Source organism: Vidua macroura, chromosome 3 (genome assembly GCF_024509145.1).
Source record: "Vidua macroura isolate BioBank_ID:100142 chromosome 3, ASM2450914v1, whole genome shotgun sequence".
Classification (NCBI taxonomy): Eukaryota; Metazoa; Chordata; class Aves; order Passeriformes; family Viduidae; genus Vidua; species Vidua macroura.
In genome coordinates, this window is record NC_071573.1 from 2838261 (window position 1) to 2982439 (window position 144179).

The window sequence follows — 144179 nt, forward strand, 5'->3', positions numbered from 1 at the left end:
GAGAACAAACCTGTCACTAAACACATCGAAAAAATTTTTAAAGATAAATTGTAACAGTATCAATGCACTACGAGAAAGCTGATTCCTACTTGTTTAGCAGGAACAAATAAATAGGATAAGTGCTCAACTGCAGAAATGCTGGCCAGAAGTGAAGTGCTAAAGCTTTGCAATTACACTTTCTCTTAACAGATAAGCAGGGACATTGTCATGGGAAGCATCACTACAAAGCCTTCTAAGGTCACCTTTACAGTGTGCAAGCAGGTTTCCATCTCCTAGAGAGTCCTGCTCTCTTGCTGTTCAGCGTTTGGGTTATGCAAGGACTTTGTACCTTGGCAGGCTCAGGAGAAGAGGAGGCAATGTGAACAGCCTGGAATCTGGCTGTCTGCCTTGCTTCTCACCAAAGTAATTCTGCTGTTAGGAGCTGTCACTTGGGAACCAGACAGAGATGTTGGGCTAGGACTCCTACATGAAGGAACTGCCTCGGATGTTGGCTGTACAGCCTCAGTTTAGGACTGGGACGTATGTGTGAGTTAAGTGACTCAAATTTAGAACACCCTCAGACTTCTATGCCCAAAGGAAGGCATAAGCATCTGCCAGTGATGCACAAGACACCCAGATGTTAGAAGAAAACTTCAACTTACTGTCACCTGCCCTTCTTCATAGGAGAGGCTTTTAAAGGGTAGAGTACAGGAAAAACCCCTACATGTGCTCAGTGCTTCCTCAGAGGAGGGTAAATAAACCCTTTAGGCCTTGTTGAACCAAAAAAGCCTAAAAATATTTAGCAATCACCATTCTAGGGGTGCCAACCTTTGCTGAACGGTAACTAACGTTATTTCAAGACATTTCTAAATATTGATATCAACAATGTCATGACTGCAATATCAGCTACTCGAGTGCCTCTCTCCTCAATGGTACGTGCTCCATTTCAGCTGGCACATTTGAGGAGCTGTGTTCAGTATCTTGGGTGAAGAAGCACTTAAAAGGCATTAACTAGTAAATTAACATCCCTGTTTTCAAAGGGATGTGTGAGAGGAAGAAAAAGGCAAACTCTAGAGGTAGCACTTAAAAACATAAGTGAAATCATACAGAATTTTTAAAAGAAACTAACTTGGACAGCTGCTGTTATGATTATCTTATGAGATTCACTAAAGCCCTGTTTGACATTCAAATAAGTTCTTGTTTCTGGTGGTAAGAAAGAAGGAGAGTATGTACTTTAAAGAAATTACAGGATTTAGAAATGAAGATGAAAGATTCAGAAATACCTTGTAGTTACTTTCTGCTCCCTCTGCCCTCTTATAAACTGGAAATATTATGACAAGAGGCACAGTGACCTCTGATGTACCGCACAGGAAAAAATGAGAAAGTTAATAGGGGAAGCACCAAATTAGGCACCTGAAAGAACAGGATTAAAAGATGAATAAGAATATTATATCACTTGTCAGCATGGCATTGCAGAGTCCAACTTCATCTTTTTTTTTCAGATTTCATTAAGGAAATGACTAGATAGGGCTGTTTCTTTCCCAGCCCTGCAGAGCCTATTGAAAAGGCTACATTCACTCAGCAGTTGCATGCCAACAATGTGCAAGGGCTAAAATTTATTCCACGATGTTCCCATGGATTTGCACTGCACCTCTCTCCCCCCATGCTAACTGGGCACAGCTCATTGTGTGAGTGGGACTGAGCCCCCTCAGAGCTGCTTCACAGGCGCTCCCACAGCCAAGGCACAGATGCTCCTTGTGCTCCCTTCATTAAACACATAAAGCAAAGGGATTTGTATCACCTGAGCTATCCTTCTCCAGCTCTGCCTCTGCCCCACCACTCATCCCATGACAGCTCAGAAGATCAGCTACAAGTTCCTATTACAGCTTTAGAGCAACTAAAAAATGTGGGTGCATTCTGCTCCTCGTTCATTATCCAGCAGCACTCAGGCTTCAGGTGTGGATCTTCCTGAAGCAAGATCAGAACTTAATACTTGCTTGCAAGTATTAAAGATGCCATTAGACACCCAGGCTTATTCCTCTTGGACTCCAATTTGTTCCTGAATATCCACCAGCCATATACCAGAGTATTTCTTTCCATATGTGGTCTGTAGGAGGTAATGATCAAATACTATGATGATGAAGATGCTCTAAAAATACACAAAATCTAATCTAGTTTAGATTAGACTAAAATAAACATGGACAAGAATCTGTTGGGAGATGATCCTTTTACTTGTAGCTTTCACCTTAGTGTGGTAAGAACTAGATTTTTTTTTTCTTTCCTGGTATGTTATAAATCTTGTGGTTTCCCTAGGCAAAAAGATGTCTTAAAAACAGCGTAAGTGGGTGAAAAATATAAGAACTGGCAGACTGAATTGTCATGGATTATGTTCTGCTTTTTATCAACTTATTAGGTGAGTTTTATATTTGATTTTGTGCTGGTTGTGAGCCTGGGAAAAACACATTTTATAAATAAAAAATAAATCAAAAAAACCCAGCATATTGCTATATATCTTCACCTGTTATATGCATGCAAACTCTTCTTAGAAATGGGTTCTCACATTCTGAGTGGCTCCTAAGAAATTGATTGTGACCTTTAAAAGAAATTTTAGTTATACAGAAGATTTGAAGGAACACACATTAAAGATTGAGATGCTCAGACTGACTGGCTCAATATCAGAAACCAGTAGGATTTTCCTCTTTCTTTTCAGCTCGTACAGGTTCGTGTTGCTTGGCACCTTGCATTAGAATTTTGCTGAAAATAAAGCTCAGTCAAAACCCACTCTTATCTTATTCACGAGAGTGAATTCCAAATGGTTTGGAAGATGATTTGGTATTCAAGTCCCTCCATTCCCACAAGCACTCCTTTCTGGAAATAAGAGACTGAGTTTCAAGTTAATTAAACATGAGACAAGATTCTAATTGGTTTGATTTTCTTTCAGAAGGCTTGATCTGCCCTTCACAAATTCTGGCACATGCCCCTAAACAAGCAATATGTCACATCCCTGTTGCCATGCTGCACCTGTGGGACTGAAGAAGCAAAGCCTTTCAGTTACAAAGGGATGTTCAGCCTAGGCCACTGAATTCCAGTTCTACCTGTATGATCCCACTTGATTTTCCAAAGGCTGCTTCCTTAGATATCTGCTTAACCTGTCTGAAATGACTCACTGGAACCATTCTTAGCATATGCCTTAGGGGAAAAAAAAAAAGAAAAGAAGAAGCAGAAGAGTGGAAGGAAAATAAAGAGAGAAAAGGCAAAATAACTGTTTTGTGTTAGTTAATCTCTCAGAGCCTTATTTCATCTTGCATTTTGTCACTGTAAACCTCTCAAGTATTTAATTACTCTTTTTTTTCCTGGTTTTGTTATTTTTATAGGGACTGTGCAGATTGATCTGGAGGATTTCTATTTTGGATGCCATTAAGTAAGTATTATCTGTTCATTCTGACAGCTGATCTTTGACAGGAAATCTGCTGCTATCATTCCTCTGTCTTTTTCCTGGGTTCAGATGGAAACATTTCACTTGAAATATTCTCACTGCAAATATAAGAATTTTTCTTTACACCTGACATTATCTCATGTAAACTGGCTCTCTGAGAAAAAAAAAAAAAAAAAAAAGCCCCAGGGTCTTTTTTAACATCTTTCATACAGCCTACACTTCAATATAGATGAAATGTTTATCTCTTCAACTTTTATGCCTGGGACACATCCATGCAACAGGACAGTGCAGTTACAATGCTGCAGCAAGGATGTTAAATGCCCACAGACATGTCATGTCATGAAGACTGATTTAGTTTGGTTAAGGCATTTGATGCTTCCTTTTTATGTGAGGATGTTCCTAAAAGAATGTCCTGAACTTTGGGAACACCCTTATGTGCTGTGTGATCTGAATTAATCTTCTCCTATATCACAACCTCTTATTTGCCTTTCCATACTTTCTATTTCTTCTGCTGAAAGTTTCTCAGGAAGAAAGAATCACAGTAAGCCTTGTTTCTTTACTTCTCATGAAGGCCACTGTTTCTCTTGGAATGACAATACCAGAGTGGAAATCTTCAACTCCTTTTCTTTTAGATTCAAGAAACACATGGGCATCCACGTGTACTTATCCAAAGATAAAACTCCTTTCCCCATTAAAGCTTATTTTTTAATCTTCTGCAATGACACCAGGAAATGATACACTGCCCCACACATCCTCCTGGCTTCTCCTCTGCCTTCAGCTCCAGTTTGCAATTACAGGGGCTCCAGAGCAGCTACACTTCCATGCAGAGTCACCCTCCTCCCCATCTCCAGGCCTGTGCAACAAGCCCACCCCATCAGGTCCCTGTTCACTGAAGGGTCACGTCCCTCCCAGGACATTTTGATACCTCAAGCTTCATCTTTGTCTGTCAGGGAAGACTTCAAAGCGCTGCTGGGGTCAGGGTTCAGATCCTTCTCCGGAAAAACAAAAGAAGATTCTAACTGTAGCTTATGAGGAATGATGCAAAGCAACTGATTGCATTTCGTCAAGGAGAATGAACTAAGCCCGGGCTACCCAATAAACAAATCAGTTAAAACAATTTGCAAGTCATATTAACTCCACATTCTTTTAGGGGGTATCCTGAAGGACTTTAGAGAGACATTTACAGAGGAGTTGTACTCACCAGGAGACAAAGCACTGACTGAAACACTGAAAGACTACCAATGAAATCTAAGCAGTTCCATACTGGAGGGAATTCTCTTCTTTTTCTTGAAATGCAGAAATTTCAAAGTGCTAAAGTGCAAGCAAAGACAATGGGAGTAGAATAACCTAAATCACTCCTTCAGGAATTCCAGACACAATCTATCATGCAAGTAGGTACCCATAATAAACTGCAGAAAAGAAAAATGTTGCAGAAAAGGAAGGGAAATGCATAAAACTAAATGCTAGCCATATACACTTGTCAGTTGTTGAGTTATAATTTATTCACAGTAATACCAGAAAGTATTATTAATCTATAAACAATCTTGAAAATATGAGGAGAGCTGACCAAGCTTCCAGTTAACAAGCAGACCACCCAGTTGTCCCTTGTGCCTGGATGAGATTGAGCAAAGGGAGTATAGCATATCCTGAAGGATGCTCAGATGTTTCAGAGGGTGTTTACCTCTTAGTAGAACAGAGAGCAGCACAGGCAAAAAGGTTGGTGACACAAGCTGGACCTGAGACAGCTGGGAAGAAAGGCTGGTTTGGGTAAATTTCTCAATGATCCTTCTGATACCATTAGAAAAATAAGGAAAGACAACCTGAATTCCTTGGACAAAATCCCTTGCCTTAATGCCAATTTGCTCTAATGACATTAAATCTTGCTTTGAAAGTGATGAGGTTATACAGGGTAAGGGCAGAAACTGGATCCCTATCCAGGGAGATGCTCACAGCTCTCCAGAGGATGATCAGTAATAACAGAAATGCAGTCCTTACTCTCTAAACCTGACATCAGTAATGGCAAGCTATTCCCCTTCCCACACTCTATCACAGCTCTTTGTTTTTGCTGTTACTGATAACAGCTGCTCTTGGTGCAGAGGCCTGGAGATGTTCCCCGGGCTCAGCCCCGTGGTGCCGAGGGCTTCACACACACCCAATAAATGGAACTTGCAGCCTCCCCCAGCCCAGGAGCTCAACTTCAACAGCACAAAGCAACCAAGTGGCAGGAGGAGACCAGAGCAAGATGGGAAGGGAATCAGCCAAAGGTCACATCCTTGTGTCAGGAGGACAAGCAATGCCAGGCTGTGCTGGCTGCAGGTCTCTGGAGCCCTGGCTGATCTGTGCTGGCTCCTTGGTGCCACTGTCCCAGAGAGCTGACTGACCAGGCTGGCTCTTCCACAACAGAACTTACACAAATCCCCAGATTTCTTGCCCATTACTTGCATTTTGCGATGCAGACGTTTACCTGCCCCTAACAGATAAGTTAGGTTACCTGATTATTTTTCCACGCTGATATTTGATAAACCATTACTGAGCAATCTGGGCCCACGGTGCCACTAACCAGGACAGCTTTGGCTCTTTTTCTGATCCGTGCATCCTCTGCTCTCTCCTGTTATTAGCTGGTCATTGACACAGGCAAACAACTGCTGCTCCCAGCTCCAGCTGAAGGCAGCAAATGCCCAGCATGAGATCCAAAAGCACAAGGAACTACAGCCTGAATGAACATCAGCCTCTGTTGGAAGGGAAGGGTCAGCAAAGCACTTTCCAAGACTGATTAAAAGCTCTGCTCAGCTGCAGGAGGGTGGGAAATGGCAGCCAGGCTGACAGCTGGCACATCCTCACTGCAGAAGGATGGAGAGGTGGAAGCTTCTATCAAGGCTAGGAACACAAATCCTTCTTGATACCAGGAGTCATAAAATCTGTAACAGTGAATTAGGAGAGAACAAACACTTTTTGTGCTTTTTTAAATTCCTTGAGAGAATTTCAGCCGTTTGTTGCCCATAAAATACACAGAAATAAACTTGAACACCCTGGAAAAAGTTAAAATAAATACATTTCAGGAAATTGAAGTGCTACAACATTTGTAATCTACCCCTCCTCTCCCCCACCCCAACCAAAAAAAAAAAACCAAAAAAACAAACCAACAGAAAAATAATGACATTTTAAGAGGAGTCAATTATATTTCTTTGGGGATTTTTTTGGCAGACACCACTCACATTTTCCAACTTCTCAGCTGCAGATGCCAGAACTTACTTTTTTTGTTTTTCTAGAAAGTGGTATTTGAACATTACTAAATTACAGTTGAAGTGGGAACCAACACAATGCTAAACAAGAACACCAACAGACACAAATGCCAATGCTGGTGATGCAAAAAACCACTAAGCCATTTCATCTGACTAAACAGCATAAGAAACAAAAGCCTTTGAATTGCTAACAAGTTAAATCACAAATTGTTGGGTTTGCTATTAAGTATGATATACCACATGAAACTTTATCACAAACTATTAGAGCTGGCATTAATTTGTGCTTGGCTTCCACTGCATAAAGCCCAAGTGCACCCCTGAGAGGGGAAATCCTTGTGCCTGTGGAAAATAACTGTGAACTTTGCCCTATGGCAAGTTTGTAAGAGGCTGACACAGGGAAAAAAAGAAGTGAGTGGAAAGGATCTGACTGGAAACACAATAGCAGACTTAAAAGGCTCTGATAAATGAAAAGTCATTCCGAGATTAGGGTCTCATTCAAAAAAATAACAAAGACATTTTCTGGTATGTGGCTGAAAATAGATTCCATATGAAAATGCTTAGTAGGGCTTATCAATACTCTTCATTCTCAGCAGCCTCTGAATAAATGCAGCAACTTTTAAAACTAAAATAGCATTTTCAAAACATTCTGTAATTTAGACACAGAAGCTACACAACTAATGTCTTCATTTCTTCAAACCAATAATGCAGTTTTAAAGATTTTGATCTTACAATTCCTTCACACTTTTTTCCCCCTTCCATCTGCCTGATCTTGTCCTCACTTCTTGTAAAAACACTACCAGCCAGGAAAAATAAAACTACTTTCCTTGCCTGAAAACTGCACCTACTTAAGAGTCAGTTGATTCCAATGCTCGAGAAGCTTTGTGGAAAATTTAGAGAAAGCACTGAGAAATGGTTATCATTTCTGTACATCTCTGGTATCCAATGAATCTTTAAATCTCTGTTTGCAGGGTATATGTAATATTCTGAACTCTGTAAAGGACTGCTATGGACAGAATTTGTTTTTCTTTTCTGTTGAAGAGGAAAGAGGAAAGAGGAAAGAGGAAAGAGGAAAGGAAAACAACCAAACAAAAACAAAACAAAAAACCCTAAACAAAACACCCCAAAAAACCAAACTGATGTAATTTTTAAAAGACAAAGCAAATTAAAGTTTTCTCAGGTTGTCTGACATTGGCTCATGGTGCAGCATGCAATAATTCATTTAACAGCAAGAGCACACCTGGCGGGGCGGGGGGGGGGAGGTAAAAAGCCATTATTCTGTTTAACAGTAGATAGGAAAGCAGCACAGAGCTAGGCACAGGCTCAGTGCTCCCACGTTCCTCACGGAGCACACGAACCTGGGAGAAGAGCCGGTCAGCAGTGGCAACAACAGGCGATGCCCCGCTCCAACAACCCCAGCCAAGGGAAAGACACCCAGACTCCGCGGAGCGATTTCGCTCAACAAAAAAAAAAAAAAAAAAAAAAAAAGAAAGAAAGAAAAAAAGGAAAAAAAGAAAAAAAATTCTCTCCGAGCGGGATGTCGCGGGCCAGCGCCACCTGGTGCCCCGCGCCCCGGGAGTGTCCCCACCGAGCGACACCGACACCCGCAGCCACCGCTCGGCGTCTCTTTCTCCTTGGAGACGTCTCGCTTTCGCCAAACAGCGTTCTAAGCCACGAGGCGGTTTAAGTTTACCTTCCAAGCATTGGGTTTTGGTTAAGCGTTTCCCCGCTGTTTTCAACCGGGCAGGTCTTCGGTCGGAATTTGCGCTTCTGTTAAGCGTGCGGCGAAGCAATCTGGGGATCCAAACCACCAAAAAGTCAACTCTGCGGCCATGACTCAAGTGAATAAATCATGAGGCATCTGTGGGACTACTTCCAGGAGTGGGAAAAGCAGCATATGTCTCCAAAAGTGCTTAGAGCAGTGCAATTCTGCCAATTCTATCGTGAATCTCCTATCTGCTGGTTGAGGATGCAGCTTTGGGAGTCAAGTGCTTCCATCTGAATTCTAACCTAAAAACAAATTTTAACTCTGTCAGATAAAAAAGCTTGGGGAGGTGTGAGACATGTGGACCCCCAAAACTAGATACCACCACAAGTAATAAAGCAGTATATTTTTAAATTTTTGTGAATACCACCAAGAGACCGTGGGCATGGGTGCCTGGAGACGACAAAACTGAGCAAACTCTGGAATTTGCTCTTGGATGCAGTGGCTCACTACATCAGCCTTCCAGGAGAGACCACCACCCCCAAACTCCCCAGGCTTGCACTTCACCCTCTGCCCTTGCTGAACAACCCTGTGCCAGAGACTGGAAGACAGTTCTGAATCACTTAGGGGAGGAAGGGGAAGAAGAGGGGATACTGACAAATGCTATTTATTTTCACAGATCAAATGTGGCAACGGTGGGTAATTACAATTGTATTAATTTACATACATGGTAACTACAACGTACCTCCTTCACCAGAAAAATCGCCTAAATGCGGATACGGCCACAAAATCACCATGTACTGTCTTACTCCTCTTTGTGCTTTTATTAATAGTTATAAACCAAAACACAAATCTAATTTATGGCTTGTTTCTTCCCATTTCCAACATGATTCCAGGTTTTCTGCAAGAGTAGCATGAAGCAACCTGAAGTAGCAAATGTTCCCTCTTTGTTGTCTGAAATTGGGTTGTATGATGTTACAGGAAACTCACTTTAGAGTTCTTCTGTTGTGGTTTGCACCCTTATGTGATTTTTTTTTTTTCCTTGCTGTTCAGGCCAGTTTGTATCTTCTAGCAGGAAGTCAGCGTAGTGTCTCGACTGCATCTTCAAACAAGACTTCTGCAAGCTGATGCTCACAATTGGCTCTGTTTAGAGGTTTGTTCTTGTGGGGAAGCAGGCAGGTCCTCCTGGTTGCTTCTGAAAGCAACTTTCACTGCACTTTCCATCTACACTGGCTTCTGTTTTAATCACCAAGGTCAAGTCTGCGTGGTCTTCCCACTCTGCCTGTTGCATTAGTAGCACTCTGAAAGTGAGACTTTCACTGGATGGGAAGTGTTTGGTGATTTTTTAAATACTGTTATTGATTTCCCATTAATTTTCTTTATGAACCAGGGAAAGCTCTTATGCAAGGGTGTAACAGCCAAGAAATATTTGACAAGTTGTTTAAAATCTATTGCATGGAAGAAGCCTGCTAGATCAATTAATTTCTTTTCCTGATATTTCAGTATATCCTTTAAACATATTTTCACTGATTGTTATTACCCATCCTGAAGTATACAGCACAAAAGCAATCATGCATTACCTGCAGCAGAGGTAGCTACCTCCTGGATCTCTGCCACAAGAGATATGGATATTTTGCCCAAAGCTGGTTTTTTCTCTGTCTTCCATGAAACATGATTAGAACATAATGATTTTGTCTCTGCACCAGTCCACACCAACTCTATGGCTTCTGTTTTAGGGCATCAAACCTGTAAAAAGGGCAGATTCTTTTATATATGCAAACTCCTCTACCTGTTCCATCAGTTTATTTCATATTCCACCACTGTTCTTTTGGATACAGATTATTGATTGCTCTTTAGCGAATAACTTTTTAGTCATTCTTTGGCCCCAAAAAATTACCTTTGAACGTTCTATGCAAGAGTATTCATTATGAACAATTAATGTACTGAAAATGTCAGCACCTCAAGAAGGCATTTTATAAAAGATGAGTAAATTTATGGTAATGCATCATTCAAACTTCCTGCACTTTTCGTTCTTTTAAAATTTATGTCTTACATTGTAGTTCAATAGCTTGTAACAATTTGATGACCTGAACGGAATAATGTCAAAAATGTCTTTCTGTGTATTTTAGAAAAATTTTAGAAATTAGGAGTTTTCTTTTCTCTACCACTATTTTTAGGTATGACATGTCACAGCTTTACAGGAATTGAAAGTATTGACTTTGCAACATCTCTTCACATGCTTTTTAATCAGAAGCAAAAAAAAAAATTGGTTCAGAGGAAGCTTCAGTCTACATAGAGACATTAATAGAAAGTGAGGAAAGTCTTTTGTATCAACTGGAGGGTGGAAGGACTACTTGTACCCATTTATACTGATATTTGTTAAGTTTTATAGTGTAGAACACCCTGAATTTAAACCTCTTAAACTTTTCCCTTTGATATGTGGAAGGATCTCAGATTGTTTCACTTAATTTAGTAAGCTTTAAGCCTTGCAAATGATGCATGTTTCACACCACTGTCCAAATGCTCTAAAAAAAGCATTTTAAAGGTACTGCCATCTAATTAACCAAATCCAAGAGCAGCAGATTTTAATCTAATTTCCAGTAACACTTGGAGTAACAGTCTCAGCGCAGCTGGTTTGCAGTGCTGGAATGGAGAGGAGAGGTCACTTTGGGTGATCAGCTGCAGTCACAGCTAGAGAGGGCAGCACATAGCCCTCTCTTGAGTCACAGCACCACGCCTAGGAAAACGTGAGCAGAGGAGTTCAGTGGCTGGCTCCTCCTCGGTAAGAACAAAGCTCCCCCTCCAAAACCAAAAGAACCTTCAGCTCTGAGCTTTGCAAGTATCAGCTTCCTCCTCTGATTTACACAGTCACTCTTCTAGGTCACGGTACGAGTGCCATCTTTGTACCTTTGTGAGGGAACAGGTACAAGAAGCCTTGGGTTTATGAAAGAAAGGTCTGTTTTTTGAGCTTTATTCATCTTTCAGCTGACAGAGGTAATTGCTAAATTTAATATTGAGTTAGTACTGAAGTGCTTTGGATTTTAGACAAAAGTCATCAGTTGCAGAAAGATTAGGAATAAATACAATGCCAGTTGACTCTCACTCATACACTACAATAAGGGAAATATTGTTGGAATAGGGTCTGTATTTCAATTCAATTACACTTGGCAGCTCAATTAGAATTGCTCACTATAATAAAGATATTTCCTCTGTCAGTGTACTGTAGTAATGGATATTCTTCCCTTTTTATCTCACATATGAGTGATGAACAGGATGTTTCTAATTAAAACCAACGTCAAACATTCCATTCCCCAATCTTCACCTTTTTATGTTCCTTCACTGACTGCTCTTCCACACCTCCAAAAATTGACTCATAGATTGGACTGCCACCTTCTTTTTCCACATCTCACAGGCTGAGTATGGAAACCTTACACACACACAGCCCAACAGAGTGTGGTGCAACAGAACCAGTGACCTGTCAAGATGCTCACGCAGGCTGTGGAAACTCTGGGATTGTGAGAGCTGCACCTCCCCTTTCCACCCAAATGTGTTCAGAGCTATGCAAAATTCCAGCACTGAGCTGCCACAGTACTGCCCAACACTGACTACTGCACCTAAGGTCATGTTGGAACAAAGCACAGAGAGAGAAAATTAGATTTGATGCTTTTCCTTCTTCTCAGTTGGTTTCTGCCTCACAAAAAAAAAAAAAAAAAGCCTGACTGCATTTTTTGTTGTGAACAACTATTAATTATTCCATACCCAAAGTGGTTCACAGAAGAAATGCCATCTACACAGATGTAAATGTGAAAAAACCCAACTTGCATCCAAATATGCCTGGTTTTGCCAAGCAGTTTACAAGACAAAGTCATCCATTTAATCACACACAGTAATAGGATGACCAGCTTGATAAAAAACAAAGACAATGATCAGCTATTAAGAAATGAAGATTGCAAAACAAGCAATAAAGGTTAAACATTTATAAACTTCTTTTATAAATTTCATTTATAAACAGCTTCTCTACTGATGTTGAACATGAACTTAGAATGACAGTCAGTAATCTGTTTCCATAAAACAGCATAGAGACATCACTTCCCTTTATCCAATTCCTAAAAGGAAAATTCTCTAAAATATTACACTAGCCTCACTCAAGTTTTCCTTCTCATCTTAGCTGTGACATGAAAATATACAATAATCTTGATTTCCCATTTTTCTTTTCTGTTTTGCTGTGTAAAAACCATAAAAACTTAAGCAACAAGAAGATTTAAGACTCAGGAACTCAGTGACTCAGTAAATCTGAGTTTGTAGTACTGGACACAGCCGAGTGGGAGAAAAACCAGATTTTATTTAACGTATTTAAATCAGTTGTTCTGTAAGCTGCCCTTACAGTGAATGTGCATTTACATATACTATACAAATTTTGTTAAGGCCTAGATCACACTCATGCTCATCACCAAGAGTTGGTGGAGAGGATTTTACAGGGCCATTGATCTCATTTATAAACACATTCTTCTGAATGGATTATCTATCCTCTGTGTCTGCTTATCAGCATAAAATAAGATAATGGTAAGAACCTGACACATTAGGGATTCACCAAAGAGACAGGGTCATTGGGGAATCAAAATAATCACTACCAAGCCTTTGATGTGATAAAGATGGGATAGGAAAACTTTCTAGATCTGGAATAACCTAAGATGACAACTGAGCAGACTCAAAAGGGGATACCTGCAGCATGCTACCCTTGAAATCTATTCTATTTTGTCAGTTATTCCTAGGAAAACACCTCCTGTTGTTCATTAGCTGGCCCTGCTGAGGTGTAGGAATGTGTACATGGAAGATGGAGGATAAACAGAAGCAAACATATCACCACCATGTGGATAACTGCACAAACCACGCAGCACTGGAGAAAGTCACCTATAGCTACTGGCCTGTAAGACACTCCTTGCCAATTTATCTGTCACATGCCCTCAGCAGCAGAAGTCCAAAGCTCCTCGAAGGCAACAACAAACATCACCACCACGTGGCAACAGAGAGAAATTAACTGCTTGGAGTCATTGCGGAGCTTAAAGTCCCTGCTGGCTGCGTGCTCCCGAGTTGGTCATCTCTGAAGTACGCACTGCCACCTGCCTGGACGCGCAGCTCAAGCACAGAGCAGAACGTGCGGCTTCGGCAGCAGCCCAGACAGCTCCTACAGCAGCACAGCCATGGCTGAGAGCATTCCAATAAAACAGATCTAATTAGGAATGACTTTCACCCACAAGCCCAGGGAAATACTAAAAGCTTCCTTCCAGGATCACAGTGAGCCAATCTGTCTGCAAGTCATGGAAGGGCCATCCTTTCCCACCACTTTTCTGCACTACCGTTGCCCATGTCTGAAAAATAGCCGTGCCTTCAGCTGGATTCATTTGCAGTCATTTTACCTCCTCGACCTGCCTGACTGTGCTGCTGCAGAAATGCTGGTTGACAGAGCAGGGTACAGGGCAGGGGCAGCAAAAATGTAAAGAGTAGGATTGCTTCTTAAGGGCAACAGCAATTTGGACCCCAACTGCAAAACACTCTTCAGGGCATCCAAAAATGCTTTTTGATTAAATAGCTCTTGGTCATAAGAGTAATTAGACCTTACCCCCACTTATCAGATAGGGCACATCCAAGAGGTCCACCTGAGACAGCAAGATGGAGAAAAAGGACATAATTTCCTCTTTTCTACCTGCTCAAACTAGAGGAGCAAGCTGGCAAGACAAAGGTACACAGTATGCTACACACTTTTTTCCTGGGTGGGTCCAATCTTCCTATACAGGGAACTCTTATGGTAGAAAAGGATACAACTTTAGAGCAGGACATTTAAAATTGCATCTGTCTACCAGGCAGCCAAGTGAAAAACTGTAATCTCTCTCTTTTTACCATGAAGAACTTGTTCCCACCAGTTAACAAAACCAGCTGTTGTTAGGGTTAAAACTGTCAGTACCAATAAAACCCACACCCACCTGCTCTCCAGATTTGAAGTGAAGGCAGTTGTATTCACGTGCTGATGGTGAGACCACTTTTGTCTTCCTGCCTTGAGGACTGAAAGCAGCATCACCTTCTCACTGCTGACCCCTTTCTGTATGGAGATACCAAATCCCATTTAAGCACCCCACCTTTGGATGCTCTACAACGCTGCCAACTGTTTGACACATTGAAAATGAAGACTGGGATTCCTCATGTTTAGTTGTTCATAACAAAAGTGAAGCAAAGTGTCCCCAGCTGCTCCTGCTCCTCTAGGCCTGTGATAGACCAGCTTCAGGGAACTTTGTAAGAATGAGGAGCTCAGAATCCCACTGAGATGTTTTAAGGGAAGAACCACCCCCTAAATCAGCAAAAATTTTCATAAAGAAGCCATTCTTCTCCTTTGCTAGGTCTAAATCTGGAGCCAGGCCCTCATATAACTCCAGCCTCCTGGTATTTAATGATTGATTTTTCCAGTTGGGAGTATTGGATGTACTTCTTGTAAACATTTCTCATTTGGGACCTGACTCAACTCATTATGTTGAAAGATCTCTTCAGGCTGCATCCTCTCCAAGGCAATATAAATAACACCCACACCAGCCTTACTTGGGGGGCAGAAAACCCCAGCTCTAAAGACAGAACTCATCATATGGACATACTGCTGATGCAATGTGCAAAACAAAAGTAGGCTCCAAGGAATAAAAACTTCCATATGAAGCCCATACTTGACCTCTGTACATGCAAGTCTGAAAATGAACAGTGAGAAGCAAACCTTGAGTGAATGAGAACCACCAAGTCAAAATAATATCTCATCACCCATAAAATTATGTGATTTATCCCCAATCTATTTTAATTAATTTTAAAAATGAAGCTTTTTATTAGTTCAGACTATCTGGAACACCTACATTCAATACAATCCAGAGGACCAAGTTTGGGGATTTCATTAGGTACTGTCAGGAAAAATGAGCTGAAAATACAGTATGGATACTTGAAACAGCTCCACACTCCCACTCCCTCTCCCTCCCCTGAACATACTCCCAAAAAATCCAGAAGGCAGCTGTGTAGATATTTATCTAGCTATGAAATTTCTACCAAGACAGCTAGTAATACTTTAAAACTCAAACACAATCCCTCCAGGACTTTTTTTAGAAGTTACTTTTATTAAAAAAAAAAAAAAATTAATGAGAACTGAAGTACCACTCATGCTTCCAGAGAGCTTTTGTTAGGGCAGAATTAGAATTAACATGTTAGATAAACATGTTGCAACAGTCATGTGAGCTTATAGGAAACAAGACACATTCCCCACCCTGAGGTCTTTATTTTTAGTGCAGAAACCAGGTTGGTATAGCAACAGAAAACATCCCAGCCACAGACATTCACCCAGAAGGCAATCCAGGAAGGTCAGCTAACATCAAGCTGGATTTCAGGAGACATGGATTCCAGGTAAAAGAAGGAGAGATTTAAGAGTCTTTTTCTGCAAGAGTGGGAAGATTCTGGCTGCATGAGACGGGTTGTAAAACACAATTAAGAGGAACTGAGGGTCAGAGACATTGCAACAAAATGACACTGGAATTTTTGAGCCGCACAGCAAGCATGTTCAACCAGTTCTAGATATCATTAGCTATTTCTGAAAGGCCCATAACTTCCAATCTCAGGAGAAACAACCCTCTAAGTTTGAAGAGCTACAAGTCAGAAATTCACACTGGGTCAGTCCCAAACCTTCAATGCAGTATTTTTAGTCTAGGAACATATTAGCAGCATATGAGATGGTTAGAAATAACAGGCAAAATTCTTATACTTCTGAAAGCAGTAACATGACACCATGGAGAAAGCCTTAGGTAAGGACTCCTATACCCTGGGTTCTGTTCATAGCCCTGTTAATAGCCTGGAAATGCTCTTGGACAAGTCATTTCAGCCCTCTCTGCTTCACTTTCATCCATACAGAGAGAGAGAGATGTGGTTCCTTTGCAAAACCACTTGAATCGATTAATAAATACAAAAAAAAAAAAAAGACTCCTTGTATTTCTTGTACAAATCCACAAGCTGTAGGTAAAGGCTCTGTATAATTAACTATAACCATGTTCTCAAAATATTTCTTGTTCTCTCACAAGTATTAGGAAGCAAAAGCTAGAAAGAATACTGTGCACTTGACACTTAATTAAAAGCCAGCAATTCAGTGGGGGGGGTTATTTTTTTTTTTTCAATTTTCAAAATTATTGTTTCTGAATAATTTTGAAGTAGAGCTTTAGGCCATCATATCCAAGTTGCAGGCTGTCCTTACTTATGTTTTGTGAACCCCTTAGAAGTAATTCACAGATCACAGGTTCATTGACATCTGTTACCCTAGACTTGTTTTGATCAACTGTTAAAGCAATACCCACATCTTCAGGGTAAGGATGGATCATGACAACTTAAATCAATCTGTCCCACACTATTTCTAATAGGTTCTGAAGCAAGGCTTTTCAGGTTGCTAGTAGATATACACATTAGATAGAATAAAATAGTGGTGATTCTTGCAGATCACCCTGGCCTCAATTAGCCTTGTTGATTTACCACTTTGCACTGCCCCACAGTAATTTCCCAGTCCTGCTTATTCTGTGAGCCCATCACCTCTAATCTCACAGCAATACTCTGAGATTCTAGAAAACACTGATTCACTGTCTTGATATTTAAGTTGTTTTAACTGTCTTCACTTTAGAGAAAGTTGACTCGAAGTTACTCTTGTCTCTGCACATCACCCTCAAACAGGAATGCCCTCCATGAGAACTTGCACTACACCTATGAAGCTGCCTCATCTCTAACCATGCTGTGTTAACACATAATTAACAAGTTACTGTTATCATTCAGCACTCTGCGGCATCGCTTCCTTCATGCAGGAAGGAAGGTGATCTCTTCAAAGCAGCAGCCAACTCTTCAAGAAACAGAGAGCCAGTTATCATTAACATTTAAATACACACTCATTTGAAGTTCAGTGCAGCTTACAAGATGGTCTGAATATGATGAGCTAGCACTTGACAACTCTGTCCAAATTGCTTATGCTATAAATGCTCCAAGCAAGCTCTTCACCCAGGTCTTACACCTTTTTCTGTTCATAATGTGAGGCTGTTCAAGGGTCACCAAAAGGTGATTTGTGGCCAACATAACCAGACCAGCAAGCATTTCTATTGTCGACAATTATGCAAAAAGATCACTGTACAGTTTAGCTCCACTTCCCATTCCTTCTCTTCCCAATTTAAATAAAGAAAAAGCTGTCTTGACAAAGGCAAAATTATCTTGCCGGTATAAATCACACCCACATTCAGGAATGGCTTATTAGCACATCACACAGGATGGCTTAAAGCACCTCCACAGTGGTCAACACAATGAAGCCCAAATTATTAATTTGAGCTTTCAGTGCCATTCCCATCACAGAACGGAGTTTTCCTTCTCAGAGGCTTTACAGCAGCAGGGGAGACACAGGATGGCTGAGTAGAACATTTTAAAGACTGACAAACAAACCTGAAATTATGATCAAGTCCCAGGCAGGATACATTTAACAGCTATGAGAAGAGATACAGAGATTTAGTCAATAATGTTTTGATGAGTTTTCAGGCTTTCTACTGTTTGGCCTTCTGAAGTACAGCCAAGAATGTCAGACAAGAGCACTGCAAGTATTTCTTTACTCCATGCCTTGCAATCAAACACTGAATACTTACAGGAATCACTTTTTCTGCACCAGTAATTTATTGAATCAAGTCTTTATAATTCAGCATGAGGTTCTCATTGTATCAACTCAGAGCATTAATCCCAAACTTCTATAGATTGCCCTCGATCTATTTTGGTTGTCAGTGAAGGTACACCTTGGACCTTAAGGAGCTAATTACAGAAAATGTTTTTGTAGGCCAAGAGACCATTCAGTTTCAAACCAGTGCAATACTTCTTAAGGAAGTTTAGAGTTTGCTTCAACTAAATAAAGTTTTATTCTAGTATCAGAACTTTTAGATTCTTGAAGGCTCTATGTGGAAATCAGCTTGTCATCCATCCTTGAACAAGCTTTCAAAGACTTAGAGCACTAAAAATTTGGAGTATACCTACATTGAGCAATTTCAGGTAATCTTGTGACATCAAGAATTCATTTCCTTGGTGAAGAGAGCACAACTAGAACAGCTGAAGAGAAATGGATTCAAATAGTTGAAATACTCCAGTTTACAGATTAGAAGTTTCCAGTGAGGGGGGAAAAAGCCCTTAACCATGACACAGTAAGTTCAGCACGATACCTGGGTAGGGTTATTTTTCCTGTTCAAGAGTTAAAGCAGAGTTTCACAATGCTACTACCAAAAATAAAAATAATGATATTTACATGTAATTATGTAGCTCTACAGAATGTTCAGTACAGTAGCCTAGTAATCATTATGACAGAAACTGCCCCCAAACAGACTGATGTTTATATTCTTTTTCCTAAAAAGTTCTTCTCACAGGAGCTTAACTTCATTATCTCTTCCCCTAATATCAGGGAAGTTGGCAAGAATTATTTCTCTCAGACATGAAAAAATATCCTCTACTGTTTCTCCAGTCATTCTTTAGGGCAACAAAATGTTAAGTCTAAAAAGTGCTCCTTAACAACTACTGAGATTTCTCATACGTTTACATTTGGTCTTATATGAACTGAGAATTAGAATTTCACTGTAATTTCCTTTCAAATCCAAGTATAAGTGTTTTTAAAGCTTTTTTTCTTTCTAAAAGCTGTTCTTTCCTTTAGCTATATTATACCTTCATTAGTCAGCTTGAAACAAGCTCCTACCTAATGTGTTTTTAATTACCATAATTTATTTACATTTTCTACCAGATAACACTCTCTTGCTTTTCAGGCATAGGCAAGGGCCCTGGTTCCAGAAGCTCCCAGAGCTTAGTTTAAGTAGGACTCCACACAAACCCACCTTCACAACATTAGAAGCAGATTCCTGAGCAACCCCACAAAGAGATGATCTCTTCCTTACTGCTGGGGTTGTGCCATCCATTTTATTAAGTGACTCCTGAAAAGGAAAAAGAGCACAGCTAGCTTCGTTTACTTCTTTTCCCTGCTCTGAGGCCATCAGCTGAGCACCAACACAACAAACAGAATAAAGGAGGAAAAGCCTCACGCACTTGTCTAAAGCCCAAACTAAAGAGCGTTATCGCTGTATTAGCAAAAGGCAGCACAAACGCGAGTGGGCACACCAGCCGAGAAAATATACACAAATCCAGAGGGGAAAAAAATGGTTAACAACCAGTCAGGAAACCGAAACGCGCCGGCACCCACAGCACGGCTAATCCAGCCCGGGCAGGGTTACCAAGGCGCACGGCACCACAACAAGGCACCGTCGCCAGACGCCCGCCCGCCCTCTCTCCTCCATCACACACGGCCCGAGCGGAGCCCGCCGGACCCCTCTGCTGCCCGTCTGCTGCCGGCAGGCCCGGCGGCTTCCGGGCTGCCCCGGGCCCGGCTGCCGCGCCGGCTCCTCACGGGCGCCGCTGCCGCCAGAGCCCGGCCCGAGCGCCGCCATTGCCGCCCCACACGCGCGGCCCCGGCCCTTTATAGGCACCGCGCCGCCCCACCCCGCGCCGCGCCGCCCGCCCGCCCCTCCCCAACCCGCGCACCGATAGTACGGCAGCGCGGATTGGCCGCGCCGGCGCCGGCCGTTTGTGTGGGGCGCGCCGATTGGCGGAACACGGCCGCCCAACGGCCGCCCGCTCGCGAGCGCGTCCCTGGCGGTGTCAATGGCTCCTCCTGCCACGGAGCAGCGACGGGCCTGAGCCGGGCAGGACCGCGGGATCGCCGGGGGCCGGGACGGGGGGGGGCGCGGCGCTATCGTCCCCCACAGCAGCGCTGAGAGAGCCGGCGGCTCCTCTGCCTTCGAGCGAGCCGGCAGCGGCGGCGGGACCCGCGCCCGGAGATTTTCCCCCCCCGCCCTTCCCTGCTGCCCGCGCCTGCGAGGCGGCCGCCCCGGGGCTCCCTCCGAGCGCCCCCGTCCCCGCCGAGGCACCGGTTGCCGGAGGATTCCCCCCCTCCCCTCCCGCCGCCCACACGAGCCGGCAAATGAACTCGGTCCGAGCCGCCAACAGGAGACCCAGGCGAGTGTCCAGGCCGCGCCCGGTGCAGCAGCAGCAGCAGGAGAGGAACAACGCCGCCGCCGCCGCCGCCGCCGGGGATCGGGGTAAGCCGGGCTCGGGGCCCGCCCTGCGCCGGGACCGGCAGGAAAAGCCCAGGCTGCTTCACCCTTGGCTCCCGCTCAGGCCGCGCTTTGTTTGGCTCGGGCTCTGCCCCGGCTCGGGGGGAGGCGGGGGCTCGGCCCCTTCCCCGGCCGGGGAGGGGGGAGCCGATCGCCCGCGGCCCCTCGGGACAGGACACCCCCCCGAGCCCCCGCCCCGTCCCCGGGGACGGCGAGCGGGCGAGCCGCCCTCGTCCCCCGGGAACACCGGTGCCTCCCCGCGGGGAGCGGCGGGCCGGGCCCCCGAGGGCCGCGGGGGGAGAGCGCCCGGGGGGCTGCGGGGCGGGGGGACGCGATGGTGTCGGGCCACTTGCGGCGGCACCTTCCCCGAAATGGTGTCCGGGGGCGGCGGCCCCGGGTCTGGCCGAGGCTCCGCGGGGCCGGGCCCGCTGCGCCGCGCCTGCTGCGCAGTTCGGGCTCCGGCTCCAGCGCTGGCGGGGGGGGGGGGGGCCGCGGCCCATCGGCCATTGATCCCCCCCCGGCCACACCGCCCCCACGGCCCCGGAGCGGAGCCGGGGCTCGGGCCGCCCGCGCCCCAGCCCTGCCCGGCCGGGGCCTAGCGTGAAAATGTTGACAATTCGGAGCCAGTGGGGGAAAGCACCATTGTGTGAGGGCATGAGGAAGCGGCGAGGTGGGATTCGCCCCTCATGGAGCCCGGGGAGGGGTGCGGGGGGGCTCGGGGGTGGCGGCCCCTCGGGCCTGCCGCTGTCGCCCCAGCGGTGGCTCTGGGGGTGCCACTGTGCGTGTGCTCCGAATGTGCAGCGCTGGTGGTGGCTGGGCTCCTTTTTTTTTTTTTTTTTTTTTTTTTGTTTTTTCTTTTTTTGAAGGCGAGATGGGGGTGGGATTGTAGGAGACATTTTGCATGTCTTATCTGGTGGATTGGATTTTAATTTTTTATGCGTTACCTGTCACAACTCCGGCGTGATAAAGGAGACTGATCCGCGGTGCGGTCTTAGGTGTACAAATGCCTTTTTTAAATTTAAAAAAGAAGAAAAAAAAAAAGGCTTCATTGTCAGCTGAATGTCTTTTGTTTGAATATCTAGGATATCACGTTGAGAACGAGGTATTTTAACCACGGAGATGCGTCGCGATAAATATTTTAGTGCATTTTATGCAATCAGAACATTTTAAGTAAATGAAGTAAAGAAAATTTAATCTGAGGAAGTATTTTTAATTCTCCATTCCTCCCCCTCCCCTCCCTCCCCTTCCTTCCCCCGCCCCCCCTTGCACACATTGGTCAGAGCAAAGAATGTTACCCAGACCAGATTGCTGTGTATATAACCAGAGGATGTGATGTCTTATGCCCAATTATGGGTCTTGTGTAAACCTTCCAAAATCTTCAGTAATTATATGATTAAAATGACTTCTCTGGTATACTGACATTTAAAAGAAAAACAACAACACACAAAATAAAGCAAAACAACAACAAAAAAAGAACTTCTTCCTCTCAAAGACGTGCACTGAGGGTTTTCATCATCGATGTTCCATATGGAGAATATAGGGATTTTTTTCAACCCCATGGCTTACTTCACCTTTTAAACAGATGAAAATACAACTTAAAAAAGGCATCCAGAATGATGTGCTTATGGATTAAATGCAGTGATTATTCAGTTTTACGTTGGATTGCCACTGCTCATATGTTACTAATTTGCTAAAGATACAGGCAGAAACTTTCTCTATTAAAATGTGAGGCTGCAGTATGTTTGTATTACTGTGACATTTCTGGAACTCTGGACTCACCTAATTTTATTTTTTTTTTCCACATTGTTCTGTGCTGTTGACCACTCAGTGGTGATGAAATTATAACAAAATCAAATTCCATGGTTTGTGGAAATTACCGTTCCATGTGGATCACTGCTAGCTTTTTCCTTGCAGTTTTGAAGGTCAGTTGTGCTAGGTCTCACTTGCCCAAAAATGTATCAACAGCACTAAGGTTTTTTTGTCATTAGTGTTCCATCTGCATTTGGGGTGTCTCTAGTGCAGCTTCTGTTCTACCTCAGGATTTGCAAGGTCTGATCCACTATATCTGGAAGGTAATTTCAGTTTTACCTGTGACTTTGCTCGCTTTGTGCAGGGCTATTGCAGTAAAGGCTGATGAATAATGCTACTAAATTAAAAGCCAATATGCTGGGGTTAGACTATACCATGCAAATCAGTGTTGACTTTTTTCACCTTTATTCCCAAGCAATGTAGGTCATCCTAAAAAAGGCTGTACAAAAGAATCAGTATAAGTTTTTAAGAAAGGGTTTCTATTGAATTCAGATTTAATTTTGTTAAAAAAACCCTCTTACTCAATACTGTGAGTGCAGCTGTGACTGAACAGAAATTATTTTTTGTTACTGTTGATTTCTTTCTTCCTTCATATTACAGCTCTGTACTTATAGGAACAGATATCATAGGACAGAGTTGATAATACAGCTCACAGTTAATCTTTGGAACTTCTTGTTTCATATCATTAGATTGCTTAGTAAAACATGTACTAGGTCTTGAGCTTTATTTATTATTTAATGCTGCGTAAGTAGACAGTGTTTTACAACTGAGTAACAGCTGTTACATGTTCACTGCTGGGTAAAAATCAAGTTATGATGCCTATTGTTAATAAATAGATCACTGGGAAAAAATGCTTTTATAAAAATCCTTCCTCAAAGGTTCCTTGTAAGAATTTAAAAATCATACAAAGCTGTGCTTTATACTGAAGGGATTTTCATTTTATGTGTGTAGTAGGAACAAATCTGATGAATATGTAACCATGCTGTCTATAATACACATTGATGAACAATACCTATGTATCTGTGTTCTGATTAGTGGGGAAGGGAGATCATAAATGATTGCAGATAAAAACATTTTCTCCCCAGACTCACAGCCAAGATAAGATGTCATCAGGATACACTTTCCAAGATGTTTTGCCTTATGCTCTGCTGTTCACACCTCCCTCCATCTAAGGTAGCCACTGTGCCACTTCTGTTCTACCTTCTCCCTCCTGATCTCTCCCCAGTCACCAGTGGGGTTTCCAGTGGTTTATTCAGTGGTTTTGCAATTCTGCATGAATTATATAGAATAGATGCGTGCTTTTATTTTCTTTAGGACAAAGGTCTGCCCAAAAGAAAATCTGGACTTGGCAATGTTTATGATTACATATTCCCATGTTTGCTTATAGTGCTGTTTTTTTCTTCCTTGAGTGTATAGGTTTGGCTAGTTTTGCTAGGAAGAAGACTAGGTTATACACTTATTTTAAAAGACCAAAAGATCTTTTCCAGAATTCCAGCTGAAATTGTCAACCTCAGAGCTATCATATGAATATTTTTTTCTTATTTCTGTTCTTCTCAAAATAATAACTCCATTAGTGCATGTGTGCCTCTGTAAGACCAGCACATCGCTAGCTGTAGCACTAATGAGGTTCTGAGCTGCATGTCCACAATTAAGTGCTCTTAGGGTCGGCTCCTGTGTGCTGATAAGTAGCCAGCTGCATCTGCCACGGAGCTGGGCCGTGGTGGTGGTGTCCATGTGACAAGGCAGGGAGCTGCCTGCGAGCTGCCTGCGCCAAACGCTAGCTGCCTTTTTTTTTTTTTTTTTTTTTTTTCCCAGGTTGATTTTTGGCACGAGTGCTGCTACAAGGGAAGGGATAACACTGAACGCCTGTGGGTGTGGTGGGACTGTGGCAGCTCCATTTTAGATTGGGTTAAGCTGGGTCAATACTTTTGGAGCTGAGGCAAATTTAATACATGCGTGCTGTAAACCTACCTTGCAAGTTTGCTTCCCCTCCTCGCCCCAATCTTTTTCCAGTGAAAACAAGATACATACACCCATATAGTCTGTGTGTCACTCTGCAACTTCTGAACTTGTTGGCTCATTTAAACCAAAGTTGACAAAGGGGTGTGAAGTTAAGTTTTGTGGCTGGGCAGAGGATAAAGACAATGAGGGAATGACATTTATAACTCACCCTTTCTACCCATGCCAAGAAGTAGCAACCAGCTGGCCTGTCAGCACACAAGGTAATTGAATTAGTCATTTGTCTGTACAGGGGACACGAGGGTTTGACGGATTGGGAAAAAGACTGGGTTAGGCTGTGTAAAACAAACATGTAGAAACTAAACTCCAGTAGAGTTCTTTCTCACAACGTTTGAATTTTGTAATGTTGAGATAAATATCTTAGGAAAGGTAACGAGTCTTTATTTGGCTCTGTTTCAAGTGTATGTGTGTAAGCACGTGCATGATTATATATGATTTTTTTTGGTATGTGCACCAAAAGGCTTATTTGGTGAGTGCAGGGCAGGAACAGTAACTGAATTAAATTATTCTTATTCTGAAACAAATGCACAGACTTGCATCAAAGCACCTAAATGCTAAATGGGTTTCAGTTTTTGTAGGGTCATCCTTTAGGGTAAGAAGTCAAGTGGGCATCAGGTGCCCACATGGAAAGAAATCTAGTTAAGGCTTTTCTCTTATTTCTTGAATGTGAGTCATGGGCTGGGACAAGATATACTCACATATGGGAATATAATTCTTGGCTTTGCAGTGAAAAGTTTCCTACCTTACAGATAAAAGTTTAGAAACTTGGTTCTTCAAGCACAATTTCTGTTTCCCAAAGCCTCATTCTGCATTAGGAGTACAAAGGAGTATCTGTGTGCCTTTTTTGTCCTTCATATGTGCCTAAACCTATGCTAAAGCTTTCTATTTCATTTGGAGAGATCAAATTCAAGTGTGTTTGTTCTTGGCATACACAGTAGTGTTCATTGCCTATAGTCTTGGTATATTTTAGTCAATCATAAGACTATTAACATCAGTTATAGTTTCCCAGAAATATCAAATCTTTTTTTACTTTCTGTGTTACAAAAACGTGGAGCCCAGTGGTTTAAGAGATAATGAAGCCTCCTCCACAGGTCTCTTTTATATCTTTGGGGGAAGGTTATGCTCTGTGCCCTTGCTGTGGTGTTCCTGGGACAATCACAGCTACAGAGTAGACCAAAGCTGTGCAGAGTATGTCATGCTTTTACTGCAGGTGTGCAGGCATGAAGCATCTCATTTGTTGAGCATATAAATAAACATTCTGTGCACTGGATACGAGGCTTTGGTGTATGTGCATAGAACTGGAGCAGTAGGAAGGCTCTGTCAGGCCAGCAGCTGCCTGGGAAGGTCAGGCTGGCAGCCTGCTTTTCCCTCAGCAGCGTGGTGAGCCCGGTGTGCCTCGCGAGTGCTGAATGTGCAGCGCCTGTGCAGAGCCACTGCTGTGCCTGTGTTTGCTCAGCACACTGAGCTCACACACACACAGAGGTGGCATCCAGGGGCTGCCACTGCAGCCAGGACAAATCCTTTGGCCCACACTCTCCTCTGGGTCACTGGGGTATTTGGAAGGAGGATGCACCAGGTGCATTGTTAACATGCATCACCTGTGGCAACACTTAAACTTCCTCTTGCAGGCTATGCCTGTAAACTGTTTGGTCTGCTAGGAAGAGGAGGTAGTGTGCTTCTGTGAGGTTTCTAAGCTGCATTGATTAGTGATGAAATGTATTTAGTCTTACATGTTACAACAAGTGCAATAGGAAAATTAACCCAGAGCTGCACAACATACAGATAAAAAAAAAAAGCAGAGGTGAACTGACTGAACTAACAGGAATTGAGAAAATGGAAGGTTTGTTCAGTTGAATTTGTCATTACCTAATCTTTTTATGGTTTCAGATTATTAGGTATTTCTTTTTGTTTCTCACTTGTGCAGTGCTTCTGCATTCAGCACTTGGATTGGCAAGGGAGCAAAACTTGGTGATTCTTGCTTATGGTACTAAGCTGTAGTATCTGAATATAATCTAGGCTTTTAGTCTGAATCCTTCATTTCTTGTGAAACAGGGACCAAGGAGGGGGGAGGGAAAGAAAGCAAATTAAAACATGTAATGAAATTACAGAGCGTCAAAAGTCTACTTTTGTAGTATATTATTGCTTTTAAATTTTTTAGAAGAAAAGAGTAAGTTCTAGATGTAGGTTCCTGAGTAAAGAAGATGCTCTAGAGGCATCTTCTATTATGTGCCTTGTACTTCCTATTAGAAAGTTTAGTGAACTTTTCTTGAGGTGATTTAAATCTATGAATCTGGAATCTGTCGTAAAAGATAGCTTGAATAGTAGTTATTGTGGTTCCTCTCAATAACAGTTTTCCTGATTATACTGCTGCCTGTTCTTAAAATTATTATTCATTTGTGGGTAGAAGCTAGGATAAACAGGCAATGAACACTTATAAAACCTGGAGTTCTTTCAATAGGCTTTTGGGGACTACTTTTTGTGCTCTCCTCTGAGATACCTCCTTTACTTGCATTTTTCCAAGAGAGACAAGTAATTGTAGAGCCTTAGAGGTTTGTTAGAGAAAGAGGTTGTCCTGGTTCTCCTGCTTCTAACTTCATGCTCAGCTTTTGCCTTGCTTTGACACCCTTAGTTCCCTGAACCATATCACCACAGAAACCAAGCCTCCAAAACACTGGGTAGTTACCTGCTGGTTTAGCTGTTGGAGCTATCTAACTGCAGGGGAGGGCGAGTGCGTAAGAGAATTGGCCATCAGTGGGACTGGCCCTTGCCCTCGCAGGTCACCCTTAGATCAGCTTGGCTGTTGTGTGGGATTGGAGCCTTCCCCAGTGCCTGGTGCCAGTCCTGTGTATTTGAGAGGAGCTGTTGCAATGCTGCTGGGGCTCTGTGCTCTGCTCTGTGCTGTGGGACATACAATGAAACCTACTGTTCGTTGTAACAGAAACCTGCAGTTTCCATTCCGTTGCCAGGTTTGTCAGGTCCCTCTGATGTCTTGTATGTGAGAGTTCAGGCACTGCTTTGTTCTGGGAGCTCAAACTGCTGCATAGTTGAGCTCTGCCTGGAAACCTTGTCACTCAGGCTCCTAGGTTTGTTTCTGTTGAACAGCTCTACCTCGATTCTATGTAGGTTATTCCACAGAAGTCTCTATAGATATGCTTCCCATACATACCGGATATCGCTGGTATTGCAGGATCAAAATAATAGTAGTGTTTATCTTCTTGCCCAACCAGTTCTGTGTTCCAAAAAACTGATTCAGCTGTACCATGTGAGTGCCAGTCTAGTGCTGGTAGAGCCTACAGAGCTTTTCCTCACTTGTTCTGAGCTGACTTGACTGCATTGGGTTTGGTAGGTACACACAGCATAGAAAGATGAGCACTCCTGAGAGTGGAGAGAGATTGGGAAACAAAAGCTTGGGGTTTGTCCTACTTTGAATTGCCACTACATGGCAACAAGGCCAAATCAACAACTGTACTTGGAGTTCCTATACTTATTTTAAATAACCACTGTCCACACCAGCAGAAGAGCTGAATTTGCAGTCTCATGGTCATCTGTGTGTTTGCTTTTATACTGAAGGGCTGGATAGCATTAATAGGTCACGTTACAGTAACTATTTCCTTTTGGTAATCCCAATTTGTAATATTTGGAAACAGCCTGTTTACCTTAAGGGCTCTCATTTTGGGTTCTCTTCTGTTGCTTGTTTTCAGCTTACACATCCAGAAGTAAAGTTCCAGGGTTTAGTGTCTTGCTTTCTGAATAGAGGTGAGTTGTAGCTCTGCAGCAGGTCTAAATTTCAAGCTATCTTTGTCTTTGGACAGGTTATTGTAGGATGACAGGTTACCATATGTCAGCTGATCTGTGGTGTCTGATTCACAGTAATTGTTCATGTGTATGCTCTTAGCCTGTGGCAAATGGAAGGTAATTTGAGTTAGCCTGACCCTCTTTCATTATGCTCTTGCAAGGCACTCCCTTCTCCATGTGGATTGTTAGACCTACTGAAGAGCCTTGGCTAAAACAATAATGCAGTTTCTGTCTCTCAGCTAGTTTGGCTGTATCTGTACAACAGCAGGATGAGGACTTCACCAACTTCCTGTATTGTTGCAGCTTTGAGACCATGCTGAAGAAATAAATCCTACAAAGATGCTATCCTGAAAACCAGTCAGATGTTACAATTGCCAGGTGTGTTTTTCTTCAGCAGAACATACAAAGCTTTATTAGTGCATTTATAAACACATAAAGCAAGTTGTTTATTTCACAGTATCTTGGTATACTTCTTTCTTGTTTTTGAAGAAGTATGTTTTATTGTGATTTCTCTCAGATGATGCTTGGTAATAGAAATAATTCAAATACTGCAGTAACAATTTTTGATGTTCTCATTCAAAGCCTATTGAAATCCTGGCTAACTGAGAAATTCCCATTTCCTACAAATGGCACTTGAATTTGATCTGAAATTACATGAAAGGTAAAACAATTGATTTTCTTTTTAGTGCCTAGTTCTTATTTGAAATTTGATTTTGCAACAGCAAATCCAGTTCAGTCTGGTTCACCAATAATTGTTAAAAACCTAAAATACTACTTAAATGCTTATGGGAAAACATTTTTCAGTAGTGTGATACAGCCATCCTGTCTTGCTGCCTTACTGAATTCTTAAGGCTCACAAAGAGAAGTTCAGAACTGTCTCTTGAATCTATTCCATTTCCTCTTAACACAAATTAATGTCCTTATTTAATTACTGCATTACTGATCCTGTGTGTATATAAAGTATCCTTCCTATTTTATTGTTCTTATTTGGTCAATAAATGTTTTTTCTAGGAGATAATTGGGTAAAATTTACAGTTCCCAAGCTTCTTGTACTTGGAAAAGTCATAGGAAATGTGTAAATTTCTTCCTTAACTGGAATTTGAGGCATAGGTCTTGGTGCAGACTTGTAGACCTGTGAGAAATAAATAGTTGGGAAGTTTATCAACATACTTTTAAAAAGTTACATTTGTCAACGTACCTTTAGAAAGAACATTATGCTGCAGATGTATGGGAAAACTTCAGATTTTAGGCATTGTTTCTAAGAGCTGAGGACAAAATGGAATGCTTTTTTGTCTAAATAAGCCTTTCCTGACAACTGGGAAAGCAGGAGGCCAGAAAGGTGACCCAAATGCTGTTGGGTCATCAATGTAAATTGTGTGTAGTGGCTGCTCAAATTAATGTTTACTATTTCCTTCAGTTGTTGCTGTCTTGACAGAAGAACTACAGCTCTTGGATGGTTGTTACATTAATCATTGTCAAGATGTGATGTCTCACCTTTCTCTGAAGGTGGTAAGATTTGTGACCATGTTCTTGGACATTCATCCACAGTCTTTGAAGAGCAGTTATTCAAAATCAACCAGAGTTTGCTCTGAAGTTTTGTGGCTCTGTTTGGACCCGTGTTGGCTGCAGCTGTCCAAGATGAGATTGTGGGTAGGGACAAGAGATAGCTGAGCTCCATCTGTTATGACCTTGGAAGAGCGAAGGTCCAGGGCAATTGCCGCGTATGAAAGTGTGTGGTGGTTTTTCCATCACAGAAGAATCACTTTTCATGGAATCACACACTCGTTTGGGTTGGAAGAGACCTTAAAAATAATCTGATTTCACCCCTCTTGTATTGAGTTCCATTTGGAGCTTCCTCTAGTTCCATTTTTAAGTCTCTGCAAAGCTCTACAATAATTGAGCCTCTAAGGTACGTGACTTGGATTGCTGTTGAGAGAACCTCCTTCAACACAAGTTGTTTGGCCAGCTAAGCATCAGTGGGAGGAGAGAGGATTAGTGCTTTGGGCTACTGTTGCTGTCAGGATGACTAGAAGAAGAATGGATGTGATTGTGATAAAGGGTGATACCTGAGCAACTTCAGGTGGCCTTTGATAACAAGTTTAGAACCTTTCATATCTTGCCAAGTATCTTCTCATTGATCAGCAGCTTGTGATTAATTATCTGCTGATACACTTGACAGTATCAGTATGGTTGTTAGTCATTGTCAAATTTTACCTGAATTTGAAAAGTTTTAAGTAACTGAAAAAGGCATATCCCAGTGGGTTCAGTGGGTGTCTGTCTAGTGAAGCTCTGTTCTGAAGATCAGTTCATCACAGTACTTGTCAATATGATGTTAGATCTCCCATTTTGTCTAAATAATGCTTGAACGTCTGAGCTTGTTAACTTCAAAAGTCTAAACAGGAAATAATGTTTACTAACAACCCCATCTCCTCTAAAACTGTTTTTTAAATGCCAAAAGAGAAGAGGAGGTGAAATTATTCTGATTTTTCGGTTGCAGACAACCTAACTTTAATACGTTAGTTTGAAGGAAAATGTATTGGTCATACTAACGTTGAAATCTGTACATTTGTAAAAACATGGGGAAAAGAGAGAGCAGATGATTTGTTTCAAACAAATTTTTATTTTAAAAATTCAGTCTCAATAGTATGTGGTGTTCCAGTTCAAGATCAGTTTTTATTAATTCATTTCAAAAATTCATTAATTTTTCAGTCTATGTTTTTCTGGATAACTTTTTTTAGAAACTGAAGCTTTGAGTTTTCTTTCTGCTGTGGGTTGCTCATATGCTGATTAATACAATAGAAGTTAAAAGTAGGTAGTGTGTGGAAAAAGCATGATTTTTAACTCCTCTCTTTCCTTATACCTGTTATCCATTGGTGCTGAGCGTATTTTGCCATGTTCTTGGGTAAATCCCAGCAGAGCGCACAGTTTTTCATTAATTTCAGTTGACTCAATGACCAGTATCACAAAGAGTGCAACAAGCTGCCAGTATATTTTTGTGTGAAATTTGTGAAATGTTGCACAATTGTGTGGAATCAAGAATGTTACCTGAATCACAGTGAGTTGGGCACAGTGATTTTTCAGACTAAATACACTTCAGTTGTTGTCGCAGTGTTTTTTCCCTATCAGTAGCGTTGGCCCCGAGCATTCCTCTGGGCTATCACTGTTAGCAAACAGGTAGTCTGGTGAAGTGGTTCTTTAATGGCTGTGAAAGGCAGAAATTTTCAACTCTTTATGCCACTTTCATGGTAGAAATAATTACCAGTTTCATAATGAGCAAGTTTTAAATAGTAAAACAGACAATTTCTTTTTCTTACTATCTTTATGATGTTTTGCTGCAGATGTAGTCAGTAGAATTATATATATACTGAGTATTAAGCATTAACTAAAATTTATTTCTTGTAACATGTGTAGGGTCTTGTTGGCAGAAAGATTATGTTTTGCAATATTATAAGTGCTGTGTGCATTATGGTGGCTGGGGTAACTGCTTGAGCCTGGTTGAGATTTCCTTAAGATTTCTGGGACATATTTTGTCTTTTCCCCAAATTCAAAAGTACTACAGAAATGGCCAGCTACATTACAGAAAATGAATTTTAATTTGTCTGGCTTTTGAAATCTGTATATGGTTTGAGAAAGGGCAAAGGCATGAGAAGAGCAGCATTTAAGAATGTGGTATCCTGCTTGTGTTGAGTTTTCTTCTCAGTTAAAAAAAAAATTAACCTGCTCTTTTTTTATTAAAACAGATAAGTAATATATTTCCTCCCAATCCTTGCTTCTTCCTCCCCCCTGTCAGGTATTTTTCACTAGAAACAATTCTTAAGTATCCCATTCTGTAAACGTGGCTGGCAAAAATCTCCCCATCTAGATAAAATTTCTCTTAGAGACAATCACTGTAGTAGACTTAATGACCTTAAAAGTTTAAATTAAATAAGAAATAAGAAATTTCTTTTAAGAGTATATTTGTATACATATGTGCATACTTAATTTTTAAAGTGAGAGGACCAATTCAGTGGTTCTTTGTTTCCTCTTTTAGTATTTCTAGTAACAGCACTGCAGTGGGTGGAGTAAGACTAATGAGCAGTTTCTAGTCCAGAAGGTTCCTGACTTACTGATCTTTTCACAGAAATCCTTATTCTTGGATATGCTCAGAGTTTACTTGGGAAAGAGCTGTTCAAGCAGTCAGTGATGTAAAAAGAATACTAATCAGTGCACTCAACTTTAATCCTTCCCTTCTGCCTGAAGGTCTTGTGTTGGAGTTGCAGTAAACATGGGGAAATACCTGTTATTCTGTCACTGGTGACTGCCTGGAGTAATTTCAGCTACTGGTAAAGAATCCCCTTTGTTTTACTAATTTGGATATTTGTACTGCAGAACTCGGGTGTCTTGCAGACCTTCAGTCATGTCTGTAGCTGTCATTGCACACCTGGGATGTTCTGATGTACCATTGTTCTGACATCAGCAGTGGGAAACGAAAGCATGAGGAAATGGCAGAACTTGCCCAAAGTCACCAGGGAAGTCTGTAGGCACAGTTTCACTGATATTTTAAGCAGTGTGTTTGCAAATGGCTACCAAAAGGGATTTTCTCAGTGCTTTGCTTCTTCCTTCCTTTGTTTCAATGACTGTGTACCTGTACAATCACTCCCACTGTGTGTGGGAGCTGGTGGGAAAAGGTGTGCACCCTTCTTTTTGGCAGTATTACACACTTAAATTGTGTTATCTTTATCATGGAACCGCATCTGTGGCAAAGCACAGAATTGAACGTGATGTCCTTGGGTTCCTGTGGTTGGTACTCCAGTTGTGAACCACATGGTGTCTCTCAGTACAATATCTGTTTTCTTTCTGGACTTAATTTAGTGCTCAGCTTGTGCCAGGCTAGAATCTGGATGGGTGTACTGGGAGTTGTTGGTCTCAGTTGCCCTTTGTCCTGTGCTCCCAGCTGATCCTTTTTCAAGACAGGGATCACTGAATGGCTCAGAATATGGCTGTGGTGGTGTTTAATATTTCAGGGCAGCATATGAAGGTAAAGGAGAATTGCACTTGGTTGGCTTAATTATGCTGGGCTGAGAACTGGAGCTGCTCTTGCAGTGCCACGTGAGCTGTATGGCCATCTGTCATTGGGGCAACAACTTACATTCTAAGGGGCAGCTGGCAGGGTTGAGGCTTGCTTTGCCTGGCAGGCTTTTTTTTTTCTTTATTTGCCAGTGTGTGTCAGTCATAGCCCTTATTTTTGGGTAAGGCAGAGAGTAAGGCTTGTTTTAACTGTTTGTGCAATTAACTTTAAAAAAATCCCAAGAGGAACAGCGGGCATTTCTGTGAGAATAAATAATGTTCTTATAACTTGCATTCTGTGCCCTTATACACTCTTTTTTGTGCTTTTGAGATACAACATTGTGACAGTTGTGAAGCCCTAGGTGTGCCTGCGGGTGCACTGAACCATACATATGGCACAAGAAAATTACACATTCCTACTAAAATGCAGTGTGACATTGTGATAGCACAAATACCAAAGGAAGTGCATTGAGAGATGACCTACAGCTCATGCAGAAGATTTAAACTCTGAGATTTTGCTCTGGTTCTTCAGAAACTTTATCACAGGCTTCTGAGTAAGGATGTGGGAACTCCTAATGGTATTGATCATATTGGCACATTGCTGTGAACAGAAAGAGAAAAAAACATTGGTAACATTTTATCTGAGGAAGATTGTGAGTTTATAAGAGGTAATTGTTGAGAAAATAAGTAGTTGGAGAAAACACTGCAGCTGGCATTCAAACAGTATATGGCTTTTAATTTGAACAGCTTTGAATATTTCTATCAGAAGGGGAAGTACTACTCCCTTTCTTTTTGTTTGGTGGTTGGCTCTTTTGTTTCTTCAGACTAGGCATGAATTAATAGTTTAGTGGTTCTGGAAACTCTTAGCAAGTCCAGCATTTACATTGGCTCTACCTGCTGTAACTTGGCCATGCCATACAGCCCTCTGATGTGCTGGGGGGAGAGGCTAGGAAGCAACATAACTTAAATAATGCATTCCTAGTACTCAGTGGTAATCTGGGCTGCTAGAGATGATGTTCTGCTCTAACTAGAGCCAGCTACTGGCTGCCCTAAAAGGACCTTTATAAAGATGGTACCTGGCATATGGGTGCTTTATCCCCTTCTGTCCACTTTTCCATCCGTTGGACCAGAGATTGTTAAAGGGAACATGTGCAACATGCATTTATTGACTTTGCTCTGGTATGAATCCCTAGTTTGGTCTCAGAATCTCTCACAGTGTTGATTGTGCCTTTCACAATCGTGTCTAGGAGTAAGTAGTAGGGCTTCCAGCCTGTTAAGGGTGAAGTCTTATGAACATGCAATAGAACATGTCTGAGACATCCCCTGGTTGCTACATGTAGCTCAGAGAACAGTCTGGAATTTAAATTTTCCTTATATCTGTCCTACAAAATTATGTTGTTTGCTAGAGGAAAGCAATTTTTTTTTTTTTTTCTTGTAGATGTAGTGGGAACATTTGACTTTAATAATTACTTCAGATTTGCAGGAAATTATATTTCTGTACTTTTCAAAGTTGATTTAAAAAATAAAGTTGTAATGACTTGAGATAAAATGTTACAACTGTCCAGAAAGGGCACTGACAAAGTATTGTACTCGTTTGTACTGGCAAAATGAAGTTCAGTGGCACTTTCAAAATTACTTCCAGTGTAATTATTTCTGATAAAGAACTTTACTGATGCTGTCTGTATTTTGAGATGTTCAAGTCCATGATTTAGTTGCCTTGCTTTTGATCTTTACATGAGCACCATGCTCCCCAGCAGGTACACATCAGAGACAACTTGATGTAGGGCCCTCCTGTCTGAGCCTGTCCCATTGCAGGGGAGTATTAGTATTTATTAGTGGTTTTTTAGTGGTTTTGTGTTTCAATACATACGTGCCTCCAGTCTCCAGTGTCATTTGTGATCAAGTGGGGAGGAATGTGGTGCTGGGACTCTGTCCCTCCTTTATATCTCAAATCCGTTCTTTGTTGGGAAACCAGAAGTCTTCTGTGTTTACAGTGAGCAACTTGACAGTAAGGTTTGGCTTTATAAAAAATGAAAATAATTTTGAACTGACCTGTACTGAAGATAACTGCACCTCTGTACTTGTCCACTAAGGGCACAAACCAGATCTTTTTGCCACTTGTGTCATTGACAGTTTAATTGCTGTGTTCTAGAAGTTTTCACTTTGTGAGATTTTCTTCCCAACACTGTCATAGCTGAAGGTTTTCAGGACTTCAGCCACAATTGATTACTTTTCATTAAGGGAAAACATCTCTTTTTTTCCATTTATTTCCTAAAGAACATAAAATAGTTTAATAGGGGTTTACTTTTGTTTTAAACTCTAAGCTTAAATAGCCAAACTGGATTTTGATTTTGAGATGCACATGACTTCTTTTATTTTTCTTCTTAAGTTTGAAGGCTCTGGTTTTCAAGTGTGAAATGTTATTAACAAATTTTTCAGAACCTATTATTTCATAGCTCTTCACTTTGTTCCTAGGAATGATGACATTTTCTGACTAATAGATGGCACTATGTATAGCATGGATGGTTCTTGCCCTTGGAATACAGAAGACTCAGCTGCTGTGAAAGATGGTTTTAGTCTTTCACCTAAGTGCTGCTCTTTAAGTCTTGTTAGCATAATACTGATTTTGTGTCCTTAATTACATGCATTCAGCAGTTTACTGCCTGGCAACAAATCTAGTCTGAGCTCTAAAGATGACTTTTACTCTCTCAGTCTAGGTTGCTATAAATGTTTAAATTTTTTTTCATTCTGATAACTGCATTTGACTAGTGCACTTGATCAGAAAGTATCTAATTTGTTATTTCTGTAACAAATTATTTGTTATAATTTGTTATTTCTGTATTTCTACCAGGGCTCAATCTACTCCTGCATGATTTACTTCTCTGTATGTTTAATTAAAAGGAACAGGTGTATGTTGCTTATAGGAGCCACCAGCCTCTTGCCTGGAGGCATGGAGTTGCTTGTGGACTTTTCCTTCTGGAGAGTGCCTGTGTTTTTTGAGGAATATGGATTGCTAGAGTGCCCATTTCAATTAAGGTAAAAGTTTTCGGAAGCAGCACTTGTACCTACCAAAATACTGCTTTGTGAAGTTGTGAACAAAACCTCATTAATCAAGTAAACCTCAGAAAGTGAACCCAAACCACCATATTTACAGCATCTGGATGTAGGATGGATGTTGCTATATGTGGAGGAAAATAAGTAAAGGTTACTGTAGGTAACTTCTTGCTTAAATTCAGAATGGTGAGACATAATGCAGTATTTTAAAGAATTTTTCTTAAAATACGTATTCTGTGTAAAACAATCATAAAATTACACATGAATTATTTCAATAAATACACTAGCATTTTTTTTGTATAAGTTTATTCATTCAACCTATTGAAGATGAACAGTTTGTTTTTAAAATTAGCCATAGTTTGAGAATAAACATGTCAAAAATTCAATCTGACAGTTGCTTAGAATACATCTTAAGACAATTTTTTAGCTATGATGAGCATGAATATAACAAAGATGACTAATACTCCATGGGCTCAACCAAATTACAAGGGGAACATGGCAAAGCTCAATGCACTTACAAACTATCTTTGGTACATATCAGAATGTGGAGAATATCCCAGTTTTGCCTCTAGAGAAACAGTTTTGCCTCTAGAACAGAGATGTAAGAATGCTGTACTTGATGCAGTATAATTAATAATTGACAAATATTGTATGTTTTAGTTCAATGAGGGAAAATACCCATTTATTTAGTAGGCTGGATTTAACTGTGTTCATGACCCTTGTGGCATACTTGAAGTTGAGTGCACAAAATATATTTCACTTGCTAGAAATGTTTTGAATGCTCATGATTTAAGAACAGCTCATGAAGGATTCTTTTCTTTTTAGATTGGAGATACCGAATCTGCTTGTGTCTGTGCTGGCACTTCAAATCTGACAAGACTACATAAATGTAGTTGTGTAATATGGGGCTTTTTGTGCTTGCAGATGGACAGTGTCTTGCCCATTCTACATATGTAGGATTTGAAACTCACTGTGATTTGTTGTTCTGAGTTTGCATCTATGGTGTTGCTATCCCATGGTAGGCATTGGTGTGTGAAGAAGGTGGATGTGGAGTGACTGTGTAAATACAGGATCATCAGTCTGTAGCTGCTTTGCATGCAAGGGTTTCCTCTAGGAACACTTGGACACTTCAGAGGCTCCCTTCAAGGTAAAGATGCTAGATAGTCAATAAAAAACCTCTTGTGTTTAGAAGTGATGTTTAGTACTAGATTGGTGCTGAATTGTTGGCATTGACCCGTGTTCCCTGAAGCACTGCAGTTCTCCAGGATTAAATTATACAGGAAACGTGAAAAGACAGGAGCAGAATGAAGTGGTTCTGACTCTTACTCTTCTAAGTATTTAAGGTTGGTTCTTACTTTGTTTTTAATTAGCTAATATATGTATGCAGACATGCGTAGCTCTTGCTATGTGACAAGAGTCTTGAGCTTTCCTCCACCAAAGACAGGACCTCCTGTAAGTCCTTTGAGAGTCTGAGATATAAAGTAGATTATCTTTTTCTGGAAATATTTTCCTACATGTGGCAAATGAGAGGCATCTGTTAAGGGAAGTTAATCTCTACAGTGATGTCTCAGCTTTGTTAACTTGTTGATTTTTGGTTATAACTGGACATTCCAACTACCATAATATTTTCCCAGAATATCACTGTAGATAGTGCAGTGCATCCATCTGCTACAAGTGTCTATTGTCTATCATATGGAAATAAAAATTCATTCCATCATAGTTCAGTCACTGGCCTGTTTCTCATCTTGTGCCAGTATCAGAAATGCACAAGAACTGGCATGAAATAATTCACTGACTGTTAAGTACTACACTTCAGAGATAGCAGCCTGATTTGATGTCAGGCTTCATAGTTTCTCAGCCATGGTTTGACTGATGCACCAAAATTTCTTTGTGTTCCTTACTTGTTAGTCATCAGTGGTGGCATATGCTCTGACATCTAAAGAAAAAAATATTGTCAAGCAGCTCCTTGTGACAGTGATAGGGTTCTTCAAGGTGTATTTCTCTGTTGCCTGCCTTCTAGTTGTGCTGGCTGCAAGCTTTTGGATTCATGGGGTTTGGATAATGCCCACTTCTCCAGCCCTTACCTGGGAGCATAGAAGCCATGGGCTGTGTGTTTTCTTCCCAGTTTAACTGCTGCCCAAAGCCTTTTTGGGAGTGCTGTTTCAGAAGCACAGGAGTGGCATTGAGGTGGTTTTGGTACCTTTGGGTTGGAGGGAGGGGGTGGCTGCTCTATGGAAATTTCAGTTGCACAGTAACAAGTGTGACTGTATAGTTCAGTAAAGAAAAATATGGGATAAGTGTGGTTAATGAAATTAAGGGCTTTTGGTACTGAATTGATCTCCTCCTAAGTGCTAACACAAAGTAAAGTAATGCCAATCAAACATTGGAAACTGGTTCACTAGATTCTCCTTTATTTTCACCAGTAATTTTCAGTAGTATTTAAATTCAAATGAGTTCATAGAAAATACTTTTTCTACCCTTGCTTTACAGTAGTGATGTCTGAAAGAGTCAGCAGGTGAAAGAATATAAGCAGCAATGTATTTTAAATCCTCCCCACCTACTTTTGAAAGGTGTTAGTCCTTTAACTCATGAATCAGGTGGAGCGTGCAAGGTGGCAGCAGCCAGTTCTGGAGCTGGTTTGGCTCCAGCAATTTCAAGCAATTTTCTGAGTGTAGAGTTCTTAAACAATGTGCCATCATCTCATCCCAGATGACCCATTAGGAGAAGGAATGGCTGTAAGGAAACCAGCAGGGAAAGAGATGTGAACACTGTTCATGTAACCCCAAAGCACTGCATGCTCAACACTCCAGTGTAAGCCCATGTGAGAGCAAGCTCACCGTGCCTCCATGTTGTCTTACTGTCTCCTGTTCTAGCCTTGCTTGCAGCTGTGCCCATGAGCTCTTCAGGGTAAGTTTGGGTTTTTTCCCCTCTGCTGGAAGTGTTTGAAGTGACTGCCATGGCTGCATCTCCAGGTGCTCCTGCACATTAATAACAGTGGAACATTTGAGTAGTTTGCAGGTGTGTCAGATTGGTAAATTCAGAACAGGTGAAACTGTCACAGGATGACTTGATGAAGGAAGCTGAAACTGAGGTGATGATTACAAAGACTGACAGAAAATAGGGCCTGGAAAATAAATTCAATTTGCTGATGTTATATAACCATCTTAGTGCAGCCTGTAGATTCATTAGTTTGGGAACATACTTTGTAAGGGAGAGTGATTGTGTGTGGCTTTGCTTTTAGCAAATTGACTGTAATTTAGAGTGAAGGTGTAGGAGGTAGAATATATTAATATTCTGACTTTCTAGCTGGTGTGATCTTGTCTAGCAGGTGAGTTTTTCAGCATGTTCAACCAGCATGTGTTCCAGCATACTTCAATTTACAGCTGCAAAGGTCCTTGAAACCCTGAATTGGCACAGTAGCACTTCTTGATTTTTTTTTTTAAATTTTATTTTTGTAACTGCTGAGAGCTTAATAATATGGAGAAAGAATGGTTTATCTCTTTCTGTAGCAGCAGCATTCACAGGATTGTCAAAGCTGCTGTACAGTAATAGTGTAAGTATTACCTCATTCCAGGTGAAAGACATGGGGGTGGGGGGGTAGATACAAGCAACACCTACTTAAGGGTGATCTTCAAAATAGTATGTCATTCCTCCTGGTGTGAGCAGAAATGACTGGAAGAGCATGAGATGGGGAGAGGAGGAGTGGGAAGGGAGCACAGCTTTCTACAGATACCCCTGAGACCTTTCTGAGCCTCGGGAGTGCTCACCAGGCACAGCCCAGGGGTTCCTGCCTGGCAGGACCACGGCCTCTGCTCAGCTCTGTGCCTGGGAGGCTCCACTTCTGAACAGAGGTGGGGGTTACCCCTGCTCTGCTAGCACCCTAGAAGTGCAGATTTTTGAAATCTTAATGCTCTTAAACAAAGGTCTGATGGATGTGTTAGAGTTTGTCTTCCCTTCTTTTTCAGCTCTAGCAGTAAGGGATTAATCTTCCCCCATAGCTCTGTAATCAAAGCTTTTATTTCAGTTATAACCACGTTTGAGCAGTGTAAACAAGATCACACAGTCAGGCAGTGGTTTGTTTACTTCATGCTGGTCGTCCAGGTAAACACTAATACCTCATCACCTTTTGGTCTTTCATGTGGAAAGGTGAGGAGAGAAGCAGCTTGAGTCCTCCTCTAAAATTTCTGCACGTTGGCTTTGAGACTGACCTCTTTGGATTTTTTTCTGTAGATATAATTAAAGAAATTAAAAAGGAAGGATGTTTCTACTCATCAGCATTCAGCTTCGTAGAAACGTTGCTGCTTCTCTAAAACAGCTTTTTGTTACTAATACCTTATCAGTTGCTCTCCCTTTACAAAAACACTGTTTATTTAAAAACAAATGGATAAAGACTTGGTGATGTCCCACTTGTCTGGTCAAGTGTATGGAAGGGCCCTGGGATGTTTTACAGCCTAACTCTGGGTCCAAATGCACAGCACTGGTGTTTTTCTGCTCTCAAACCTTTGGACCAGGATGATGATGAAATGAAGCTGAGTCTGACAGTTGGGAAGGAATGATGTAATGTATGTATTATGGAAATCTAAGAGAAGGAGGTAGTTTCTGTTACTTTAACAAGTTCTATTTTAGTAGTTCTAATCAAATCTTTAAATTGCAGCTCTGAGGATGCTTTAACTTAAAATAGTATTTCTTTGTAATAGAATTTTGATGACAAAATATGTTTTGATACAGATTATTTGACAACTTAACATAGTAACACTGGTGTTGAAAATACCCACATTCATGTAGCAGTGTAGTTTTACAGGTGTATGGTTGAAAATACTACAGTCTGTCTTCCTGTCCTAATGTCACCATGTCTGGGATTTTTAGAAATTAAAATGGGCTGAGTTTTTTGGGATGCTGAAGTTCTACAAACTTACATTTTATAGCGAAACAGTTGGATTGGAGCTTCAGTGAAGGCCAGTGGTCAGGCCTTGTAATAGAAATCTGGAGGGTAAATACTTCAGGTCTTGGTATCTTAAGCAGGAATGGGAGAACATTTACCTGATGAGAATGCTGCAGTCAAGCAGCGATTGAATTGTTCTCCAATGGTGCCTTCTGCCTTTGCCACATTTAACAAAGCCATGGCCATCTTGGAAAGGGCTCACATAGTTTGGAGACTCCACAAACTTCAGGTGACCTGTGCTGCTGCTTAGTCACCCTCACAGTCAAAAAAAGTCTCCTTGTGGAAATCTTTTTCTGATGTCCTTCCAGTGCTTAAATGCTTTTTCACCTTATTTGTGTACAGCTGTAAACTCAGTGAATTTCTACAGTGCTTTGGGCCAAGGAAGTCTTTGTTTTTAGTTTCAATAGTTGAGCAGTTTGTCCCGCAGAAGAGATAATTATCTATAAGATTATTTGTCATACAGAACTTGTCTGAAGGTTTGTTGGCCATCTGTCTTGTTTGTAATATGGTGTTCCTTCTTAACATTAATACACTTTATTCCTGCAGCTTTTTAAGGATGTAGTCAGATGACCTAAAAACCACAATAAATTAGTGCTGTGAAATGGCAGCCCTCTTCAACCAAGGTATTGTGACTCACATAGTCTGTTGATGCATGAAGTAAAATTAGTTTGGCTAAACAAGGGGTGTTTATCTGTTCTGGTGGATCAGTGTGTTCAGAACTGTTTCAGGTCTGCACACCTGTGACTCTTCTCTCACAGTGTGTTTTTGTGTATATATCAAATTTGTCTCCAGAAGAATGCCTTGACAGCTCTGCATACACACACAGCTACATTTCTATTTTGTACATGTTTAACTTTTCATCAGCACTAAAAATTATTGAAAGGGACACAATCAAACTGCGTGGGCTTGTTGGGGATGTGAGGGTGAAGGGATAGTCAGCATTAGTCAAGGCATGAAGGAGAACCTTACCATGAGGCAGCTGTCATGCCACATCTTGACATCTTTGAATACTTTCTAATCAGTCTTTCAATTTCTTTGAGTCTTTCTTTGGAAAAAAAATATCAGAAAATGTAGGTAAAATAACAAAAAAATAAGTTTATCGATTCTCTTTTTTTCTGCATGTGTTTTGTCCACTGACTCTCCAAAGTGCCCTGGTCTGTAAATACACTGCTTGGTGTAGATAGCCAAGAGGAAACATTTGAGGTCAATGACAATGACAGAACTATGCAAACATGAAAAGAGAAAATTGACCATCTTAATGTGCGACTTCTAGATTCTTTGATTTTTTGGCATAGTGAGAAAGAACATTCCTCTTAAAACCTCTTTAGGTTCTTGTGGCCTTTTAGTGTAGGGTTTATTTTTTGATGGCTGTTTCAATGTCTTTCAGTGGCTCCCAACACAGGATTACTGTGTGTAGTGAAGGGCTTTGAGAGTCTGGGTGGAAGGGGCTGTTATTGGGCTTTTCTTCAACCATACTGTTTCCCTATTGCTCTTTGCTGCATGTGTTCAAACACCTTTTACAGTTAATGCACATGATCTAAAAACACTTTTTTGAATACAAATTTACTATACTGAGGCATAACAGATTTGTAGGAAGTATGGTGGCTCAGACCTTCAAAATGGAGACAGAATAAATGGCAAAACCCACCTTCTGTCTGGTCTTAAAATGAGTGAATATGCAGAATTTGGGAAACTAAAATGGGAGTTCAGGTGCATGAGGAGGACCTGTTTAAGAAATGAAAAGTTCAGGATTCTGCTGTAGATATACAAAAATACTAGACATAAAAAGACTGTGGAAGAACAAAAACAACCCTATTGAAAGCTGTCAGTATTTCTGGTCTGTTTTGACAAAACAAAAAAAAATTAGTAGTTTCTTTCCATTTTGTGACTTATGCTTGCTCTCAGGTAACCAAGCTTACTCTGCCTGCTTGAACTTTATTTCCTCTTAATGTTGTTAAGAATAAATTTGAAATGGAAATAATAAACTTCTACTTTTGGCAAGGAGGAATCTATAAGGCCATTTTTTTTTTAGCTGGGTATTTCCTTATTGTTTAGTGTAACAGAGCTTTAGTCAAATTGGGACCATAAGAAAAACAGTTGAGAGATACTAAGAAAAGAAGCTAGATTTATTTTTAAATGAAATTATCAGTAATTGAAAATAGTTCATCATATACAGGGCATCATCTGTGGTTTTAAACTTGAGAGCATTCACTGCAAAAAGTCTCATTCTGGAAACTCTTAAATTATGCAACCATTACATTTAACTTCAGAATTTATCAGGAAAAATGTATCTGCAATTAGTGTAATTAATTACCAAAAGACATAATTAACAGCCAAATACACAGATTTTTGCCCTCCACCACCACCCACACACCTTGACAGTTTTTAGTCGCTGAAGTTTTACCAAAAGCAGAAATCAAAATCAGTTGTTCTTCATTAAAAACATGTTTCTGAAGTTTGAATGTACATATATATATATATACAGCTGTTAGATATATTTATACATATATATATATATCTAACAGCTCCTCACAATGTGAAATGACAGTGTTAATAGGAAATACTAATGGAAATTTAATAGCTACTTAAAAAAAGCTTATAGAAGTTCATTGATGCAGCATTTCATGCATGATACTGCTTTTAGTGGCAAAGCTACATCATCAGTCAGCATCTGACAGCCCGTTCTCCTTGCAGGTGAAAACAGAAAAGTTAAAACCAGCTGAGTGTCGAGGGATGGTTGCTTATGCAGTGCTGTGGAATGGGCTGAATAGCTTAATGTGTGCAGAATTCACACAGTGAATAAAGAAGTGTGTGTCTGTAAAAATAAACCTGGTTTAAAAAAAACATTCTATTTAAAGGCAGAGAAAACAAAAAACTGTGAAAACTTGATTAATGTATCAAAACTGTACCATTTGGTTTTCTAATAAAATGAGGACGTAATTTTATTTTTTTTTTTCCTCTCCAGATATCCAAGAGCAGTAACTTCTGGATTGAGGTGTTTAAGACATCCTTAGTCTACAGGGCAAGGAAGAACAGAGTGTCCTCCCTGTGCTGCAATTTCCTTGAACATATAATACAAAACCTTCTTTCCAGCTTTCCTCATGTTTGTTTTGCAACACATGTTGGCAGTGGAAAACAGATGATCCTGTTCTTCCAATTTGTATTTAAGTCATGTATTGATACAGTAAAACTTGGTAGAAAAGGTATTTAGCCTTTATCTCCCAGAACAGGTTTGATTAATGCTAGTTGTTCTCTGTGTAGGATTTACTTTTTCTCAAAGCAGCTTGAGTTTAGGTAGGCCCTTAATCCTACAGTCTTTGGTGTTGTCAGCAGTTTCTTATTTTTGCTGTAGCTCTTAACAAATTTAGTTTTGAATCAGATGTTGACTACTGCAGTGGTGTTTTATAGTTCGATGACAGATTTCTTAACCCATCTTAATAACATATATGCTGGCAAATAAGTATTTCCCTCCTGCACCCTGACGATACTTGGCACTTATTATGGTTCCACATGTTGTTTTCTCAGTTATTTCCCTGAAGCTAAACAGAACCATGCCTTCCTGCTCTTGACAGGCACCTCAGAGTTGGTAATTTAAGGAATAGAGTAATGGGAGCAGTCATTGAGAAGTTTTCAGAGTAAGGATCAGATAAGTGACTGCATGTAAACCTTGACACAGGCTTGTAAAATTCAGCCTTACTACGACATGTGTTAGATACAACATATTTTTGACTAATTCAAGGATAAGAAATGCTTGCTTTCCTTTCTTTATGTGTGCATGTTTCTGGCATAATAACACACATTTATATATTATTTTCATTAAATAGCCTTTCTTGAAAGGTTAAAAATGACTATGTCTTATGACAAGGGGTCTCTTTGGTGAATTAAAGAGTAATAATTTGGCAGGAACTAATGATATTTAATTGTTTTTTCCTGTCCAGTGTAATGTATTTATGTTTTCAGGATACTGTTGTTAGTAATGGTGTTCTTATGGTAGTATTTCACAGTTTCTTTGGGGAGTGTATGTGCTGGAGTTTCTTTTAGGTTTTGTTTGTTTTTTTCATTTCAGCTGTAACATTTGAAATTCTGTGTAAGTGTTGATTGTAGTACTAGGGCAGCAGGAAAATGCAGTGTGCTTGTTTAATATCAGTGTAATAGTAATGGGAAATAGCAAAAAAAAAAGTAGCAGAATTAATAGTTTTTTTTCCTTTTGCAATTTGCAAGTTGTCTTTTTCTAGAGACATGCTCTTGAACATCCAAAATTGTGAGGAGTGTTAGCACAAGGTGTGTTTTCCTCCCAGCTATCTGTCAAGGTTACAAGGTCCATATTTTTTCCTCTGGACTGTTTGCTGTTTCTCTGCTTCTTCATAGCCTAGTGATCAGCTTGGAAACTTTGCTTGGTACAGTAGGGAAGAAAGACAGCCAAACCCAGTAAGCTGTAAAGTATTATTAATATAGTTTTCCTCCTCTTGCTTCTTTCTTAGAGGAAATGATACTGACTATGCCCCTTGGAACCCAGCACACAAAAAACACTGTCTGGCTTTTCATCTTGGTTGTTTTTTTCCTCAGCCTTTTTGCCACTGCAAGACAGATGCATGACTGCCTTTCCTTGTCATGCTAGGCATTTCAGAAGCTCTTTTAATTCTGAAGCCCTAAACCAGGAATTTCCTAGGGTTCATCAGAACTGCTCTTTGATGTAATGAGGTTTCAGCTGAGCCAATGTATTGATAGATGTCAGTTACTTCTCATGGAGAGTCCACAGTAGGCAGATGGCTTTGCATGGCAAGTATCTCCAAATCTGCTACTGCACTTAGTACAGGAGATAATGTATTTTTTTCTGCCTGTGTTACAACAGTATTCTGCAGATGTGGCTCATGATGGCAAAATCTGTGGGAGGCTTTCATTTCCTGAAAATTGGGTGAAATGATTGTGCCCTGAGCTGGTGGTTTACAGGGGTTATGCTTGAATAGCTGCAATAGTGTTAATTCATAGTGAGACTTGTGAATTGTTTTATTGCTCTTTCAAGAGGAGCCATGTTTCTCTTGGTTTCCTATGGATCAATGAAAAATTCTGTAAATGGATCAGTCATTGAGTGTAGAAAACTTGGAAGTGTAAATTGAGGATGCATTAAGTGAAATCTCTGCATTCTCATTGAATTTACTCATTCCTAGACTGTGGGTTTGCCCCAGATTTTTTCAAAGATACCAGAAGCTCAGCTAGAGAAGAAATGAATAGTGTCCTGCTCCTTCTTCAGTTCAGCAGTGCTAAAGGAGGTGAGGCTGAAAATAATTGCTGCCAGAAGTTAATACAAAGAGGAAATCACAAACTTCTAATTATTTTTCTGTAGTTACTGGTATCAAGAATATCCAGACTTAGTCTAATTAAAGAAGGTAAGGCTTCTGCTTCATAGTTCAGGTACTCTCTGCTTATTAGAAATAATCTGTCCTTACAAGTATCTCTTATTAATTTTACATAAGCTTGCTAGAACATTTTCCTTCTGAGTTTTGGAGGCTGGTTTTCATCCTGTTAATGTCCAGTGATTTGACTGACATCATTGTTCAGGGAAGTGAGTTCTCTGAGTTTGGTAGTATATTTTTTTTGGATCGTTTATTTGGTTTGTATGTTTTGGTGGGGGTTGTGTTTGCCTTTTTTTTTTTTTTTTTTTTTTTTTTTAAGTACCAGTACTGATTCCACAATTCCTGTGTTTACATGTTCTGGTGACTTTGGCGTTGCTATTGGAGAATCTGTAATTCCTTCCTGTCTGAGAGACACTTTACTTCCTGGTAAAATGGGAATTTGGAATTTTTTGTAGCCCCAAAGGGTATGGTCACCGGGTTCCATTCTCACCTCTTTGTTCAGGCACCTTAAAGTACTGCCTGAAATTGGAGGATTGATCAGAAACATTTTTTTGGTCAGAATAAAGTGGCAGTACTTGAACATATTTCAGTGTTTTTTATTGTTCTCACTGGCTGTGCTTTTCTAATGAGATAAAAGTTGCTGTATTTCAGCCAGACAGGGAGCTGACCTTTGAGACTGGTAATCTGGCTGCCCTAACAAATGAAGTGGTATGGCCAGGTAGAAATTTTAATTGGTCCTACTTGGAATCTTGAGTATAATCATCACAATAGACAAAAAAAAAAAAAATCAGCTGGTAGCAATAGTTATTTTATTTAGTGTCATACAGAAATATAACAGTGAAAGGCTCTTAGCACTGTACTTCTGAACCTTAAAATCTACTTGCTCAGCCTTTTCACTGTAGCATCAAGGAACCATGCAGCAATGCCACAGCATTGAAAGTGTTGCTTTCTTAATGAGGAATGCACCCAAAAAGGGTTCCTTGTCCCTTCTCAATGAAAGCTTGTCAGAGCAGAAGTCAAGCTGCCTATTAAGCAGGGAGGGAAGTTCCCTTAATACTTGCACAGCAGCCACCTGGAGAGTTGTTTATTACTTTGCTAAATGTTATAGATGGTGCTATAATACAGTTACCATCAGTCTGGGAAAACAATGTAATTAAAAAAAAATACAGGAAATAAAATCGGTCTTCTAATTGTAGTTTATCAGTTCTACATGCTAGTGCTGATCATTAGAGTGCTTGTTCTAAGAAAAAGGTCTTTTTCTTCTCTCTCTAAAATGAGTTTTTTAACAAGTAGCTCAAGTATGCAGGTACTTGCACAATTATTCTGTGTGTCTTAATAAAAATGTGCATGTTAATGATTTTTTTTTTTTTTTTTTTTTTTTTTTTTTTAGAAATTCAGTCTTTAACTTGATGTTAAATATCTCTTTTGGGGGCATGGTTGTGGAAAGAAACCAGAATTTTTCATCAAATCCTCGTTATCACTTTCTGATTCTGGCTTTTGAAAAGGAATGTATTCTTCATAGTAGTTGGAGGGTTTTTAAACTGGTGTTAACACATGTTTTTTGTGCTAGGTGGTTTTGGACTGTGAGCTCCCTAGGGAATGATGTGTAAAGATGTGAATAGCTATTTGTGACTGTTGATAATTTTTTAAGAAATATAGATGAGGACAAGTTTTGGGCTTGCAGCCAGTGTATCTTTCCCAGTTGTCTCCTTTTCTATTAGTCTGTTTTGTGTCAGCTCTAAGAACTGAAGATTTTGCTTTGCTGTATAAACCATGCTTTCCTATGCTGACCTAGCAGACCTTTGAGGGAGTTTTGTCTCTCTGGCTGGTTTGAGTGACCTGTGTGAAAATTGTTGTAGTGGGCTTCACAATGTGCTGAGGAGGAGAAAAGATCAGATTCTTGGGATCTCATGGAAATGAACTTTTATCTAAGAATAACACTGAGAAATAATGGCAGCTTTAAGAAACTCTCTATGTAGCTAGAAGTAGTTGTTTTTCTTCTTTTAGAAAATACTTCTAAATGTGTTGTAAAATTAACATGAGCTTCTGGATAAATACAGATAGAGTTTGAGCGTCTGATCTATTCTTACTCTTTTTAGGCCATCATGACTGCATGACCTATTTCCAGAGAGAGTAATAAGATGTCTTATTTAGGTATTGATGTTTAAAAGCTTAATATGTAAATGCAGAAAAAATGGTTTGATTTTTTTTTTTTGGTGGAAGTTAGTGTGGTGTGTGTGTTTCTTTTTTTTCTTTTTTTTTTCATTTTGCTCTATACAACTACTGTGACTTACAGTTTAAGCATAATTTAACCCCCCTCTTTCAATTTAAGAAATAAATTTAATACAGGAAAATTTCAAAGTATTCCACACAATTTTTGTTTATTTGATAAACTGTTAGAAGCTACAGTGTGCTTTGCATATTGTTGTATATCTTTGGTTTATTGCCAGTAAGAAATTGTATGTATATTTAAAATATTCTAGTAGTCAGTAATGGTTATTGTGTCTGCTTGTTGCTTCCCAGAAGGCAGAATCTCTTTATTCCATATGGCATTCAGGAAGTCTGGTCTTTCTGTAGTCTTTAGGAAAGCATACATTTTTAATGTTAGGTCTGTCCCCTTTCCAATCTGAGAGCCTGCTTCTCTGGGTAGCAGTTCTGACTCAGAATCTTTTTCTTGCAGGGTCTCTTCCAATTCCAAACAGCTTTGTCTCCAGTCCAGAGTTTAATCCTTCTCATTGACCAGTGCCATCAGAACCTGACACAAAATACTACTTTTTAGATTTTACCTTTCTGTCAGAGCTGCTCTGGGTAATGCTTGAAAAATACTGCAGGATTTTTTTCTATAATAATTTAAAAATATATCACAGCATTTATTAAAGTCTCTGATAATAGTAGCAAATGAGTTTGCAGCTACTTATTTTAATGCCATGTTTTTGACATTCAGCATAAAATGGAGTAGCTGTATACATGCCTCCTGTTTCTTATGGACATTTTTTTTCAAGTTCACTGTGGTGAAGTGGAGTTTGACTGTAAAGGACCATCACAATGCTCCTGCCTTTAGGACATGTTGTATCTGACCTCTGTGAACTTTGCATGTCGTTTTTCTCCGTTTTGTAGGGGTTTTGTTTGCTTTGGGTGGGAGTTTCTGGGGGTGCACTTGCTTTTTTTGGTTGTGGTATTCCTAGCTAGTGTTTTTTTTCTCTTCAGAGAGGTCCTCAGATAGCTCTCAAAAGAAAATGGTCTCCATTTCAAAAGCATCCTTAAGCCATCCATAATTTAAATTAATCCATAAATGCTGCCTGGAATCAACGTTTCCCTACTGGTGTGAGGAACCTTTGCTCTGAGATACAGAGTAGTATGTGCAAATTCTGTATTGAGTATCTTTCATGTTTTGGTGCTGTATCTGCTTTCAGGTGTCAGCCACTTGTCAGGAATATTTTTCAAGGACACATGATGAGTGTCAGTCCCACCACTGATCCATGCATTTATTTAACAGCTCGCTCCCAGAGACTTGCTCCTTAAAGAATGGTGGGTGAGTGTGTTTGCTTGTTTTTTGGGGCAGCAGTTTGTTGCAGAGATGTTGCTGGAAGTGCAGATACAGAACAATTGAATTTCTGTTCTGTAAGTTATTTGCCTTCATTGTTAGCTCTCTTGGGGGTTCCTTCCTCTCTACTCCCTTAAATTTGTGTCATCCTCTCTTCTCTGTTGGAATTTTGAGCTAATCCAGAAGTGGAGCCAATCAAGTAGCTGGGGCTGTCATCTCACAGGCTGGCAGGATGCTTGATATGGGTATTGCCAGATTTATGGCAGGATGAGCTCAATCCAGAGCAAATGAGCTGTATCAGTTAACATCTTAGTTGCTTAATTTGTATTTTCTCCTGGTTATGAAGATGGACAGTGTTGGAGTTTTTTTTTTTTTTTTGTTGTTGTTGTTGTTGTTTTTGTTTTAATAATTTATTATTGTGTTCTGAAGTACTGGTTCTACTCAAAACACTGTTTAATGAACTCTTCCTGTTAAAATTAGTTTGACAGGCAAGATGAATCTTGGCTTCATTCAAATAGGTTCAGTATGGATTAACTTAATTTTTCAGAGCTGCTCTTCTAGATCGACTCTCAATTTGATACGGATTTTCCTGTCTGAAAACTGGTTGGTTAGATTTCTCACCAGATTTTCCCCCAGCTTGCAGGAGCAATTTCAGTGCTGTTTGGAAATACCTGCCACGCCCAGGACTCTGCTTCTCTTGACTACAAATCTTTTTGGTTGGTTGATTTTGCTCCTCCTGCCCCGTTTGGGGAAGGTAGAGAAAACCAGCACAAAAATGTGATGTTGTAGAGTAAAAACTTAAGTGATCAAACCCTACAGATTAGTGTATGAGCTGCCTTCCTTGGGACCCTCTCCCCCCTTTTTCTTTTTTATGATGAGTCTATTGGGGGAATTTAAAGCTTTTTTCCTTTTTATTTTAAAGAATTTATCAACCTTACAGTTGTCAATTATATTAACAGTGGTTTTTGGAAATATTATCTGAACACATACAAGGTAGAAACGAAACCACGTGCATGTGTTTTGGAACATGATCATTTTTCTCTAGAAGTGACCTAGGTGTGTATATTTTTTAACAAATAGCTCTTGACAACACTTTGTTACTTCTCTGTAACTTATGTCTTCATGAAACAAAAGAAGTCAATTGTATTTTTTTTTTTCTTTATTTTAATGTACTCACTTCCACAGCATCTGTGGAAATACAAAGCACTCTTGACAGTAGGTGCTAGAATAGCAAATTTCTCTTCTTTTCATCCTGGAAGTGTTTGTCCTTTTTGGTCTTTTGTGGGTCTTAAATCTTACAGCGTTACAGTTCAGGTTCATGAGTTGTTTTGAACTATCAGATGAGATAAGTCTTAATTTAAATTTAGATTTTGACCTGTCAGAGTCATGAAGTTCAGTAAACATGATTTTTTGGACATAATTATTTGAAAATATTTTATCTTACTATACAATATAATTGGTGTAAAATATTCGGGTAAATATTTTTATTTGAGAGCAGACTCAGCTTAATTTAATCTCTTAAAAACTGCAAACATACTGACTTGGTTGAAACTGTGACAGCATCTGGCAGTCATTTCAGCAGGTGTTTGTATGATGATATTAATATTACACACACACTCTTCCAAATTTGTTTATTGACTTTTATGCTTCTATCATCAACAAATGTGATTATAATGCTTTTTATGGATGTGTCTGCCTGATACTGTTACACTTTAAAATAGAGTTTTGCAAAATGTTTTGGAGGTACTGTATTTTAAAACGGATATTTCTGCTTTAAAGCAGGTGTATGTTGAAGTGTTTTTGGGGATGGATTTTCAAAATACAGCTCTTGCAGTCAGATTTAAGAGTTTTCTTGCTCAGGGAAGGGCAGTGTGCAGTGTTGAAGAAGTGTTACTTTGTGAGCAGCATCTCTCTGAAGGCTCCCAGTGCAGCTGCTTTAGTCTGCTCGGGGCTTTCAGGGAGCATCTGGAAGGCTAAAACCAAGCACCAAGGCTACTGCTTGAAGAGGTCACTCAGGACCTTTCCTGGTACTGTTTCACTTGGCAGTAACTACACAGGATGTATCTGGCAAAACAGGATCGGGTGTTACTCCTGAAGTGTCAGAAATCTGTGCAGAAGCCCCTCAGAAGTGTGGCAGAATCTGCTGGTGAGAGACATCATGGTACCCTTCCCTCGTCTTCCTTGGGGTTCAGATGGAAAAAGGAAGATTTTAATTCTTGTGATACTTGCTGTGAGAGTGTGCATATCCCTTAATGCCATCTGTGCTAGAAGAGCAATCTTATAGTAGGACTCCTGCCATTTTCCTCAACACACTGCAAGAAAATGAACATATTTCTGTTCTGCTTAGCCAGTCCTTCAGTGTTTCAACCAAACTGACCTTTCCTTCCATTTTACCCCACAGGCTTCTGCTGTCTCTTTCCAGCAGTAATATGTTCTGTCCTTTGTGGCCTCCATGAGTGGTGTTCTGAAGGACCTGAGTGGGGTTTATCCGTGCCCTTTCCATCACCCTACTGAGAGATTGAAATTCTCTGCTTCGCTTTCTATTTTTTTCCCTGTTATCTTTGCTTATAATGCTGTTGCTGTGTTTCACGTGGCAATTTTGAACCATTGTACTGACCATCCAGAACAGGGGGAAAAACCCAGCTGTTCTGACAGTCATCATGTGTCTTCAATGCAAAATAGGGGAGCACAGGGGGCTTGAGACACCATGCTCGAAGTCCCCAGGTAGTTTCTGGGGGATATTAGTGACAGTAATCATAGTTACTGTATCAAATCTGAAATAGAAACAAGGGCTGCAAAATCGATCCTTGCCGCAGTGTGGAGTACATTTGGGTGTTCTGCTGTGGGGAGCCTTGGGGCTGGTGGTGGTGCCTGAATTCCTCCTGGCAGGGCCTGCTTCACACCCACGGCTGCTTTGCTGCTCTGGCATGCCAGGGAAAGGCTGGGAGCTTTACTGTAGCAGCTTCTGTCTTCTGCCTACCTTGTTAAATTGAGAGGGTGTTTTCCATCAGTGATGCAAAGAAACCAAGTGACTGAACCATGAGTGTGCATTGAGTCTGCTCTGAGGTCACTGACCTCACACAGGCAGTGATCCCCACTGGGCCAGACACGCCTTCACAGGAAAATTCACTACAGTTCATCTATCAATGTCCTTTAGGCTTTTTGCATAATTCATAAATACTTATCCTTCCTAGGTAGTGAAGTGGTGAGATGTGAGGTGTGCCTGGGAAGCAGCAGACAGGGAGTGTGAGCCAGCTTCTAGCTGGAGTTTTGGAGGTGGCTCTCTTTTAAAAAGTGGTGTGTCCTGATAGAAATTTCACAGTTCTCTTCTGTCCTTAAAAACCTGTGCTGTTGGTGGTTCTTCCCAGTCATGTGGTCTTGTGGCTGTGCTGAGCTGGACCAGCTGCTGGGCTGGCTGAAGGCTGATCATGGAGGCACTTGCAGGTTAATTTTCAGGTGGATTAATGAGCTGATGAAGCTCTCCTCTATTGCTCTGAGGAGTCTGTATGGAAGTGTACACATCACCAGTGAACTTCAACTTTGCACAGCTTCTGTCCTTTATTTGGATGTTGTGGCAGTGTTGTGCTCTCTAATGGTATGTGGTGAGGTTGCCACTTATAAATATCTGCTAAGGAAGGGGAAAAATAGTTTGGGGTTTTGGTGGTTTTTTTCACTGATGTAGCAGCTCAGGCTCCATGGTATGTATAATCCAGTATAAGCACAATGTTTTGTAATTTATGTCAAAAAATCCCAAACCAGAAACCTTAGGAAAATAATGAGATTACGATTTTGAAATGTGAGTGAGTCACTTCAGAATTGCATTGCTTTGTTTTTTAAACAGACTACTGTAGTATTGGAAGAGTAGGGAAGTTTTATTGGTGGCATATTGTGTTCTTTTTTATGTTGATTTTTTTTTTACACTAGTCTCTTCAACCTAATATATTCAGGAAAACTGCTGGCTCTGTGGCATTGATTTTATTTTCACATCACATTTTTCCCAGTTTAAGAAGAAAAAGGCAATTAAAATGAAAAGGAAATGCAAAATTGTTTTCTTACAGTTAAGCATCTGCAGAAAGTATATATTTTTCTTAAGTGGAGCTGGTTTTAATTTATTTTCTAGCTGCTTTTTGTTCTGCCTTTTAAAAATTCTTGCAGCTTTATACTGTAATGTTAGTTATAGGGCATGCAGTGATGAGTAATTATTTCTTGCTTGTTTCAAGTATGTTCCATAAATATATGAACAGGGAAAATTGAAACTAATGAATCAAAACCTTTAGAATTATACTCATGACACTTTCTGCACTTCTTTTTTAAAGGGCAGGGAGAAAATATGCTCTTACTTTTTCAAGTGTAGTTTAGGTAAAGAGAATGTATGTATTTAAAGCTACCTCCATTTTACAGAAGGTTTTGTGTGCTGGCCTGAGCTATTCCCAAAATGTTTGAGGAAAACTCAGTCTTGAGTTTCCTACTAAGTGCTATGTTTACTAAAGGATTTCTTGATAACATGTAGTTAATAATTGACACTTCAGTGTTCCTCATTCTGCTGTTAGTGTTAGGTAAAAAATTTGAAGTAATGAGGTGATTGAATTAGCATAGTGAATTAAATGCTTGCAGATAAACCAGAAGCCTAGGTTTTTGCATTTTCTTAAGCTGCTTTTGATGTAGCTCCTGTGTGTGTTTGGAGAAAGTACACATGAAGGAACTTAGATTTGTATACTGTGATATTCTGACCTTGTTTTTCACTAGAAGTACTCTGCTCTCTAGCACTTCCTCCCCACCCTTCTGACTATGTACTTACCTGGAAGTTTCTGTAGCTTTTCCCTGGTATAAAGCAAAACTACAATTCAAATTATTGAATTTCTTTTTTTTTTTTTTTTGCAGATGATGATGTACCTGCAGATATGGTTGCAGAAGAATCAGGTCCTGGTGCACAAAACAGCCCATACCAACTTCGCAGAAAAACTCTTCTACCTAAAAGAACAGCTTGTCCTACAAAGAGCAGTATGGAGGTAACTTCTTTGGGTTTAATTGTAAAGGAAATGTTACTGTTTCAAGAATATGAAACTAGTTAATATTTTTCTTAAGTTAGCTAATGACTGAACTAATTCTTATTTGTTTCATTAAAGGGTGCCTCTACTTCAGCTACTGAAAACTTTGGTCACCGAGCAAAACGTGCTAGAGTATCTGGGAAATCCCAGGATTTATCAGGTAATAACTTTTGTACAAAAAAGGGGCAAGGGAGAAGGAGTTGGAGACATTTTAATGTCGCACATTCTCCCACACAGATTGTCCTCAAACTATTTTTCTGTGTATTCTCCAACTAAGAAACAGTAGAGGGGAAGAAATGCCAAAACAAAACTACAGCCTTGTTCTGATCTTTAAATTTGGTAGCATGATTTTAATCAGAATTTTTAGAATCTGATCATTTGTTCTGTCTGCTTCACTGCAGGCATGTTTTGGTTGTATTTTATTCTCATAGTGCTATGTAGTTGAATCTAAGCTGCTGTTAGGAGCAATAATACTGCAATGTTTAATTACCATTTCTCATATTGATGGCATTGTTCCATTGCATTTTTAGTGGTAGTTTGGGTATGTCATCATAGCACTTCATTGTGGAGAGAGAGAGAGACTTGGTGTGTTTGTAAATAAACACCAGATATACCTGCATACATAATGTACGTAGATTTTTGCACACATCTGTGGTAGATGTGTGTTGTATAATAAACACATGTCCAATACCTGTGTGTATAACTGTATTGTGTGTGTATTTTATTTGTGTGCACACATTTTATACAGGCACACACCTCCTGCTTGTTCTGTTTTCTGTGTATTTTTTCAAAGTCTCTGCTTCTATTCTTTTTTGTCTCCTGACACACTCTTCAGTTCCAAGAGATCTGCTGTCACTTTTGCCTGGAAAATCAACACCAGCACTTGCCAACTCCCATCGATGTGGTTTCCCCTGCTTTTCTTGCTTCTGTGTTTTTTTTAGTGCACGTCTCCCTTAATATTGTGAATTAAAGCTGAGCAGCTGGCACAAGACTTCGGGTCTGTTTTCTTGTCTTCTGTTGAGGTCTGCTCTTTCCAGCTTCTTATTTTCTCCATAGCATATTTTTTTGTCTTTGTTTTTTCTTTGTCCTTTGCCCCCTTTGTTTTATTCTCCCCCTCTTTGACCAGCTCTCTAATTTCAGCAGCTGTTTAAGAACCATTTAAGTTCAGATTTATATTTTTGAAATAGCCAAAACCAATTGGACATAATTCTGTGTCATCTTGCATTGATTCATTTCCAGATTGGCTCTCTGGAGCCTTGTGTAGAGTTGTCTTGTCACAGACTCTGTTTCTCTTGACAGTTCTTAATTTTTCTTCCATTTCTTTCTCTCTTTGCTGTGTTTGTCATTGTGCTTTTCCTCTCCCCCTTTCTTTAGTGAGAGTGTGTAACTTTCCAACATGAATGACACTGATTTCCTGAGGAATTCTCCACGCTTTCACTCTGCATTCCATTTGTTAGCTTCTTGAGCTCATGTGGGGAAAGTACAGGGATTGTGGAGGCTTCTCCAGCATGGAATTAACAGAGGACTCACTGTAAACAGTGATTTTACAATTTTAAAGACCATGTTCAAACCAGTTGCAATGTAAGAAAGGAGTGTCCTCCTCAAACCATTTTTATTAATCTGTTTCCCAGTATGGGTGATGGTTATTTTTTTATTCTCCCTGTTGAGTTTCTAAGAGATTCCTCTAAATTTTTACAAATATTGATTCTGGTGAGATTTATTTTAGCACACAGTCCCCTTGACCTCATGTTTTTCGTTGGCATAGGTAATGGTAGCTGTTGTAACTAAGTTGTAGATGTGAGAATTCTTGGATTGTCATGAGTGGTGACTGTGTATTGTCCTCTGGGCTGTACAGGTGTTTGTTTTAGAACTGTCAATGAAATGATGGCATGGGACTAGAAATACAGGAATATTTCTTGGCAGAAAACCATTCCTTATTGTACAGACTGAGTGGAGGAAAATTCAGTGAAGTTGAAAGGAGAAATGCCAGTCAACTAAAGTTTCCAACTGGAGTGAAACCAGGAGTTGGAAAAATATGTATTTTAATACTGATTTCAGAGTTAGTTCTGCTGGGAGTGTTGCTATTTTAAATTTCTCTTTTCACTGAACTATGGATTTTGCAGTACATTTTGAGATTTGAGGTTACTGGCTCACTCACCGATTGTTCTGTACACTAGGAGCATGCATAAGTTTACAGAACTTACTGACTTTTTAAATTGATTTTTTTCTTTTCTTATTGATTTCCTAAGATGCTTTCCCAAGAACAATACATGCTATGTTTCTGACATGTTTCTGCTTTTTAACAAGAAAAGATTTTTACTAAATACGTCCCTATGGAGCAAAAGCTATTTGTCTCCATCTTCTCCACTAAAATGGACAAAAAAGGCAACATATAAGACATAATTTGTAATTTTGGATTCTTGGGATGGCATTCTTGGTCTTTGTACAAAGAAGGGAATTCACTTTCAGGCTGCTTTCCCTGCTCTTTGTCTTGGTATTACTTTGCTAGTCCCTATCAGCTAAATGATCAAAACTGAAACTGAATTAGCTTCGTGAATATCCTGTGGAAACTGAATGACATAACTAGCTGTGTTTCTAAATTTCAGGTGTGCAGAATATTAAAGCTTACCAAATCATAAATAGTTCAACTTACGTTGGGGCAAAGATGAAGATTGGTGATGACCTCTCACACTTGATTTTCATTTTTATTCTTGTCTGGTTTTAACAATTATTTGGAAAACTGTTTGGGCTCTTTTAATATGAGAATACATTTTGTACATTACCTTGACTTCATCAATAGGCATGAAATTGTCAGGAGTAGGAGCATATGAATGCTTCTGATCTGGTGGCCAGACAAGCCTTTTAAAACTGTTCTGGTTCATTTTTGTAAACTGAGAGGAAGAACACATTGATTATATCCTTGCTTTGACACATAGCTAAAAGATACCCAAAGTGTGGATTTATAGAACAAAAGCATGTAGGTCTCTCTTGGATACAGAGGAGTCTTCACATTAAGAAGCAAATTAGCTTTTTCAAATTATACTGGAGAATTTCACCTGGTAATCACTGTATCAGTGATTTGAGTGGAGAAATCTCAAATCAAGCCTTGCTTAATTGAGCAGAAGGGCAATTTAAATTAAATTGCTCACTTCTACAGGATTTTGAATAAAGCTGAGTGAGGATAGCAAACACCTGTAAAATCATCATCTTCATTTTGAAAGCAGTGCCTAAGTTTCCGAGTAAATGCAACTTAAAAAATTGCAGGGGCAGAAGGTTAATTGATGCTTTAAAACTTTTATTATTATTTTTATTTCAAGTGTTTTGACACTTTCTCAAAGTTGTTTCTTGTCCCCTGCAGTAAGGAAACACATCTGGATTTCAATTTTAACTTTGAAATTTTAACTTTGAGCATAGGGAGGAAAACAGGAGTATGAACTTTGGAGCAGTGGGAGGGCACTGTGTTAGTGAGCTTCTCCATTCAATAAAAGTTATTCAAGGTCCTAACATAGATAAAGGAAGAAGAAAACCTGCAGTTTGTTTATGGAAGTAACTACTTAAATTGTAGGCCTCAGGGATTAGTGTGTTAAAAGGAGAAGACAGGTTGTGGAAAACTTGGTAAGATTTACTGTTTTGTGTCTGCAGCATAACATTTCAGCTTTCAGTAAGACAGTAGAAGACTACATCTAACTGGAAAGCTACCAGAAAAAGATTAATTCAGAAGCAATGTCCAATTATCCTGTGATGCATTTCAAGAGCAATTAGGACTGTAGAAAGAGCTGCTCCTGCCTGTTTGACACAGGGAAGGACCCTTTATATCTCCAGTGGAAAAAAACCTTTTTAAAACCAGCACTGATAGTGCATGTAACATTTTTTGGTGATGCCCAGCCATGTTCCCCTTACAGGCTGCTGTTAAGCTCTTCAGGCTCCCCAAGTGTCTCTTGAGCAGAAAGCCTTTCCAGACTACTTGCATTTCATAAGTTTTACCAACTTACCAGCTTCAGCCTGGCTCATAAGGCTTTGTTTTGTTTTGTTTTTTTCTTGAATAAAAATAATTCTTTTGTAATCTGCCATTAATGCCGTTTCAGAAGAGAACTTGGCCAGTTTCTGAGCATTCATTCCTGTGTCTTTCCTTGTGTCCCATGCTAGCAATTCTGTAGCTTGCAATGGACTACAGGAAGGAGCTGATCATAAAAAATTCTGGAGGAGGATAGGATACTGTAGGAGCAAATAGCTGTGGAATGATGGCACTTACCACTTTGGCACAGCATAGATTTCTGTTGGGTTGAAGTGGCACGTACCTATAGTTTATGGTGTAAACTGTGGTACTTCTGTGAGCAGCTGTCAACTGCATATATACATAAAATGCATCTCTGGCATCTCAGATTAAATTGGTGCTCTGGAATCACTTAAGGGGACATTCATACGAAGGCACAATAAGGAACACTTTCAGGGAAGGTGCTGCCATCTCAGGAATATTTCAGAATTTCCACTGCCCGGTCTGATCCGAGGTGTAAGCATGACACCTGGAAAAATCACTTCTGTCACAGTACACAGGTTCTGGTGATGTGGTCTGCAGACCCCAGTTTAAGGTGGAGTAAAAAAGTCACAGTTTGGTGGCTGCACTTCCTGTCTTCTCCATCTTACAGCTGGAAATAACACATTTCTTGGTGCTGTCTTGCCCAGGGGAATCCTGGGGCCGTTTGTTTTGTTTATATGTGAAATCTCACATGGATACTATTTTTCAGAATGTTCTTCCTTCATATTTAGTAGGTCATCTTTCTTAAGGTCACTTCAGTAGGTTTCTTGTAGTAGCCAAAATGACAATCCTGTTGCTCCTTAGGCTCAGATGTTCTAAGAAAATATAATGTGAGGGGCATTACATGGATGTAATTGTGCTGTGAATTTAGCAGGCACAAACTCTGAATGCCTTGCATACAAATCCTCTAAACTTTGGAAGCTGCTTTGTGTGGTTGTGCCTTTAGGATCACAGACAGGATCCTGAAGGCATTAGCCAAAGAAGTGACCTTTGCAAGCAGAACTTGTCTGCTTTGAGGGTTCCTGCCCCACGAGGGTCTGGTGAGAACACAAACTGCAGGCAGGGCTTTCCCAAAGGAATTTGTGTTGTATGTGGAGTGTCCATGTGCCCATGAGCAGGGTTTAACAAAGTGCACTCCTGTCTCCACACAGTGGTATGGGAATACAACTTTCTCCAGCCTCTCTGAAGAAATGCATCTGGCAAGACTAATACTTCTTCTGGTTTAGATTTTTCATTTTAAAAGGAAGAACATAAACGGGAGTAAGTGGAAGGAGGAGACTTGGGCGTTATTGATGGCTGTTGATTTCCTACATCCCACATGTCCTCTTTCCCTAATGTGTTCATTGTGGGAGAACAAGGAAGTCTTCCTAGTAGTTTTTCCAGAGAGTGACTATTTCTGATTAAATTGTTTTGTGTTTGAAAACATTTGCAGACATTTTGGCTTTGGGGCTGCATTATTATTATTGTATAGATAATGTGGGTTAATTGAACCACAATGAAGCTAATAGCAGTGAGAAGCCAGCATTTCTGGAACATGCACAGTAGCCTGCTTAACATCTGCACTTGGTTGCAGAATGATTCCTCCAATAGAAAAGGTGAAATAAGAAGTTTGGAAAGAAGACTTGAAGTCTGTAACTTCTGTCAGATTTTTTGCCTTTGGTTTTAGAAGAAACGAGCTTTAAAAAAAGGCTGCCTTGAGATAATTGACATTTTAAAGGAAATCTTTCAAGTGACAAGTTGGTAATCTTTTTTGCAGTCAGAATTTGAACTCTCTAGATATGTCAGTAACCTTGTATTGATTACTGTTTAATAGCAGCACCTGCAGAACAGTATCTTCAGGAGAAGTTGCCAGATGAAGTGGTTCTAAAGATCTTCTCCTACCTGCTGGAGCAGGATCTCTGTAGAGCAGCTTGTGTGTGTAAACGCTTCAGTGAGCTGGCTAATGATCCAATTCTGTGGTAAGTGAAAAGCTATTCCTCATTATCTTGGGAAATACTAGATGTGCTGCTCAAGATGCCAGTACAATAGAAAAATTGAAATACTGGTTACAATTAGTTGAAGGAAAGCCACTTGTATTTTATTATGTCTGGTTTAGTTAAGCATCATTTTTGTATTATATGTATTAAACAGTAAAACTTGATTCTCTAGTAGTGTAGACACTAGTTAAACAATGCCTTTTTTCAAAAATCAGTTCCTTCAGTTGCCATTCTTTCTTTAAGCTTTTTTAGGCTACTATGGGGATTGTGTTGATTCACACAGAAGGAAGAAAACATTTCTTCAACTTAGATATGAGCTTTGTCTAGTATTACTTAAATGGAGTTCTTGTTTGGTTTGAGTTTTGTTTGCTTTGTTTAATGGTTGGATACCTGGGCTGTTTTCCTCCATATGAGTCTGCTCTACCCCTGGGTTATTGAGAGTTTTAATAAATGAGAACTAAATTTTTTATAAGGCAAAAAACCAACATGTCTGCTTTGTTTTAAAAGTAAAGATTAAGACTAAAAGAAAAATAATAAAATAACATCACAAAACAACCCCATTTTCCTGTCCTAAAGACAGCTTAGGGGATGCCTTGTCAGATGAATTACAACTTCTGTGATTCAGTGTCATCCTGTAAGTCTGGGCTTAATATAGCAGGCTCAGAACTGCAATTATTTGCATTCTGGCACTAATGAAAAGAATCCAACTGCTGTGTGCTGTTTTCTTCTTTTTAAACCACTGTAATTTGTACACTGATGAACTCCTTTTGGAATACAGTGCATCACTTGTTCTCAGTGAATGCATTTTTCAGCCTTTTTTTTGGCAAGGTGAGGAAGAGGTGGTGGCACGCTTGGTCTTAAGTTTTGTTACACTTGTGCTACTAGCTTTTCTAAGTGTTAATGCTGTAGTTAATGTACAGTTTGATTCACAAATAGTGTATGTAACTGCTTAAGTATCTTCATGAAAATTGCATGTTCAGATCTTTTTCTCTTGGTTTATAAAACACATACGAATTTTTGTCAGAAAAACACAAAAGTCAGTACAACAAAAAAAATTGATTTTTAAGTGGTAAGTGCTGATCTTGGTCATATTCACTGTCACTGGCAAATTCTGTTCAAAAAAAATCCTGGGTTTTAGCCTTTGGTTTTATATTAAAAAGGAAGAGTAACCAGAAACACATTAATTTTTTCTTCTGCTCAGGAAAAGATTGTATATGGAAGTATTTGAGTACACTCGTCCGATGATGCATCCTGAACCTGGTAAATTCTATCAGATTAATCCAGAAGAATATGAACATCCAAATCCCTGGAAAGAAAGCTTCCAGCAGCTGGTAACAGTTTTATTCATTTATATTCAAATTCATGGGTATTTATAAAAGTAAAAACACCATCTTCTGAAATGTGGCTGACATCAGTAATTATCTTGAGTTTAGACTTTAAGATCCTTGTGGTGTTGTGCAGTAGGGGGAATTCAGAACTTATTTCCTGTTTCGAGGCACACTTTAGGGAGACACCACATGGTAAAGTGGAGTCCTCAAGTATCCAGCTCTGCTGTGTTGGGGTTTGCATCACTGAAATTTTCTGTACAAGATTGTCGTGGTCTGACACTCAAAATGTGAAAGATGCTGTTGCCATATCTCACTAAACCAGTGTGTGTGCTGGTTATCAGATTTGTGTGCATCTTCCTCTGGTGAACCAAACACATACTGGTAATATCACTTGGGCTAAATAGTGATTGCAGCTGGCCTGACTGGAGGTAAAAAAATCTCCTTTAAGGAATGTGATTGCACCTCTAATCCAACATTTCAAAGGTATTGAATCAATGGCTGGGCATGGTACTAGGAAAACATAAGGGAAATAAACATCCATGTGAGTGTATCACACAATGCCATGTGTTGTTGGTTAATGAATTTCTGAAGTTCATTGAGGACAAATGCTTGACTTGGCTTCTTTGTTTAGTATTCAATCACTAGTGAAGGTATGGGATTCTCTTTTCCTCATCATATAAATGCAATTTTTGTGGCAAGCTGCTAGAGAATCAAGAGATGGAAGTAAGGACAGCTCTTGTGTAGTGTTTCATGTGTATGAAGCTTTTCAGTCAGTTTTGAGGCTTATGGCTGTGTAAGTAGTTGGACTCTTGGCTTAGTTAATCATTCCCTTAGGCTCAGATATTTTTTGGTGTTGTTATTTCAAATTGTGTGCCTAGAGTGGGAGGTCAGTATATGATCCTTACTTCCTGGGACAAACTGGTATCAGCAAATGGCTTGTTAATTAGGGAATTGGTAGATCTCCTGTCTGCAAGCTTCTCACAAACTCTCTTCCTTGTTTCAGTACAAAGGAGCACATGTAAAGCCAGGTTTTGCTGAACACTTCTACAGTAATCCTGCAAGATACAAAGGAAGAGAAAATATGCTGGTATGTTTTTAAAGCAGTTCTTAAAAATATTTATATACCTATATACATGGAAATGGACATTACTCTAAATTTGTTCCTTTTCTTCTAGTATTATGATACCATTGAGGATGCTCTTGGTGGAGTTCAAGAAGCTCATTTTGATGGACTTATCTTTGTTCACTCTGGTATATATACTGATGAATGGATATATATAGAGTCTCCAATCACCATGATTGGTGCAGGTATGTAAACTGGGAGCATCACTGTCTCAAACTTGTGTTAATTACCATGTTAATTACCATGATACTCAGGTGTATTAAATATCCAGTATAAATGCCCATCTTCCTTCATCTGCCTAGCAAATAAGTGGTTTTTGTACAGGTGTCACTAACTCAAAAATCGCTGATGCTTCAGGCTGAAGTGCTGTTGTCTGCTTGCTAGTTCTCAGAATAACTTAATTTATCTTTTTATTCCATTATGAGAAAAAAATGGAATTTGTCAGAAAGCTTATTCAGTAATAAGACTGCAGTTGAAACTTTTACATTCACACACACACGCACACACACACACATATACATATATATATATATATTAAAAAACCCATCTCCAGAGTAGAAGCCAGCAGTGGTAACAAGCCCAAATTAGTATCTGTCCCATTTTCTTCAGTATCATAATTCCATCTTGAGGAAGGAAATGAGAGCATCCAGCAGAAAGATTCTGGACTAGAGGTTCTTCCTCTGTTCTCTGCCAACTGTTCCTCTGAACTGGAACCTTTATGGAGAAGGAAATAAGACTTGGAGAATAGGAAAGGTTTAGGAAGTTAATATAATATACCAGGCTGCAAATTGTGATACTTGTGGAGCTGCTTGCTTTTCATGTCACTACTAGGAGCATGCTAATTCCCAGTAGCATGTAACTGGTAGGAATTCAGGCTGTATTAGTGTCTGGTAGAGATTTTGGTTCAGGAGTCTCAGACCTCTTGCTCCTGTGGTGATCTAGAAGTGAATTACCTGCTGTTTTGTGTTTCTGAGAAGCTGTCTCTCTGGGTTGGTTGGGTTTACTCGGTTGTGGGTTTTATTGAGGGTGGTGGGCTTGGGGTTTTTTGTTTGTTTGTTAGGGTGGGGGTTTTTGTTCATTTTGGTGGGTGTGTTTCCTATGGATATGTTCTTTGTTTTGCAAAGTTTCTCTTTTTGGGTATTTAACTGTTCTTCATACCAACTGTTTTGTTCTTGGGTGAGACTGTTCTGGCACTTCTTGCCTGAGTTTTGCAGCCTTGGCAGGGAGAATGGTTTTGAGCAATGCAGTCAGATTGTTCCAGTGTTATTCTGAAAAATTGTCCCCACAGATCTGCAAGATGTGGCTGTGTTAGTATGTGAGTTTGTCAGTTTGTGACTGCATTTCTGGAGCTAACATTCTGAACATGCCCACTTACAGTGCTTTGGTCTGTGTTGTGGAGAGCTTTTGGAGCACAAACTGGATTCCTTTTGGATGAGACTAATTTAAGAGACATGTTCCTGGAATACTCCTACTGCCCTTCAGTAGCCAGTGTGTGTTCAGTCAAAGGGACCTGGTGAGGACTAGTGCAAAGTCAGTCCTTTCTCCCCTCCCTGTCCTGCAGCATGTGCTGGGGGTGGCTGATCCTCAGCACTGGTTCCCTCTGTGGTACCACTCCTGTGTTAGGCTGCAGTGCTTGCTAATGGAGATCTGACCACAGACAAATAACCCCTGGCTTCTGTTTTACAGAAGAAAGGATTACAGAAAAATAGGGCAGGTCATATGCATGAAATGTTTAAAATCCAGAGAAACTGGATCAGCACTGTCCTAAGATACAAGATTTCCCACCCACTTCATGATACTTGAAATGATACTGTGAATATCTGGGTAAACTTCTGCATGTTCTCTGTCTCTTTTCAAGTTTAGAAAAGCCATCTGCTTTCCCTTCCTCTGGAATTAACCTAAGTTATTCAGAAAACAGTTATCTTAAGTACAGTCCTTTAAAAGCCAGGGATCTTTATTGTGTATTTTTGTAACAGAATAGCTGTCTTGGGGAACAAAACCTCCAAGAGGAATCCAGCAATGCTAGATGTATTTATATTTCAATTTTTGGCACTGCTGACTTCACTTCCTCAGACTTTCTCTACTGAATGGTGAGTGACATTGTAGAGAGAGTCAATTTTCATTTGACTGGAAAAGAAAACAAATTAAAGTGAACCACTAAGCCTTGGAGAACTACCTCTTCTCTGTTCAGTCTGGCATGCTTTTCAGAATGGTAGGATTAAGGCAGCACCAAATCTCTCTGCATTTCTACTCAAATTTCTTTAATAGTTTATTCTTCTGGCTTCAGAAGAAGCACAACATTATTAGAAAGGCAGCTTAACATACCTTGAGCTTGGAAGAAGCTTCTGTTTGGTCACATAAGCAAAATGTGCTTACAGAATAATGCCTGGTTTTCTGAGTTTTTTGTTCTTTTAATTTTGGGGTTATTTCTTCCCCTAAATCTGAGGGAAGGAGTTGGTTCAAAAGGAAGGCTTTGGAAGTATTACTAGTACTCTGGCATATCTGAATTGCCAAGAAAGAAGCAAGAGGAAAGGTTCTGTGAGAAAACTGTTGCATCTGGTTCAGCAGACAGAAATACCTTTGAATTTTTAAAAATAATTCTATTTTCCAGGGTTGGAGAGGGGGGTGTGTTTGCTGTGGGAATAGGAGCCTTCCATGGAGTGCTCATCTCACTCAAGACACAAAATCTCCCAATTGCTGAGTTTCAGCAGTTCTACAGACGTGTCCTGATCTGAGACTCTTCACTTAATGTGTATTTTCAGAGCTACAGCTTTCATTTTTTCCCTTCATTTTCCATTTGACTTAAATAATATGCAAGTAAGTGAAAATGGATTATCAAAAGATTCTTCAGTCAATAAAAAAACTATTAAAACCAGTAGGAATGGTTATTGTCATTTTAAGGGTGGGAAAATCTAAAACTGTAAGAAAACTATTATAATTGGATGTTGTTTTACTTCAAGAGTGCAAGAGTACTTTCACATGCTGAGTTCTTCAAATACCCATTCTGCAGCTTTGAGTTGAAGGCTTTATTTTGGACTGGTTTAGACCTTTGTGGTTTACATCTTGTAGGCTGTAAGATCTAAAAGAGCATCTGGTTTTTGCTTGGTACAGTTGGACAGGGTCACAGTTAGTTCCTGCAGAAGGTAGTGATTTTTTGTCTTCATTAGAAGACAAAAGTGATCAGGGAAAAGTGAAATTGTTCTATTCCTTATGAGGAATTAAGTAATTCTGAGGCAATATCCAGTAAATGTAGATTTCTTTAGACAGTCCCTTACTGTAGGTTTTCCGTTCCATTATTTCTAAATGGTCTATCCATGGTCCTTAAGCTGAGCATGAATTCTGATCCTGGGGAACATGACTCTCTTAGGTTCCAGTAAACTGAATTCTTGGGAGCTGTATTTTGCTTAATTACAAAATTAATGGCACTTTCCTTCCGTTTCCAATTCTAACACTGGTTTCTTTATTCTAAAGTGGCCTAAGCCAAAAGCTGAAATAGAGATATTTCTCTGAATGATGATTTCACAAAGATTGAGTAGAATGTTGCAGAGGATTTCATTGGTGCATTTGGAATGAAACTAATGCTTAAGGAAGTCTTCACTATTTTCCTAGGGAGATCTAAGTGCAGTGATCTTACTAACTGGCATGTTCCATGATGGGCATTCTGGGACCTTCCCAGCTCGGAAGTTACTCCTTGTGTAGGAACTCGTGTGATGAGAGGAAGGTGTCCGTAGAGAACATGATCCAAGTGCTTTGCAAACAATTCCACAAATCTGTTTGATAGTTTCAGAGCATCCAATGTGAAGTGCAGTTTTTTTTATGCCACCCTGAAAGTTCTGATACTGAGTTATGGCTCTCATATCCTCCTAGGGGCTCTCTTTGTTTCCTGGGCTTGGTTCACCTGCAGTACTGTGGTGCTGTTCCTTTCCATGTGCACACACAGATTTGTTTATGCCACTGCATTTGCATCATGGTGAATACATAGAAATGTTACAAAACTACAGAAAAATGTTTTGTATGGTGACACAACTCCACATCAAAGCCTCTTTTAGTTGTTATCTAGTACTAAGTGAATAGTGGTGTAGAGGAGAGCCAGACTACCTTAAAGTATTTGCAGCTCTGCAGTAATGAAAGTGGAGATTGGGCCTTTAGATAGTGAGATAATAATGGATAATAATGTAAATGTTGCCTCATTCTGACTGACATCTTTCTGCCAGAGTGATAAAGAACAGGACATACTGCTTGTCTGTACTAATGTCAACAGACAAGAGAAAAGGATCTGCTCCTGAGGAATCCTGCGCGTAGGCTTTTCAATAAAATACAGAATTTAGGGCAAATGCCTGCTCACGTTTGTGTTGAGTTGGGAACAGTTTAAAATGCTATCAGATTAGTTATCTGCTATAGTATGTGAAACCTCCATCTTTATATTTGGTGTGTTGAGGGAGGGCTGCTTCTGGCTTGCATGTTTAATGTGCAGGTTTGAATCAGACAAACGATCTTGCTTGTGAATGAGCGTCATTGAATTTATTCCAGTGAATGGCTGAGGTTAACTGGTGCTCCCTCTGCTGGCTTGTGCCATCCCAACGTAAACATCACCTGCCTTTGCATTAAGGGTAAAGAACCCAGCAGAGCCTCACTGGTAAAATCAAACGACACGTCTTGCAAGTGAACCACTTGCTAACCTTTTGTACATACTGCCAGTAGTATAGTTCAATCTAACTCAGTAAGTTTTGGGGTTTTTTTCATAAAGAATAATGAGGCTAGCAATTCAAAACTCTGAATCCTACGTTTAAGAAGTGTGGGGAGGTCACGTGTAGGTCATGAGTAGATTAGTAAATAGTGGTTCATGTCAGTGATGGAATGTTTTTAGCATTAATAAAACGGTTTGGAATACCAGAAGAAATTGTACTTGGAGCAGAGTTAAACTGCCTCTAGCCTGGTACCCATGTTTAAGCTGTTCATTCAGTTCATTGTAAGTAGTAGTCAAAAACTAGCTCTGTGAAAGAGGAGGTTTTTCTCACAGTACTAGATATTAGTAAATTGGTGTCAGATTGTCTTAGTTAAAGACTAGTTTCTTCATTGTCTTTGAAACTTCCTTTTTTAAGATCCTTTTTACAGGAAGACTCTTTATGTGCCAATAGTAGTGTTAATTTTCCTTTGTTGCTTCAAACAGAATCCTGTAAGTAAGTTGAGGAATTTTTTCCAGCAGCATAAGCTAAGACTTTTTAATTGTTTTCTTTGCAGCACCTGGAAAAGTAGCAGATAAAGTTATAATAGAAAACACTAGAGATTCCACCTTCGTTTTTATGGAGGGTTCTGAAGATGCCTATGTTGGATATATGACAATCAGGGTAAGAATCTCACCCATAAACAGATCTTTAAAAAATTTTATTTTAATGCCTGAGCAGTTAAATACAACATTTCTGTTTTCTTCCTTTTCAGTTCAACCCTGATGACAAATCTGCTCAGCACCACAATGCACACCACTGCTTAGAGATTACCGTGAACTGCAGTCCAATTATAGATCACTGTATTATCCGAAGTACTTGTACAGGTTAGTGGGCTTTTTATTGTTTGAAGAAACACAACAAATTGAGTATGATTACTATTGGCATATCTTTATTTTTTGATGCAGGTATTCAATACAGGTCTGCAAGCCTTAATTGCCTCAGAGCATCACTGTTAGAGTGACTTCTTTGTGTCCAAAACCTCTGTGATAATGTGTACTTGGTTTTCTGTTTGAATCTGTTTGGACTCTTGGGGCAGTTGGTTTGAAATAGAGAAGTGACAGTTAAATAAACATACCTGGGTTTGGTGTATAGTTGTAGCTGGCAGGATGGGGCACTTGAAAGGGTTACACATGGGAGTTGTTCACTGGGTTTGCTCTGATATTCAGTACTGGGATTCATGGCATTGAACAGTCACGAGATATAACTGCTAAGCTCAGCTCACTTCTGGGTGGAATGATCTGACGTGTTCAGAGGATGAGTAGTAGCTCTACAGGCAGAAGTGTTGAAAGACTCACTTTACCATCAGAGACAATGAGGAATTTATACTGCCTGATTTGGGGAAAATTAGTCTAGGTTGAGGAAAGAAGCAGTCAGTGTCTGGAAGTGAGCAGCTGGATGGCAGTTTAGTCACCAGCAGGAAGACATGGCAGTTTGTAATCACTGGACACAAGACATGACAAGTTGAACATCTTTGAACACAACCAGATGAAGTGGAGTTGGAGTGTCAGAAAGAAGAGGTTCAGGAGAATTAAGACAGTGAGTCGTCGTGTGGAAATGGCCATGTGAACTTCCCCAAGGTCAGCTAGGGAGAGGGAATGGATGTGTGCAGCAGGATGTGCATGGAGGTTGCTCAGCTCAGCATAAAGGCAAGGAAAAAGAAAAGAGTTCTTCCAACTAGATGTAAAAACTACATTTTTCTGGTACTGCCTGTGAAGAATACTGCAGGGAATCATGGTGAGAATGGTAGAAGGATTCCTGGTGTGTGCCTTCTAGAGGAAGATGAGCTTTCTTGAAGGTTTTGAGCTATAAACCACTGCTCTTGGTCAAGGCAGTTCTCTTCTAGAGGAAGATGAGCTTTCTTGAAGGTTTTGAGCTATAAACCACTGCTCTTGGTCAAGGCAGTTCTCTACTTTGCAGCTCTGTGCTTTGCATCACCATCTCTTTTATTGGAGACACATCAGTGAAAACTTGGAAGTGTTAAAAATTACAAAAGAGGAGCAAAGGACAGCGAGCTGCTCCCAGTATCCCAGTGTTAATGCTAATACTGGGAAATCAAAATATTCAAAGAAAAGGTGTTCTGGAACTTACCATATACCAGTATTGGGGACCCTGACAACCAGTGAGAGGAATTAGATAAGACCACATTCAACTTGAATGTTAAAGTAGTTTGAAGAGCTGCATGATTTCATATGGAAACATGCTTATATAAGCTACTAGATCCTGATATTTTTGTGAACATTGTTTATGAAAATTAAGTTTTGATAATTTTTTTTTTCATGACCACTTTCCATTTCTGAGAATTTTGAAGTTTTGTTCCCTCCAAAACTCTGGATTTCTGAATATTTACTGTATTGAATTATTGATTCTCTTCTCCAGAATTAAAATATCTGTTCAATTGGGGAGGCTGTGTGTAGGCTATACTATCATCACTCATTGATTATCAAGTTTTAGTGGCTTTTTAATCCTACCAAGCCTTGCTATTACCTACTCAGGAAGTACTGAGTTTGTGTAAAAAGGGAGGAAGAATGGCAGTCTGCCAGAAAAGGCATTTACTGTTTCCAGATAATTGACATCTCTGAAGTATTGATCCATAGGCATTCAAAACCTCTTTCCTAGCACATGCTTGATATCCTTTCTGTAGATCTCCAAGTTGCATTAAAGCATATTTACATTATGTCATATGTAAAGTTCTTAATGTATGTCATATGTAAAGATGGGAGCTATGTAAGTGCAAATGCATTAAGTTGGAGGTTCCTGCTGCCAGTCCAAAGCATCTTTTGAAATATTTTCAAATAAAGTTTAAATGGCAAGATCCTGAGTCTAGAGGTTCTGTTGCATCCATCGTAGAAGAAATCTGTGTTAGCCCTCACCTTGATGGATAAAAGTAGTAGTGGATGGCAGTGTTCCTTTTTTGTAAATATTAATATTGCTGAAGTGTGTGCAATCATTATATTCTGAGTAAACAAAATAAAGCTTAAACCACTACCACATGTACTTTGTACTCCAAAAGGTCCAATTTCACACAATCAATACTCAAGTCCAGTGAAGTGAGTCAGAATAGAGATTGCTTTCATTTAAATAGGCAACATGTGATAGAGGTATGCTTTTAGAACATCACACTGGCTTCCAAAAATCCATAGCTCCTCAGTCTCAGAAAGAGATAGAGGAAGGGGAGTGAAAGCAGTTATGAAATGCAAGAAAGAAGTTGTTATTAACAGTTAATACAAACAGGAAATTAGCAATTGAAGGAAACTGTGGGGCATCCCTCCAAAATAAAAACACACCACTTTACTGCCACAAATAACTTGATAAACAAGAGAAGATGCAGCATCTGTCTAGAAGAGACAGTGCTTGTGTCTTAATTTGGGGAACAAAGCAGTGATGCTGATCCATCATAGAGTGGAAAAATTTGAATGGCAAAGTGTTGTGTAATTTTTGTTCCATATTTAATGAGAATAGGCAAGAATGATAAATGCCCTCATCCCCTAGAGGGATAATGAAACACATTCCACTCTTGACAGTAACTGTGGATGAGGTTAAACAGCTGTAAAAATAGACATTGTAAAATAATGCAGGAGTTTAGAAAGAACAGGCCAAGAAATTCTCTGGCTTCCTATTGTGTATCAATGGTAACTTGAAACCTCGATGAGATGGTCTTTGTCCCTGGGAGAGGTGGGAGGGGAGAGACTACCCAGGATGAAGTATGGCAGGAGTACTGCCTGTTGATCCTGGGTAAAATGATGAGGTGTAAATGCAGGGGTTTGGTCAATCAAGAATTTAAAATTTATGATGAATCAAATTAGTGTGTATTTACAGAAAGTTATAATGGTTGCATTACACTGTTGGCGTTTTTGATTACTTTCTTTGACCAAAAGAAGGCAACAGTCCCAGTATAATTACACAGATCCTTGAAAAATGTTTGACATCAACACATAGTGCCTTAAAATATTAGAGTTCTACAGAATGCCTAGAGCCTACCCCAAATAGATGAAAAATAACTTTCAGGGTAACTGTAATGGCTTTTTTTGATGGTTATTTCAAAGATGACTTCTTGACTTGAAGAGAAGAAATAAGATCCATATTAATAAGACCTGTAGACTTTACTATAGAGTGTTATAGATACAATATGAATGTGATATAACTACAGTCTTAAAAATAACCAGGAGGATGGGTTGCTATGACCTTCCTGGTAGGTGGACTGTCAAGCACCACTCACATTAGTCTGACAAAGTGCAAGCTGTGTTACACACAACTTGCTTTTGTCCCTATTTCTAAGTGCTAAACCCCTCTCCTGGAAAGCTGGGAAAAGCTTAAAGAGTCACTGTGGATAAAGTGCTAAATGTGAGCCCTCATGTAGTCAAGTGGCCAAAAGAACTGATGTGATCCTTAGTTACACCTGTGGGAATACTGAGTAGAAGTAGAGAGACTGCGTTAATGTTAACGCCTCTGCTTGGTCCTGCTTCAGAATAAAGTGCTCTTTTCTGGTGTCCATAGCAACATGTTGGTAAATTTAGAAACTGTTCAATGAAAAGTCATATAAGGTAAAGCAGAAAACTTTGGTTGTAGTGAAAAACACGGTGACTGCAATTTGTTACTTTATTAAGGAGAACTCTGAAGGAGCAAATTGCTTGCACTGAATGTGTGTGTGCATTGGGAATGGCATACACTGGTACAAAGAGAACTGGGTGCCAAACTGGAGGAATTCAGATGAGCAGTTAAAGTGTAAATTAAAAGGACAGCAGCCCTCTAGCCAGCTAACAAGCTTTATGCTGGTTTCTCAGTTGCTGGAAATCATAAAGTTATCAAAATTTAAATATGTTTCTACAAGATATGTGCTGAAGTTCCTACTACCAGAATTGAAGCAGGACTTAATTCAGGGAATTAGTATAGTCTGTATTATTCATAAGGTCAGACTAGACAATCAAAATAATTTCTTTAGGAATTAAAAAAGAATAAGTTCTCTGTAAATGAGTCTGTGAATTATTTAAGCATAGTCTTTGTGATGCTTTGCTAGAAGGATATGTGAAAACTGACTAACAGAGCAGGTACTGGCTTGCTTATTTAGTGGTGTTTAATTATGGGGAACATGTGTGACGTAGGCCAGGTTCCCTGAGATGAGCTCTTACCTTTCAGAAATCACTGTTGATTTTAGTGGCTGCAGAATTTCATGTGTTGTCATACTTCATGGAGTTCAGGGAATTGAGCTGATATGCTGCAGTCCTGAGCAGTTTGAGTCCTAGTTTCCTGGAAAATATTTATTTTCTGGGTTATGGTATGGTAGCTGAAATAATTCAGGGAGCTTTGTAATTCAACTGGGTAGAGACCTGTTGGTTTCTGATGTTTATTCTGTACTCAAGATTGTGTGTCTGTGTCCTGCTGAGTATTGGGTAGACAGTGTGTCTTTGTATGCTACAAAATTCTTGTTTGGCCTCTTTGAAGTACTGAGTTGTGAAAATTTAAAGGGAAGCACAACAAGGCAGTAATTAGCAGAGAATTTTGTTAGATTTCTGTTGTGCTCTGCCATGAACAGTCAGCATACAGTGGGCCTAACACAGGCAAATAAATGGGTGAGGACTTTCATAAGCATGAATTATTATATAAACCATTGTCCTGGCAGCTGTTTAACCTTGGCAGGATGATTTTAAAGTGACTCCTACCGTGGTTTTTGCATCTGCAAAATGATGACATTAGTGTTTTTCTGCCAGTGGCTTGCAATGCTTTGGCTCTGTGCACACCAAATCTTTTTTAAATATCAGTTCACACTAACTTTTCTTGCAAAAGCACTGCCAGACTATTTATAAATACACTATGCTTTGAAGCTATGGTAACTGTACTGTTTTCTTCCAGTTGGCTCTGCAGTATGTGTTAGTGGCCAGGGAGCTTGTCCTACTATTAAACACTGTAACATCAGCGACTGTGAAAATGTTGGACTTTATATTACAGACCACGCACAGGTAATTTTCCATGTTAATTTCTTTACTTTGATAAAGTTGTTTACTGTTCTTGATTCCTGTCTTAATTTACGCTTTTATTTCCCAGGGAATATATGAGGACAATGAGATCTCCAATAATGCATTAGCAGGGATTTGGGTTAAAAACCACGGAAATCCCATTATCAGACGGAATCACATTCACCACGGACGTGACGTTGGTGTTTTCACTTTTGACCACGGAATGGTAACCTATATGTTTTCTTTTGAAGGAAAAAAATACAGATGGTGTAGAACTGAAATCTGCAAATCTTGCCTGTCATTAGAGAAATGTTTCTTAAAAAAAAAATCTATTTAGTCATGAGCAGATACTTTAAAATATGCCTGCTGTTGTTCTTTTGCCCTTAAGTGGGAGACTTCACTTTAAAGACAATTTTAGCTGAAAGAGGTTTGAGCAAGCTTTTGCAATTGATTGGCAGCCTGTTACATTGTATTATATTGCAGTGACAGAATACCTCTTGAAACAGGATGTAAACCGTAGGCTTACATTTATACTTCATTCTTTTCCCTTTGAAATTGAACAAAAATAAGGTGCTGGATGATTTAGAAATGAAAAAAAAAAAAAAGCTTTGTGGAGACTTAGCCTTATTTTAATGGTAAAACTCTGAAATAGGGTATGTACATATTCTCTGGGAAGAGGACTTTTGTAGCAGGGAATTAGGTGTGGAATTTTAACACCGAATTTCATATCAGAGTTCAGGCCTTCTTTCATAAATATGTTTATTTGTGTGGGGTGAAGCTCATCACTTCCAAGTACATGTACAGTAGTGAAAAATGACATTCATAGCCCTTGAAATAGAATGGGTTTTTGTCTCTGAAATAGAAGATAATTTGCTGACTTGTTTTAGGAAAATATTCTGCATGTCTTCCAAGGAGTGCCAAATCATTGTTTTTCCTGTTTGAATGACAAAGTCCCAATTCCCCACGCCCAGCTGGCAAAACAAGCAGTTTTCTTTTAAAATGGCAGATCTCTAAGGATGCTTTCCATAGAGTGCAAAAGCTTTTGATCCCCAGGTGTTAGGAATCAGGAAAGGAAGGCAAGAGACCTGCTGGGTTGAGACTAAAGGGCAAGAAGGAAGAGGAAGCAGGGACAGGTGACCTGGGAAAAGTCCAGGTCAGGAAGGCCAGGGTATGGATGGAGCTGAACTTGGCAAGGCATGCAAGGAATGACAGGGAAGGCTTCTACAGGTATGTCTTTCAGAAAAGGAATGGCAGCAAAAAAGCACATCACCCCACCCCCTTCATGAGTAACAGCAGTGACAAGAGATGAGGAGAAGGCTGAGCATTTTGCCTCAGTTTTTACTGGCAGTCTGTCTTCCCACACCTCTTTATTGGATGGACCTCAAGGCAAGGACAGTGGGAGCAAAGTCACTCGCACTGTAAGAGAGGATCACGTTTGTGACTGCCTGAGGAACCTGAATGTACAAAAGTCCATGGAGCCCAGTGAGATGCATCCCAGAGGCCTGAGGGAACTGGCTGATGTAGGGTCCAAGCCACTCTCCAGGACTTTGGAAAAGTCATGGCAGTCAGGTGAGGTCCCTGGTGACTGGGAAAAGGGAAACATTGCACCCATTTTCAGTAAAGGGCACAAAGGAGAACCCTGGCAGGTACTGACCTGTCAGCCTCACCTCTGTGCCTGGGAAGCTCATGGAACAGCTCCTCCTGGAAGCTGTGCTGAGGCTCACAGAGGACAGGGAGGTGACTGGGGACAGCCAGCACGGCTTCACCAAGGACAAGTCCTGCCTGACCAGCCCAGTGACCTTCTCTGGTGGAGTGGCTGCCTCAGTGGAGACAGGAAGGGCTATGGATGTCATTTACGTGGGCTCCTGTAAGGCCTTGACACACTCCCCTCCAACGTGCTTCTCCCTAAGTGGTAAAGATGTGGATTTGATGGATAGACTGTTTAGTGGATGAGGAGTTGTTTGGATAGTTGCATCCAGAGGGTGGATGCCAGTGGCTAAATCGTGTCCCTCGGTGGTCTGTACTGGGACCAGTACCATTCATCAGTGATACAGACAGTGGGATCAAGTGCACCCTCAGCAAGTTCTAATCCAGAACTAGTCAGCAAGTCCTACTCAGGTTTTTGATGAGAGCTGGCAGACTGTAAATAGCATTAACAGGAAATCCACTGTGGGTGCAATCCAGTGAGACCTTTCTCCTCTTTGCCCAGGTTGCTGAGGGGCAGAGATAAAGGATAGAGGCAGTGCTTGTTGTAGCTGTTGGATTTGTGGTTTTCTGGTTGCAGTGGAAGGCAAACAGGTCACAGGGCTGCTGCTTTTGCTGCCTGCATAAAATCTTGCCAGTGGAGGTGAAACACCCACATGGTGGGATTCTGCTGGTAGGTGCCTCTTCTCCACTGTGATAGTTACATCCTAAGGACTGTGCTTGTTCTGTGTTGGGCAAGATTGCACCAGCTGAGAATGCCCTGCTGGCAGCCCTCTTCTGATGGATGGCTTTACATCATTTTCTGTCCTCTAGAGATGATGTTGTTTGGCTAGTTTGCAAAGAGTGGTGGCAGATGTCTTTGGTTTATATTATCTCATTGTTTGGACTGCATTAAGCTGTGTTAACATACTGTACAAGCATTTGTGATCCACTTCAGTGGGTGCATACATCCCTTCAAGACTTAAACAGGCTTGGAAACATGGAATGAAGTGATTTCAGCTATAGAAGAACTGGTAAAGGAAAGTACTTCAGCAGCTCTTGCAGGGGATGTGGCTGTGTGTAGGCTTGAGGGTTAATTGGAAAGTCTTGGTAGGAGCTGCTTCTTGTTTAAGTACTGAAGTATAAATATTAAATATATGAGTACTGAAATATTAAAAAAATTAAAAAGCCAGGCTGAATTCACTTGATTAATTTTAAATAAAAGTGTATTTGATCTTTTTTCTTACCAATGAAATGTCTGTTTCAGAGCTGTGATCAGTGTGGTATCACAAGCAAAACGGAATAGAAATAAATGTTTCCCTTTTGTTTAAGGGAAACAGTAGCACATTAAAGAGAATGTGTGAATAATATTTATCTCAGCTGCAAATATTTTTTAAGTATTTCATAGTCATAAACTCCTTTGAAAGATTTAGTCCCCTCATGTCTCAAAGTCTGCTTTAGCAGCATCTTCTGCTTTTGCATCATTGGCAATGTTTATATGCTTGTTATGTGACAAAGTGGCATGGTATCCTTCAGATGCAAATCCTATATTCCTAAACAAATCAATGGAGTTTGTATTTTTGCTTCTCTCACTTCTGTTACTTTCTGTAATTTTTTAATATTGCTTGTGACTGTGAAGTGGGACAAGTGGATTCCAGTGCTGAATTCCTACCCTACACGTTCTTTTCCCGTGGGTTTCTGTGCTGGAATGCTGTCTCCAAAAGGTTCAAGAGTGCTTTGTTTTTCAGTTTCATGTTCTCAAACTGTTCTTTGTGTTTTGATACTTGTAGAAACTTTAACCTCTTATTTTTAAACTGGCAATATCCTGATGTTTGCCTTAGTGCTGTGACAAGTACGTAACAAGCTGGCATTAAAAATGCAGTGTGGCATTGACAGCCCTGAGTGCCTTATCCTGACCTCTCAGGTGCCTGAGATGAGTTACCAAGCACCTGTCATAAATTGTATTTTGTTGTTGTGTGCACACAACGGAGAAGTTCCAATTTAATGTAAGAATAAGCCTAATTTTAAAGCTGAGCTCTAGGCAAAACAGTTTTCATTTTCGTTGCTCCCAAATGAGAAGCCTGGGGGGTTTCTTTCTGCTGAAATAAAAATGTAGCAGCATGTGTCTAAGTTGGGTGATCATGCCTAGTTTATTTCTCTGTCTTCTAAATACTACAAATCAGACAATTTTTAAAAAATGTGTATTTAAAGTCCAAAAAAAAATTAAGCATATGCCAGATTCTATACAGACTACATTAAAAACTCAATTGCGTTTTGCTGTGCATAAGAATAAATGGTTTGTTTTGCATCTTGGATGTGATTTTCTTTATGTTGCATTTGAAGTTTCATAAAATGCAGTAACTCTTAAATAAGGACCCTTCCAGGGTTTAGGAAGCACATTTTTATAACCATAGGCAGTTACTCTTCTTCTATAATGGTTTTCTGTTGTCTTTTTTTTTAATTTTGTGGGTTTTTTTTTTTTCTACCCAATTGGGAATACCAGAGTCAATAAATATTTGGGAAATGTTAAACCTTACACAATTATATATTTTTACTTTTAATACATGTGTTGTTCAAACAGTAATATTAAATACCTCTGTGTTTCTGTAATGTTGTAATCTTCAAGACAGAGAAAGAAAAAAAGCCCTTTTAGAAATAAAGGGGGTAGAAATCCTCTGAGAAGAAAAGCAGCAAGAAAATCCCATCAGTTGAAAGTTTTAACTCTAAAGCATTTCAGAGCCATGTTTGTTAGACTGGACAATATGCAGAAAGAAAAAAAGCATCCAAGTTCAATCACTGAGTTAATCTTGATATAAAAAGTCTGGAGTTTTTCCAGCTGTGTAAGATCCAATCTTTGTGATCACATTTTTTTCTGTACAGTGTGTGCCAGGTGGGAATATCAGCATTATCATTGCTGTGGTGTTTGTTTCTGATTCCTTCACCTGCTCAGATCTTACTGGGCTGCAGCAGTGCTCTTGCCCACACATGCTGTCAGTGTAGCTGTCATTTTGTGTCCACAGCTAATGCTCTGCCTGGGATTGTAAATAAATTTGATGAGCTGCTTTTTAATATTTAGGATTTTCAAGCAGTAAGCTACTTGGTAGTTTTGTGTAAGATTGTAATACTTTTTCCACATGCATCCTCTATTCCTTCTCACTTATCATAGGGGTCTCTTTTTCCTTAGCAATCCTGCCACTGTCTGGTGCTGTCCCCTCCAGGTTCCTCTTCTGTTAGCTGTTGAATTATAACCAGAAACCCCCACAAAGCCCAAGTCAAACACCCAGCACACTTGAAAACCATTCTTAGAAGGAGGTGGAGGCAATATAAGGCTTGCAGTCCCTTTGTGCAGACTTCCTGACCTCAATAGCTTGAGCTGCCAAACAGCTGGACAGAGCATAAGGGTTGGGCAGCTCGAGAGTGCTGAGAGGAGCAGCTGTGCCTGATGGTGGTACCTTGTTGTAGCTGGAGCTGGCAGTAAGCTTTGTGTTACAGCAGTGTTGGTGGACCCTGTGGGTAACAAACAGGTCAGAAACACAGTTTCAGTTTTAAAAAAATACTCACTTATGTTCCAAAGAAAAAGTGTTGCCTGAAGCCATATGTGATTTTTTGGGATCCACAAGTTCATCACCAGACCTCTTTGAGGGGCTGGAGTTCAAAGGCACAGTAATGCCTTTTGAAGGGATGTGGGTCTGGTGGCTGAAAAGATACCAGGGATTGCCTGAGGGCATCTTAAAGACTGAAGTCAGTATTAGCCCTTTCTCGGGGGTGAATTTGGGGCCAAAGAAGTTGTTGGTATCAACAGAGAATGTCCTGGGAAACAGAGGGATAGGAAATAGGAAGTCTGGGATGAGGTGGTTGCTCAGAATGGTGGAATTGCATGTGTTTCTGACAAGCAGCAGCTCTGTTGGTGTAGCTGACTCGAGTTCAACAATGATGCACACAGGTGAGGGTCAGACTTGGTCTCAACAGATGCAGAAATCCACTGGGTTTAACTACATCAACTCAAAGCCAGCCCTTCAGCTTAAGCTGACTCTGATTAAGGAGGACTGGGCTGTTTAATGCAGTTTCTCTCCATGGGTATTGAATGTTACAGGATCTTACTCGGCAGAAAGCCTTGGCTTTCCAACCCACTAGTCAGGCTTATAAAGGAATCTGAGATACAGATTTATTTTGTTTAATTCCCCCTCTTTGAAGGAGCATTTCCTTCACAGAGGCTTACAGCAAATTCCCACTTTCTTCTGAATCAGCAGTCCCAACATTTTTCAAGTTAAATATTGGTGCTTGCTGAAGCTTGTGGAGCTCCTGCAGGCCACATGAGAAAGGCTCTGTTTGTTTGCAACTTCTACCTGGAATCCAGAAGGACTTTGATGAAGCACACCTGAAATACCCCTTTTCTTTCATCATGGTGCTGTAGTCAAAAGCATATTTGGCACTCAGAGAGAGACTAATGTGTGAAGTAATTAAAAATATGTCAAACCATGTTTAGTAATATTTTAACTGAAATTGTGTATTCCATCAGGAGAATCAGGCTTGCCTTTATATACCAAATTGTCACTTTAGGTAAGTTTCTCTGAGAGCTTCATTTTAAGTGCAAATTAGGGGGGAAAAAAGAGATTCCTTTCAGGATAAGAAGTCAAAAGACTGCCTGTTGGCATGAAGGCATATTTCTGAGATCTTTGGATTCCCCTGTCTGTTAGTGTGTAGTTTCCTTGAGAACTCTGAAACCATCTTGACTCACTTAGGATTGGATTTCTTCAAAGTTCTTGAAAAAAACATACTCTGAATACCTACAGAATGTGTCTTCCATTTGACTTTTATTTGTTACCCAGAGGAGTCTGAGGAGCCAAGCTATGCACATGGATAGCACTTTTTTGGAGAATCTTTAATCCACGTACTGCCTTTCCTGTCTGCAATCCTCAGAGTAGGGAGAAGAGCATGCTGCCTTGATTTCCTTGTTAAATTGGATGTATTTCTGGTTTTTTGTAGTCAGTGTTTGAAGGAGTCCCATAGCAATTCACAGCACAGTGAAACAGGGTGCTGACTGCCTAGGCTGGCAGTAAATGGAATAATTTCCACGTGACAGGTAGTAGTAACTCCAGGCCTGAGGCATTCCTGGTAGTAGATCATGTGAGCATGGAATCCAGTTACTCTGGGCAGTAGCAGGACTTATGTGGGGGGGGGGGGGGGTGTTTTGTTTTATTTTTGTTTTTTTAATTGGTTTGGTTTGGTTTTGGGGTTTGTTGTTTGAGTTTTTTTTAGTGCACAAATATAACAAGTTTCATGATGAGCAAGTTGAAATAGCTAACTTAGGTGGCTACAGGAAAAATGGTGCCTGCTGGAGACAGTTTTGGAGCATTCAGGAGCTTGCACCTAAGCCATTCACAAATTACAGCACACCACTTGGTGGTTATTTACCATTTCCAATAAGAGATGCCACTCAGACCAATCCAACCCTGGAAAAATTACTGAATTGGCATATTCATATTACTTATTTTGATCAGTGGTTTCAAAGAAATTTAGCACACTAAAGAAACCATATTTTTGCCAAATGTATATAGTTCCTGGTCTGAAAACAAGCAGGTAGTTTTCTCCATAGTACTTTCCTTCCTGTGTTGGGCCTGTGGGCTTTATGGCCTTTGAAAGGAGTCTGATCCTTAGGAGCTGCTGAGGAAACCTGATACTGAGTCCTATTCAATGTGCTATATCTAGAGTTGCCATTTTTTCTTGGTATTCCATGAGTAGTCATAAATAGCAATGCAAACACAGTGTCTTTGAAATAGTATTTTATTTTTGGAAAAATGAAATTATATCGTGTCAGTAGTTGTTTTAATTAGCTATATAGTACTTATATGTTGTCAATTTTGGTACTGTTTCCTTTTAAATGAGGATTGAGTTTAAAGGGGAGGGAATAACCTTCATTTAAAAAAGGACTTTTATAAGAAACTGCATGTTTTATGTCTTAAGGGTTATTTTGAAAGCTGCAACATCCACAGAAACAGGATAGCAGGCTTTGAAGTGAAAGCATATGCCAACCCAACAGTGGTGCGGTGTGAAATCCATCACGGCCAGACTGGAGGAATCTATGTGCATGAAAAAGGAAGAGGACAATTCATAGAGAACAAAATCTATGCAAACAACTTTGCAGGTGTTTGGATTACCTCAAACAGTGACCCGACAATAAGGTATTGTTTTCCTCATTTTTATTTTATTACATAGAAGAGATTTGATGGGGATGGGATAAGTGCACTTTAATTTAATTTAATTCTGGGGAGCTGTAAATATTCTTGTATATGTAGCAATGAAATTTCTGTCTCTATTCACTTGAACTCCATTTTTAATTTGTGTGTGCACTTAGAGGTAGGTCTTTCTCAAAGCAACAGAACATAAGTTTTTTATTTTAAATCTGAATGGGACACAGTCCTGGCCACTATCTACACATGTAGTATTGTACAGTGTATTAGAATAACTTCATAATGTTGATTTTTATCTTAGGGGCAATGCAATTTTTAATGGGAATCAAGGTGGTGTTTATATCTTTGGTGATGGAAGAGGCCTTATTGAAGGAAATGACATTTATGGTAAGCTGATTTGCTTGCTGCATATTGATTTCTGAGAAAAATGAATATGTAAGTTGTATTAAATAACACTTCTGTTGACAGGTAATGCATTAGCAGGAATACAGATTCGAACAAACAGCTGTCCCATCGTTCGACACAACAAGATTCATGATGGTCAACATGGAGGAATTTATGTAGTAAGTGCAGCCTAGGACAGGCACAGACTTGTGTTCTGTTTCAGAAATGTCAAGGGGAGAAGGACCCTGTGTGAAATGTTTGTGCTTACAATGCTTGAGCTTTTGTTAGAAACCAGGTTCATGGTAAGAGACTGAAGCTGGTGCTGGTATTTAAAAGATGAAGGTTTTTATAAATGCCACTAAATTATTCTTATTACAGAGTAAAATATTTAAAATGGGATAGATTATAGAATTTTATCGTTGCATGGTTGAAAGCTTTTTGAAAAGGCTTAGTTTTCATAGTAGTGTGTCATCATTTGAAAAAAAAAAGTCTGTTCAGCTCTTTTGGAGTGTAATGTGTTTACCACTAACCTCAGAGAAGATTTTTTTTTTTTTTACTGCCTTCAGGATGATAGAAATTGCAATTGTTGCATTGAAAAAGTGGGAAATAAAGCCCAATTCCCAACGTGTGCAAGGGCTCTGCTAACTGAACTGAAAGAGCTGTCAGGTTTCCTTAAGCAATACCAGATTTTCAGAAATATGTGCCAAAGGTTACCTAAGGTCCAGCTAACGCTGCAAGTGTGCAGCTTCATCTCTTCATTGAGGAAATTTAACCAGAACAGCTTCTTCCCCTGACTGAGAAAACTGTGGTTTGACCTCTGAGCACATGTGGTGACCTTCAGAGCCAGCTTTTTGTCCATCTTGGGGACAGAGCTGGGTGTAGGTTTAAGAACCACGAGCCAGGGCTTTCATGTGAGTGCACAGCACTGGGGAGGCACCTCTCCTGCCAACAGCCAGCAGACATTTACAAATACTGCAGAGCCTTGAAACAGAATGATTTACATGCAGGATGTTCTTTGTTTCATGGCAAACATTCAAAATCATGATATGCTGTTACTTTAAAAAAAAAAAAAAAAAAAAAAAAAGAGCAAAAAAGCTTACTCAAATGGAAAGGAATTACTTTGCTACAGTAAAGAAGCCAGGGGTGGGAGGGATGGATACAGCAGGAAAAAGAGTGTTGGTGTTTAGCAGGTTTTCTTAACTCTTAAACCATCTTGTATTTAGCATGAAAAAGGACAAGGTGTGATTGAGGAAAACGAAGTTTACAGCAATACATTGGCTGGAGTCTGGGTGACAACAGGGAGCACTCCAGTCTTGAGGAGAAACAGAATACACAGTGGGAAACAAGTGAGTTTTGCTCTGTGGTTACAAGAGGGCCACAGAAAAGAAAGTCCTGTGGTTTTATGCCTCATTACTTTGGAACTAATAATATAATTCTTGATGTGTTAGGTTGGAGTTTATTTTTATGACAATGGACATGGCGTGTTAGAAGACAATGACATCTATAATCACATGTACTCAGGGGTTCAGATAAGGTAACATTTATTCTGATTTTCTGCCAAAACAGGCATAGCTTGTTATGTGCTCTATTGTGTCCTTTTAGCTGTTCTTGTCATTTTGTTTATAAAAATAACTTTTTTGAAATCCAGTATGTCCGAATATCCTCCGCTTTAACCTACAAGAAAATTACCAAAAATACAGCCTGGGTATTGACTGGAATATGTGGCCCTTGAAGTCTGTAAAGCTAAATTATGTTTGCATGTTTGGAAAGAACTGTATTTTACTAAGATTTTTAAGCAGAGAGATCCACGGGGCACTTCTTTAGAAGTATTTGAGATATTTGGCCTTAGGATATAGTAAATGACTATAAATGACTTATTTTTAATGACTTTGAAATGACTTCTTACTTACATTTCACTCTAGAACTGGAAGCAACCCCAAAATCAGACGCAACAAGATCTGGGGTGGTCAGAATGGTGGTATTCTTGTCTATAATTCTGGTAGGTTTGTTTTTCATGTTTATCCAGAATTGCCTGTGTTCTGTGGTGTTACATTCTCATTTATTATGCTTTTTGATTTTATTTTTTTCCACCCTTCCTTTAATTTTAGGGCTTGGATTTATAGAAGACAATGAAATTTTTGATAACGCAATGGCTGGTGTATGGATTAAAACAGACAGTAATCCTACACTAAGAAGAAATAAAATCCATGATGGAAGAGATGGAGGCATCTGTATATTTAATGGAGGAAGAGGTAACTTTTTCCCTTACTGTTTTTCACTGAATGTTCTGGATAAGAGTTAAATTTCAGTTTAAGCTGTGTTCTTTTTAAAGTGCTCTTTAGAAACACAGCTCCTGTCTTCTGAAGTGATAAAATAGTTATAGCGAACATACCCTAATGCTTTTTAGCCTTAATTACATTAGTAATACTGAAATCTGTGGGAGGCAGAGAGGTAATTAATCTCATCCAAGATAACTGTTAGATTGCTGCTTAGGACAGTCCTTTTATCCCATTTGCTTTTGTAAGCTTTGTCATTTGACTGAAACACAGTGTTGGATTCAAGTCACATAGTCAAAATCATGCACCTGAGCTGTTTAGGTTCTGCCAGAGTGTCCAAGATTCAGGGGGGAAAAAACCCACAGATCTTTAAGGAATTCTGTAAATTCAGAAGTGGTCTCTGTCTGAAATCCCCTGACTGTTGTGTCCCCTGATATCAGCTTCTGATACTCTGTAGATAATCACTTGCTCTAAGTGAGCTTTAATTTCAACTCAGCATTTTAAAGGAATCCTGTCCTGTAACAAAAAAAAAAAAAAGCTTGGCTTTGGCAGTCTGTTCATTTTAGAAGACAAGATGAGAGAGGTGTTAGAAAAATTAAAGAAAAATTTGGAAAGCAGAAAGACTTAAGTTTTCTGCAGTGGTGCCTATGATGGCAAATTCCATGCTGTGTACTGAAAAAATACACTTCCAAAATTATACACTGAGAGCTACTTTTAACTAGTATCATTGATGTCAGTGCTACTGGTGCATATTCTCCAAATGAAAGCAGTTATTAACAGGATTGTGACACATAAGATCCTTTGAAAATATTTTATAGAAAGGTTACAGGTCAGGACATGCTCCCAAGCTCAAATGTAACATTTGTTGGTCTGTCATAGGTCTTCTGGAAGAGAATGATATCTTCAGGAATGCTCAAGCTGGTGTTCTTATCAGCACCAATAGCCACCCTGTGCTAAGGAAAAACCGAATATTCGATGGTTTTGCTGCAGGTTTGTGCTGTTTAAATCAAATTTGGAAGCTTAGAGTGAGCCTTTCACAAAGCTTACTCTAGGTTTCTTTACCCCATGGTATTTAGATGTTTTAAAAGCAACTGGGATATCCTTCAGTGTATTCTGAAAGTCATTTGAGAATTCAGAATTGTAGTCAGGGTGTATTTTACAGCATGTTGGGAAGTGACACATATTCTGTCTTGTCATTTTTTTTTTTTGTGAAATACTTCTCATTATTTTATTTTAGAAGCAATTGGTAAAGTTGTCTAGGATACATTTGTAGTTGATGTGCTGGATGCTCGTATGAATATCTTATCGCTACTTTGAAACCTAGAAACGGAGCAAATACACGTTTTAAGGAGATTTGAATTGCATCTCAAGTTCAACTTTTGCACTCCACAAAGCTGAAAAATTGTAAAAATGAGTGTTTCTTTCTCCAAAAGAGATGAGGAATGTTTAACAGTGATTTTTTGCAATTTTACTGTTTAATCATCACAGTTTCATACGTCTTGCATTCCATTCCATTTCAACTAAAATTGCATTCTTGAGTTTTCTCCCATCTTTCTTTCAGAAGAAGCAAGTTTTCTGAGAAGAGCCTCTAAAGGTGTTGTTTCAGTGTGGTGGGGGGGAAGGATAGGTTGCTGTCAAGAGCAGTCCTGGACAAATGACTTGGAAGACACGGGTTACTGATAAAAGCTAAGAATTAAAGAAATGAATTTTAGGTGCCCATCTTGAGAACTTTTTTTAAAAGATATTTTTAAAAGGGTAAGGTATGTGCACAAGAACTTTCAAATGTACATGAAGATGACAGCTCTAAGTGCCCAAAAATCATACCCCCTTTGAAAATAAACATGGTCATAGTACCATTTTATAATCAGATAAACGAGTAGTGTTTTGTTCCTCCCAGAAGCCTTGCATGCCAGCTTGTAGCTCTTTGAAAGGATTCAACAGCAGCATTTGAACCTCAGTTTTATAACAAATTACAGTGCAGTTTCATAGCTGTGTCATTTTTCTTTCTTCCCCTTGAGTTTATGATGGCTTAAAAAAAAAACAAAACAACCAACCAAGCTGTAGATGACGAGAGAGGTACAAATGTACAACCAGCAGGGATTTAACTTTGCCACTCTCTTTTCTCTCCTTTGTTCCCCTGACCCACTGAAGGTATTGAAATAACAAATCATGCGACTGCAACATTAGAAGGCAATCAGATTTTCAACAACCGCTTTGGAGGTTTATTTCTAGCATCTGGTGTCAATGTCACGATGAAAGGTGAGCCCGAGTCCTCCTGGCCTGTGTTTGGTCACTTGTTTGGTGCTGCTGGGTCTTTGGTTTATTGCACCCTGTGTGGCTCACAGCTGGTACCACCTTAAGCAGGGTTGTGGCTAAGTTTCAGCTGAAGGTAATGAGCCACATTAAGCTGTGTTAAGATTTTTAGACAAACAGATGGGTTCAAAGGTAACTTAAGGTTTTGCTGGTACATTAAAACTGTGATCAGCTCTTCTGTCTCAAAATCACTTCTGAACCAGTTCCTGATCTTTGGCCCATCTCAGACTCCAATTCTGATTTACAATGGAAAGTATTTTTCCTACATATCCAAAAACATGTTTCCAGTGAAGAAACACACCTCAGTTGGCTTTTAGGATCTAAAAGCATGAACATTCTCAATCCCAAACATATTTTTTCAGAAAATATGAACAGTTCACATATATAAAATTCCCTTTTATAGTGGAGAAAGTGTGCATGAGACAGGATCCTCTTGGACAAGATGGGAATGATGGTTTGAATGCCAGACAGCTTCAGGAGGTTTTTCAAGATGAAAAAGGTTCAGTTTGCAGGAGTTTTACATTCTTGCCTGTACCCTTTCCTGTGGATTTGTGCCTCTTAAGACACAAGCTCTGGCTCCCTGCTTCCCAGCACCTGGGTTTTGTGATGACATCACTCGGTGCTCTGATGCTGCTGGGAGTGGGCAGAACTTTTTGAGGTGCACTTTGGCACTAGACAGAAGAGGGGATTATCAAACTCACTGTGCCTTGGACACATCTTTGAAGTACTGGAGCTGGTCAGACCTAATTTCCACTTCTGTTGTGTTGGAAAGTACTTTATTCCTAAACTTTGCTGGGGAAAGAGCCATCCTTCTCTTTCTAAGGGATGTGTAATAACAGGTCTTATGGTAAAAGAGAGGCTTTCAAACATTGGGTTTCAGGCTCCTCAGCAGAAAACTTACACCTGCTAGGAAGGCTTGTGTGTCTCTAAGCATTTATTAACAGCCAAGTTCAAAAAGAGTATTTAAATGGAGGCTATCAGGTATTTCACGCCATGTGTGCAAAGAGGAACAGTGTTATTTGCTTCAGGAGTGCATGGTACTCTGAGCATGTGGGCATTGAGGATTTTATATTCTGAAATGCCAGAGTTGAAATGCAGGTATAGAACTAATTGTTCCTAATAGGCCCTTTGCTTCAGCGCCTCAAGGAAAAAAAAAAAAAAGAGAGTCATTGATCCAGATGTGATTAGTTCTGGATTTTTTTTTTCCCCCAACAGATAACAAAATAATGAACAATCAAGATGCCATAGAGAAAGCTGTCAGTAGAGGCCAGTGTTTATATAAGATCTCAAGCTACACCAGCTACCCGATGCATGACTTCTACAGGTAACAGGTTCCTTCCCATCACCTACAGCAAGGCTTTCCAAGAAACCCCCTTTCTCTTCCTGCAAGGCCCTAGAACAGTTGCTGGGTGTGAGTGAACACACAGACGTGTGCCCTTCCTCAGCTGCAACAGAAGAGGATTTAATAAGTTCCCATTTTCTAGAATTGACTTTGGGCTTGAGGAAAACAGAGATTATTTCTGTGAACCTGAGCCCAGGGTGCTTCACAGCACGACTGTGTTGGTGACACAAGTAACAAAAAGTGTGCTGTGGAATCCAAGTTAGTGTAAAATTCTCAAACTTCACAGTCCTGTGCACCCTCTTTCCTTCAGTGCATTTCTGGCCCTCCAGCCTCCTGGAGCACTTCCCTTGAGAGCTGGTCAGGTTTTGGCTCCTGCCTAACGTGCTGCTTTTCCCTCCAGATGTCACACCTGCAACACCACAGACCGTAACGCCATCTGTGTGAACTGCATCAAGAAGTGCCATCAAGGACACGACGTAGAATTCATTAGACACGATAGGTACGTTGCCAGAGGGCGTGGGGCTGCTCCCAGAGCAGGAGGGCATGGCCACTAAGCTGTCTCTCTGTGTTGTAGGTTTTTCTGTGACTGTGGTGCTGGAACACTGTCCAATCCTTGTACGCTCGCCGGAGAGCCTACACACGATACAGATACACTATATGACTCTGCTCCACCTATAGAATCTAATACATTGCAGCACAACTGAATTCCTTTTCAGAAAGAAAGTCCTGCCATTCTAATGTCATAACTATTAAAACTTTTTTTTTGGAGGAAGTTACACTTGCCCATTTCTGCAGAAAGAGACTGTGTTAAAGCGGATGTGTGAGGTGTTGACACTATGGAGCTCAACCTACCAAAAAAGAAAGTGGCAATATGTTGACTCAGGATAACAGAACTGGGCGTTTTAGCATTACTGTGTAAACAAAGACTTTGAAGGGACAGAAGTGAAGAAAAATAAGCTGCAATTTTGTACAGATACCAACTTCTGAGAGCTGGTGTTTTTACAAGTAGCATTGAAACGCAGTCCAATTTGCAGTAGTACTATTCTGTAGACAAGCAGCATTCTTTGTTGCTGCCTTTATGGACATGGGTACCAATCGCTTTTGTAACATGGTAAAAATGTGAGCTAGCACTTCTGCATTTCTTTTGATTTTTTAACATTTATTCAGATTGAGAAATATGAATTTAATGCTTTAATCTCATGTAGTTTGTTTCTAATTTCAAGCAAAAAATCTTATTGTACTTGAATGTGTCCTGTTTTGTTAGCACACCTAGACTTGCTGTAACTGTACTCATGTCCCAGTATGTACCTTCTTTCTATGAAAGAGAAAACACTAATCTTAAATTATATCCAGCAATTTTTCTGGTGTCCTCTGAAGTTAAAATAATCTCCTCCCCTGCCCCAGCAATAGTCTGTACTCAAACCACCCTAACAAAAGAAAGAGAAGCGAGTGTTTTAATGAGACTTCCTAGACTATAATGCACTATAAAACAAAGTACCCATGTAACTAAGTTTTGTGAAAGAAGTTTTACTATGTTTTAAAGTACACAGTAGAAAGTCTCCTCAAAACAGTCTTGTACTTTTACTCTGTTCATAGTTTTTTTTGAACAGTCTGGACATTACTTACATAACCTGCTGGAAATCACAGCAATTTCCTGCTCTAATGAAGCTGAGACAAGTATATATACAGCCCTATACAGTTTCATAGCTTTTTTCCATTTATGTGTATTGGTGACAGTGGGTAATCAACAGCCTGAAAGTGTATGCATGTACCATAACATCTAGACTTAATATATTGTGGAGTACTCAATAACCATTATGTAGAGGGTAGGTATGAATTAAAGGGTTTAATTTCCTAGGAAAGACAATGGAAAAATGGTCATTTTTAAAAAATAAAGTTTATTAGATCATAACGTTGTCTGCTCACACCTTCTTGAGTAACCCGTGCGAGTTCCTAGAGCCGGTCGATCATCGCCGTGAGTTTCCGAACCGCGTTTGCATCACAAGTTGTTCCATCCACCACCTGGCACAGGTACCTGAGGGAAATAACCACCTTTACTGACAGGGACACTGAGGGGCAGAGCTTAAGGCTGCCTTTCCTGCAACAGCTTTAGGAGACGTGGATGCTGGGCCTGGTGTAAAGGCTGCCAGCGGCTCCCCCCCAGCACCTCTGTGTGCAAATTCGGACCAGCACAACGACCCAAGGCTTAAAATACTGCTTATCATCTCTGCCCTCCCCCAGTACCTCCCTCCCAAAAGGTTCACAAAAGTAGTTGTAACTGCCCCTCCGTGCTGTAACTGAGCAAAAGCCACTGCCCACATATTAAGATGGGCTCCTGTAAGCCATTTGCAACTTAGATACAGAAACCCAGGGCCTTACCTAAATATTCTCAGCGAGATGGTTGTTTTTTCAAACTCTTTGGCTTTTCTGTGCCCCTTCTGAATGACTTCCTCTGGAATATCTGCAAGTCTTGCCGCGTTGAAGCCGTAGCTCTTTGGGCAGGCTCCTTCAATGAACTTGTACAGGAACGTGATTGTTTCCTGGCTTGGATCCTCACTCTCATTTTCAACCATGCACGCCTGGGAAGAGCGCAAGTTAAGAGTTCGCAATATTGACCTGCAGCCTAAGAAACGCATGGGACATCGCGTCCCGTTCCCAAAACACCCTTTTCTCGGGGCAGAAGAGCACAGAAAAGCAGGAGAAACGCCAGCAGGGAAAATCCCACCCTGGCACACGTACCATGTGTCCCAGGCGCACGGCGCCGCTGTGGGAATAGTCCTCCACCAGGGAGTGGTAGTGGGTGGAGAACAGCGTCCGGCACCGGATCCTCTCCGCCAGCTCCTGCACCACGGCGCTCGCTATGGCTGTCCCGTCAAACGTGGCCGTGCCTCTGCCTGGGGACACGAGGGGCACAGCAAAGTCAGCCCACAGTTCCCGTGCTGCTGGAGACAGGCGCCCTACAGATGGACGCAGCGATGCATTTGTAGTGTGTGTTCGTTCCCCGCTGTGTGCGAGAGCCACCAGCACCAGGGGCAGGTGACCTGGCTGTTGGCCCCGTAACAATCACCCTCTTCTGCACTGCAGAAAAAAAGATGTTCCTGCTCTCCTGAGGTTTGCTGCAAGTAATTATGCAAAGCAAAAGCAGGAAACCGCAGCTGGAAATAGAGCACCAATGACTGGGAGTGGGAGGTGGTGACGAGTTCCCAGGGCACCCAGGATGTGTTCATGTTGGAGAGGCTGAGACACCAGTTAAACACCAGCATCATTATGATGAAACTGGCCCTGAGTACTTGGCTGCCATTCAGACAGCCCAAAAACCTTGCAGCCAGGCTTTATCCCTCAGATTTAGCTTTCATCTATTACAAAATAGTCTGATTACCCAGTTCATCCATGAGAACAAGGGAGTGCTCTGTTGCATGCTGCAGAATGCTGGAGGTCTCGCTCAGTTCAACAAAGAAGGTACTTTCACCTTTAAAGGAAATGACAAAAAAAAAAAAAAAAAGCCATGAAGTAGTCAAAGATTTGAGAACCACAACTAAAACCTCATTTAATCTGCACTAGAATCTTTGTTAAGCTAAAGTGAAACTCAGTAGCAAACTGAACAAAAACATGACACTTTTTTTGCAGTGTGAAAACAGCAGGTTCCCATTCACCAGAAAAAACAAGTTTTGCTTCCTATAGAGTACAGGTATTATTTATTAATTAATATTAATTTTATTAATTATTATTATTTATGTACTGTATTATCATATGACCTGTATTAATAGTATTCTTATTAATTAATTGTGCACAAGCACAATTAATTAAGTTTTCAGGGCAACACACCTGATTACTTTTAATAGCACCAGTCAAAAGTAACAGCTGGACAAAAAGAGGGGCACAAAGGCTACAATGGGGAGAGTTTTTGTCCCTTTCTTGCTCTGAATGCATAGGATAGGCCAAAGGTGTTTGTGGCTTTCCAGTAAAAAAAACAAGCAGAAAATCAAAGACTAAGAGACTGGAATTACTGGTTTGGTTGTGATGTCAGGAGGGAACTATTTGGATAATAAAGGCTTTATTTGTATCTTCTCTCCTCGAATGAAGTATGACAAAAGCAATATTCTGCTGCTAAGGCTCAAGGATCTCATGGGAGTTTCAGCAACCCAGATAATACATGGCCTGAAATTTACACCTGGAATTTGTTTTAGCAGATTACGAGCAGAATTACACAATTATTCACACTGTTCCACATGATAAACCCACACTTACAAAGTTGGGATTTACTTGTTCTTTGTGGAGATCATTGCAAATTATCACAAGTAGCAGCAATTAATGCAATTTATTCCATTAAAGGCAAGCATTTATTTCCTGTACACATGCTGCATGAGCACTGCTTTGCTCTAACATAAGTTTTCTAACATGAATTATTAAGCAGCATCCACCAATCCTGATTTTCTGCATTTATTTAAAGAAAGTACCAGGATTTAACGTTTTTAACAATATTTAAGAATAACCATTTATTTGGAAAATAAAGCCCTAAAATTTTATTACTGAAAAAATTAGCTTCATAAAAGTCCTGCTGACATCCCTTACAAAGTGACTGCTGTGGAACAAATTCTGCTGTGCTTTCCTATCTACACTGTGCAAACAAATGCATCAAGAACAGATTTCAAAGCTCCTTCTTTGCAGTGTTCACCCTCCTCACAATGTGAAATGTCAAATTAGAAGTACAGTCCTCAGTTAATTTAAAAAAAATTGGAAAATGCTACATTTTGCTAGACCATCTCTCATGAAGAAAGGGCCCTTCTCATCTCTACCATAAGCACTTAAGTATTCTTTCACACTTTTGATTCCTTCCTGTACTGAAATTAAACAAAATGGAAATGAGCTGGGCAAAGAAAGCCTTAGTAACATTCTCTAGCTGCAAAGAAAAGCCTTGATTTGGGGAAGTATAAATATTTTTTTTAATTAAGAACTTGGAATGATTCATTTCCAAATTCCTTCTGTGCAACAAGTTCAGTGGGCTTAACTCCTTTCATATTCACTGACCCATATTTTTCAGCAGACAGATCACAGAAAACCTGTGCCCTCCTTAATGAGCAGTGATACTACTCTTACCACAACAATCATTTTATTTTTCTAGCCCAGTGGCACTTTGCCCATCACCACTGGCAGACTTTACCATTCCACTTGTCGTGTCATCCTCCACTTGTGCCTTCCTCTCCATTAAAGGAACAAAATACTCCAAGAACTGTCAACTACTACTTCCAAGAAGGACATCTGCCTCTCTTGCTCATCAGAAGAAATCAGATTTCAAACATAAGGCATTCTGACTGAAACAAGGGACTTCTGTAGACCTTACAAGAAGGTACAAAAACAACTCCTGTGCAACAGCTGCCCCAACATCACTGTCCTATTTCAGAACACTTACAAAAAGGTATCAGTGAGAGTAGAATATAATCAATTTTAAAAAAAAGATGTTCCTCAGACTTAGATCCAGCTGGGAGTTAGGCTTTTAATATTAAAATTCATTAGGAAGTGATCCTGTGTGTCTGTCAAAAATCAAACGGACGCACACATGAAAAAAAACAAAGCCTAAGTACAATCCTGTCTCCACTCTGAACAACAAGAGAAGAGTGCCCAGCTCTCCCTGCAAAATCTCCCAGCTCTCCCAACTTGCCACTCGAAGCAAGAGCAGGAAGTTGGTGCCAGCAGCCCTGTGTGTCAGGCACTCACCAGCCATGATCCTGTCGGAGGCGCCGAGCCGCGTGAAGACGCGGTCGATGGGCGTGAGCCTGCAGGCTTCCGCGGGCACGTAGCACCCCAGCTGGGCCATGACCACCAGGAGACCAGCCTGCACAGCAAACAGGGACATTCACATTGGCCCTCCTGCTTGCAGTTTCAGTTCCACACACGCAACGGGGGCACGAAGCTGTGTTTCCCCTAAAACAGGGACTGGAGTACATAAAGTTTCCCGCTGCTTTAACAGCTCCAGGCTGCAACAGCAGCATCTCTGGCAGAACTGAACTGCTCTGAAAGCCTTCAAAACACAAATTATCACAGCAAGCAGTGCTTATAAAGCAACCTCCCCGCTGATCTCTAGTTTCATCTTGTTCAACCTGCAGAAGCATCTTTTGCTAGCTGATGCCAAGTCCTGGGTAAGTCCCTTGAAAAAGAGAAACTATGCTCTTATCACTTCTTCCCAACCAACTCTCCTAGAACAAACAGAACTTACCCCTCCCTAAAGCAGAAAACCTCTCTGAACATGAGCACTTTCTACCAGCCTGTGCAATTGCTGCACACCCTGAAGGCCACTTCTGGGATCTCCTGTGACACCCTTGACAGCCAGGCCCTGTAATTCCCTTACCCGAGCCCCAGAGGTACCGTGGGACACGTGACAATCACCTGTCTCATCAGCGTAGATTTGCCACCCATGTTCGGGCCAGTCACCAGCACACAGGAGGCCTCACTGCTGCTGCCTTCATCCTTGATGCCTATCACGATGTCGTTGGGAATAAAATCATCCCCAAAGAAAGTTTTTGTGATGCAAGGATGGCGAGAATTCCTCAGTTCCAGGAAGGGAGGAGCATTATCCCTAGGCAGCAGGATTTCAGGTCGGCACAGAGGTCCATCACCGCCTTGACTGTAGTGAGCAAGGGACATCAAGACATCTAGAAAATTAAGAGAAATTCCAGTCAGTCACACCTTCAAATTTCTTCATACACTGGAATTCATTTACTCATTGAACAGCAATTTTGTAGAAACAATTTTTTTTTTTTTTACTCCATTTTCCTCATGAGGGAAATACCCACAAAGGACTCCAGAACAAGTAAAAGATGGGAATATTTACAGTGTCTTTCCTCATTCCTTCCAGATTTCTACAGATGTCATTATAAAAACGCTCCTCTATAGTTTTTTTAGTTCAAAAGTCTTTAAAACCCACATCATTTCATTTCAAAAGTACATGTATAAAATACTACTTTTTATTGCATTGGTTTTTCATTTAGAACAAGGAGAAAATCAGCTTCTGTGACAGTGAATTACTTTGTGAAGAATCCTAATTCTGCTTCAAAGTTGCCAGAGAAAACTGTATAAATATTAAAACTCTGTGTGTCCAGCAGGAAACAGCAGCACAAGACCCCTCAGTTAGCTGAGCCCCGAGGTTCTGAAAGCTGATCACCTACACAATGAGACTGTTCATGATTTTAGAGGCTTTATGTACACACATTACAGCTGAGCCTGGACACTGAATTCCTCTCTGCTGGGAACCAATTCAGCACTTGCCCTGAGCTGTGGTGTAGCTGATGTGACTGCTTCCCAGCTCTCCCAGCAAATCCATTCCCAGCCAACACTCCCTGCCTGCCTGCCCTCCCTTTTCTGCTCTAGTGGCATTCAGAGAGTGCTTTCATTTTTCCCTGGAACAAAGACATCCCAGAGTGCCTCATCTTAGCAGAAAATCCACAGGACAGAAGTATGTCAGTCCTGAGGAGGGAATACAGGAGGTTGTTCTATCCCAGAAATTTAAGGAGGATTTGGGGAAGCCTTCTTAGTAGACTACCTTCTTCAAGGCTTGACACTGAGCACGTTCATTTTTAAAGGATGGCCAGAAAGCATCCTGCTCAGATGGAAAGGAACTTGCCAGCAGGTTAGACTTTTACACCTCCATTTAATAAGAAGCTACTAATCCACACACAAGGCTCTGGAAGCAGTGAGGCCCACCAGACTACACCAAACTGGGAGAAACACTTGGCTGCACATCTTACAGCCACGCAACAGGAATGAAGAAAGAGCTTGCAAACATCACAAGGCCCAGCAACTGTCCTGCTATTTAGCAACAGGAAGGAAAGAAGGGAATCACTGTTAATTCAAGAGCTTTCAAAGGACAAGTGAAGAGCTGGACCCAGCTTCCCCAGATCAGATTTCATCAGCACAAGGGCTAGTTTTACCGCGTGTCAGAGGGAGGCAGAGCTCTTACCCAGCACAGCAATGCACTCCACAGCTGTCTGCCAGTCCTTGCTGTTCTTGTCGAAGTTGTAGAAGAGGCGCCTCATGCAGTCCTTGAGGGCGGCGTCGCGGCGCTCCTCGGCGTTCACCATGGCGGCCAGCATCTTCTCGATCTCCTTGGTCCAGTAGCGCTTGTAGCCCTTCCTGCTGGACCTCAGCTCGTACTCCTCGGGCAGGTTACGGGATATGACGCTTTCTGGGATTTCCATCTGGTACCGGTTCTTGCCTGTCCCCCAGTACTGCACGGATTTGGACCCGAGCAGCTTGCGCTGCTTATCCAGGTACTTCCGAAGATCCTCCTCGAGAGCTCTGATGTCCTCTAGTGCTCCATCATAATCAGGGTCAAAACCGAGCTTGGGGGTGATCACCCCCGTCTTCCGAGCCTGGTTGTGATCAAAGGCAGTGTCCCACCTCGTCAGCTCCGCGCTCAGGTCTGGGAAGCGGCCATCGGGATTTCTGGCTTTGCAGGTGACCAGCTGCTTCAGGACTCTGGATTTGAAGTCACCGGCAAACTCCTCCATGAATTCGACAATTTCATTCATTACTTTGAATCCCTCCAGGGTAGACAGAAAGTCAGCGATTTTTTTTTTGCTGTATTTGAGTTCTTCATAGAAGATGGCCCTGCTGTCAGGATGGTTCTGACTTTTGAGTGGTGACCCAATGCTGTGAATTTTGCTGAGCAGTCTTTCAAGGTCAGGCAGTTTCTTGAGGTACTCACTGACTTCAGACATTTTATCTGGCACTGCCAGGAGGTCCTCGACAGCATCCAAACGATCATTGATGGATTTAGGGTTACAAAGCGGAGCGCAGAGCCACTGTTTCAGGAGTCGCTTCCCAAATGGGGTACAGCAAGAATCAATCCTCTCCAACAAAGTACCTTCTGTGCTTCCATTGGTTCCATTCTGCAGGACTTCCAAGTTCATCAGGGTGACTCCATCCAGCACCATCCGCTGGCCTGTTCTGGCAAACAAACTACTGGAACTCATGGTTTTTGCAGTAGCAATATCCACAGGGACATATTCCTCGAAGTTTGCCTGTGATAACAGCTCCTGATCAATCAGACATTTTTTGAGATAGAAGACACATCCCCCAAGAGCTGACAAAGCTAATTCACTGTTTTCACCAGGAGTTAATCCCAGGGAGTCACTCTCTGAAGTCAGAGATTTGATTACAGAGGGCAGACAACATCCATTTTCAGAATTCTGCTTCTCCTTGAAATATCCTTCCTCAAGAAGGACTTTTAGTGTTTTAGATGCATTCCAGAACTGAGAACCCGAGACCAGCCCTTCCTGAATGCAAGAAACGAGTGAGCCCTTCAGTATCTTCTGTGTGTCCACAGACAGGTTGCCCTTCTCAAACAGCACCTGCACAGGGGTGTAGTGAGCTACCAAAGTCCTAAACCTGGAGCAGTGGCGGTCGTCTGGGAACTGGCCAACGTGGAACTTCCCCATGGAGGTGTCGACGAAGCAGACCCCGTAGACGCGCGTCCCGGCCGAGTCCTCCTTCTCCTTCACGCACAGCAGGAACTTGCTGTGGTTCTCGGAGGGGTCGCAGTCCATGACGCTGTAGGTCTGGGTTCCCTTGGTGATGATCCTGCAGATCTCCCGCCGCACCACCTTGTCAAACTTGGTGGAGTGGCCCCCGGACTTGCAGCGCGCCTCCATCATTTCGGGCGTTTCCGTCTGCTCCACGCGCGCCACCTTGTAGCCCTTCTGCACCAGGACGTCGGAGAATCGGCCAAAGGCAGTTTCTGGAAAACCTGAGTGGGCCCAGGAGCCCTTCATGAAGATCAGGCCCAGCTCATTGACGCCAGTGACCGCGTCCATGTGATACAACTCATAGAACTTTCCGACCTTGTAGCAAATCACAGCATCAAAGTTTTGGCTCTTGAGCTGCCACCACCTGCGCACGCCCGGCGTGCACTTGTTGAGGTAATCCTCGGGCACATACAGAGTAGAGGGGTCGTAATTGGGGTCACCCTGACGCCTCCTGTGCGCATCCCTCCTCTTCCCTTCTTGCAGCCAGTCAAGCTTTTCGTGCTCCCACACTGAGAAGCCACCAGTGCCTCCACTGCAAGCATTTCCTTGAGATTCAAAACTTTCAGGCGCTGCAAACGATGTCAGCTTAGACTTGGCTTCTGAGGAGACCGTTGCTGCTCTTTTGGGTGTTTCAGAACATTCATTTCCCAAGCTACTCCTTTTAGCAGGCTTTTTCACCTCACTTCTCTTTCGTTTAGAAGGGACTTTTATGGGGCTCTCTGCAACACTCTCTGCCTCTGTCTCTGTGTCAGAAGACTCATTTTCATCCACCCCACTACTGGCTTCCTCACTGCTTGCTGCTTCTTTCCCATCAGGCTTGAACTCCACATCAGAGCCATCGTGGTCACTGTCAGAATCCAACACTCTCCTTCTCTTGGCTTTTACAGCTCTTTCCCTGCTCATCACTCGCTTATTGCTTTTCACGTCCTCCTCACTATTGCAGTCTTCACTGTTGCCTGATGCATTTTCACTCATCTCCTGGAAAAATAAATTATTTTGTCTGTATTTATTATTGTCTGTATTTATTTATTCTGGCTACAAAGATACTGCTGCATAAAGAAGTGCAAAAATGTGCAGTAACACAGTACTTATGATGCTTCAAGCAAGAGACAGCAGAGCCACAGCCAATTCCATCTCAACAGATCTCAGGTTTTTTCTGGATAACTAACTGCCACTGGCCAGTGGCATAATTACTCTTATTTCTGTTCTTCAGAGACTCATTCATTACTGTGCTTATGTGATGCTGATGAACAAAGCACTTAAAACTACACAAAAGAGAAATATGGCACATGTAGGAGAAAGAACCTTTTCAGCCTCAAACTTTAATGGAAAAGCAGCAGTGGAGGGACTGTAGTGAGTACAAAGGGCCACTGCACACAACGCCTGGAGTGGCACCTGTCCCTCAGGGCACTGTCACACTGGAGACTGAGTAGATGAGCTAAGGGAAACCACCACCCCACTGACAGTTTCCTCATGCCATTCCTCTCCAAAGAAATCCATCCCAAGGCACAGGGTGCTACTGAAATAACAGCTGAATCAAGACAACATGAATACAATACAATAAAACATCACTTTTTAGTTACTCCTCCAAGACTGCTGTTAACAGTGCAAGAACTGGTATTTTAGCGCTACTCCACAAGATGAGGGTGGGCTCCAAAAATTCAATTTAGTGCCTTAGATGAAACAGTCATAAAGCGATAAATTTATACATTAAGACACACTAAAACTTCAGCTCAAACTTAGGGCAACTTGGACTATGAATAACAGATTGAGAAGATAAAATGATGCATGAGAAAAAAGCATTTCTCAGTGAAAAAGCAGGTCACCAGGAAGTGATGAGTGAAGAGAGTCAGAGAAGTTAAGTAGATTGTGAGGTCAGTCCTTACCATACAGAACACCAAAGAGACTTGTCTTTCCAACTAGAAAAGATGAGAGACCAGCATATGACCTGACAACACAGAAGCAGTACAAAAAAAAAGACAAATGGATACATATGTGTGCAAGATTAACAAGGAGATAAGCTGTGATTACTGTAACAGAGAACTGCAGGATATTCCTTGCTTAGCTCCAAGTCACAGCTTCTAAGTTCTAGCAATATTTCTGCAAATGACAGCAATTAAGAAACATTTTACCTCCATTTCTTCCTCTTCCTCCTCTGTGTCTGAAGGCTCATTGCATACTGCCAGTTCAAGCCTCTTGGTTTTATCTTTGCTCATGGCATCATCTGCCAGCACCATGGCTCTTTTAATTTCAGGCTTTGTGCTGTAAAACATACCTCCCTTCATCGTCTCCCCATCTGATGAACCTGTAAAAAACACAGATTTATTAAGAACAAATGCTAAATGCTAGACTTAACATTTGTTAAGTCTAGAATTTAGCCAGTGTTCATAGTTCACTTTTAAATGTATTCAGACAACTAGCATTCATATTCAGATAAGTGAACTTCTGTGCTGCTACCACTCATTCCCACCACATCTTAAATACAGCAACCTATCACTCCTTCATCCTGATGAACTACCCCTGGGGAAAGAATACACATTCACAAATGAAATGCCTACCTACATGAACACTTGAAGAATTGCTTCTATTTCTGTAACTCGTTAGCACATGTGAGCCCTCCTAGGCTGAGCTCTGACTCACACTGACTGTAGTTAATACTGAATTTAACGCTGGCAGAGCAGCAGACAGACCTGACCGAGACCACAGGGCTGTTTTGGCAATGGCAGGTAAGCTCAGCCAGAGTTACCTTCACTTTCTAGGCACGAGCCAGCTATGGCACAGACCTCAAAGCTCTGCTGGCCTCCAAACTGCTGCTCTGAGTGCAGCCAGGCACCCAGCCCAAGCCCATTAGCCAGATTAGCTGATGGCCAATCACGCTGGCCACTCAGCCTGACACTGCAGGGCAGTGAACAAAGCCTGCTATTAATGTCTGCTCCATGCCCTCCTCCTCCTGCCACCAGCTGCACACAACACAAACCCAAAGCCAACCAACCCACAGACTGATTTCAGATCCTTTTCCCCACTCCTGTGAATCCCATCACTTACTGAAGCTTCAGCTCTAAACCAGCGGCAGACTTGGAGGAGGCCAAACACCCCAGAAACAAATCAAACAAAATCTTTACTCACAACCAGCTCAGAGTTCACAGTAGCAAAGCAGGGAGTTACAAGTAGCTGCTTCTACAGCACAAAGGCAACACATTAACAATCCAGATTTCCCTTTTGGTTTTCCAAATGCAACCAGGCGGTCTAAAAGTATTTTGCATTAATATTAAATGTGACTGAACAACGCCAGAAGAAAAATCTTCTCATGTAATTGAGCTGCCCCTCTCAAGGGTGCAACACCTGCATATTCACTTAACCAGCTGCTCTGCACCTCCACTCCTTCATGCCCACCTGTTACAGGTCTGGCCTTGTGCTGTCTGCATTTACTCAGGTACAAAAAAATAACACAACCCAAGAAACCTATCCATTTTCTTACCCAAAGACCCTAACACTTCTCCTTTGTATACAAAGATGCTTTTTGTTTGAATTTAAAGCAAACCAGGTATTTTAAATATTTTTACTCTTCTCTGCATTCAACTCTTCTCTGCATTCAACACTTCTCCTGTGATGGATCTGTGTATCTGTGCTTAAACTTCGTTTTGGCAATTTTCTTTTGGTAAACAAATTCCCCTTACCTGTATCTGCTTCTAAGTGCAACTACAAGCTCTCAGAATATTTTGATTGTTTTCAAATACTTTCAGGAAAGACACATATAACCATGGACCAATTTACTTGCAATAAATTATGCTAATGCTCATGGCAATAACATTACCATTTTAATTTAAAACTGTGGCTGATGTGCAGCACACTGAAGTTTAGAGGAGACAAAAACGTGGCCATGTGATCACGAGATGGAACGCTGACTCTAAAGAGGGAGAAACTATTTAAATTCAGTTTTTTTCAGTGACACAAGCAAATCCTACAGGGCATCAGAAATACTGTATTACATATGAAGTACCTGACTAACAAGACAGTTTACAGCCCATTATTTAGTTTTCAGCAACAGTAAAACTATGAAAAAAAGGGGAAAACAGATTATGTTTATTAAAAAGGTGAGATTTATTATGCAAAATGTTAACTCTTGATTACATTTGATTTTCACTAGTTAGCCATGCCATTTCTTCAGTATGACAAACATCAACTCTGATCTGTAACTACAAGCACTGCTCTCACCAACACTCAATGCTCAAGTTATATCTTTTATTTACAAAATTGCTGCACTGCTGAGAAGCAACACTTCTGCAGCAGAATTAATTTTATTAATTTCATTTACCCAATATCCTGGGCCTAGCCTTTTAATTCTGGACATACTGCAGTTCCTAAACAGCTGCTTAAAAACTGGGTTTGGACACTTCTAATATTTTTAAGGATATTAGGGCTAAAAGTGGAAATACTGGATTTATCTTTTACATCATTTTTATATTGAAATAAAGGAAATCTCTCCAAAATCAGCAAGCTTTAAGTTTGCTTAATTAGTTGTTCTAATCCAATAAACAAAAGGGCTTAATGTTCTATGCTTCAATAATTGTGTAAACACAAATCTACCTGTAACACTCAAAAGCTTGTCGCTTACAAAACACAAAGCATGCTCAATTCTACTCTTGGTTTTGCTGCTCTTTCTCTGTGGAGAATAACATATCCTATATTCCAAGCCTGTAACTCCAAAACAAGTGGCATCATTCCATTTCAAACAGTTTTGTTTCTATCTCTTACCTTTATACGGCTTCAGGTATTTAACACTGATCCAACCCCTTGTAGGGCTGTCATCAAAGAACTGCACGTGGACACGAGTGGATTTTCCCTTTCCTCTGAGTATTGTTCTTTCAGTGGGGTGGTTGTAGATGAGACACGGCCACCAGGGATAACCTTCCATCTTGGCCCACACCAAGTCCCCAGGAGAATACTCACAGGAGACACTGCAGAGACAAAAAAATGTGTCATTTAAGGAACACAAACATTTGGAACAGCTCTCTGCATAAATGTCACTGCACACTGCTGCTGAGCATTTTGCCCTCCTATGGTCTTTGGAGGCCTCCCGGGGGGTGCAACCTGGATTACACAGTTCTTCCATACCACCACCAATGCTCGTCCTAAACTTCTTTGATTTGCTCCTCCAAGTTCTGCCGCATTCCCACAGGGACAGAGCTTTATCATAGGATGGTTTGGGTTCAAAAGGACCCTAAAGATCACCTAGTCCCAGCCCCCTGCCACGCACAGGGGCACCTTTCACTAGAGCAGGTTGCTCAGAGCTCCATCCAGCCTGGCCTTGAACACTTCCAGGGATGAGGCATCCACAGCTTCTCTGGGCAACCTGTGCCAGGGTCTCACCAACCTCACAGTGAAGAATTTCTTCCTAATATCTAATTAGACCTACTCTCTTTCATTGTGAAGCCATTCCCCCTCGCCCTGTCACCACATGCCCTCTTCCTGTAGGATGTAATTTTCAACCAGGCACTTAATGAAAAGACTAAGACTTAAAAACCCCTCAGGCTACAAAAAATGAATAAACAAAAAACTCTACCTGCACTGCAAAGCACCTGATGCAGCTTTTATTTGCTGTCTCCTCCTTCCCACAGATTTCACCCCCAGCCACTGCCACGTTCCCACCGATGATGGCTGGGGACACTCCTGCAGGCTGTGGCCCAACAACCAGTGACACTCAGTTTGCTAACATGTGGCACACTTGCCATCTCTTCAGCACAAGAGAGAGATGGAGCTCTTGGAGCGGGTCCAGCAGAGGGCAACAAAGATGATTTATGGGAATGGAGCATCTCTCCTAAGAGGAAAGGCTGAGGGAGCTGGGCCTGCTCAGCCCCGAGGAGAGATGACTGAGAGGGGACTTCATCAGTATGTATAAATACCTAAATGAGGTATTTATATATATACCTATTTAGGTATTTATACAAATACCAAAATGCCAAGAGGACGGAGCCAGGCATTCCTCGGTAACACCAAGCATTAGGACAAGAGACAAAGGGCACAGAGTCCCACCAGACCACAAGGAAGAACTTCTCGACTCTGTGTGTGACTGCGCACTGGAGCGGACTGGCCAGAGAGGTGGAGCCTCCCCCACCGGAGATATTCCAAACTGTCTGAATACACAGCCCTGTGCCATGTGCTCCGGGATGATGCTGCTCGAGCAGGGAGGTTGGGCCCGACGCCCCACTGCGGTCCCTTCCAGCCCGACCCACCGTGTCATTCCACTGCACAGCGCGGAAAGCAAAATCTAAAACACCAAGTACAACGCTACTTCCGAAGAGCACGGGCCCGACCGCACGGCCCCGTCCCCGCTGTCCCGCCGGGAGCACAGGGCCGCTGCGGGCGGGCCCGGCCGGGCTCCACATCCAGAGAACGGCGGCGATTGCGCCAGCGACGGCGCGACAACGACACGGACAGCCCGAGGGTCCCGCTCCGACCGCCGGCGGCCGCAGCTCCCTCCCGCCTCCCCCGTCCCCGCCGGTACCTGGCGGCCTTGGCGGCCGCGCCGCCCCCCGCGCCCTTCTCGCCGTTCTCGCCGCGCCGCGCCGCCGCTCGGCCCGCCCCGCCCGGGGGGCTGCCCGCGGCCTGGAGGCCGTTCCGCTCGCCCGAGGCGCGGCGGCGGCGGGGCTCGCTGCGGGGCTCGCTGCGGGGCTCGCTGCGGGGCTCGCCGCCGGCCGCCCCCGGCGGGGCGGCCTTGGAGAAGAAGCGGAGCAGGGTGCTCTGCCGAGACATGGCCGCGGCGGGAAGCGCGGGCCGCGCTGCGCGCCAAACCCGCGCGCCAGGCCCCGCCCCGGCCCCGCCCTGCCCCGCCCTCAGCTTTGGCGGGAAGCGCTGAGGGACGGGCCCAGCTCCCCGCCGGCCCTGACTGGGGCGGAACGGGGACATCTCGAAATTTCCGCGAGAAGTTTCCTTCGGCGGTGTCTGATCTTCGCGCGCGTGGAGAATGCGTGTTTTGTGATTGGCTTTTTCGCAAATGTCGCGATGAATGCTGTGCGCGTGGTGTTGGAAAGTTACGCCGTGTGGAAGACGCCAGTCGCTTGTTTTACAAATTTATAAAAGTTTAATAAAAATAAAACGGTTATAAAAATAATAATACTAGTAATAAAAGTTAGACAATTAGAGTTAGGACAATTAATGAGACGATAACAGCAAGGAGTTACAGCCCGGGCTGGGTACCTCTTTCCGGACAAAAATGAGCCAGGAAAAGGACCCCGTTAAAAGAGAATTTACTCTTTAAGAGGGGTAACCTGTTGCATATACAAAACACTTCATGATTATGCTTATATTTTATTTAAAACAAGAAATTCATCTGGTACTTGTCAAAAAGTTTTTGTTAATCCTCAAGCACCTTCGAGTCTAAGTCAGGCTTGAAGAAGTTTGTTTCTGTTGATAAGGAAAACCATCAATTCCTCTCCTCTGGAAAATTTAGGGGTTTCTGTAATTGTTATCTCTGTGCAAAGAATTCCTTGATTATCTCCTCCTTTTCTAATAAAAAGAATATCTCACACACATAGTTTCTATTTTAACTACTAAAGCTTAATTTTGATTACAAAACTACATTTACTATATTATTAAAATGTTAATACAGCATAACTTTCCAACCTAGCATAACACATATAGTAAATATCTGCGTAGAGCCATATAATATGCATTTTTCACATGCCGTATTAATTCTCTCAAGTAGTGTGTTGAATGTATTTTTAGGTTATAACACAATGTTAAAATAGAAACTATGCTATGTAAGATACTTTTTAACTAGCTCAAGAAGGAGATGGGATAATCAAGGAATTCTTCGCACAAAGATAACAATTACAGAAACCCCTAAATTTTCCAGAGAAGAGGAATTTATGGCTTTCCTTATCAACAGAAACGAAATTCTTTAGATTTAGATTTAGACTCGAAGGCGCCTGGGGATTAACAGAAACTTTTTGACAAGTCCCAGACAAATTTCCTGTTTTAAATAAAATATATGCATAATCATGAAGTGTTTTGTATATGCAACAGGCTGTTGCTTTTAAAGTTATTCCTTTGTTCACAAGGCATGCTTGTCGTGGCTTAAGTGCCCGAGAGCATCCGGACGTCCGGAATTCTTTGCTTTTTATTGTCTTGCAATTGTCCTAACTCTAAATTTTTATTGCTCTAATTGTATTACTATTTTTATAACCATTTTATTATTATTATTAAACTTTAAAAATTTAAAAAAAACCAAGTTTTTCACAGCGTGCTTCCAACCCTAATCAGCAGGGAAGGGGATTTAACCCGCTGACGAGCAATCGCTGAGTGACACCCGGGACAAGTTTTTAAAAAGGCAAATTACCTGTGGGTAGGGTTACCTTGTGAAGGTTTAGGGCTCAAGGTGATCTCCCACCTCAGGGGAGGTTAACAAAGCCTGGGGAGAAGGATGTGCAGCTGATAGTGGACACAAAGAATGCAGGATTTACGGGCCACAAGGACATTTGGCAGGACCCCAAAGATAAGGAAGAAACGAAAAAAGACAACTCAGCAACTGTGCTGAGCCAGCTCCAGTGTTAATTCTGGGAGATGGTGACTGTCATCTCACCAAGCCACGGACCCAAAAAACCCACTGACCCAAAAGAAGGGAAAGACTGAGTATGGGACTAGTCAGCAGAAGAGTGAAAGAATCATTAATAACCAGAAGATAGACCAGTAATTAATAAGAGAACTGTGTAACTTTTAGCCAGTGAACATTAGTGCCTTTGTTTATTAGAATGTATAAATATTTAAAGGTTTTGGTAGTTTTTGTGCTGGCCTTGTGGCTTTGCCACCCAGCACCCTTTTCTGTGCAGAACTGTGAATAAACCAAATACCTCAGCTCCGTGTGTGTGGATTGGCCTCTCGCATACCAAGTCAAAGAACCTATTTTGGGACAACAGCTACTGCCCCCAAACCCCTTTCCCTGCCTGCCATGCTTGTGCCACAGGATCTCTTCCCATGGTTTTGTTTTTTTTTTTTTTTTTTTCATATAAATTGGTGAGGCTATGTCCTTTAAAAGCAATTTTCTGATGCATTATAACGCATGGTGCACGTGGTGTGACCCTTGGGGCTGTCCTGTGCGGGGCCAGGAGCTGGAACTCAATAATCCACGTGGGTCCCTTCCAGCTGGGAGTATTCTGTGGTTCTGTGACTTTGTAAGAAAATTCCATTCCATGGTTCTTGGCTGGTATATGCTTGAGATACAGGAGCACCAACCAAAAATAACAACTTCTTTTTATAAGCTTAAATCTACAGAAAAATTATTATTTTATTATCATTTTGCAAATATTATTACAAAAATTGTGTTGCCCCCAAATAATATTTGCAAATATTATTATAAAAATAATTCCTATTTGCTTATTATTATTTGGCAAATTATTATTTGCCTCCAGATGCCAGTTAGCACAGCTTTTCCTTTCACTAACATTGCTGCTTGACATTTCCAAAAGCCTCTCCTTCCCTGCTGCTCAGCTGTAGCAGAAAAAGCCACAGATGCGCTCCCACCGCCAGAAAAACGTGGAACTGCAAGTTAGGGCTTCAACCACAAGAGGTCCTGCAAATCCAGCCAATATGGGAGGATTTTGAAAGGCTGGTCCCTCTAAAAGAACTATTTCCTTTTAACATCAAAGCATAGCTTCCATTTAACTCGTCACCCACTGCATTCAGAAACGCTCTGGTGTGGTCTCTGCCTCCAAGTGAAGTACAAAAGCAAAGGCATTTATTTTCCTGAGAAAAGCGCAGCAGATTCCCCTGCCTGTGGCCTGTGGAGTGCTTGGAAGTGGAACATGCTGCAGGATAACCCCCTCAGCAGGTGTTGCTGTTCCTGTCAAAAACACTCACCGGGACCAGTACCCACACAAGTGTTTGGGTGGCTCATTTTTGTCCTTTTTTTTTTTTTTTTTTTTTTTTTTTTTTCTGTAAATAGTCAACACAATTTAAATTTTTTCTGGAAAATGACAGTGATCATCCATCTGGCAGGTAGAAGCAGGGAGATGGGATGAGGCAGGAAGGGGAAAAACTTGGGTGAGTGCTGGAAGCAGGCCCAGTTTTAGAGATAAAGACTGTTTTGAACAGACTCCTGATAGATTCTCCCTGGAGATTACTCCTGTCTGGTGATATGAGGAGTGGAGCCAACAGGAAAACATGAAGGGCCATCTGAATTTGGTGGCCTCCTGAGCCAAGCTGCTATGAGTGCCATAGAAGTCATTTTATTGTTGGGGTCAAGTTTGGTGGCCCTGGGGTGAAAGAGTTACCCCTGCAGCCCCCTGGAGTTACAAGGCTACAGATCTGAGAGAGCTTTGGGGGAAATATTTCAGGGTTAAGGCAAAAGATTCCAAAAGAGGCTCTAACCCCCGATGTGGTCCAAGACGTTTATTCCTGGAGGTTTCCAGGGGAGGAAGAGGGAAAGAGAGCAAACAAGGAAGGAACAGGGCATTATCTGGAGTCCTGTTAGGAAGAGATAATTGGCTCCCAGCCAGTTGGGTCCAGAAAGGAAGGAAGGAAGGGTTAGACTAACATGGTTACAGCTACAGGGGTCTCTGGGGGGGGGGGGAAACCATTTCCCAGAGTGATGCAACACCGGGGTTTCTTCAGGCTGGGAGAGGCATGAGTCAGTCCTGGTGACTCTGCTAGAAGAGGGACAGGTTATTGATTTGGCAACAAATGTCTCAAGAAGAGACTGTGATCCTTAGACTTCACAGCCCACGTGGTCCAAAAGCTTGGGTGAGGAGCCTGGCAACTTTTTAATTTGTCCCATTCCACCATACCAGTTCTCCAGGTCCGGGGTGTCCCTGTGTCTGTGTCTGGGCATGCCTCCGTTTATGGTGACAGCCACCTGAAAAATGTCACACTGGAAACATACCTAAGTCTGTCATTTAGAAAGTCTGGTTCCAACATCGGGCACCCTTGCTAAGGCGATATCCACAAAGACGTAGAAATTTAAATTTGCAAAAATGGGTTGTTGTATATCCCCTCTTCTCTGGGATCAGGCTGGGGGAAACACGGAACACAACAGCATTTATTAGATATCTTTTGTTATGCTGTTATTAATAGCAAGGGACTCATTACACCCTGCATTCATTTATTCCCTCATGTGGCTCACAAACATCTGCACTGACGGGTGGAGCAGGAGTTGGGAGACCAACCCCAGCTGGTTTCTTAAAAGCAGAGGTGTGTGTTGATGTGTCAGGATGTCATCAGGAAGTCCCTCCAGATCATTTTGTTTCATCATTATTATATATGTGTGTGTGTGTGTGTGTGCTTTATATATTCATGTCCACAGATAGACAGACAATCCTGTAGTTTTGCATACAGCAGCCTTCATGGATGTTGCCTGCGTTGTGCAACACCCATGGCTGATGCCAGTGGGTTTGGACAGATTTGGCAGAGTTTAAACTGTGCTCAGTTTGTCAGTTTTTGTGGATTCAGCAGGACTGTGAAGTCTCTGGAGCTAATCAGCTCTTGGCAGCCACTCAGATGCTACTGCTTGGCACACAGGTCCCCTCTCTTCAGCCTGCTTGTTCCTGGTGCCAATTTCTCCATCCACACTCGCGCCTGGTGGAGCCATTCACACTAACTGAAGCTGAGGGGCTTTTTAGGACAGGGTCTTTGTCTTCTCCCTAGTAAAAGACGTAATTCTGCTTGGTTTTCTGCCAATCTCAGCAGGGTAGGTTCCAGAATAACTAAAACATGGAAGTCTGAAGGTGTTTGATAGGAGGTTACAAAAGATGTTATTACTGAAAATTCTACAAACTACTCTGTCCTCTTCCCTTTTTTAAAATTTCCTGATTTTGAAGAGAGAGCCATTGGGAATTATTAAGTTGCTGTAGTGCAGACTTCACATGAAACTCATCTGAACACCAAAAATTGCTGTATTTTTCATAATTCTTTTCCTCTCTTTCCCCCTGACAGTGCATACACATATACTCCCACACAGCCCTCAACCAAGCTTTTAAGCTCCTGAAGTGGTTCTGAACATTTTCCATTCTAGAAACAGTGGAAATGGCAAGGATTTGTCTTTTTTTTCCAAGATAATACCTCAAAATTTTTGAAATGAAACAACTTTGGCTATACCTAGCTTTTCTAGGTTATTCAGTGACCCTCTGCTATACAAAGGCCTTCATCCAGAGTTTAGAATAATTCATTTCTATATTGTTAGTTGCTGGAATAAGGAAAAGGCTACAAGGTAATTTTGAGGTCTTTCTGGAAAAAAAATGAAGTCATGTGTATCAAGAAGGATGCTTAAAACAATAACAAAAACAGAAAAGCAAAGCACTCTTGAAGCCAGGTGCCTGGTTGTTTATCTTCTGTACTGTTTGCTACCTCTCAACATTCTTTGGAAGATACATTTAACAGGAAGGAAAAGTCATTCCTTGGGTCAGGGGTCTTGCTCTTGAAGTTGCCAGGTGCCAGTCAAGAGCAAATTGGTGAGGCTTAGGGAGCAGCAGGAGCAAGGCTGCTCCTGGCAGAGGCAGAGCCTTTGCTGACCCAGCTGATGCAGACCCCCAGCATCTGAATCACAGAATGGCCCGGGCTGGAAGGGACAACATTCAGTTTTTCATCCACCAGAATCCCCAGGTCCTTCATGGCAGGGCTGCTCTCAACCCCTTCATCCCCCAGCCTGTGTTGCCCTGGCCTCTGTGCAGGACCTTGCGCTTGGTCTTGCTGAACTTCACGTGACTCTCGTGGGCCTCAAGCCTGTCCAGGTCCCCCTGGATGTCACCCTGTCCCTCAGGTAATGCTTTTTCTCTTCAAGCCAGGTCTTATAAGCTCTCAGAGATAAGCATTATACCCTTGATAGCTCAGCTACCTCAGGTAGCATAAAGGAAGCAGGATGGCTCCTGTGACAGTGTTGGAAACAAAAAGTTTTAATAAAAGGCAAATTAAAAAAAGCTCTTTACAGAGAAAAAACCAAGCCAGGGAAGAGGTTCTTGTCCTGCTAAAACACTTCACAAAAGTGATTAACTTGTTTTGTTCTCTTCTTTTTCTAGGGAATTGCTCAGGCAGGACTTTTTGGCTCTTGTCCAATTGGCTATCCTAAAGTTTGAGGTGAAGTCCCCAAAGTCCTATGAGGTGCCTTTTAACCAAATTGAGGAGAGAAACTTCTGGGCTTTTTTTCCTTTTTAAGGAGACAAAGGGTGACTTGTTTACTCCATCAACAGGGGGCACATTCCTACACTCAGGCACATCAGCTGCACCACTTGGCTTAGTGTCACCTGCGAATTCGCTGCTGCTGCACTCGATCTCACTGTCCATGTCACTGCTGAAGGTATTAAACACCACTGGTGTCGGTCTGGGGGACACCACTCACTCCTGGTTCCCACAAGGACTTCATGCAGGAACTCATTGTCCTGTAACTGGGCTGAGAAACCGCCTTTATTTTAGTAGCAGAGGATGATTAATTTCCTCTTTGCTTGCTTTTTTGCATGTCTGCAGACAGGCAGATTCCTAGTTTTAGAAGAGCTTGTACAGCAGTGAGAAATGAAGCAAGAACTGCATGTTTATTTAGGGTCCCTTTAATGTCACTGTATGATTAAAACCTTTCAAATGTGTTTTTTGTTTTGTTGGTTTTTTTTTTTACATGACAAAGCACCAAAAAGAAGAGATGGAACTGTAAAATTTCTTAATAAATGACATTTTAGGATGCTTTGCTTATATTGTGCCTTCTTATAGATGCAGATCTGAAGTGAGATGAGAGCTGTTGGAACAGCATGCAGCAGAACTACCAGAAACAGGAGTTCAAAAATCAAGAAGAGTCTAAACATAACCTGTGAAGTTAATTCTCAACCAGAACTGCACACAGACTGCATCTCCAATTCGGAAGTTTTTTCATGTGATGTGGTATAGATCTGTGCATAATAATAGAATGTCCTAAAAAAAAAAAAAAAAAAAAAAACAAAAAAAAAAAAAAAAAAAAAAAAAAAACACCAAAACCAGAAAGGAAAAAAAAGCAGGAAGCAAAATAAAAATGGGCCAGGGCTGAAGATGATCAAACTCTTCTCCATGATTCCATCCTGCTCCCACAGAACAGGAACATTCATCTGCTGATTTCGTTGGGTTCAAGATGCTCCTGCTATTTCAAAGTCTAGTAGCTACCCACAGTTATCCTGTTTCCTGCCTTCTGTTTTATTGTGCTTCTTTTAACAGGATGAACATTTGTGGATTTTTTACTGATACAGTTTGATAATTTCAATTTGCATGGAAAAAAGAACTTGCAAATCCAGAGAAAAACCCAGCTGTAATCAAACAGTCTGACCTGTATAGCACCTGGCATTGAATATCCCTGAGTCAATCCCTGTTTAACTCAGATGATCTCTTGTGGAAAACAAAGAGTTTTGATTTAAAGGTTTGCAAAGACTGATAATGCCAATGGTCTGTTAATAAAGTACCATGAGATATTTGCAGCTGTCAGGGGAGGGGGCATAAATTTGAGCTGGATGGATAGGGTTAAACAAGTTCCAAGCTTTTTCCCAGCACTGAATCGGTAAATCGGTGTTGCAAAAAGAAATTATTTGTGTTTTGCATTCCTGATGTCCTTTTGCTTCGGAGTTGTCACCTGTCAGCATTGGTGATGCATGAGAGAGGCAACTGGGAAGCAGCCTGGTGATGGAGAACCAGAATGCTCACATTAAATGCTTCACTCCTGCATCCCTGCCAGATACTGCTCAGAGAGCTGAAGGAAGATTGGTTCCCACTAATTAAAATGTGGCAAAAAAACAAGAAGAGTCTTCTTTATTTCCTTTTTAAATCTGTAACTTTATTCCTTATGTGGAGCTGATCTATTGCCAAGTGACTTTGGCACTAAATCTGGGGAAATGTCTTCCAAAAGTTGTTTTTCTGATGCGGGTGCAGGCTGGGACAAGGGTGAGGTGACATGGGGAGAGGTGGCTTGTTCTGCTGTCACATGATGCTCTGAGTTTTACACTGGAGGAGTGTTGTGCCCAGTGAGCCCTGTCCACACGAGATCCATCCTCTGACTCAGACCTCAGGTGATAACTGGTTTTCCTAGCGAGAGAGAGAGTTTAACTATGAGCCTTTTTTGAATGAGTATGCTTTTAGAAGGAAATGGTAACCAGTCATCCTTGTGGAAATGAATAGCTCATTAGAAGTACTGCTCTGAGCCCTTTATTGCAGACTTCATTGTGCAGATGCTCTGAGAGGTCTCTCTCCTGAAGCTTCTGTTTTGTTAGCAGCTTTGTATTTATGTAACTTCATTTTTGAGCATGCATACACTGAGCTTGTGACAGTCGAGAGCTCACTGATGGAGGTGAGTCTAGAAATGAATTTTCCCCATCATGGCCAGGTTAGTGCTTGTGAGGCAGCACAGAGGGCAGGAGGGCAGAGGTACTCACAACATGATTTCAAATGCTTAACAGGAGTTTGTTTTCGTGAAATTCACTGCCTGTGTGCTTGTAGGTGCACTAGGGAGCTGGTTCAGTACTCGATTCTCTAACCTGGCAGCTCACTCTGTAAGATGCCTCAGTTTTATAACAGGGCTATTTTAATGCAGCTTGGTTTTCACCATCACGTTTTCTTTCAGCAGATGGGCTCGGGAGCTGCACAACACAAATCTTCCAGGGAGACAGGGCTTGAGGTCTCTGAGGTGGCACTAATGACCTGTCCTTGGAACAAGTCATGCTTGGCCCAAGGTAGAGCAGGGATCCTTCCCTGCTGTGTGTGGCAGAATATAAACCAGGGGGGAGGTGGAGGATGAGAGCTCACCATGGAATTACCAGGGCTTTCATGCTGCTCATCTCCGTGGTGGTAAATCTGTTCTCCTTCCTGTCACTTCACTTGCTCCTGTCCATGCCATTTTTGCCACCCCTCACAAGTGCAGGATGCTCTCTGTGCTTGTCTCCCTTTTTTTGCTGCATACAGCATATCTCTCTTTACATGCCACAGACACAAGGTTTCCCATTATTTAATTTTTCCTGCAACTCTTAACTTTTCTCTACGGGCTTCTCCAGTCCCTGCCAAGAGCCCCTCTTGGAGCTGCTTTTCTTTTCTTTCTCATTGAGAAGGAAGCCATGCAGGGTGCAAATATTATGTTCTCCACCAAGCTGCTGTTCACAGACGTGAGGACAATGTTATGCTGTAAGGTGTTGATCTGTAGGTGGTTATCAATCTGTCCTCATTCCCCTCCTTCTTTTCACAAAGTTTTGGCCACCATAACTGAACAGAAACAGCAGCAAACCCTGCAGACAAATACCACCACATTTGAATATAAAGTCCAGCTCATTATTTTTTAGTACTGCTTTAAAATTTGGAAAAATATCAAAGCATCAAATACTAAAGCTGGCACTTCTAGTGGCTCCCTAATAATTATTATTGAAAACAGTTGCTGGTATAATTGTTTTGGTACATAGTAAGTTCTATTACAACCTGCAATCAGTTTCATAATCTCTTATTGTAGTGATAAAAAGAAAATAAAAATACATGAGGTGTACGTGGACGGCAGCTGTTTCATGATATGGCAATTAAGCAGGTGGGGAAGCAGTGAGGCAAGGAGTGACACGGGGACAATTTGCCTACAGTACAGGATTTTTGGATCTATTTGTGCAGCTGGCATGCACACTTTGGAGAGGCAGAGAATTTAAAACTGAATTCATTTCACGTAAGGACAAATTAGGGACAGTGCCAAATACACTAATCCTTTCCATGGGTCATCTCTAAAAATTATTTTCTTTCTCAAGAAAGTTTCTATTTTAATTTTAAAAAACCCTAAGATTGATTTGACGCTGTTGAGCAGGACGGGAACAGAGAACTCCAGATCAGAAGGTTAAGAAAATGAACTCTCTCCTTATTTCAAATGTACCACTCTACATATAGAGAACATTGAGAAGACATTTCATTGGTCTTAGAGTAAAAACATCCCACACCATTGGTGTGCAGTGAATGATGCATAGAGGCAGAGCATATCTATGAACAATGTGAATAACAAGATAGATTAGAGAATTATTTACATTCTGTCCCAACTGTTTCCCAGGCTCTTGCCTGGTTAGAAAACCTTTCTCTTTCTCTCTGACTGAGTGATTGATATTTAAAATAAGCTAATACAAAAAAAAAGGTGTCCTCCTCCACCCCTTCCTTTAACTGCCTGCTAAAGCCAACAATCCAGTCATGATCCACTGACATTTGTATTACCATGGAACTCTGCAGTCCTGCACTGACAGTTGCAGCCCTGGTGGTCTGCACTGAGCAAAAACATTATTTGAAGCTTCCTTTTTAGGATCGCTGCAGCATTTTCTTGTCTGTTTTCCTGTGGAGAATTTGGAAGAGACACTTTTTTTTTTTGCCAGGACAGAGCAGGTAACCTGCTGTGTGAAATCTTGAGAAGGATGTGCAGCCAGTCCTCACGTGCTCACCTTGAGGCTGACATTCAGGCAGCCCCTTGGTGTGATCCAGACCCCACGCAGGCTGCTCTGCCCCTCAAATGCTGGATGACCCTGCTGGAGCTCTTCCTCATCCAAGGAGCAGTCCCCATAGCTCCTATGGGCTTCCCACATTGCTCTGCAGAACCACTCCAGCTCACCCTGATGGCACAGCATAGCTGGGTGTTAAAAAATGATGGGCACCACCTCTGTTCATTGTGTGTGTGACACAGGGGCCAAAAACATACAAAGTATATCGTGCTGAAAAAAATAATTGTAGGGTTTTAGATATTTTTGCTGAATTGTAGTGGGATAATTATCTCTCTGTGAGCAGAACTGCTGCAGCCATGAATGATCAGTTATCTTGTCTATGGGACTCCATAACCTGTGAACTGTGATTTTCATCAGAAATGGGAGTTCATGTGTCTGTGCCAGACAGCAAACATCTATATTTCTCCTTTTCACAAATTTGACAGAGTGGCTGGGAGGTTACATGGCAAGTCTGCTGCTGTCAGTGCTGAACTTCAGAAGTTAAAGCTTATAGTTGTGACATTCATTCATGCATAATTTAAGGTATAATCTCTATCACTAAATTTGACTTTTCCACAGGGTTACCAGGAAACAAGGCCTCATTTTTACACACTTCCTTTTCATTACTATTTTTTTTTTCAGCCTCACATTTAATGGTCTTCTGTTTGACACGTTCTCTTTTATTCCTGGTTTCAGGAAGGCAACTGCAGCCGGAAGACTCCCACGTCACTGCTTGACTTGTCTGTTACCACGTGTCTTGAACATCCTGTGTTCATAGTAATAATGCAGTGCAGGTTTTGTATTAATAGAAGTACACCTAAATCATTTTCACTTGTCTCTGAGCATCTGCTGTCTCCTCCTACATTCTTCCTTAAATCTTAACACAGGGTCTCTTAGAGAAAATCCTGCTTCACACTTAAACGAGCTCATTGAATTGGTACTTTTTAATGCATATATTTTTACATGTCTTTTTTCTGTGCATGGAAAATGCATTTCGTTATTTTGAAGCATTTTGTGTTGGAAAAATGACGAAATAGATGCAGTAAAATCGGATCATTTTCTGGGTGAAGTTTTTGTTCACTGTCTTTTTCTCTGCCCTCAGGTGGTGGCTTACTTACCTCACAGCCAATTACAGCTGGGCAGCACTTGCAACAGAGATTTTTAATTTTAGAAGAAACTCTTTGGTAACAGATGGCCTCATATTTTTTTTTTGTAAGGACTGCTGAAGTCCTTTGGTATCTAATTTAGGTAAAATCTGTGAGCTGACAACAGACTTATGCTACATTGCCAACTCTGGGCATTAAAAAATAACAGGTCTTTAAAATATAATGAGCTTTTAAATTTGCCTGGTGATTTTTCAGTCCAAGGCGTTGAGTGGTCTAATTTTCAAATATTTCCCTGGGAAAATGAAAGTCAAGGACTTGCCTTCCTTTCAAATAAATTCTCATGCAGTCCTGGGGATTTTAAAACCAAGGTTTCACAGAAGGTGTCATCTGTTGTGAATCTCATGGGAAAAAAAACAAAAAAAAAACCCAAAAAACCCTGAGACTTGCAACAGTGCAGCTGGCAGTGCACAAGAGGAGAGCCCTGCACCCTCCTGGGGTGCATCTGCTGTGTGTGCCCATGGGTATGGGTTAGTGTCTGTTAGTGTCTACCTGGTGTTAAATTCAGGAAGTTCTCTTTCCCAAAAAGGGATCAACTTTCCAGGAGTGGACAAAGGAGGGTCTGTCTCCATTAACTCTCCACCGAGCTGTGGGAAGCACCTGTAGGCAGGGAGAGCCTGAGGAGGCAGCTGTACATCATCCAATGGGCCTGCCTTGGAGGGGCTGGGAAGGGCACAGGAGCTCAGTGCTCACAGTCACCCGCCAGCTGGATGGTTGTTACCTTCTGCACCTGCTTCAGGTGGAGGTGATCGACTCCACTGCCAGTCATTTCCACCACACGGGCAAATGCGAGCTCAAATCACAGATGTTCACTGATAGTGCCAAGATGAGAGCAGCAGCACTTCCACAGGGTCACTCTGCTGCAGCAGAGAGGCCAAGCAGTGACCTCCTGAGCAAGCACTACAGTCCCTCCAGGGGCCTGCAAAGCAGGTCTGAATTTCCTGCTTCATTTCAAGCACGTCTGCCTAAAATAGGTGCCAATTGCCATTCAGCCATTTCCCACATCAGTTCCCAATGCAGCCCCCAGCCCTCATCTCTTGCTTCCACCTGACTGACTGAGAGCCAGCCCAGCTTTGTGTAGGACAGGGATGTGGCATCAGGTCACACTGATGTCACACCGCACTGAGATGGGGCACGTGTAGAAGCACAGATCTGCCCCAGCGTCCTTCCTCCCGTGCTCGTGTGGGTGGAAGAATGTGGTTAATGCTTAATTTTCATGGTGTTGGTGATGGGTACCACCTCTGTTCATTGTATGTATGACACAGGTGCCAAAAACATACAAAGTATATAGTTCTGGGAAAAAAAAATGCATGATTTTAGATATTTTTGCTGAATTGTAGTGGGACTGTAACAATGCAGCATCAGGATCCTGAACCAGTTTCTTTCTGGGCTGCCAGTGCATTTTTCTCCACTTTAAGGATTTTGTGGCAGTGGTCTATGCTATTGTTAGAAAAAAACAACTCCTTTCCAAGCATTTTGCCATATGAAGAAGTAGTGAGACAAAAAGATCAAAAAGAATAAACCCAAAATAATAAAGCAACGGGGTGGGGGGTGGAGGGAAACCCCAACACACAAAAAATGAGGCAAGAAGAATCAGGACATATGAGAGAAAAAGAAAAGGAGTTGAACAAAGAGAAGAGTAATCAGTGGAAGCAGGAGGGAAAGGAATCTTAAGACATGATTCTGGAGGAACACCCCATCTCTTCCTAAGGTCCCTCCCTGCCTCAAAAAGAGCCACAAGGCAACAGCTGCACCTGAATCTCTTTTAAGCAGAGTGTCTGTCTTCCTGCCAGCCCTGCTGCCTGAAATGAGTCCAGAGAATCATAAAGCTATTTCTGAGTGATCAGAAATCTGTTGGTGTAGTGTTTGGTCGGTTTGTTTTTATTTAGAAGGACTGCTTCTGTTCTCTCACAGCCAAGCCAGGAACCGAGGCAGGGACCAGCAACACCATCCAGGATACTGCAGTAGAGGGAGCCCCTCCATCACCATCCCTAACTGATCCTGTAGGTACAGTGTCTTTCAGTAATATATATATTTTTTATTATTATTGTCCAAGAGCTGGACTTCTAAAGACATTTAAGAATCAAAAAAATAGGAAAAAAAATATAGACAATTTTTTTTTGTCCTTTACACGATATTATAAACTGTGTTTTCTCATATCCCTGTGTAACACATTGAGACTACCAGTTAGCCTGATTGCTCAATATTCCCCCTCTTCCAGAGTTTTGTTAAAAAAAAGAAAGATTTTATGAGTCAAACCAGAACTGTAATATTGCAGATTTTTGTAATCTTTTTTTAGGAAAATTACAAGTTTACATAGTACTGCAAAGAAGTTTGCAGGGGGAGCATCCCTCTTGTGGTGTTTTCAAATCCTGCCAGTAAGCACAGTCAGTAGTGGGTTCTTCTAAATGTTTTTCAGTTTTTCTATGCTGAAATTGTCTTTTTTTCCCTGCTTACACATTTTGACACCCTTAACTTTTTGTCCTCACTTTCCCTAGTCTTTTTGCTGTTGGTAAAAGGTAAGCCAGTTAATATCTCTGCTGTTCAATATATTCCCAAATTGCTGTGTGATAAACAAGAGCTCCCCTACCAACACAAAAAAATGTTTTAAAACTAATTTTTATTAAGTAAAAATGTTAGACGATTGTTCATTTTGAATTGTAGTGTGAGGTAACAGGAAAAAAATGAAGCTAAGAAAAATTCTGCCTGACTGAGAAATTATATTCCCTACGTTTGCAAAGTAGCACATTAATGATGCATATGGGTTATTAAATTCTGAAGAGTACATCACTGGCATGCAAATTTCCCTTGGGCATGTGGTTAGATCACTAAGTACCTGCATTTGTCTTCTGAAAGAGAGATTCATACATAGTTGATTGTGATTTCACACCACACTTACACCCTGTGCAAATCCTTCTTTCTGACTGACTTTTTGATTTGAGCATCAATGGCAACCTCTTGTAACTTGGATTTCCAAGATGTTATAAGTAAAAATTTTCAAAATTTAGCTGTAGTATGAGGTATATTCAGAGGTAACACCCCAGGGATTTTCAGGTTTAATGTCAGGAAAAGTTATGGCACAAAACAGGTCTGGCTTTTAAGAGGATTGATATCTAAAAATGAATTACTGCAAATCCATAGAATGATAGAGTGGTTTGGGTTGGAAGGAACCTTAAAGATCAGTTCCAATGTCCCATGGCAGGGCCATCTTCCAACAGGTTGCTCAGAGCCCCATCCAACCTGGCCCTGAACCCTTCCAGGGATGGGGCATGCACAGCTTCTCTGGGCAACCTGTGCCAGTGCCTCACCACCCTGAAAGTAAAGAATTTCTCCTCATATCTAACCTAAACCTACTCTCTTTCAGTCTGAAGCCGTTCCCCCTGTCCTGTCACTCCATGCCCTTGTGAAAAGTCCCTCTCCAGCTCTCTTGTAGCCCCCTTTAGGTACTGGAAGGTGCTCTGAGGTCTCGCCAGAGCTTCTCTTCTCCAAGCTGAACAGGCCCAGCTCTCTCAGCCTGTCTCCACAGGAGAGGGGCTCCAGCCCTCTGGGCATCAAATCACCAACTTAGTTCAGCTCAGTCGGTAGAGCCTGAGACTCTTAATCTCAGGGTCGTGGGTTTGAGCCCCACGTTGGGCGCCACTCTGTAGAGAGCGCTGAACTCCAGGACGGTTTGGATGGATGGAGACGAGGGATCTCTGCAGCCAGGTCCTAGAAGATGTGGTTTATTATAAAGGGCGAAGGGCCCTGCTTGGAGATGCCAGCCGCAACTCGTGGCAGGCCCAGGGAGAGAGAGGGAGAAAGGGTTCCAGGTGAGGGTCCCAAGAGGAAATTCCAAGAGAGCGTCTGGTCCCTCGACCACACCTTATCGAGGGCTTCAAGGTGGGCTGGGACAGGACTTGGGCCAGTGGGGTTACAGGTGTGGGATGAAGCATACACTGGGGGGTGAGACACAACATTCCCTCTGACCCTTGGACCTATCTGTAGGTAAAGGGCATTGTTTAATCAGAAGGGGGGGTTGCTTTCAATCTGGCTGTACTATTGTTTTCCAGTTGCTCAGTAATTAAGGTTTGGTGTCTCAAATCTTGTTCTCATCTCAATATCTGTATTTTCTAATTCTTTTGTCAGGCAATCATATTTATAAGGCTTTCCTGTTTCATCTTCCCCAACATTGTCACTCCATGCCCTTGTGAAAAGTCCCTTTCCAGCTCTCTTGTAGCCCCCTTTGGGTACTGGAAGGTGCTCTGAGGTCTCCCCAGAGCTTCTCTTCTCCAAGCTGAACAGGCCCAGCTCTCTCAGCCTGTCTCCACAGGAGAGGGGCTCCAGCCCTCTGGGCATCAAATCACCAACGTAGTTCAGTTTTGTACCCCGGATCAGCATGAGCAAGGTGTCAGTGAGGGTGTGAGAGGAACAGCTTGAAAGTTGGTGATTTTATACAGTTGGTGACTTTATGCAGTTTGGAGAGGAAGAAGTGTTAATCGCTTTGAAACAAAACTTCTCTGAGCGTGAATTACAACATTGTGGTTTGATATTCAGTCAGAACACGTGATCCTGTAGTGCACAGAATTTTGTTTGTGATTACAAACGGGGAGACCTGCATATAAAGTTTGCTGAAATTTTTCATACAAAAAATTAATTTGCTGATAATGCACTTTTGGATCAACTGGAATTATTTGTAAATCCAGACCAAAATTTGGCCAGTAAGCTTCATCAACAAATACAGAAAACATTCTAAAATTTTTAAAAGTTTATTTTAATACAATATATTTTAATGAGGTGTGCCTTGAAGTTAACTATTTAAGATGGCATGAAAGTATATTAAAATCTCACAAAATAATGGTATTTGATTTCAAAACAATTTCATTTGACCTAAAATCATTGTTATTTTCTGTTTTGATCAGCATGAAACCCCAGATTATTCTTTTGACTAGACTTTAAATAATTACCCTTTAAACCCCATATATTTGTTCCACCTCTTAATTTAAATAAAGAATGTATTGCTTCTTTAGGTCTCATTTTAGAAAATCTCTGAGCTGCCAATAAACAAATGAGGCTCTGTCACTCACCTTCTGCTTGCAGGTGCATCATGTAAGAGGGGAACCTGGGCTATTCCTTGCACAGTGGAATTGAGAAATAAAAGTATACAACTTAATTGTAATTAAGTTTTCTTAATTGTAATTAAGTTGTATTGTAATTCTGTAATTCTGAAACCAAGTGGATTTAGTTCTCATGTGGTAGCCCTGTGTGTTGATGACTTACAAGGACAAGGAGGGTTTTGTGAATTGCAGGAAAGATTGTTGGTAGACACGATATGCTTGGGTTTTCAAAAAGCCTTTGACAAGACTCCTCATGAAAAGGTATTAAAAAAATTAGGTTTCCATGGGATTGGAGGAGAGGTGCTTTTATGGTTTGAAGTCTGATTATGGGGTAAGAAGCAAAAAGGAAAGGCAAAATTGTCATTTTCAGGGCAGAGAAGGGTCAACACCAGTTCTCTCAGAGACTGGATGTGAGGCAGACTTTATTCAACATCTCAACCTGTGTAGGCTGGTGGAATGAATATCCCCAAGTTTGTGGAGATTAGCAGTCAAACAAGGCCCTGAAGGTCAAAAAGGTGGCAGATGATGAAGGTCAAAAATGTGGCAGATACACTTCAGAGCACATAAAAGTATTTTGTATATCTAAGTCACTCTCACATAAAACTGAGCTCCAAAGAGGCAGTTAGAGCCCTTGGGAAAGTGCTCCTGCAGCCACCACTGGCAGGTCACTGAAATCCTCGGCTCAGGACACAGCAACAGCCAGAAAAGCAACAAAACACCATCAGAAAGGGTCCTGGAAACAGAACTGATGGCACCTGGGTGCCTTCACAAAAGGAGAAGGACAAACCCACAGCATGTGCTCTGTCTGCTGGCAGATCTGGTCCCAGCACCTCAACGTGGGCAGAGAGACACTGGACACAGCAACGAGGTTTCCAAAGGATGGAGCCACTGCCTTGCATGGAAAGATCAAAGAGGGGCTGTTTGGTGTAGAAAGGAGAAGGAGGAGTGGGATGTAGCTGAGGTTTACAAAGTCACTCTAAGCTGGACACGGAGCTGTTACTCAGCAAGTTGTGCAATGTGGGGGCTGAGGAACACTAACTGAAAATAACAGGAGGTGGGTTTAAAAGAGATGAAAGATGTACTGCTCTCCATAGCAAGGTCTGAACTCGAAAGTAAGACTTTTAGGTTGAGATAAGAACAATTTAATAATTGAAAACAAATTAAAATAGTTAATAATAGTGATTGAAAAATTGAAGGGAAAAAAAAAAAAACAAGTGATGCACAATAAAATTGCTCACCACTCACTGACTGATGCCACATCCCATTCCTGAACTCAGATCATTCCCTTTTCTGGGTAACTCCCCTAGTTTATATTCTGGGCATTATGTTTGGTGTGGAATACCCCTTTGGCCAGTCTGGATCTCCTATCCCAGCTATGCCCCCTCACAGGCTTTTTCTTTTCCATACCTCCTCCCTGACAGAGCATGGAAAAAAAAAAATAAAGTCGTTGACTGAGGATAAACATGACTTAGCAAAAACCAAAACATCAGTGTGTCATCACAATTATTTTCCTTCTCAATCCAAAACACAGCCCTGTAGCAGTCATTAAGAAGAAGTTAATTCTATCCTGACTGAAACCAGGACAGCCCCCAGCCCAGCTGAGGGAATGTGCTGCAAAACATGCCCAAACTACTTTCCTCTGAGGGTCTCTCCTATTGCCACTGCTGGAGACACAGCATTTGGTCTGGATGGTCCCAGCAGCTGGACCCAGCCTGGAGGTTCTTCTATTCCTGTATTCCACATCTTCAGTAAAGCCTGGGCTGGTCAATCCCTACAGAACAAAGAGTAGCTCAGCAGAGCAGTCACCCCAGTGCAGGTGGGCTCAGTACCAGACTAAGGGGTTTTTAAAGTGGGGAGAACTGTAGTTGCTCATCTTCACAGGTTTCCTGGGCACAGTCTAAAGTTTTCTCATGTTACCTTTATTTTATAGAGGTGAGAACACGCTTTTTACTTGTGTGTGAAAGTCATGAAATGACAGGGAGTAGTCACTTCTCAGAAGTCTCTTCTCACAGACAGTGACAGCCCCTTCTGTGGAGCTTTTTAAAATACAGAATAAACTGTGAATTAGCAAAGACACACTTCTGTCTGAGTCACCAGCCCAGTCCAAATGACATCTCAAAGCTGTGTTGTGCTGGAAAGGCTCATAGCTGTGGAAGCCAATTTGAAAAGTACTCATTCTTAATAAATAACAAGGAGTAACTCCAGCAGAAAAGAACTGGGCTGGCACAAGACTCCTTCCCTCTTGGTGTAAAAGTCAACCCACAATGTCAAATGCTTTGACTGCCTATGGGGTGCCAATACTGCCTGTAAGAGATAAAAGCAAGTCTGCATTGAGGGCACAACAATATGGAGGACTAAGCTACAGTCTTTATATAAGACATTCAAAACTAATCCACAAGCCTGCAAGAAAGGACAGAAACCCCCTAGGGTTTATGATGAGAAATATGTGTTAAAGGCTTAGAGATCTAATGTGCCTCGCTTTTCCACCATAAAGATTTTTTTGTGAGATTTCTGGAACATGAAGTCAGATGCTGCTGCCAAATCTGCAGCCACAGGGGGCTCTCAAGTCATGAAAAACAGCTCTTTATTCCCTCAACTTATTTGGATTTATAGGATTACTGTGCTGAGGACTAGCTCGGTGCTAAGCACCCTCCCACATTGAGAGAACACCCAGCAGTTGTTTTTCCCACTGGAGCAGGTGCCCTGAGAGCATCACAACTGGAAGACTTCATGCTCAAGTGGTCTCTCATTGTCTCACCCCAGCACCTCCATTCACACTCCTCTGTGCAGGGTGAACTGAGATATTTCATGGTTTATTGACAAAATTGCGAGATCCACAACTCAGGCAGAAAAAAAAAAAAAAAAAAAAAGCCAGGATTGCTTTGCAGAATTGTGCTGCATCTTAGAGAGGAAATATTTATCTGGCAAAAGTAGTGTTTCTTCTAGCTTTAAAGGTAAAAAAAAAGCCTCTCTAAACCTGAGTTGCATGTGGAGACTCACTGACAACCTGTGCAGCACAGAGCACTGCCAAAGACTCCTCTGGAGGCCTGAAACCTTTTGAACCCCTGGAGCAGGTCTTGCTTATAAAGAAACCACTGCATCTTGTAGTCTCTTCATCTTCCATGTGGCCTGGAGGCTCGTGCTGCTGCTGGCCTCTTCTCTGTGGTGACCAGTGACAGAATCTGAAGATGTGTCAGGGGAGGTTTAGGTTGGATATCAGGGAAAGGTTTTTCACCCAGGGGGTGGTTGGGCACTGGAACAGCTCCCCAGGGCAGTGGTCACAGCACCAAGCCTGGCAGAGCTCGAGAAGGATTTGGACAACGCCGTGCAGGGCCAGAAGTTGGACTCAATGATCCTGATGGGTCCCTTCCAGCTCAGCATATTCTGTGATTCTGTGCTTTTGTGATCTTTGTTGCTACACTGATACACACCACAGATGGTTTATACATCTGAGCCAGATTCTGTCTCATTTCATATTTTTTTTTTTCCTCTTAACTTTTTCTCCTTCATTTCCTATTCCTCCAAACTGCTGCACTTGCGCTCCCGTTCTGTTTGCAGCTTTTATGCGTCACATTCTGCTCTTGTTGCCGTAGTAAAAACCTGGTGGGCTTGGCATGAGGCCAGAGTAGCTGGTCAGAAGTGCTGTCCTGGCAGCTGAGCTGGGTTTTTGGGGTTACTGCCACCCCCAAGGAGGGGGGATCCTTGGCTGGGTGCTCCTGCCCCTGCAGCAGTGCTGCCTTTGGAGCTGCTGGCAGGGTTGCACCCTCAGTGACTCCCTGAAGTCACAGAACAAAACTCAAATCTGCATGTTCAGAGACAACTGCAGATCTTGGAGAGGCAGCAACACTGAGGGGGAGGTGGTGAGCAGAGTTCCAGCAGTAACCTCTTACCTAACTGAAGTCACAGCAGCAAATCTGGCTGTAGCCTACGCTGCTGTCTCCATTCTCTCCGCTTCTATTGTTTGTCAATTTATTTCCCTTATTTCCAAAAAAAAAGAAAAAAAAAAAAAGGTCTGAGCATCTCTTTATTTCAGCTTCTTTTCCCCAGAAATGTAGCCAGATAAATGGGGCTACTGAGAGAGAAGTAAGAAGTAGAAATGCATTCACATCTAGGTATATTATATAGTTATATTTCTGTTTCTGTCTGTATTCCAGATGCCTTACTATGACTCCCTCCTTCAGTTCTATTTCCTTTCAACTCCCTGTTAAGGTTTTCTTTATTTTGCAAGCCAGGAGTATACCAAAGGTTATACTGAGTTCAGAGTGGGATAGAGACCTCAGTCATGGTTTCTTCTAGTAAATGAGAAATAAGCATATTTTCAGTCCCTTGGGATTACACTGTCAGATCACAAATATTCAAACCAGCTACTGTTAGCTGATTAGAAGCAGAGCAATTACAGCAGCTTTGCCCAAAGAGGGCCCTCCCACACCTTAAAACCCATTTAAAAGCCTTTATTAATTACAAAAATACTTCAATGATTTAACAGATGAAAATAGTAACAAGTACTGAAAGACCAGATGATGCTTTCGGTTATATCACATAATTGAGTTTAAAAAATGGAGATGAGCCAATTCTGTAAAGTAGGAGTAAAGCAGGCTGATAACATTATGGCTCAAAGGAAAGAATGGCTTTCATTAATTCTACTTTTCTGCAGAGTCCTGGCTTTTTTCTGCTGCTAGCCTTAAGTGCCTAATTGTTCAACACGGTTTCCTGACAGATTCAGCTTTCCCTTATCCCCATGTGTACTTCCAGGGCTCTTTACACAGAAAAAACCAACAGTTTACCAAGCTATGCAACATTCATGAACTCTCAACATTACTTTTCATTAGACCCTTTTATTAAATGACATTCCCCATATGTGGTGGCTGGAATAAAATAACTCAGAGCCCATAGGTGTTGCCAAGGAGCCTTCCACGACTCTCTACTCAGGAGCCTTCTGCTCCTGGTTGTACTTAACCAGTGCAAGTAGCAGTGGAAAAAAAAACAAAAACAAACAAAAAAAAAAAACAAAAAAAAAAAACAAAAAAAAAAAAAAAAAAAAAAAAAAAAAAACAAAAAAAACTCTCTTTTTTTTGCAATGGGAGAAGAAAGAGCAGCAGGGTAACCTGTGATGCCTACATTAATTTGCAGGGCACAATGACTTAGTGAGTAGGCAGGGCTTGCCACAATTATCTGTTCCTGCCTTTTCCCTGCTCTTTGCAGGGATGGTTGTCCCTAGCTTTGCTGGGACCGTGGATTCAGAAGTTGCATACAGGAGTTCACACTCCTTGGAGCACATTTCAGGCTCTCAAGCGTATCACATTGCATCAGTCTCTCTAGAGCTCTTGTTTCAGGCCCTCAGGCAGATAACATTGCATCAATTTCATATCTTAAAGCTTTCTGTAAGGGCAAGAAACTTGCCATTTCTATATCATGAAAATGCAGAATCTGATGTAATTGTATGGCACTGTGAGCTGGAGCCCAAAATAACTGCATTGTACTGCCTCGACCATAAAATTACTGAAAGATTTACAGTGTTCCCTAAAAGTTCCTACAGAAGAACAGCTCTACCAGTGCAAGAGCTAACAGGACTGTAAGCCATTTAAACAGTGCAGGGGCTGCAAAAAACTGGGTAGTATCTCCTGTGTGCATCCCACTGTGTCAGCTCCTGAAGTATTTCAGGGAGCCCCAGACTGGCAGGCGTGGGATGGTCCCATCTTCACAGGGGACGTTCCTTAGGGATCCTGGATGGCCTTGTCCTGTCAGGCTCTGCGACAGCACTGAGAATAAAAGAAGAGCCACACCATTCCAGAGAGCCCAGGCCTCCCTTTGCAGCATTCCTATGGAAACTTGGAATGCCTGGATGCTGTTCTAGGCACGCCCAGAGGTTCGAGCTGTCTGGCATGTGCAGTGAAGCAAGAGATGAAAGGTTTCCAGGAGCACAATATTCCCTCTCCTTTGTCTTTGTGTGATGCTGACAAATGCAGTCCCCCGTCAAGGAAGCACTCACCAATGTGTGGTTTTTAATTTTTTTTCTATTTGGAAAGACTCTCTAGTTCTTTCAGATCCCAGCCTGCTCTCAATGAGTGCTGACAGCTTGACTTCGCCAAAACTGATGTTCAGGTTCTTGAACTATTATCTTTATTTGACTCTGTGTTGAACAAAGTAATTTCAGTTTAATTACTTCCAGGATGTGGATTGAAGAAATTGTAAGGGGTAATATGTCAAACACAAGGTAGATTCTTCATCACCTAAAAAAGAAATATCAATTTTATGGCTGGGAAAAATAATTTGATTTAATATTTTGCCAAACAGGTCTAATTCTCTTAATACTTTACTTCTATAGAATAAGCTTTGAAACAATAATATTCCTCTACAGTAAATATCTGATCCTTATTTCTATTTTGTTATTTACTAAGAAGGAATTACTTGTTAGGTCTTCCAACATTTTAGTTCATAATATGGTTCAAACTATGTTTTCTGTAAGGGTGCTGCACAACTTCTGCCAAAATAATTTGGAGATAGAGCTGGTAACCAATCTACGTGTCAGACAAAGCAAATAAATGTAGTTAACACATGAAAATTACTTACACAATGAGTCCAGACATGGTTTTTTTTAAGGGTTGCATTTTATACTCACAGGAAATTTTTGGAGCAAGTATTTTTAGTTTTCAGGTAGCTTCCACTGGACAGAGAGGATCCCTTGCTCTTCGGATTTGCTAGGCCTGGCTTGTGTTCCATAAAGACAATTTTAATAAATAACAACACAATAAAGCAGAATTTGCTAGTTAAATACAATAAGATGTATCCTGGGAATAAATCTCACACACACACACAAAAAAAAAAATTGAGCACCAGCAAATAGCAAATTTGCAAATGCTCTCTGAGAGATGCTAATATGAATCTCTAGATTGAGAGAATATGATTGCATGTGTCTGATACCTCTCAGTCCTTAATTGCATTCAATTAAATCAGTTGTTCAGGAGCTTGCTATCCCTTCTCAGATTCTCAGACAGCTGCTGCATGAGTTCTGATAGGTCTGAGCTCATAAGTAATTTATTAGAGTTAGTTTCATGCTTGTCAGAAGCATCAAAACATTTAAAAATATTCTGGTAGATAATTTCAAACTCTTGGAAATCTGTGTGATGGTCATGAATACCTGCTGTAATTTTGTGACTATTGGTGCTACATTTGCTTGTCTTGCCCACCTGAGTGGTCTTCCAGCCTGTAAGTAGATTGAGATTCAGGAAAGATTTTTTTTTTTTTCTTTCTCCCTTTGGAATCAGGAGATTCTTTTTATTTCAGAAAAAAAAAAAAAATTCCAGAGGCACTGGGAAAAAAGCTCCCATTTTCTGAAGTAGCAAGGTCTATGTTATAAAAACTGAGCAGGGAGCTAGAGCCATGAGTCTGCTCCCTCAGCTTTTGTTTATAACATTTCCAGTGCTAAAGCTGCAACTTCTGCAAGCAGAGAAGGAGAAGACCAATTTTGAAATACAGTATGAGATGGTGCAAAGCCCTGTGGACACGGCACGTAAAACAAAAAGATTTTATTCTTTCATGAGACAGCAAAACCACTTCAATCTGCAAATCCTGCACCTTTACCCAGCTTTCTGCTCTTGCTGGGAGGGTGGATACTCATGTTGTGCCCTAGGGTGGAGGTGGGACATGGCTGGACCGAAGAGCTCTGCATCTCCTTGGGGTCTCACATTCACAGACTCTGCACTTGTTACCCTTCTTCTGAACATTTTTTGTCTTCTTGCAATAAATCTGTGATTTCCAGGGAAATCTGATTTAACTTTACCTAAAGACTTTCTTTTCCCATAAACTGTCACGGAGTTAAGCTACATTTCCCCCCGCTGATTTTCAGAGTTCTTGTATTTTTCACTCTGATTATTTCAGGTTTTTTCATCACCCAGTGGTTTAAGGCACCAGTGGTAGTATTGTTGGTCTAAGAGGGTGATAAGGAGAAAAAATAGGTTTTATTAGATAGACATGGAAAAACAGGTCACCTTTCAGCCACTTAAAGACTGGCCAAGAATTTTAATGAAATAGTACTTTAGATTTCTTTTGAGAACATAAAATGGCTTCGAACAAGTTGTGGTTTTGGTCACTCACGAATTTGAACAGCATAAAGAGGTTTGAGGCATCCTGCACAGTAACCCCTGTCATCCCAAAGGTTCATTTTCCACTGCAGGATGATGATTATCCTTTTTTCCCTCTATGTTCACTCACACTATTATCTGGCATCCCTTTACCATTATTCTTATCCTCTTTCCTAGATTCTCTTCCTCCTCTAGACTAAAAATAAGCTCAGTCCCTATAATGATTTGCCTTTGCTTTTTAACCTGATAAAAGTATATTCAATGTCAGCAATAAATTAATTTTCACAAAATATTATCTTAGCTTTACGCTTTCAAGATTGTGTTCATCAGTGTGCTTCTTTTGCTGCTTCATTTCCCTTGCCTTTATTCTCTCCTCCACTCTGAGGTCAGCGTGCTTCTGTAGAGTGCCTTGATCTCTCTGCCCACAGATAATGTTCCACTGCAATTCAGCAGCTCCAAACACTTACATTTAAAAATCATGGATGCTCAGGGATACAGAATGGCTTTCAGCAAGAGAAACACCACCAGAAACTGAAGATTTTTTGTCTACACAAGAGATGCAGCACCGATTTAAATGTCTCATGAGCTCTTGTATCCGTTGTGCCTCAGCCCCGACCTTACAGACTGGAATTCTCAGCTAATAGACCTCATGATAGCTTTTGATTTTCCCAGGGTGTCTGGAGGTGGCTATCTCACAGCCCATGCCAGGAAACATCAATCTCTCAGTCTTTACAAAGCCTAATGGCTCACAAACACCTGACTTCCAGCTGTAGGAATATGATATTTTAAACTGCTGCCTTTCTTGTCCTTTCAGTTGAATGTCTGTCCAATTAATCCACAAAGCACAGAGGATGAAAAATTATTAATTTTGCTCCTGTTTGTTTTGCAGAATAAAGTCCATTTGTCTAATGCTTGCAGGCTCTGGGCAGTTTAATGAAGTGTTGACATGTACTAATGACAGGCAGGGAACTGCAGCACTCCTGTTTGCAGGGTTACTGTCTCCTCATTTCAGACTGGGGACATCAGCATCCTCTAGCAAGGACTGGAAACTATCACAGGCACAATACAGAACATTTTGAAGTAGACTCTGCAGAGTTTTAGAACAGTGAGAAAAATGGAATGAATGTACGACTGGGATTTCACACATTTTTACCATATGTGATGAAAAGCAGCAAGGAGTATATGGGACAGGACATGGCTGCAGTACCTTACAGAAGAGAGAAAAAACATCAGTTGAATCCTGAGGTTTTCTCAGTCTGATTCCAGTATTCCAGCCAGTTTGTTGAGTTTTTACATCTGTGGTGTCACGATAGCTACAATGAGAGCATTTTATAAAATATGAGGCATGCTTACAAAAATAAATAGCTGAATGGGCTAAATTGTGCTGCTTCTCCAGGTGCCATACACCAATCCCAACCTTGTATAAACTTCTTAACACACAAAGGTCCAGATTGGTTTTGAATCAATGCCAGAAAATCGAAACTTTGACCAGTCATAATTTTTTTGACCAAGAACTGGTCGAATAGAAAAACTTGTTTTTCCAGATGCAGTTTAATGTAATAATTTCAGTTTGCCACAGTTTGCTCTTAAATTTTGCTGAAGTGAACATCGCCTGGCAGGAATTATTTGGATAGCAGGTAACATGGGTTTATATAGTGAAGCAGAAGTTAGTAAGGGATCTCTTTTACTAACCTTCTCAGAAGCTCTCCAAGGAGACTTTCTCTGCACAGAACGGCCCATAGGGAGCAGCTTGCTTTTAGCAGAACTGTGCTCTGCCAGCAAAGCGTTGTGATGCAATCACAGCTCTTGGATTTAAAAAGAGGACAGGTTTAAAGCTCTGAGTCACATGAAGAGGGCTACATCCCTGCACTTGTTATTTTGTTTTGTTTTTGTTGTTTTTTTTTTTTGGTTTTTTTGGGTTTTTTTTGGTTTTTTTGGGGGGGTTTTTTTTTGTGTTTTTTTTTTTGGCCACTTTTATTTGTGAATAGCACAAACTACACACCCCAAAAGATTGTGTGGGACTCACTCAGGACTGCCAGGCACTTTGCTATTTTTCATAAGCTGAAGAATGTTTTTAACTCCAACAGAGACCATCAGCAGCAGTCACTTGTGGACACTCACACACTTACCAGAAAGGCTGTTGTACTTTGCAAGGAAGGAGACAGCACGTGCTCTCCTCCCATTCTGCTGCCAGAAGCAGTTTTCCCTTACCTTCCCACTCTGGTTACCAGACCAAGGCAGAGGCCTGAAAGGTTGAAAACTTAAAATAACCAGGAGAAATAAGATACTGCTAGTCTGGGTCTGCTTTACCAGGCCTACCCCCTGAAGAGTCAGAAGTCAGCTAGTTAGGCACTGAGAGTGATGCTTTAGAAAGGAAGAGGAGTTCTTCTGTAGGCATTATTGCCACTGGGATGGAGTGATTTATCTTCCCCAAAGCTGTATAGGAGCTCTGCCCTCACAGAAGCATCCAGGATGCAAAAATCTGACAAGAAGGTGCAATGATTTATTAGAAGTCTTTGCAAGGAGCCCTGCTCTGTCTCACAGCCACTCTCCATTTGCCCCTGGATGGTGTTCCCTAGAAGGGAATGTCAAAAGTGTTTTACCACGCTGCGTGGGTGACACACGTCAAGCAGTAAGAGTACAAATACAATCTGGACCTCTGTGTGTCAGAAAGTTTATACAAGGTTGGGATTGGTGTAGGGCATCTGGAGAAGCAGCACAATTTAGCCCATTCAGCTATTTATTTTTGGAAGTATGCCTCATATTTTATAAAGAGTAAAAATACTTGAAGCAGCAGAAGCCCTGCAAGAGTTGCGCACTTTTCCTCTTCTAGGAGACAATATCACCCCTGACAGTAAATAAAAATCACCTCCCCCTCATCTCCTCCTCCATATCTGCTCTCCTACCCCAAGTTCTCTTCCTTTCTAGCTTTCCTATTGACGAGGATTTTTTTTTAAACTTTCCTTATAAAACTCAAAGACTGACCTGCTTCGGTGCCTTCACAGTGAAATGGAAGGCTATGATGACAAAATTATACTTCTTAGGAAGTTTGGAGAAATAACTTTGACAGTTAAAATGCAATTGCAGCTTGTTACTTAATTATCTGATACCACACTCCTTGACCAGGATATAGCTGGCTGGTGAGATACAGCAGGAGCACAGAACTGTGTAGATTGGGAAAGATCTAGAAGACCATCGAGTCCAACTTGAGCAGTGCCAAGCCCAGCACTAAACCATGTCCTAAGTGCTGCACAGACTTCCAGGGATGGTGACTCAACCCCTTCCATGCATAATCTGTTATTTGACAATGTTTTGCAACCCTTTTGGTGACTAAATCTGTCCCAATATCCAATCTAAACCTTCCCTAGCACAACTTGAGGCTGTTTCCTCTCCTCCTGTGACTTGCTACTTGAAACAAGAGATCAGCACCCACCTGCCTTAAAGCTCCTTTCAGGGAGTTGTAGAGAGTGATAAGGTCACCCCAAGCCTTCTTTTCTCCAGGCCAAACACCCCCAGCTCCCCCTCATCAGACTTGTGCTCCAGACCCTTCCCCAGCTCCACTGCCCTGCTCTGGACATGCTCCAGCACCTCAATGCCTTTCTTGTAGTGAGAGGGCCAGAACTGGATGCAGGATTTGAGGTGTGACCTCACAGATGCAGATCCACTACTCGGTCCCACTGAGGATGAGGTTCAGGGAACGCCTGCTGCAGGCTCTTTTAAGGGTGTGTGGCCAAAGAGCGCTGAGCGATGCCAACTTCTGCCTCTCTTCTCTCCTGCCAACTGCCAAGTGTATTTTTGGCAACGTGTTTCCCTGAGCTTCATCCTTCCTGAGATCCTAATAAGTGCTGGCCACTGCTCTGGGGCCATGGCTTGTGCTTCCAGGCTGACTCTGCTTGTCTGCAGGAGCCTGACGACAGGGAAATGCATCCTGCTGCCTCAATGGCAGGTTGACAGTTTCTCAAGCACTTCTTGAACCTCATCCAGGCAGAGCTCACCAGTGGGACAGCTCACACTGCTCCTGCCAGCAAGGAGAACCTGATGTGTTTCTTGCGCCCTGGGTCAGATCTCTCCTGGGCATTCATCTAAGTCCTACTGCTTCCCCCAGGGCAGAGGAAGAAAGATATGCACCCTGCACCCGTGTGAGGGGTATCAAGGGACTGCAAGAATGCCAGAACTTCTGTAATTCCTGCTGCCACTGCTGACGTGCAGCAGGCTGAGCTGGCAGGGGTGGCATTGGAAAGGTAGGAAGGCTACCTTTTCAAAAAAGGTAGGAAGGAAAAGGTAGAAAAGACTGAGGGGAAGAAGATAAGAAAGTGAGAGATGTGGAAGTGCCCCATCTTCTTCCCCACACTCTGGCCATCTGGAAGTTACGGGATCAGAAAGCATCAGGGGAACAAAAGAGCTGCTTATTATTATTTTTGTTCTGCTAGGCTTTCAGTGCATTTGTGCTGCTACAGCAAAGGTGGCCTGAAGAAAAAAACACTGAATCCTCTCTAATAACCTGTGATCTTTAGATCTGTGGCTTGTGTTTTCCTTGTCAAAATTCCCATAGTTTTAGTGCTACGACACTGGCTCCTGGCCTGTGTAGAGATATGTGTTAACTAGATTTTCTGTGGCATCCACCATGCACTGCTGCCAGCTCTGTTGTTTTTGCCTGCAGTATGGATGTTCCCCGAGAGCTTATCAGGAAAGTGCTTACTGCTTTTTCACTGCTCTCTGCTTGCTTGCATCAGCCCCCTCCTGTATTACATTCTTCCCTCGGTCCGTTATCATTTGTGCTGGGAAGATTGTGCTGACAATCCACAATTTGCTTCTATTTTACAACGTCATGTTTTGCTGGATGACCAGTCCTGCACATCCACGGGCAGGTTACGTGAGGTCAGGTCAGAACAGGGTTTTCCAGATGTCCCTTGCCTCATGATGAACCTGCCATATTCAAAATGCAGTGGTATGCAGCACTTGTGCTCTGCCTAGAACCCCTCCAGAATTCTGGCTTACAGAAGCATATCTCTTAGCTGAAAATGGCTCAGTCTAGGCTCAAATATCCCAACTCTCCATTCAGATCTTGCATCTCCTCCTTCACTGAGCTCAGCCCTGTTGAGAGGCAATGTAACCCTTCCCAGCACTCACCTGCTGCAGTGCTGCAGAGCAGAAATTGTTGAGAAATTGTGCTCTCTGCTTCCACGTGCCATAACCACTGGAGCTGATCCATGGGCTCAGGAAGAGTGAAAATGTTGTTCACAAACCACTTCACTCACTGCTTCCAGCCTCTCCTTTGTGAATGGTAGCTACCAGCAGAACAGGTGGTGGCTGAAGATTCCCTCAGCTAATTCTTCTTTATCTGTGCCCAAAGCTTTTGTGGAGTTTGCTTCCTTTCCCAGCTCTCACTTCGACTGCTGTGATCTCACCTGTTTCACAGACTGTTGTCACATATGGAGGAGCAGGCAAATCAAAGGGAATCAGCAGAGCTCCAGGAAAGCTCAGGTGGCAATGGTGAGAGTTCAAGTCACCTAAATCATTAAGCAAAATAGGTCATGAAATCATGGAATCCTAGAATACCTCAAGCTGGAAGGGACACACAAGGATTATCAAACCAAACTCCCGAAAAGAGGAGGGGAAAGACGAGAAATTAATATATTTTGGCATCTGCAACAGATTTCCATATGCAAAAATCAAGGTCCAGACTCACATCCATGAGCAGGCTGCTGAGTGACAGATACTTGACCTTGAGTACTGTTTGAATCCCCCATGGCTGAAGATTAAACGTAGAAATCTTTATGGGTGGATGCAGATCTTTCTGAGGCACTTGCTGGAGCCAGAGGAATCTGCCAGAGCAGCAAAGCCTCTGTAGCTCCATCCTGGAGAATGCCAAGGTGCCTCCTGCTTGACTTGAGGGGAAAGGTCCTCCTGCAATGACCACTGGTGTGACGAGTCCTACCCTGGTGACACGATGCTCTGTCCCTTCTCAGCTCAGGTGCCAGACTGTTATTTTTTCCTCTGTTCCCTTCCCTTTGCCCCCAGGTGAGCTCTAGCCTCGTTTGTTTGGCAGAAAACCCTGCAGCAATCCAGGCACGTTTGTTTTGGCAACACCAGGCGGAGTTTTTTTAATCAGGTCATGATCCTCTTTCAAGGACAGACTGGCAGGGCACGAGGTTATTAGCAATTATCCCACAGCTGAGTGCAGTTCATCCACAGGACAACCATAGCTTTTGTAACCAGGCCTCTTTCCCATGATTTTGAACTGAACTGCTGCATTGGTGATGTTACGAAGATAATGACCTTTAGGGGTTGATTAGAATTTTTTTTTTTTACTTGGAACAGGGAAGGGATTTGTTTTATTTCACTATTCCTGTGTAAGGTTGTAATGCATGCAATTTATAAGTTGGGAAGTTTGTAAAAAAAAAAGGTCATTTTTTAGAACCATTTCCCACAACAGTAAAGTGTGTATTTTCAGCAGTAACAAAAGGATCAAGTACAGAAAACGGAGTTACTTAAGAAGTCTCTCTCCATGTCAAATAAAAAGTGAGCTGTTATCATTCTAAAAGCTTTCTTGACTGCCAGCAGTGCCTATTTCAGCTGACAGTAATAGCAGTTTTGTAAACATAACTTAATTCTATTCAAACACTTGGATAGAGGGCCAGGTCACAAGGAATGCTGGAAATTTTCTGTGTTCCTGACAGTCAATAGAATTAAAAGGCATTTATCTCCTTCCAAAATCTGGACCTTGAACTCTCCCACATGCACATTTGCTCCCATTTTTCTTTTTGTGGTAAGGATAGGTCATCTAACCAGTAACTCCACTGGCTTGAAGAGTGCCAGCAACACAGCAGTACAATTTAGAAAAATATAGAGATCTGTAATTAAGAGAAATTGCTGGATCCAGGGGGGAAGTTCCCAATAGTTTATGCCTGCATTTAAGGAGTCTGCTTGCTTCAGCAGCACTGATGCCATCAGTTCCTGTTTTATAGATTTTGGAATCTGAATATTCTTCTAAATAGGTAATTTAAATATATGTTCCTGGAATTCATGTCCTTGTAATGAGATACGTGAGATTCTGTTGCTAATACCTTCTAGCCACAATTCAGAGTTTGATGATTACTCCCCAGCACAGATGTCTGTCCCCTGAAAAAAACAGGTAAAATGATAGTGAGGATAGGTGGCTGCTTAGAGGAGTAAGGGAAAAAACCCAAAGATCCAGGGTGAAGGACTTGGCATTTTTTAATTTAGAATTAGTAATTGTAGAATTGCTCCAAACAAATTCTTCCATGATGCAGTTTTTGCCTAGGGACTGCTTCTCAATAAAAGAGAGATCTTTGACTGCACCCTGGGATAGTGGTGAGCTGGGAAGGAGACAGATGGGAGAATGAACTATTTATTCCTACCTCTGAAGAAGTTCCTATTTTTTCACTCTGGCTGGGGATCTTCTCAATTCATTTGGGCCAAGTTGAGAATTAGGTATGTCCCTTCAGGGAAAATATCACTGATATATGGAACAAGGAGTTCTGAAAAACACAGGTTTCAATCATTTTTAGTTTATTTTTTTGGGATTGTTTGCTTGTCTGTGTTTCTCAGTAAATGGGAGAGATCTACATCCAAGCTAGTAGGAGTGGCTGTTATAGTTGTATTTTTCCTTACTGTAGCAGTTCCATCATTCTCTCCTACAGCTGAAAGGTGGAAACACACAAGGAAGACAACCAGGACAAGTGCAAATAAATAATTTTCATCCAGGGTACACATCATGGTTACTGTGTTTTCAACACACCAAAAAAGCTGGTAGTGTTATTTTATGGACAAAATCAAATGGGTACATGAAGTCCCAGCTCAGGTGGTAACAGAAATACAGTCCTTGGTTTATTTTTTTTTTAGGTCTGCTTATGAATTTGGTGTTTTCTGAACTCCTGAGAACAGTTTTGTGGTGCAGGCTCACGATCTTGTTTTGTAACAGAATTTCTGTGTGATGTGGTAAAAAAGACAGACTCTGTCCCACTTAAAAGGAAAAGGTTACTGATCCCCCCCTACAGGTGTGGCCCAGACTGTTCATCTCTGGGTTGCCTAGGTGTTATTTTGCTCTCTATTTTTGCTCAAAACAATATTTTGAGGTTGTTTCTACTACACACAAAGCATTGTGACTTCACTGAGAGTAGCCTCCACTAGAAAGGGATGCTGCTCAAGTTCTGCTGAGAGATGGAGAACACAACACTTTTAGCAGGTCTACATTTACCCCACCAACTGATATTCAGCTAAACAAAACCAAAGCAGGGAGGACTTCACTGATTTCTCTGAATTGTGTGTATTAGTGAACTGACATAGAATCTCTAAGCACTCTTCCTTGTTTTGATATCTTGTCTTAGTTATAACTTTCACCATTTAAAAAGCAAAGTCAATTCATTAATCATCAAAACCAAAGGAAGAAGCATGCCTGTGCTGTAGCTAACTACAAATACTGAGATGTCCCTTCCCACAGATTGCTTAAAGACAAAGGAGGTAGATGATACAGAGAACAGAAGAAACAAATGGCATAGAAATTATCTGCTCAATCTCTGTGTTCCAATCCAACACCTCTTGATGAGGTGTCCTATAAACATCAAACATCCTGTGGGATGGAAATTTGATTTTTGCTTTGGGTTTTGGCTTTTTTTTTATTCTTACTTGGTTTGTGGGCATGAGTGGAGAAGGAGAAATTTTAAACAGAAAAACCCTGCCAGAGGAGTAAGGAAAGATCAGAGTTCAATGCACTGATTTCAGTGCAGTTCCTTTCCAGTATCCTTGTTGCCACGGTCTCCTTCTCTCACAAACTCAATCCCTCTATATCCCTTCCCACACCCAGACCCTGATTTTACCCAATGCTCAGTTTGACGTCAATTTTTTTTTTCATACTCAATGTCTGATTTTCAGATTCAGACTTGACCAGAACCATTTTTTTTCCTTCTTGCACATAAACAGAAAACAAAACAGCAAAATGGATTTACAGTCTTGAATTCCCCAGCTTCCTAAAAGCCCCTTCTATAGAGATGCATGGTGTCAGTGTGTGTGGAATACCAGTTGTCTCAGGCTGCCAGGAAATTTTGGGAAATAACACACAAGGGCATGCTGAAGAAACTGGCAGAAAATCTGGGGCTGAGTGGCATCCTCCACAAAGATTGAATTCTGGATTATTTAATGTGTCCTGCTGGATCTTTCAAGTTTCAACACTGTGCTACTGGATTTCATTTTAAAAAACTGAAGCAAATCTTCTGCTACAGTCTATTCTTTCTGAAAAACCTGTCATAACAAGTTCCTGTCACAGAATAAGGAAGATGATAACAAAGTCCCTTTGTAGCAATAAATATTGCAGCCACAGCAGGCAAGAGCCAGCAATTGAACTTTGCTCTTTTCTGTGATGACACAAATCTGGTGTCAGTTTGCCTTGATCAATTACTCAAGATGCAAGGTAGTACAAGTGAAAGCAGGACATAATGTTTTAAATATTAGTATGACATGGAATGAAGTAGTCTTGTGAAAAATAAAGATTTTTTGATAGGACTATTTGAAGTGAAACGCCAGAATCAGGCTTTTAGGCTCTGGAGTTGGCATGCATATGTCCTGCAGTGAGGGAATAAAATCATCTTGCTCTTACCTACTGCTTTAAATAAAAGATCAGAAAACCTAACTCCTTTCTGAAAATCCTTAAGCTACAAGACTTCTGCTCTCCAAATTAGTGTGCTCACTTAACATGCAGCGAGCTAGACTTGAAAGGTCACAAGGTAGCACTGAATCATTATCTATTTGAAAGAATTAAGAGATAAGGGGGGAAAAAAGTCAAGTCTATTTTTAGCTTTGAAATTTACAGCCATGATAGCATCTGGCCAAATGAAAGTGATCTGATCGAAATGCTGAAAGGCAAAGATATCTATCCTTCATTCATATTTTAAAAGTACTGCAAGCCAAGTTGTTGGAACCGTAGGGAAGAAGTTAATCTTACCTTCAACTGAAAGATTTACTAAAGCCTGTGGCAAAGAATTCAAATGTTAACAGATCAATTTCTCCTGCAGAAATACAATTCTACCTATTCTTTTACATTTGTTATTAATCTAAATGCAAGGCTCCACAGAAAAGGCAATTCATCTTTGTATAATAAGACCACATGAAATTATGCAGGTATTAAGAGCTTCTTTGTCACCTCAGAGTTGTAGGATTATGCTGCCTTAAGTAGCTGAAAGACACTGAGACTCTCCAATCCCACATCTCCAATCCAATCCAATCCAATCCAATCCAATCCAATCCAATTCCCCCACCTCTAGGGAAGAAACTGCTTGAGCACTTTAAAATTTATACCAGTATAAACTTTATATACACTATATATAACTTTAAAAGTTATACCAGTGTATAAGGCTGTACATGAGGATGCGTTTTTAAGGAAATGCTAATTCAAATGAGGTTTGAAAATGGTGAGAACTGGGATCACTTTGATATATTTTAAAATAAATGGCATAATCCGAATTTGTTTCCCAGGGCAGTTCTGTCCCCTGCACTTTTTCTCCCTCCCTTGCATAGACAGTTCATTATTTGAGCAGAAGTTGATTTTCCCAGGGAGCCATGGCCACAAAAGTATGTTACCTTCTAGAAAGTTGCAAGACTAGGTCCAGCACATGAATGCAAATGCTGATCTCAACCCTACTCCAAGAGGATTTCTGTGGTTTTGGGTGTTATTGCCTTGGACACCAACTTTTAAAGCAATAGCTGCTGCACTGTCAATTAGACAGATGTTTTTGAAAGCCTGGCAAAAGGTATTTATTCCCTTCATAGGTACAGGCTGTGAACACCACTTTTACTCAAAAAAACCCCAGATTTTAAAATAAAACCTCACGTGGAAACATCTTGTTTCCCTAGCAGATGTTTCCATGTTGTCCTGTATCATGGAAATGTCGTGTTCCACCAGCATGGAAGAGTCACCAATCATTTCCTGCATTCTTCAAAGAAACAGGGGAAGAAAGGCTTTAATGAGCATGGTAAGAAATAGGATCTGTTGGTGAGAAAAATTAAATTTGCAGTGTTGGTGAGCTTCAAGCTGCTGGAGAACAAGATCCATTGCTGTTCTTTTTGGACCAAAATTACACAGGATTTTTGTTTCTTCTGACATCCTTGCTATAACACCACGTTTAGTCTTCTCCATGATGAGCAGTCCAGCAATCCCAGGCACTGATGATCGTTTTGCTCATGTCATAATCAACTGATCTTATGTCCAGCTTGTCTATTAGATTTCCCTTGTATTGGAAGAATTTTTGCTGACTAGATCCTCAGCAAACAGAGGCCTGGTGGACAAGATTTCCATATCTGCATTTCTTACCATTATATACCAGGCATAAATCATCCATTTATCTGGCAGGCTCCTCGATTTTCATTTTTGACATAATTCTCACACATAAGTGCAGGGTGGCAAGAGCAGGCACAAACGCAGCCTCCGCTGTACCCTCGGGCTCATTACATTTTGCACTTAACTTTCTGCATGGTCCTCATTGCCAAATGTAGAAATCATTTCTGAATGCTCTGTTAAAGGAAGATGCAGGCAGATTGAAAAAAAAAGAAAATTGTTGAGTCACCGTTCTGCACGGGCATCCAGAAGACCAAAGGGTTTCTAGAGAAGCTATAGGCTGTGGGTTTAACAGTGCAGAAAAAACACGTGCAGCACACATCCAAAATAGGAAAAGTAGCCTTCCCCTTTCAGTGTAATGGGTCAGAAATAAGGCAAGTTCAGCAGTGTGAGGGTAACAAAATTTTGTAAAAGCCTCTTTCAAAGATAAAATTTTTAAGTGGCATCTCTCATCTTAGTGAACTCTTTAACTTCTTTATTCATATCCTCCCCCTGTACTCACGCAACTGAAAATTATTTTTACAATTAGAGAGCTTAAAAGTACCACTCCTACAACTGCTTTCAGGAACAAGAGAGACACCACTGTGTTTAGAATACTGATGGAATGTTGGGAACCTGAAGGTTAGTGCCAGGTAGAAGCAATCTAATCCTCTAAAAAATGACAGCTTGCCCTGCTGGACAACCTTTAACTCTTCTTACTGGGTGTTGAAATGCAATCAGTTCAGAGCTGCTGCAACCATCCAAAGACACAGTCTGTGGGCAGAGCTGAGTTTTCCTTTCCATACCTGAGACCCCTGCAATGATGTTAAAGCTTTGCTAACCTCACAAGTTTAAGCCACTTCTGCTCACAACTCCCAAACTGCCTTTTTTCTTTATTGCAAATCCATAATTGTTTTCCCATCTACCATTGGCAATTCCTTTCAGAGAAAACCTAGGCAAAGTGCCACTCCAATGCTCCCTCCTTCCCTGCAAGTTTCACTTGAGATGGGAGAAGCTGCTGCCCAAGCCACATCCCTCTCCATCCTCTTCCTGTGCACACACTTCTGTTCCCCATCTGCCTCTCCACCACACTGCCTTGATTTGCACTATCCTCCTGTTGTATACTCCATCTCTGCCATTCCATATGTCCTCAGACATCGTTCCAGATTGGATTTTGCTGTTTCCTTCTCCAGGTTTTTTTTTTCTTTTTTTCCTTTTTTTTTCTTTTTTTTGTTTTGTTTTGTTTTTGGTTTTGTTTTTATGTTTTGGGTTTTGTTTTTTTTTTTTGCTCCTTACAGCTGTAAACCAAAGGATCCTTCAAGGGTTCCCAGAGGCTTGCAGCCTGTGGAAACCCCATGAGGCTCTTGAGTTAAAGGAGCAAGGCAGTATTTCTAAAGGAGAAACAGGGGGTCATTCTGTTTTTTAGGCTATTTTCAATTAATAAACAGGTTTTGCATAAATGTGTCTGGTGTTAATCTGGCATTCAAGTCAAATGTCTAATACCTCATTGTACTGCTAATGGTAGTGGGGGGTGTCTGTCTTGGTGTCCTACACAAACTTATGTAACATCCATATGTAAATCTTGCATATAAATGTTACCTGTTGGATTGTTTTGTCTGTTACTATGATTCTTATCTATTTTGTATTTCAAAATATGTAAATGTTTACCCTGACAAACTAGCTTAAGGTAGAGCAACGTCTTGCATGCATTCTTCAGATCTCAGTTTTGAGCTACAGCAAAGCTGGCCACGAGCCCCTCTGTGGGGCTGAACTTTGAGACTTTGCTTTCCATTAAGATCCCTCTCCCGGAAGAATTTTGATTGTTTATGTTCCAGGCTTTTGTTTCTACTACTCTGCAAAGTAGAGTGCTAAGTCTCCGCAGGAAGTGTGAAGATACACCACCTCCAGAAGCATGTAGTACCAAATGTGTGTTCCTTAAACACATCAACAAGATCAGGAAACAGCTGCAGGGACCGGATCGCAGCACCCAGCCGGGCTAAATGAACAGCCACTCTCCTGATAGAAGTTCTTCATTAGCTGAAGAAGCCAACTTAAGCCTTCTGTATCCAGTTTTAACTGCAGATCAGACATGAAAAGTCTAATTCAGGCAAGCTATAAATTACACTACATGCTCATTCTTTGTCATGATCTCCAATCTGTTCCTCCAGTGAAGTCTTGGAAATATTTCTTCCCGTACTATATTAAGCCAAGAAGATGGTATGGATTTTTGTACAATGTGTAATGATCCATTTTACAAGCTTATGAATCTATGTAAGTGCTGTATTAGCAGCCTGGAAGGTCTGCCTTCTAAACTGACATTTTCCACAGCATGTGGTGTTCCAGAAGAAAACAATGTGTCTGCTTAGGCCACGTACAGTTCTTGAGAAAAATAGGATTTCCTACTGCAACGCCATCTTTGACATTTTGCTGAGCCTTAGGATTAAATATAACCAGCCCTGCTATGAATTTGTCTCAGTCTCAGCTTTTCCAAATTTAAATGTTCCAGAAAGTTAGCTTCAAGATGTAGTAAACCTATTCAGTGGCACCCACTGGATTTTCCAGCATGTATTAAAGTTAGGAAAAGCCTATTAAACTGTCTTATCCTGCTAATATCAAGCTCAGCTGTAGGTGCATGCTCCCCTAAAATATATCCTACAAGTCTGATCTTCTCATTCTCATCAGCCAATTCCAGTCCATGCACAGAAGGGCCATGAACTTGCTGATGCACTGACTGTGAGAGGAAAGAGCAGGGAGGGTTATTTGGGCAGAGCTGTAGTAAAAATTGCTCTTGCACTGTTCCCCAGAGATTTTTACCCTGCAAGGATTGTAATTCTCCAGCAGCTTGTTTTGTACTCACCCACAAACCCACGCTCTGCATCTTCCTCCCTGCCAGTTAACACCTGAGTGAAATTTCTCCATCAGCTGCCAGGTCAAGTAACTAGTCTGAATTCCTGGTGGAAAAGGACCTCTCTTATAGCATTTATATAACATTTAATATGACATTTATATGCAAGATTTACATATGGGTGTAGGACACCAAGACAGACACCCCCCACTATCATTAGTAGTGCAATAAGATCTTGGACATTTGGTTTGAATGCCAGATTA

General features: G+C 41.2%; 2 protein-coding genes and 1 long non-coding RNA gene across 5 annotated transcripts; 1 reads left to right on the top strand and 2 right to left on the bottom strand.

The window, feature by feature from the left end:
* Positions 1-9056: 9056 nt before the first annotated feature.
* Positions 9057-19692, bottom strand: LOC128805821 (uncharacterized). The gene is made up of 3 exons (XR_008436584.1): positions 19258-19692; positions 14341-14456; positions 9057-10105 (listed from the first exon to the last, which is right to left on the bottom strand). It is a non-coding gene; the product is annotated as an uncharacterized LOC128805821 (long non-coding RNA).
* Positions 19693-20073: 381 nt separating this feature from the next.
* On the top strand, positions 20074-90382 carry FBXO11 (F-box protein 11). 2 transcript variants are annotated; one of them, XM_053974761.1, is made up of 23 exons: positions 20074-20514; positions 54974-55101; positions 55219-55300; positions 60990-61134; positions 62354-62483; positions 63484-63567; positions 63656-63788; positions 68845-68951; positions 69043-69154; positions 74178-74284; positions 74370-74507; positions 81929-82146; positions 82457-82542; positions 82624-82718; positions 83763-83885; positions 83988-84073; positions 84462-84538; positions 84648-84791; positions 85695-85805; positions 86967-87074; positions 88344-88452; positions 88871-88969; positions 89045-90382. In XM_053974761.1, exons 1-23 carry the CDS (start codon positions 20397-20399, stop codon positions 89172-89174), a joined length of 2670 nt encoding a protein of 889 aa, XP_053830736.1. In that variant the 5' UTR covers positions 20074-20396; the 3' UTR covers positions 89175-90382. The 2 variants fall into 2 exon arrangements, with proteins under 2 accessions (XP_053830736.1, XP_053830737.1); XM_053974762.1 differs by having other exon boundaries at positions 60993-61134.
* On the bottom strand, positions 90349-104557 carry MSH6 (mutS homolog 6). Of its 2 annotated transcripts, XM_053974752.1 has the most exons (10): positions 104497-104557; positions 102747-102949; positions 100124-100296; positions 96425-98969; positions 94855-95120; positions 94186-94303; positions 91850-91939; positions 91210-91364; positions 90850-91049; positions 90349-90505 (listed from the first exon to the last, which is right to left on the bottom strand). In XM_053974752.1, exons 2-10 carry the CDS (start codon positions 102904-102906, stop codon positions 90424-90426), a joined length of 3789 nt encoding a protein of 1262 aa, XP_053830727.1. In that variant the 5' UTR covers positions 102907-102949; positions 104497-104557; the 3' UTR covers positions 90349-90423. The 2 variants fall into 2 exon arrangements, with proteins under 2 accessions (XP_053830727.1, XP_053830728.1); XM_053974753.1 differs by lacking the exons at positions 100124-100296; positions 102747-102949; positions 104497-104557 and adding an exon at positions 99878-99941.
* Between the last annotated feature and the right edge of the window lie 39622 nt (positions 104558-144179).

Excerpts from the sequence above, each read along its gene's own strand:
- FBXO11 (XM_053974761.1), top strand. The coding sequence starts at position 20,397 with ATGAACTCGGTCCGAGCCGCCAACAGGAGACCCAGGCGAGTGTCCAGG. Across the intron at positions 55,301-60,989 it reads GAAATCCCAGGATTTATCAG|CAGCACCTGCAGAACAGTAT; the intron begins GTAATAACTTTT and ends ACTGTTTAATAG. Across the intron at positions 82,719-83,762 it reads AACATGGAGGAATTTATGTA|CATGAAAAAGGACAAGGTGT; the intron begins GTAAGTGCAGCC and ends TCTTGTATTTAG.
- MSH6 (XM_053974752.1), bottom strand. The coding sequence starts at position 102,906 with ATGGAAGGTTATCCCTGGTGGCCGTGTCTCATCTACAACCACCCCACT. Across the intron at positions 95,121-96,424 it reads GGAGTGCATTGCTGTGCTGG|ATGTCTTGATGTCCCTTGCT; the intron begins GTAAGAGCTCTG and ends TTAATTTTCTAG. Across the intron at positions 94,304-94,854 it reads AATCTACGCTGATGAGACAG|GCTGGTCTCCTGGTGGTCAT; the intron begins GTGATTGTCACG and ends TTTGCTGTGCAG.